This window comes from Dermacentor variabilis, chromosome 5 (genome assembly GCF_050947875.1).
Source record: "Dermacentor variabilis isolate Ectoservices chromosome 5, ASM5094787v1, whole genome shotgun sequence".
NCBI lineage: Eukaryota > Metazoa > Arthropoda > Arachnida > Ixodida > Ixodidae > Dermacentor > Dermacentor variabilis.
This window is the reverse complement of record NC_134572.1, coordinates 182,291,011-182,435,189: the sequence shown is the minus strand read 5'-3', so window position 1 is coordinate 182,435,189 and position 144,179 is coordinate 182,291,011. Positions and strand designations below refer to the sequence as shown.

Below are 144,179 nucleotides of genomic sequence, written 5' to 3'. Positions count from 1 at the left end.
GTTATCTTAAATAAGAATAATGAGAATAAGAATAAGAGCCCCGTCACGCGCACCAACTCATACAAGTACCTCGGCATTATCCGTACACCTAACCTGTCATAGTCTGCGCACATTGAAAAATTAACTGCTAAAGCTTCACGTACGCTCGGGTATTTTAAATAAAAATAATAAGAATAAGAATAAGAGCCCCGTCACGCGCACCAACTCATACAAGTACCTCGGCATTATCCGTACACCAAACCTGTCATAGTCTGCGCACATCGAAAAATTAACTGCTAAAGCTTCACGTATGCTCGATTATCTTAAATAAGAATAATGAGAATAAGAATAAGAGCCCCGTCACGCGCACCAACTCATACAAGTACCTCGGCATTATCCGTACACCTAACCTGTCATAGTCTCCGCACATCGAAAAATTAACTGCTAAAGCTTCACGTACGCTCGGTTATTTTAAATAAAAATAATAAGAATAAGAATAAGAGCCCCGTCACGCGCACCAACTCATACAAGTACCTCGGCATTATCCGTACACCTAACCTGTCATAGTCTCCGCACATCGAAAAATTAACTGCTAAAGCTTCACCTACGCTCGGTTATTTTAAATAAAAATAATAAGAATAAGAATAAGAGCCCCGTCACGCGCACCAACTCATACAAGTACCTCGGCATTATCCGTACACCTAACCTGTCATAGTCTCCGCACATCGAAAAATTAACTGCTAAAGCTTCACGTATGCTCGGTTATCTTAAATAATAATAAGAATAAGAATAAGAGCCCCGTCACGCGCACCAACTCATACAAGTACCTCGGCATTATCCGTACACCTAACCTGTCATAGTCTGCGCACATTGAAAAATTAACTGCTAAAGCCTCACGTACGCTCGGTTATTTTAAATAAAAATAATAAGAATAAGAATAAGAGCCCCGTCACGCGCACCAACTCATACAAGTACCTCGGCATTATCCGTACACCTAACCTGTCATAGTCTCCGCACATCGAAAAATTAACTGCTAAAGCTTCACGTACGCTCGGTTATTTTAAATAAAAATAATAAGAATAAGAATAAGAGCCCCGTCACGCGCACCAACTCATACAAGTACCTCGGCATTATCCGTACACCTAACCTGTCATAGTCTCCGCACATCGAAAAATTAACTGCTAAAGCTTCACGTATGCTCGGTTATCTTAAATAAGAATAATGAGAATAAGAATAAGAGCCCCGTCACGCGCACCAACTCATACAAGTACCTCGGCATTATCCGTACACCTAACCTGTCATAGTCTGCGCACATTGAAAAATTAACTGCTAAAGCTTCACGTACGCTCGGGTATTTTAAATAAAAATAATAAGAATAAGAATAAGAGCCCCGTCACGCGCACCAACTCATACAAGTACCTCGGCATTATCCGTACACCAAACCTGTCATAGTCTGCGCACATCGAAAAATTAACTGCTAAGGCTTCACGTATGCTCGATTATCTTAAATAAGAATAATGAGAATAAGAATAAGAGCCCCGTCACGCGCACCAACTCATACAAGTACCTCGGCATTATCCGTACACCTAACCTGTCATAGTCTCCGCACATCGAAAAATTAACTGCTAAAGCTTCACGTACGCTCGGTTATTTTAAATAAAAATAATAAGAATAAGAATAAGAGCCCCGTCACGCGCACCAACTCATACAAGTACCTCGGCATTATCCATACACCTAACCTGTCATAGTCTTCGCACATCGAAAAATTAACTGCTAAAGCTTCACGTATGGTCGGTTATCTTAAATAAGAATAATGAGAATAAGAATAAGAGCCCCGTCACGCGCACCAACTCATACAAGTACCTCGGCATTATCCGTACACCTAACCTGTCATAGTCTGCGCACATTGAAAAATTAACTGCTAAAGCTTCACGTACGCTCGGGTATTTTAAATAAAAATAATAAGAATAAGAATAAGAGCCCCGTCACGCGCACCAACTCATACAAGTACCTCGGCATTATCCGTACACCAAACCTGTCATAGTCTGCGCACATCGAAAAATTAACTGCTAAAGCTTCACGTATGCTCGATTATCTTAAATAAGAATAATGAGAATAAGAATAAGAGCCCCGTCACGCGCACCAACTCATACAAGTACCTCGGCATTATCCGTACACCTAACCTGTCATAGTCTCCGCACATCGAAAAATTAACTGCTAAAGCTTCACGTACGCTCGGTTATTTTAAATAAAAATAATAAGAATAAGAATAAGAGCCCCGTCACGCGCACCAACTCATACAAGTACCTCGGCATTATCCGTACACCTAACCTGTCATAGTCTCCGCACATCGAAAAATTAACTGCTAAAGCTTCACGTATGCTCGGTTATCTTAAATAATAATAAGAATAAGAATAAGAGCCCCGTCACGCGCACCAACTCATACAAGTACCTCGGCATTATCCGTACACCTAACCTGTCATAGTCTCCGCACATCGAAAAATTAACTGCTAAAGCTTCACCTACGCTCGGTTATTTTAAATAAACATAATAAGAATAAGAATAAGAGCCCCGTCACGCGCACCAACTCATACAAGTACCTCGGCATTATCCGTACACCTAACCTGTCATAGTCTCCGCACATCGAAAAATTAACTGCTAAAGCTTCACGTATGCTCGGTTATCTTAAATAATAATAAGAATAAGAATAAGAGCCCCGTCACGCGCACCAACTCATACAAGTACCTCGGCATTATCCGTACACCTAACCTGTCATATTCTGCGCACATTGAGAAATTAACTGCTAAAGCTTCACGTACGCTCGGGTATTTTAAATAAATATAATAAGAATAAGAATAAGAGCCCCGTCACGCGCGCCAACTCATACAAGTATCTCGGCATTATCCGTACACCTAACCTGTCATAGTCTGCGCACATTGAAAAATTAACTGCTAAAGCCTCACGTACGCTCGGTTATTTTAAATAAAAATAATAAGAATAAGAATAAGAGCCCCGTCACGTGCACCAACTCATACAAGTACCTCGGCATTATCCGTACACCAAACCTGTCGTAGTCTGCGCACATCGCTGCATTAACTGTTAAAGCTTCACGTACGCTCAGTTATTTTAAATAAAAATAATAAGAATAAGAATAAGAGCCCCGTCACGCGCACCAACTCATACAAGTACCTCGGCATTATCCGTACACCTAACCTGTCATAGTCTCCGCACATCGAAAAATTAACTGCTAAAGCTTCACGTATGCTCGGTTATCTTAAATAATAATAAGAATAAGAATAAGAGCCCCGTCACGCGCACCAACTCATACAAGTACCTCGGCATTATCCGTACACCTAACCTGTCATAGTCTCCGCACATCGAAAAATTAACTGCTAAAGCTTCAGGTATGCTCGGTTATTTTAAATAAAAATAATAAGAATAAGAATAAGAGCCCCGTCACGCGCACCAACTCATACAAGTACCTCGGCATTATCCGTACACCTAACCTGTCATAGTCTCCGCACATCGGAAAATTAACTGCTAAAGCTTCACGTATGCTCGGTTATCTTAAATAATAATAAGAATAAGAATAAGAGCCCCGTCACGCGCACCAACTCATACAAGTACCTCGGCATTATCCGTACACCTAACCTGTCATAGTCTGCGCACATTGAAAAATTAACTGCTAAAGCTTCACGTACGCTCGGGTATTTAAATAAAAATAATAAGAATAAGAATAAGAGCCCCGTCACGCGCACCAACTCATACAAGTATCTCGGCATTATCCGTACACCTAACCTGTCATAGTCTGCGCACATTGAAAAATTAACTGCTAAAGCCTCACGTACGCTCGGTTATTTTAAATAAAAATAATAAGAATAAGAATAAGAGCCCCGTCACGCGCACCAACTCATACAAGTACCTCGGCATTATCCGTACACCTAACCTGTCATAGTCTCCGCACATCGAAAAATTAACTGCTAAAGCTTCACGTATGCTCGGTTATCTTAAATAATAATAAGAATAAGAATAAGAGCCCCGTCACGCGCACCAACTCATACAAGTACCTCGGCATTATCCGTACACCTAACCTGTCATAGTCTCCGCACATCGCTGCATTAACTGTTAAAGCTTCACGTACGCTCAGTTATTTTAAATAAAAATAATAAGAATAAGAATAAGAGCCCCGTCACGCGCACCAACTCATACAAGTACCTCGGCATTATCCGTACACCTAACCTGTCATAGTCTCCGCACATCGAAAAATTAACTGCTAAAGCCTCACGTACGCTCGGTTATTTTAAATAAAAATAATAAGAATAAGAATAAGAGCCCCGTCACGCGCACCAACTCATACAAGTACCTCGGCATTATCCGTACACCAAACCTGTCGTAGTCTGCGCACATCGCTGCATTAACTGTTAAAGCTTCACGTACGCTCAGTTATTTTAAATAAAAATAATAAGAATAAGAATAAGAGCCCCGTCACGCGCACCAACTCATACAAGTACCTCGGCATTATCCGTACACCTAACCTGTCATAGTCTCCGCACATCGAAAAATTAACTGCTAAAGCTTCACGTACGCTCGGTTATTTTAAATAAAAATAATAAGAATAAGAATAAGAGCCCCGTCACGCGCACCAACTCATACAAGTACCTCGGCATTATCCGTACACCTAACCTGTCATAGTCTCCGCACATCGAAAAATTAACTGCTAAAGCTTCACGTATGCTCGGTTATCTTAAATAATAATAAGAATAAGAATAAGAGCCCCGTCACGCGCACCAACTCATACAAGTACCTCGGCATTATCCGTACACCTAACCTGTCATAGTCTCCGCACATCGAAAAATTAACTGCTAAAGCTTCACCTACGCTCGGTTATTTTAAATAAAAATAATAAGAATAAGAATAAGAGCCCCGTCACGCGCACCAACTCATACAAGTACCTCGGCATTATCCGTACACCTAACCTGTCATAGTCTGCGCACATTGAAAAATTAACTGCTAAAGCCTCACGTACGCTCGGTTATTTTAAATAAAAATAATAAGAATAAGAATAAGAGCCCCGTCACGCGCACCAACTCATACAAGTACCTCGGCATTATCCGTACACCTAACCTGTCATAGTCTCCGCACATCGAAAAATTAACTGCTAAAGCTTCACGTACGCTCGGTTATTTTAAATAAAAATAATAAGAATAAGAATAAGAGCCCCGTCACGCGCACCAACTCATACAAGTACCTCGGCATTATCCGTACACCTAACCTGTCATAGTCTCCGCACATCGAAAAATTAACTGCTAAAGCTTCACGTATGCTCGGTTATCTTAAATAAGAATAATGAGAATAAGAATAAGAGCCCCGTCACGCGCACCAACTCATACAAGTACCTCGGCATTATCCGTACACCAAACCTGTCATAGTCTGCGCACATCGAAAAATTAACTGCTAAGGCTTCACGTATGCTCGATTATCTTAAATAAGAATAATGAGAATAAGAATAAGAGCCCCGTCACGCGCACCAACTCATACAAGTACCTCGGCATTATCCGTACACCTAACCTGTCATAGTCTCCGCACATCGAAAAATTAACTGCTAAAGCTTCACGTACGCTCGGTTATTTTAAATAAAAATAATAAGAATAAGAATAAGAGCCCCGTCACGCGCACCAACTCATACAAGTACCTCGGCATTATCCGTACACCTAACCTGTCATAGTCTTCGCACATCGAAAAATTAACTGCTAAAGCTTCACGTATGGTCGGTTATCTTAAATAAGAATAATGAGAATAAGAATAAGAGCCCCGTCACGCGCACCAACTCATACAAGTACCTCGGCATTATCCGTACACCTAACCTGTCATAGTCTGCGCACATTGAAAAATTAACTGCTAAAGCTTCACGTACGCTCGGGTATTTTAAATAAAAATAATAAGAATAAGAATAAGAGCCCCGTCACGCGCACCAACTCATACAAGTACCTCGGCATTATCCGTACACCAAACCTGTCATAGTCTGCGCACATCGAAAAATTAACTGCTAAAGCTTCACGTATGCTCGATTATCTTAAATAAGAATAATGAGAATAAGAATAAGAGCCCCGTCACGCGCACCAACTCATACAAGTACCTCGGCATTATCCGTACACCTAACCTGTCATAGTCTCCGCACATCGAAAAATTAACTGCTAAAGCTTCACGTATGCTCGGTTATCTTAAATAAGAATAATGAGAATAAGAATAAGAGCCCCGTCACGCGCACCAACTCATACAAGTACCTCGGCATTATCCGTACACCTAACCTGTCATAGTGTGTGCACATCGAAAAATTAACTGCTAAAGCTTCACGTATGCTCGGTTATCTTAAATAAGAATAATGAGAATAAGAATAAGAGCCCCGTCACGCGCACCAACTCATACAAGTACCTCGGCATTATCCGTACACCTAACCTGTCATAGTCTGCGCACATCGAAAAATTAACTGCTAAAGCTTCACGTATGCTCGGTTATCTTAAATATGAATAATGAGAATAAGAATAAGAGCCCCGTCACGCGCACCAACTCATACAAGTACCTCGGCATTATCCGTACACCAAACCTGTCATAGTCTGCGCACATCGAAAAATTAACTGCTAGAGCTTCATGTACGCTCGGTTATCTGAAACGTAACACGCGCGCTGCTCCTACCCTCACAAGACAAATCACCTATCAGACATTCGTAAGGCCACAACTGGAATTCGCAACCCCTATCTGGTCACGTCATCAGTTGCTGAATTGGCTCGCGCAAATGTAGACATGGAGCACAAAAGGGAAACAAGGACACGCGCATTTAGCGTGTCCTTGGCGCCCTTATGGGCCTTGTGTTTACTTTTGCGCTAGGAAATTCAGCAATGGAACACCAACAAGCCCGGTCTCACACCCTGCTTCACCTCATCAAGCTTACCTAATCGTGACTCTCGAGTCAGTCCAAAACCACGCCGCCCATTTCATTGTGATATCACCGCCACTCTAGCGTGACTAGCATTAAGTTATCTTTCTCCCTCTCATATTTTGAATCACGAAGATTCATAGCATTGATTTGTATATTTCACAAGATAGTCCATAGCACGCGCCCGTCCACCCTGCCGCTGACTCGCCCATTTCGTACACCTCGGCGTCTGCGTAATCATCTGGGTTTCCAGGGTATCTCTGGCCGAACAAATGCTTTTAATTCTTTCGCGTTACAACGTGCCATTCAACATTAGAATGGCCTACCAAACGATGTAGTTGAAATTATTGACCCTGTGTCCTTCAAAGCACGCTTATGCAGATTATTTCCATAATTCCTCACAATTGAAACTTACTGCGCACCTAGGAAAATACTTTTAGCGAAGTTGTATAGTCATTTTGTTTTGTTTGCTTGTTTGTTTTGTATTGCGTTAACATTGTCTGGGACTTCTTTTTCATCTTCACCAGCTACCATTTGTATAATTTCTTGGTACACCTTTGTTTCTATTTCACACAGTCGTTTTGTTTCATTTATCACGTTATTTATATTGTTAGATATTTGTTCTTTCATGTTTACTCGCTACCAATGTATAATTTTTTGTACTCCTTTCCTTTTGCTAATTCCCTGTGTAATACCGTCACCCAATACTCCTTCGGGAGCCTGTGAGGTAAGCGAATAAATAAATAAATAAATAAAAATCACCGCACACCCCTAGCAAAAATAAGGCGTGTCCACAGATGTGTACGGCTTCACTGAAAGGGTGAATAATAGTTGGACTTGAAGACACATCACGTCACCTAGAAAAATAGTTCACTGAAGTGAGGGCCTTGTATGAGTATTTACAAAACCTCGTAGTAGGAGACCGCTCAATTTCATAGCGCGAGTCCCCTCGCGCCATGAAGAGACTGCCGTCTCTCGGTGGCGTAATCTTGCTTCGTGTAATTGCTTTATGCTTTGCTATCCCTAAAGGTAACGCGTGTATATATAGTCAAATCATAAGAATCCAACCAACAACGACACCAAGGACAGCATCACACGCGTAAGCGAGGACCCTGTGGCCCATTATTTTTTTTCATCCACTTTCAATTCCGTTAATTTATAATTTTCTTTACTTCAATAATTGATACATGCAATTTCCCTGGTGCTGTCTTTGGTGTCTTTGCTTGCTTCTTATGATATGAGTAATAAAAATCAAGCCCGCCCTTTTCTTCTCTCTCTCTCTCTCAAACACACACACTCGCGCACGCACACACACACACACACACACACACACACACACACACACATATATATATATATATATATATATATATATATATATATATATATATATATATATATATATACGTGCCCCTGGAAAAACCACGAAAAAGGACGTACATCCCCTTCCACGGATAGACGACGCATTGGACCCGTTCTGCAACGTTAAGTATTTCTCATTGATGGATCTCGAGACTTGATACTAGCAAATTGAAGTCGACGAGAAGGTTTGAGAGAAGACCGCGTTTACCACGTCACAAGCCTCTTCGAGTTCAACGTAATGCCATTGGGCCTTTGTTCGGGGCCTGCAATGTTCCAGCGTGTGAAAGACACAGTCTTGGCGGGACTCAAGTGGCAGACTTGTCTCGTCTACTTAGATCACGTTATAGTATTTGCCACAAATTTCTACCATCACCCGAGGCGGCTTCAGACACTATTAGAAGCGATCAAGTCATCTGGACTCACCCTGAAGCCGGAAGAATGTCGTTTCGCTTATGAAAAATTTCAACTCCTAAGCCACGTCATCAGCAAACCTGGAGTCCGTCCCGGCTAGGAGAACACAGCTGCACGCTAAGTTCCCGCGACCCGTTGACAAGAATGCAGTGCGCAGATTGCTTGGCCTGTGTGCTTATTGTAGGAGCTTTGTGAGAGAGTTTTCAGGCATTGCCGACACATTGACCCATCTCAAGAAATCCGTCGTCGACTTTAAGCGGGTGTAAGGAACGAACCAACTGCGCGTCCGTTGGCCACAGTTTCTCGGTGCGACCTTTTTAACCGAACCCGTGCACGTGGTTGTGGCGCGCTTTTCCACTTTCCGACACACTGCCACCTGCGAGGAAACGAACTAGTTGTTCGATGATGACCGGGCACGACTCGGTGATTTTGACTTGATGTTCCTCGGTTACTTAATGAAAACGTAGACTTCGCTTTATCAATAAACGTTTAATCTCAATGAACCAATCAAGCTGTTTATGCACATCATAGTGTATTACTCGAGCCACTGTGTGAAAAAATTTGTTTTGTTTAACCACAGCCATGTCATCAGAGTATAAATATTTTTCTTAAAATTTAGTGGTAAGCAAGGAAGATCATTCGTATAAACAATACAGAAGAATGACACCAAAACACATCTTTGCGGCACATCTGGATTAATGCAAAACAAAGAGCTATACGACTCCGCTACACGGACCCATCGCTGTCAGCCTGTGAAGTAATTTTTAAAACATGAGTACTGCGGGCCTCTGAACTCCACAGATTCTTAGTTTTGAGAGTAACAGTTCATGATCTTATGTGTCAAATGCTCCTTGTAAGTGAGCGATAAGACTCAAGAGAACTCTGTTTCTATTGATTTCGTAATAAACGTGGTCATTGGAAACATCCAACGGGCCTATGGTACTCTGTCCTAAGCAAAAACCAAACACTGCTGGGTTAATAAGCCTAAACATTTCACAAACTGAAGCTATTTTAGCATGCGCTTTTGTTTTGCAAGCATGCCTGCCAACAAGGAAACGATTGCATTTGGTCTGTAATTGTCGTAAAACTTTCGAGATCCCTGCCTATAAATAGGTCTCAAAATGGTAACTTTCTCTTTCTTCATGTAGCTGGCCAGTTTTTAATCTTTCATTTACGATGTAGTCTCATTTGAGCATATCGAAACTCGCCGCTATATCTCTCATCATGATTATAAGAACACAGAGAGTTTGTTAAGCTGATGGAACTTATTATATCCCATAATTGGGCCTTATAAACTATAGGCAGAAAAGCAGAATGAATGTTAGAGAACGTTATGCTTCGGAGATGCACTGGTAGGCGCCCATTTGTCAAGCTCTTTAATGACTTAATAAAGTGGTTGTAAAAATCATTTGTGATATGGGTAGCGTATAACAGGGAGAAAGCGTCCATAAGAGTATACTCTGCTTTCTATGTCTCCCTACTGTAAAGTTGACAAAGTTCCACGTTTTACCGGTATTACGGCTGCAAGCTGAAAATTGGCTGTGAGTTAGCACTTGCTAGCTAGTGTTATTTTATCGTTCCCTTTATTTCTTCTCTTACGAAAGCATACTCTGGTTTATCTTTACTTTTTTAAGAACTTTGTTGTGAACTCAGGAAAGCTTCATTATTTCTATATCGATCGATGGGTTATCTTAATTTCTCTTTTTAAGCATTATTTTCTTTTCGGAGGAATGGTAGATCTCTCTAAAGTCCGCTGCAAACAGTTCGGAAGTCTCTAGGTGGCTGTGCCATGTTAGCGAATCCCACCTAAAAGCTCTTAGATGTTTGTCTGATTCATTAGAATTCCGAACATATTTTCCTTCGGATTAAACAGCTGCATCTCCTGAAACTGCTATAGCGACAACGTACTGGCCCGATACTTTTTTCCTATAGCAGAGTGAAATGAATCATATTTAGATATTTTTGTGCTTATATGGCCAGCACACGACCTTGTTAAACCAACACCAATAATTTTCTCGAGCGTATAAATCTGAATATTATCTTCGAATCCGTAACTTGCTAAAAGTGTTAAGTATAGAGATGTCGCAGCTCATTTGTTGCAGAAATGTCTGTATTAAAATCACCAGTCAACCTAAGGACACTTCTGTCGGCATAATGTTTGAAGAAGCTTGCGATCCCATCAAAATTACACTTATGTTAGTGCTTGGTGGCCTTTAAACATCACACACTGTGAATTCCAGAGCTTACTCGCTCATTATTACAGTAACCACCACAACATCTTGAAAATAAAATGTAATCTTTCACAATGCCAATCACTTTTCATGTACACCACTACGACGCAAACTCTTGTTTTCCCTGCACAAAAAGAGTGACCGTAAACCAGACGGTGTAGTATGTGCAATATGGAGCGAACTAGTAGTTTAGGCTAATAAGTTGTTAAAATTAAAACATGTACTGATGGCAATGATGGCAGGGTAATTTTTAATATATCCTAGTGTTTACGCAGGCTCTTCACATTCACACGCATTAGCTAAAGCAGCAAGCTAATGGAAGGATTCAATGCCCACTCCCATTTCCGTGACAGTCATTTTCAGTTGAGCACTTGGCACACCAATCTGCGATAGCATTCCTTCCAAATTCGATGAAGTTCGTCTTGCTCGCATACATACTTACACCATGGCAGTTCTCAAAATTCTGCGCTGTTTGTAAAACATGCTCATAATGCTCTGGAGCACTTGAATGGGTAATTTATTGGAAGAACTGAAATTAACCCATGCACACACTGAGTTTTGCCTGTACACATGACGAAACCTCTTTTCCTTAGATATTTCCAATATAAGCATGGATGACCGTAAGGTTCGTCAATTTCTTTTTCTCTCGCTACCTCCTATGCCTGAAAATTCATTACTTAAATTATGTATCTTTCTTTTTATATGCAGAACCAGTTTGTCGAAAAGCACACCACGAAGCCTCTTCTCGAGCGAGATATTCGGGCCATGCGCCGCGCCTCGAATTGGGGGAGGAAACTGTATGCATCCTGCTTGAACTTCTCTAAGAGTGCAGAGCAGGAGCTGCACGTCATCAGAGATTTCATGGCGACGTTGAAACTCGACCTCGGCGGTGTGTCTGAAGACCTTCATGAAGACCCTCTCGACGGGATGTTGCAGCTATCGCTGGTATACGCGGTTCCAGTCATCATTTCGTTAACCGTCGAGAGCATGGTTTTCGTCGAGGGCAAATCTATCCTTCAGGCAAGTCAGGCCACAAAACAGTGTTCACTACGACACCTTCCACCCGCACAGTACGTCCCCATGCAGAATCCGGGACGTCAATGTTAATTGGAAATGTTTTTCCTTTAAAGGGGTCATGATGTAGTCATTCTCATTTTACCACTGTAACTTAAGAGTAGAATGGCCATTACGGAAGACAAAACCTAGACTGTAAGCGCACATTCTAACTGGAAATGGCTTGTATATAAGACATCGCGTCTATGACGTGTTTTCGTGAACCGCCGCGGTAGCCCGGTTGCTTTTGGAAACCAGCGCTGGCGCGGAGATGCTACAGCAGTTTTAGAGTGCTACTAAAATATGCGGACACCATCCGTTCGGGAGACGACGAGAATTTCACGACTTTCGTAAGGATAACAGTTCTCAACGTTAGTTCAGACCGATGTGTCGAGCTAAGCATGGCCCGTGGCCATGCGCGTTGGAAGGGTCGCATGCGTTCATATGTTCCAACACGCCAATGGCCGGTCAATTGAGGAACTAGACACATATGCTCCAAGATGAGCTGCTATGATGAGCTATGCCCAAGAAAGCTTCCGTGCACGGTACATTGCGTACTAGTTAAGGAACCAGAGGTTTTCTAAATTGACCCAGAGCCCTCCACTGGGGAGTGCCTCGTGTTAATGTCTCGGTTCTAGCTCGCAAAAACATCTAAATTTTATCATTCTAATTAAAATGACATGTGGCGAATTCGAAAGTGCTTCCTACGCATGTAGTCACAACCTTCCAGATCCGTTTTTGTTATCCAGAGCTCAGCGCTGGCGCGTAGATTTCGACAGCACATATATCAAATTGAAATTTGTGCATTTAGTCAGTCCCGCCAGCTGCGACCGCCATTTTATAGTGGCTTGTGTGGCATCAAATAGAGCGAAGCCAGCGTTGTATGACCTGTTCCGAAACATTCCCAAACCAGGTGTCCGTACTGCTGTACTCGCATTCAATGGCGCAGAGAGACCGTCGGTGTTGCAATGTGACCACAATTACTTCACTAGCGCAATATAATAACCGGTCAATCAAGCGAAAGCGGGTAGTTACGGTATCGGCATAGAGAAAGACGTTCACCAAGAGCGGATACTCCCACAGAGCCCGGCAGCGGAATTAGCTCTAGCGCACCAAGCGGATGGGATTAACACCTGAACCACATAATTTGGGCGCGCAGATTTTAAACGCTTGCTGGCCCGCGCAACGCTAGTGTTTTTTTTTTGGCTTCTGCCGCTCACTCCCGCGATGTGTTAGTGCGGAATCGTTTATTTAGTTTAAATGATCGCGAATGATCTTTTCAAGCGTTCATCGAATCTGTGCCACGTGCAATTTCATAAAGTAGACAGAAGACACCTTGTAAATTAGGAAATGTTTCTTTCGCTCAATATAAATACTTGTTCCGGGCGTTCTGTGCATTCATCGAACGTCATTGCACCAGGTAAGCAACAGTAGCTCCCGTACGAAGCTCCGCTGTACAGCATCAGCTGAAAAAAGTAAATTACAAGCATGTGTCATTTTGGTATTTACACCTTATAGAAATACTGCGCGTATAGAGGAAACGTGCGAAGGTGATGAATAGGCTACACTACAAACAAAAGCAATTCATGTTTACATACATGGCGATCGTACGCTACATAAACAAACGTGGCCACAACACAGCCTCTCAGCCAGACCATGCTAGACGCTCGCAGAATGCCTTCTACTCGCATTCAAGAGAAATTCCTGGGTACAAAGCCTATTTTCTGTAGTTCAGAAGATAGCACTTTCGAGTTCTAGGTTTTGGAGATCCTCGGCATTACCTTTCGCGCGTTCTGCCAGCGCAAACAACACTCCAGTTTTATCACTCTCGGCAAGCGCTCGTCGTGTCTTCGATAAGTGTGAGTGTCGAAAGAGTTGTGGGGCCATAGAAAGCGTCACAAGCTTGTCTAAGATTCAGTACACGCCAAACTAGCTGTCACTACGACCGGCTTGCTGTTTTTGCTGAGTGACAACCCCAGGGGCGGCGAGTGTGCCTCAAGAGTATCCGAAAAAGTAACAAATTACAGTAATTTTGGAGGTCAGAGCATGCGTCCGGAACTTGTCCCAGTAAGATTCAGTACGCGCGAAACTAAGTGCGGCACATGGCCGAGTTGCTTCTCGCTAACGGCGTCACAAAGCCAGGCGTGGCCACTGTGCGTGAAAAGTACTCAAACAAGTAACTAAATTGGTTATAATAATGTTGTGGGGGAGAGAAAGCTGTAAAACTTGTCCCGGTAACATTCAGTACAGGCGAAACCGTCACACGACCGAGGTGCTTCTGACTAACTGGGTCACAAAGCCGGGTGCGGTGAGTGCGCCCAAAGACGACCAAACTAAGTTACAATAATGTTGGCGCTCATAGAAAGCGTCGCAAATATCTCCCAGTACGAATCATTACCTCAAACTAAGCACGCCAGGGCGGGCGGACTGTTTTGGCTGACTGCGTCACATGCCTCGGTTCCATGCCGTAAAAGCCAAAATTACTTGAAATGCATCGCAGGCTGTCACAAAATTTCTCACCTTGCCGCAGTCCAATATTGCAGTGGTGCCATGTCGAAGTGCAGAATGAACGCAAGAAAACGCCAGAGGCCAAACAAAAACGTTTCATCCGAAACAGACGGGTCGCCAAACAGGCGAACTTCACATACGCAACCGTCCTCGCTGGCTTTGGTGGCGTGACTGGCACATGACGCATGCATCTGTCACACCTGGCGTGTCGTTAGCTTGTTGCTAGGCAACGCAAAAAAGTAAGTCGCAAAGTACAAGTTCATTCATAGGCAAAACATTTTTTAGTTTTAGAAGGAAAGAATTAAAAAAATAAAACGTCTGTAAGTTCATTCGACATTATTTTTTTTTCCGAAGCTGGCGTCAACTAACGGATGGGATTAACATTAGCGGTGACATGTTTCCTATGGACAGTTTTCGCCGAGTGTCCCCTCTTGATGAATTTCTTCCTTTGTGGCACCGGGTTGACCACTGAGACTACGATGGAATAAATACGGAAGATGCATGCGCTAGTGCTCCTCTATATGCTCCCTGCGGGAGCAGGGACACTATCATGCGCTAAAGCCCCTAAAGGATCTAAAAGTAACGACATCTCCTCTCCTCACATCCCGGCGCTTCTTCTATCGGCTCCTCCCGGGCGCCGACAGTGGCGGCACCTCGGTCGGGTACAGCTAGCAGACCCTCCCAACGTTCCCCCCCTTTCGTGCGCAGTGCACTGCGGGCCAGAAGGATTTCGTTGTTGCGTTTATGACAGCAGAGGTTCGTAAATGAGTCACTCCAATAACTGCCGGGATCCACGTTGAAATGCCTTATCGAGGCTCCTTCCACTGCGGTCACTTCGATTGCGGTTTCAACTGATGAGGTGGTGTGCGCAAGCGAGCTAACGGAGTGTTTATTTCGAACAGCGCCTTTCGTTCAGCTTCATTAGAACGTGGACGCCGCCAAGAGAAATTGGAGCAACATACGCTTCATATGTAGGTATTTATCTTTTACTTTTTTTAAAACACAGAGGTGTGGTTAGGCTTTATATGAACCGATGGTGGTGTGCTACTTCCATAATATATCCTGTCGAAGGCGCGTTTGCTCGTATTGCGAAAACGCATGGTAATGCATCTGGCATTTTTCTTGATGCCGTGATTCTGAAGTATTTCGCTTCCAAATTGGTTTTCAGTGAAGGGATCCTGAGATGAATAAACTAAGATTTGAGGTGGCCTGACTTTCTCAGAAATGATACAAGGCACGGAATACAATATACACGGGGGCATTTCCCAAATAATTTCGAAAATAGAACTGTTGATATGTCAGCCCGCTGTGTGCGTGGCCATAACAATTTTATCAACATCGAACGTTGAAAATGGTCTGGGTCATTGCGTGCCCCTTCGTTAGAGTTTTTTTTTTTACCGGAGCTATCCGCATTAAAAATGTTTCAACCAGCCTATATTTGCACGACATCATTGAAACCAATATAATTTGGACTGTGCTTAGCAGATGTCTACATTCTGAATTATTATGCGTGCAGATATCGCCTGCTCAGAATATATCTGCCGTTACTGTGCCTAGGCACAGTAACTGCCGACTTTGGTAACAACCCCGCAAATACAAATATGTACACCAATGCGCGCTACATAAAAGCTAGACCTGCATCGCGTGGGCGTAAACACTGAGAATGGTCTCCGGGTTCATTAGCAAAGTCCAACTCAAACAAACGAACAAACAAACAAAAAAAAAGCGTCTAGCCATGCGCATCACTTCAGCAGGCAACACCCGCTCAGCTCAGCTTCTCTGCCTGTATCTCTGGTCGCATTTTTCTCTGGATGCTTGTTTCGTTTCGTTCGTTACCTGCGAGGCATGTGTTCCGCACTTTGGGCGAGTTGTGAGAGGTTCACAAGCCAACGTTAATGCTTTTAGGCTACAGGTTATAGATACTTCCGCCGACGTAAACAGACTGTTCTGAGCGACAATAAGCGATATGCAGTGGCGTAGCCAGATATTTCGTACGGGGGAGGGGGGGGGGGGAGGCTCACGTTGCAGCTCCGCCTCCTCCTTAAGAGGAAGGAAGCTTTAGCTCGGGTACTCCTATTTAAATACATGTAGAAGGGGAATTCGTGTTTCCCTGCAACCACTGCCCCAAATTTGACGACGTTTGTTGCACTTAAGAGAACAAGTTTAATTCTACTGACTGCTGGTATCAAATTTTTCATTTAGGTGGTCGATTCTTTATTTATATTGGCCAAAATCGCAAATTTTCGGGAAACGAAACTGGTAAGTTTAAAACTCTGTGACTCAAGAATAAGAACGATATCATAATTCCGTGAATTGCATCTAATAGTACAGCTACGGTGGACAAAATAGATATGTTACAGATGAATCTCAAAAAATTTAGTATTGTGGAAATACGGCTTTTGCAGAACCCCTGTACAAAACGTAAGCAATTCAAGTAAGATACAAATTGACATAGCAAACTTGTCCGCTGTGACTGTTATAATAGATGCCGTTTACAGAACCGCAATATCTGTTCTTGATGCATAGCTATTAGATTGTAAACGTCGTGCTTTTATTTTTTTAAACTTTCGAATTTGTCAAAATATTTTATACAAAATTCAGGCCCTAAACCGAAGTTCTGTTTCCAACAGACACCAGGATTTTACTTTCTCTCTCAAATGGAACAAATTTCAATAAAAGCGATTAGCCGGTTTATTTCAGAAGAGCGTTCCTACGTCTTACATGTATTTGAATATAACGCGTCGGATTGGGCCCGAGCTAATGCTTCCTCCGAAACAAGTTGTCGAGGGATCAAATACGAATAACTGCATTGCCAATGCGAAAAATTCTGCAAACAAATTCTTGAATGCTACGCACTGTCAAAACATGTAAAATATGTCTTTCTCATGAAGGAATATACCCGGATATGTGCCAAAAATTGTGCCTAAAATAACTGATATCAACGCTTTCATATTTTTTGTATATTCGTTAAGTAAAGGAAATATCACACGAACTTTCGAACTATATCATCTCGAAACCAGGGAAGCAGTGCATGCCGCTGATATGAAAAATGAAACGGCAATGAAATAAGGAAGGCGAGGAAAAATATGTTAATGAAACTTCGTGATGCAAGAATGGTGTTTACATTCTTGTATATATGCAATGGCCAATGACAAATCTCTATCACGCTGTCGTTTGTTCCAATGTATTACGCAGGAGAAACTTCCCCTGTCGTGTGTCGTGAGTAATTGCACCGAAGTTACAGTCGCGACAAAGAGCACGTATAAAAAGCAGGAGTTCTGCAAGTTATACGAGGGCAAGTAAAATGAAGGTGAGCCAATGCGAATATATAACAAACGGGGTACTTTATTTAAAAGTAGTCTTCCTGAGAATTTGGACATTTCTCCCATTGACTAACGAGTCGCGTGATTCCCGCCTTATAAAACTCCTTGGGTTGCTGCTTCAAAAAGTCTGTAACTGACTCTTTGATGTCATCGTCCGGCACGAATCTGGTTCCCTTGAGCTGTTTTTTCAGTAGGCCCAAAATGTGGAAGTCGCAAGGTGACAGGTCTGAGCTGTATGGCGGATGTTGCAGCGTTTCGCACTTCAACTGTGCCAGTTTTGTGTTAACCACATCAGCGACGTGGGGACAGGCATTGTCGTGGAACAAGATGACCCCATTCGTCAATTTTCCACGTTGTTTCTTCTTGATTGCAACACGCTGCCGTTCCGGCGTTTCACAATATTGGAAACAATTGATAGCCTCTCAAGATTTAGCCAATTCTATCAGTAATGGTCCCTGACGATCGAAAAAAAAAGTCAACAACACCTTTCTGGCCGAAATGATGGCCGTTGCGTTCTTTGGGCATGGTAAATTCGAATGTTTCCCCTGTAAGCTTTGCCGCCGAGTTTCAGGCTCGTAGTAGTGGCACCATGGTTCGTCCCCGATCACAATTGCAAACAAGAAGTCGTCATCCTCATTGTGATACCGGATCAGATGAGCCAAGGCAGGGCGAAACTTCTCCGTCTTCTCGCGGTGGATCAAAATCCTGGGGATCCATTGCGCACACAAGAGCCGATAACTGAGGTGCTCATGAATTATGGCGTGACCCGAACCGTGACTGATGTTCAGACGGTCTGCCAGCTCATCGATTCTTATCCTCCGTTCTTGTCTCATCAGCTCATCAACCTTTGAAATTGTGGTGGCGGTGGGGGGGGGGGGGGGGGTGAGTGCACGATGGTTTTGTCCCGGTCTAGGAATGTCTTTGCAACTTTCCCGTCCTTCTTTGAACCGTTTGCTCCAACGCTTCACAGTGGCCAATGAAATGCAATGTTCAACGCACACGGCAGCCATACGGCGATTAATTTCGTTTTGGGAAACACCTTCAGCTGTCAAAAACTTCGCGACACCCAGCTGTTCAACTTTTGAAGTGTCCATTATGTCACGCATATTCAATCCAGTGTATGAGAGCATTAAAGAATATTTATCCTCACACCTGCGTGTAACTTTTATAAATGGGACATGCCGCTCTCCTACGCGCATGCCTCGCAGATAATGAACCGAAACATTATTGCGCGGTTAGGGTAGGCTCACTTTCATTTCACTCGCCCTCGTACATTAGAAATGCACAGATACAATTAAATTTTACAAATGCGAAAATACGGCTTGATAAAGGACAATAAAGTGTCACTTTAAACAAAGTTCACTGCATGTATACACAAAACCTCGCAACAAGATATTTAAGTATACGTACAAGTCTCCAATGAGTCTATGTATGTAAGAAAAAGTAAATATATATAATACGTCAAACAAAACAAATAAACATATTGCGCAATTATAGACTCACAGAATCCTAGATTCCGCCGCCATTCCATCCACTCCCCCCGATGTATCGCCCGCGAAGGAAGGCGGCGCGCTTGTTGCCCGCTTTTCTTCTTTGCGCACACAAGACTGAGTAACCATCGTCGGCTGAACCATTCCACCTCCCCCCCCCCCGCCCCTACACTTTCATTCGCACATACAGCATGCAGCGCGTGGTCACGATGTTATCACCCTTGAACTTTATACGAAACATGAGTGCGACGTAGACGGCAGGAATGCGCCTAGCAACGGATAACTGATGCAATGCATATGAGCTCGCACGCTGCTCGCTTGATGTTTAAAGACAGCGCTCAAACATCGATGTGCTGTAATCAATACTACCTTGCTGCGCTGCCTCAACGTGCTGGCTTGAGGTCAAGGATGAGCACATTTAACTCTCTAACCTATGCTGCTCGTAGTGGGGTAGTGAATTGTCACCGAATCAGCCAGACCATTTGTGGTCATTTGCGCACACCTGGTCATTTCACCAGATCGTACCACTCGTATTGTTAATTGTTGCTGTGGCCAGGTCTCGAATCGTGAATCACCAGTTATGCATCCTGCTTTGTGGGTCTGTCGTCGGGGCTGTAGGTGCAAAAGACCGAATTTTAGAAAGCAGATAATCAAGCAAGCTTCAAGACAGGCGAACCAGTCAGCACAGCGCGAAGTTTGGCTTATCCAGCGCGATGAACTGCATCTATACAGCGTGCCCGACGCTCCGCTTCGCGAGGCCTTGAAGGAAAACGATAGAATCTGATGTTTGGATTCAGGCCTTCTTGTTCATGGCAGCCCACGACGCAGAAGTAACGACGGTGGCGCTTTTTCGAGGCTGAGCTAGGTCTCTCCGGATCGGCGTCGCCGATTCCTTCTGCTTCCAGCATTACGTCTCTCGGAGAGTCCGTTTTCGTTAAACTATACGCTGCGGCTAGCTAGCACCATGGTCGGCGTAGTCTGTGATAAGTGACGAGCCTTTTCCCACTCGCAACAGGGCAGAAAAAAGCTCGAATCGACGCAAAACTCGGACTAGAAGCGTGCTTCGCCACAGCCAGGGCTCAATACTACCCAAGGCTGTACTACCCAGATAACGTTTCGCGCGCCGCCACCAGGCACCGCTACTACACCTCCAAGTCCAGCGCAAGACACCCGGAGCCGCTAAGCAAACACGGCGGGTAAAACATAACATGTATCAGTGAACGAAAGAGAAAGGTGCACTCCAACTCAAACTAAACTTTGCTTTATCCCTCCCACAAGAACTGACCAGCTTACAAAACAGTTTTTAGCCGCCCTTCATAAGTGAAGGATATGCGTGTTATCTTCTGAAATGACAACAGACATCAATATGCAATTGACTGCAACACCAACCGCAGCGCACACTTGCCGCAAAGTAAGTCAGCATTGTAGCAACGTCGCGCACCTTTCGGAGTGGCCTGCAACATTTTGCCTTCAACTTCCCACACGCTTGAACGGCATTCACTTTGATGCGGCTCGCCAAACGGACACGCATAGCGCAACAACGCGATTCGAAGCCACAATCCAGACACTTGAGGGCGGCATAAAGTGAAAGTGCCGCGGTGGCAGCCATCTTTTGTCTATTTGAAGAGGTTCAAATGATTTCGAATGTGTATCGATAAAAAATCGACCAGGAGTACTAAAACCTACCGCGCGCTCTGACGTTTTTATCACGTGTTGGGCTGCCACAACGGATTCAGTCGCGTTGTGGCATGCTCCCTCCTATTTATTCCATTCCTCCATGTTTAGCATGCACTGCTCGCTGGCGCCATGGAGAGAGCGTCTTAGCAACTAGCTATGTATGGTTTCTGGTGCTCATCCGGTGGATGGGGCGAGTCGTGCCAGGCCCGTCGGGAACTCGTCTATTACACTGAGTTAATTGGAAAATGACAGCACACGGTCGCTCTGCCCACTTTCTTTGCAATGTGTCAAGCATTTCAGCGCATCTTGGAGAAAAAATGTTCCGTCCTGCATTGTAACACTAGGTACAAGCAGTGCAAGGAAATGTTCTTGTTGATTTTTGAGGCGACGATCGTCTGGGCAGTGCGTGTAATCCTAAGGAAGGATCGATTTCTCTAGCCGATAAGCTGTGTCTGCGAAATACATTTCGGGTAGAAGCCGTGCGCTATAAATTGACAGAACAGCAATATGTATAGAGGTATTTTCTATTGTTTTACTGTACCAATAAAATGTTCTTGTACTTGCTTTGCAAATCCCTATAGAGTCCGCATGCTGGGTGCATCTGCAAGCACTAATATTTACACGTGAACTTGTTCATCTTTTACGGATGAGCGCTTTTCACCGTCTAACAAATGTTATCGCTCAGCGCAGGACGCGCCTGCATGACTCGGAAGTTTCTGGAATGTTATCGATGGTTCTCTCCGCTCTCGGTCGCTGCCGAGCCTTGCGTAATCTATTTGCATGTATGCGCGACGCGAATGATGTAGAACTGTCTGGAAGACGGGTGGGCACCAGCGATTACTTTGGAACGTTCGTTGGCTCATGAGTAAAAGCTGACGCATTTGACAAGCTATTAGATTTTCGACGGACGCCGACTGTGTCCGCTGCTGTCGCCGCTCTTTGAGTGTCGGCTGTTTTTGAGGGCACAAGTTTGCCCAATAAAACGCTAGCTTCGTCATTTCAAGTTTTGCTGCTTCCTTCACAGTCACTACTACGTGACATCTGGTGGAGGTGCTATTGCATACATGTACCGAACTTCCCCGCACAGCCGCGATTCAAGCCCGAAACCCGAAGAGAACATTAACTGCAAGACTGCAAGGACTGCCCCCGGTGCACGGACGTCTGCCTTATACGACCAGGAAGACCGTGGCGAGCTCAACAACCACAATGTCAATCCCATCGTCCCCTATCGCGCTTCAACAACCCAGGCAGCCCTCTACCTTCCGTGGAGCTCCGTCGGACGCTCTGGAAATCTGGTTCGAAACATTCGAAAGTATCTCAAACTTCAGCAACTAGACATTTGTGTTATGTATCTCCTGGCGCCCCCTACACCTCCGACAGTTTAATAAAGGCTAGGACAGTCCTGGCCGCCAGAGTTATTCCTCTCAATGGAGGCTGTCAGTCACGGCTTAGTGCTGCCGCATCTTTAAACCCAACGCAACTAACTCAAACAACATAACATGATGTCAGAAGTGTAAGCAGATTGTCCCCGCAACGCTTGAGATCAACAAAATGGCCAACGTTTTCATCCAGCTTCCGGCTCACTTCGAACTGGTGACACTCCTAAGACCGCATGGGAAGAATGGCGGGAAGCATTCACCATATATGAACTGGCTTGTGAGTACAACGCTAAGCCGAAATCAGCGCGGAAGGCATTGTTGCTTCATGTACTTGGCCCACATGCTCGTCGTATCGCGCAGACGTTCCCTCCAGACCCTGCCACCGAAAACGAAGACGCAGACCCAGTGAAACACATACTTGACAAGTTTCATGAGTTATATCGCCCGTACAAGAAGTTCATACTAGCAGCGGCGGTGTTCGACTCGATGGTGCAAAAGCCAGGCCAGTCAATTGACGATTTTGTTACTCACCTTCGACGACTGGCGCAGAAATGCGGCTTCGGTGACAAGTGCGACAGACTCATCAGCGACCGCGTGGTGGTTGGAATCCTCGATGGAGCTCTCCGCGAGCGGCTCTTTCGGGAGCACGACCTCACTCGGGAAAAAAACTTCTCAGCGTGCAAGGCAGCGGAAATATCGAAGAAAAAAAATTACCGACGATTACGTTACTTCCTAATGCGAAATGTGAGCGCAGCAAATAAGCTGTTTCACCTTTTGGATAGATTGAGGCAAAGAAATCGAGCAACACATGTATGCGCAATCACATAATTTTTTTTTTCACACGTATTCCTTTAACAAAGACTCCACTAACAGTTCTTGACAGTCATGAAGGAAGCTTTGTGGTCGGAGAAATAGACTGATATATGTTCGACTTGGTACACCAATGCTTGATTCTCAAAGACGAGATCTATACAAGTGCCTCGCGAGGTTGTCACAGCCGTGGGGGAAGCAGAGGCTAAGCGCCGCCGCCGAGAAGACCCTGCCGTTCGCGCCGCCGAAGCGGAGGCTCATCGCCGCCGTCGAGAGCAACCAGCAGTAAGCGAGGCTGAAGCAGAAGCTCATCGCCGCCGCCGAGAAGACCCTGCAGTTCACGCCGCCGAAGCGGAGGCTCATCGCCGCCGTCGAGAGCAACCAGCAGTAAGCGTTAGCGGAGGGGGGCGGCGTGTACACCCAGCGGCAAACGATGGGGGCAGAAGCGCGCGCAGCAAGCGGACAACACGATAAAGGGAGGAGGGAAGAGATAGCAGCGACTGACTGATGCCGCTGACGGCGATAGTGAGTCAACCCCAGCTATCCGCCACACAAGAACGGGGGGGGGGGACCCTTTCCTCCTCTTTCTGCATGGCGGCGACGGTGTTCTATGCAGTCACGTTATCTTGACTCTCTAGCGGCGTCAGCGGCATCCAGCGGTATCAGTCGGTCGCTGCTAGCGCTGGGGGGATGAAAGGGGGGCGGAGCTGGTTACGAGGCCCACGACGACGCCGACGACGACGACGCGAAACCCAGGAACGGACGCCAAAGAGCTGCGCTCTAAAATGTGCAAGAGATCTTAACAAGTGATCAGCAGCCAGAAGTGAATGCCGTTCACACGTATAATCGGAAACCCACGAAGACAACTGGTCGTCCGCTAGGTCCGCTAGGTATCAACAAGCCTCCGCAGCCTCATCCCTCGTCTGAAAGGTCGAATCGTAAATGTTCTCGCTGCGGAACCTCACACCCTCCACAACAGTGCCCAGCTTTTGGCAAAAACTCTTACAACTGCGACAAACATGGCCATTTCGCGAACCTGTGCAAGCAGCCACGTCGGCAGACAGCAGCGCATCGACCGCGAGTCGGACTGCTTAATGAGCATCTACAACAAGACTCGCAGGAGGAATTATACTTGGGCTACTTGACTGCGTGCAGTGTCAGTGCCGACGCAACAGACTGGAGCCAAATTGTCACTGTTAATGGACACGAGGTGACTTTCAAGTTAGACACCGGTTCGGACGTCAACATAATTCCAGAACACATGTTCAAGCAGGGGCCGTGCAGACCAGCTACCAAACCAACCACAGCTAAAGTGACTACGTACAGTGGCCACCAGATTCCAATGGGAACTGTCTTGTGCGGTAAACAACGCGGAGTGCGGCCTGAGATTTCTGCTGGTGAAGGAGCCATTCAAGCAGATACTAGCAGCCGCTGCATGCACAACTCTGCACTTGCTTTCCCGTGTGAAGACCCTTCAAGCAACGACAAAGTCCACTGACACAGTGCTGTAAAAACAGTTCCAGAAGGTACTGAATGATTTCCCTGACATATTTGAACGAATCGGCCAGCATCCGGGACGTTAAGCAGAGCTGAAGCACATGGCGAAGAATGGCGTAATCACGCGAGAGTCAGAACATAGTGAATGGGTCCGTCCCATAGTGGTGATAACCAAAAAAGACGGAACTGGTCGTTTCTGCCTTGATCCACGGAACCTCAATGCAGCACTATAAAGGCAACAATACCTCATACCAGTACCAGAAGAGCTTCTTGCAAGCCTGAATGGCTCAATAGTCTTCTCTGTCCTTGATGCCAAGAGTTTTCTGGCAACTGACTTTGGATCAGCCAATTTCACGGCTTTGCACATTCGGAACACTATGGGGCCGTTACCGTTTTCCTCAAGTACCGTTCGGGCCTGCGACAGCCCCCGAGCTGTTCCAGCAGGCCGTTGACAAGGTATTTGAAGGGCCGGCCATTGTGAAGCTGTATTTTGATGACATACTGGTTGCCTCAAGGACTTCGGAAGAACACAAAGTCCATCTCAGTACTGTTCTGACCATAGCTATACAAAACAACCTGAAGCTTAACAAATCAAAACTGAAATAAGGACTTTCAGTCAATAAATATCCGGGTCACCACCTCTCCTCAGATGGGCTATACCCAGGCCCTCACAAGGTCAGATCGATTAAGGCCATGTCACTTCCATCAAACAAGTCAGAACTGCAAAGATTCTTGGGAATGGTTACATATCTGACATGAGTGGGCACGTCAGATGGCCTCCCGTCCGGATCATGCTAAACCCGCTGCTGCTTTTTTCGCTGATTTTGCTCGAAAAGATGACGGGAGCAACCACTACTGACAAGGATTCTGCGAAGCTGGCTCTTCGCGCTGCCATAGACAGCGCTTACGCACCTGATACGCCCGCATATCGGCTCACGTGGATGCCACCGCCTTCATGTTCTTCGGCGCCTGCCTTTATAAGAAGATCGTCACTAAGAGATCACTTCAGTGGGCACGTCAGTAGGCCTCCCGTCCGGATCATGCTAAACCCGCTGTTGCTTTTTTTGCAGGTCACTAACACTTGTTCTACGACTAATACGAGTATCGTTGCTTAGTCCAGCTGACGTGCCCCATAGTGTTTTATGCCTTTGTTTGTACGTGGAAAAATTTTTCATTTCACTGCTCATGTTGTGTGGTGACATCGAACCCAACCCAGGCCCCACTACAGAACAGTTGCTAAAGCAGCTTATTGATGGTCACAAGAGCATTCATCAAAAATTCGGCAACATCGAAAGTAAACTAAAGGAGGTCAAAGGCGTCTGTGGCAATAGCGAAGGAAGGCGGGGGCCGAAAGTTTGTTGCCTAGAGAAAGCTATACAAGACGTGGCGAGAAAACTAGTGGATGTGGAAGACAGAAGCCGCCAAAATAATCTTATTCTCTTTTGCATCCCTGAGTTTACAGAAGAAACAACGGCATCCCTGACAGATACCGTGGTTACTGACTTATTTATGAACAGGCTCGGTGTTCAGGTATCCTCGGTTGAGCGAATACATAGGTTTGGCAGGAAAAGGTTGAACAAACCACGACCAAAAATATTGAAGCTAATTGAATACCGAGAAAAAGTAAACGCGTTGAGAAACGGCTCCAAGCTTGGAAAGAGGGCGGCAAAGTAGAACTCGTGTACAACAGAATTGAAATTGGCAATGATATGTTTCAATGGGACTGTTCCAGAATGCAATGAGTACGCGCCTTCAGGGAAGCACCCACTCACAATCAGACGCCATGACCCGCGAATCTCACAACATTCTGTTGCCTTAATGTAAATGCTAGAAGCATAGTTAACAACAGAGCCGACCTTGAAAGTCTCATCATTGCACACAAACCACAGTTCACAGTTATCACCGAGACGTGGTTACATCAAGACATCACCGATTTCGAGATTACACCTACTGGCTACGGCATTTGCAGAAAAGACCGAGATTCCAGACGCGGTGGTGTTGCAATAATTTTCGATGAGTCGTTAACTGTGTCTCGCTTGCCTGATATTGCAGGAGTTGAGTGGGTTATCTTGAGGGCCAACTTGCACAATTCATTTTTAATTATTGGAGCCTTCTATCACCCTCCAACCGCTGGAAACTATTTCTTTGAAAGCATAAACGAGTTTTGTGTGGGCGCAGGAATCATTCGAGTTACATTTCGTTGGCCGGCGACTTTAATGTCCCAGATGTTAACTGGTCAGATGAATTTCCCAAGGCATTTCACCAACGGCCGAACACCTTGTCGACATTGTTCTGCTTCACGATCTCTAACAATTGCTATAGCTGCCTACATGAGTTCAGAGCGGATGTTCATCAACTTTAGATTTGTTCCTCGCGAATTCAAAAACTCTCTCTCGCGATCCAATTATCAGCATTTTTGATGGTATATCTGACCATAAGACAGTGTGCCTGACAATGAAACTCAATCCTGTCTTCAAAGAAAAACTTGAAGACTCGTTCCTGTGTTTGTACGCGCCAGCGATACAGATATTTTAGATGCCCTGGACAATTCCTTTTCCAATTTCATTTCCGAGTACCAAAACAATGCCTCCGTAAACACTTTGTGGAACCGCTTCACAAATCTGGTTACTTTGTGCATAAACAACATCGTTCCGACAACACGCTACGTGAAACGTCCTTTTAACACCTGGATGACGCGTGAGGTTGTTCGTCTAATGCCCCAACCACTGGCACGCGCCGGAAAGCTTCGGCGCGCGCCGAAGGGTCAAATGCGTCAAAGCGTCGGTCGGGAACTCGGCGAAGCGGAACGTCGCGCAGCGATTATGTCTACTGCCGATGCTAGAAGTTTGCCGACGCGTGGCGAAGCTGCGCCGGCGTGCACCAATGAGAGGCTGCGACCCGTCGCAGGCGTCAACCAATCGGAGGCTGTGAATCCTCCGGCTGCTATGCCTATGATGGCTGACCGTCCGAAGGCGCCGGCACCAACGATCGGCCGAGTTTTTTGGACGAACGACGCGCGCGACAGTGTTCCTGACAGACAGTGTTGTAATAGTAGGCCGACAATGACACGACCGACCGACCGACGACCGTGGGTTGTGGCAGTGCGACGTGGATTCGAAGCGACTTCGAACGACGCCGACTAATCCAACCTGCCCACTGGGTTCCGCCGGGCTCGGTACGATCGTCTGCTAAAACAGCCAACCGAATCACGATTGCCGCAATGTCTGTGCTTGTTGTATGTGCATTTTGTTGTGTTCAAAACGAATGGAAACACGTTTACGAGCTCCGAAGTCTGGATAATCAACACTCGCCTATCGCCGATGTTCTTTACGTTACGCGTAGGCCTAGCGCCTCCATCGAGTTCGTAACTGGCGAGTGAACGAACTCACCTGAGAAACTCTGTCGAAGGAAATGAATTTTCAGGTCCGTTTGGTGCTGCAGTGATTTAAAATATGGCACTCTTGACTTCGTTTGACCTGTGATGTGGTGAATGAACCGTGTGGAAGTTGGGTTGGTCAACCGCGGCGTGTTTCGTGTGGTGTCGGTTGACTCAAGTTTAACGGGGAAGCTCTGCGCTGTTTCCAGTGGTAAAGATAATTTCCGAGAGCGAAATACACTAGTAGCCGAACTATTGGAAGTACTTACATAATCAGCCGTGCCGCCTGTTTCAGCTGACACTGCGCTCTTCTATTCGGCATGTGAATCCAGTTCAGTACAAGTTCACTGTACTCATTCACTCACTTCTCTCTAGTGCGTCCGCCTTTTGGGCTAGTTGGGCATAAATCGCTCATGTAGCAATCAAGAACACTGACCCTCTGAAGCATACGTGACAACGCAGTCATGTTTGAGTCAGTGTGTCGTTATAGTTGAGCACTGCAAAAAGAAATTATCTGTTTGCAACGTGTGCCCTGTTTGCAGTGCATAGCAGGACCTGCATCATGCAAGACCTATGCATGTAGCAGCGTATACCACGATTGCTTCGATGCCCGCTTCAGAAGCAGCAAGTACTGAGTCAATGAAACTGTAATTGATTTTTTATCTCACTTTTTGCTTATGGAAATTGTAGATGGTGTGAGTGCATTGTGGGGAAGGTGAAAAGGTGTCATCAGTGTTTTGTGCAGTCGGTATGCTTAAACTGCTGGAATCCCTTCAGCTTCTACTAAAATGTTTCTTGCTGCGATACCATAAATTGTAGTCAGGACAAAGATCTACTCAAAACCAAGTTACTAATGCATCTGCGCATAATGTGTTTGATTAACAAGTTAACACTTCCACAACAACAATGTGCCGATGCACAGCAGATGTGCTTACAATAAACACATTCTGTAATGGTGAACGACCGGGCCTACAATATCGAACTTTGTAGTAGCACCGTAAAAGGTGTTGCCATGCGTATCAGCCACAACGAAACTGCTGCACGTCCAACCTTCTTCCTTGTAGGCACTTCTATAAAGACTGTACGGGCCCTTCCCATTCTGGATGTAACATTTAGCTCTTCTCTCAACTTTTCCGCATGTGTCACCAGCACTGTATAAGCACCGGCCCTTTCTTGGGTTTGTGTCCCGTGTCTCCCTTCCCTGATGACCTAAGGTTTTCCGAGCACTCTACACTTCTATCATTCTGTCACGACTTGAGTACTGCTCATCAGTATAGTTCCCGTACAAAACTCGCGACGCTAGCAAACTTAAGCTTGTTCAGCGCCGGACAATACGCACCCTTTACTCCAGTCTTTTCGGTTGTCACAAGCTCATGCCAGCCTTCGAGGATTGCCTCGAACCCCTCAAGTAGCACACCCTGCAAAACCAGCGCAACATTGCACTAGGCTATACTGCAGGGTGCTTGACGACTTTCTGGACAGCACTAATATTTCTTCAGTTCGTCTGAACAAGTGGTCAGCAGAGCCTGAGCCCTCATCGCGCCTCTATGGCCCGACACCAAAACTCCATGATTATATCTGGCATGCAGAGCTTTCTCTCCACCCCCTGGCGATTTGGATTCTCCTTCCGTGGAACCAGACTGAATTGGCACTCCTGTGTGTTGTGCACCTGTCGAATGTGTGTGTGTGTGCCGTGCTGTGTTATTGAGCAAGTGTGTGTGCACGTGGAGGGGAAGGAAGTGTCTTCTGCATCCTGCAAGTTCCTGCTCTAGATGGCTGGTTATCAGATGCTCTAACATACAGGCATCAGCCTTCTTTTTAGTCTAGTGTGCCAAGTTACCACTAAGATTATTACTATTATTATTATTATTATTATTAACATTATTATTATTATTATTATTATTATTATTATTATTATTATTATTATTATTATTATTATTATTATTAGAATCATCACTTTGACCACATTGATTGTGTTGAAGCCACCGTGACACATAATTCAAAATATTTCTGGAGCTTTGTGGGCTCTCTTTTAAAAAGAGTGCCAAAGATGTACGTCTTCTTCATGAAAGTAGTGGTGTTGTCTCGAACACTGCTGATGCCTTTGCAGAACATTTCTGTTTGCTATATCGTGTGAAATATGCTTCAAGTAACCTTCCTTCTCAGTCTGGCAAAGTGTATGCTAACAGTCAATGAAAACCTTGTTTCCAAGTATATGGAGTGCCTTAAACTTTGCCTTAAACATTCTCTTTCTTGTGGTATTGATGGTATTTCCTCCACAGAGCTTAACCCTTTGAGACGCTGTCTACACAATTGGGCACAGCAGGAGCGTGCATCAATAGCAAAAGCACTGATGAAAGTAATGGTATTTAAAATGTGTTTCATACACGTTGAAACACTTATTATTGGAACTGTGCTGCAATTTTGAATAACGTGCAGAATGTTTTTTAACAAAATGAGTGGAAGGTAGACGGCTGGGTGTTGTTACTCTGTGTCAGTATTGTTGTAGCTTCGACGAGGCGGCCGGACGAAAGGTTTACGGCATGAGGGCGAAACGGCCGGGGCGCGCAGCGCCGCAACGAAGAGGCGGACTGCTTCAGTCGGGGACCAGACAAAGAATCTGTTTTATTTCTCCGAGGGGAAGCAGGAGACAACTTGCAGCGTTTGGCGCTGAGTGGCGCCCTGACGTAAACGACCCAAAACCGAAACCAGAAGCTAACACAGGATACCACAAGTATGTTGTATGTAGCGGGTTCACTTCTTTCATTGTTTTTTACAATGTCGTGCACCAGGCATAATTTTCAATTGGCTGGATAAGTGCTTTTCAAGCTTTTCAAAACACGAAATGGTACATGTTCTCATATTTTGTGTTCCTGCAGTGAGTTTTCGCATGGAGTCGAAATTTTGTAAACTTGACAAAACTCGCTAAAGAATTAAAATTCCTAATATTTGCTGCAGCTGTACACTTTCTACGATTCTGAGGATGCAAGAGATGTGGTGAAAGCAACTTTCAATTAACGGGATAAAGTGGTGTCTGAAAGGGTTAAGACATATGGAAGCATACTTGTTCCTCGTTCTCACAAGCATCTTCAATAGTTCACTGAAGTCTAGTACCTTTTCTAGCACTCAGAAGGTAGCATGAACATTGCCCAGGCACAAATCAGGTGCTAGATGTGCAGTTACTAACTGCCGACCTATATCTATCCTCTTCAGTGTGTCAGGTGTTTGAATCGATATTTGATTCCTCGCTTTCTGTTAGTGCTAAGAGCATTTTAATAAATGAACAGCATGACTTTGTGTGCCGACAACTTAAAGCTATTTCAGACTGTCAACAGTGTTCACCACTGCATTGACTTCCAAAAAGACATTTTTTCACTCTCAAACTGGTGCAGAAGCAATAAGTACTCTTAAATGCTTGCAACACTGTGGCATTAAGTTGTATGCACAAAACGCACCATGTGAAATTTTGATACACCCTACGTGATGCTCCACTCCTTAGGGTCGACGAAATGAAAGATCTTGGTGTGTACTTCCACAAAATGCTAAGCTTTTCTTCACATAGATAATTACACAAGACGCTTTTCACGCTCTTGGAATTGCATGATTTCCACTCACTTGTTGTGTTTCTGAAATTCTGCTGTGTGCCTCCAACTACTAGAGCATGCCTCTGTAGGAGGGGGGTGCAATGAGCAAATCTAATTCCGACCTCATTGAACGCATCCAGAATAAATTGATATCTATATTAAAGCACCACTTTTGCCATTCTGGCGACCACAGTTGAGCCTTCTCAAGTATACTTAAACTCGCACCTCTAGATTCAAGTCTTAATTAATCACACCTTTTGCTCCTGTATAAGGTGGTCCATGACATTGCTTCTTGATCATATGCAATTGTTTGTACCGCAACAGTATACCAGGTAGCATTTCACATTCGTTGCCTGGGCTTGTTACAAGATTGTGCTAATAAGACTCGACTCCAAAACATACTTCATAGTTCATTTCCTGTGTTTTGGGTATTTGTAGATAATCATGTAGGATTAACTCCCTTTCACTTTACCGCATTTCCTTTTTTTCCTATTTGTTTCTCTATCTTCCATTTTGTTGTCTACTACATTCATGTTTTCTGTACATTTTGTCTCACATAGGGCTCGTTAAGTGCACCTGTACAAAGGCTCTCTAGCTGTTCCTGAGCACTACAATAAAAATTTGAATGATTCATTATTATCGTAGTGTAAAATTGTGCTTTTTAAGTATGTACTAGTATACTATTTCAGTGCAGAAGCTTTTGTGCAATTAAAAAAAGGGCATGAATTAAGAAGAAAGAGAGAAAATGATAAATGAAAGGTAGGGAAGTTAACCAGGACTGAGCCCGGTTGGCTACCCTACACTGGGGAAAGGGAAAGGGGGACGGAAAGATTAAAAGAAGAGAAAGTCCACTGGGGATATCAGTCGGTCGCTCAGTTTGGATCACAGACGCTGACTCAATCCGATATCTTTCAAATATCGCAGCAGCGCTTTTGTGGCCTTTTGTAGCTGCGATATGCGAGGCCATGGTCCCAAGATCTTGTTCAAGGTGAACGGCTTTCCATCTAGCTGATTGAGAGCTGTGCAGAGGTCTTTCCTTTCATCTTCAAAAGATGGGCAGTAGCGCAGTAGGTGTTCTATGGTTTCCTCGACACCGCAGGCATTGCACTCGGCGCTATCAGCCATTCCAATCAAAAATGCATATACATTGGTGAATGCGACGCCCAAACGTAAGCGGCACAGCACTGTTTCCTTATTTCGCGGAAGACCTGGTAACAGCCGCAGTTGCATAGAGGGATCGAAGGAATGCAATTAATGTTGAGTGAATTCAGGTTGTGCCACTTTTCCAATGTCGAAAGAGTGCGCTAGCTTGCCTACGTACTGGGCTGCGTCGGTCCACGATAAAGGTATGGAGACAAGGGTTGCTCCTTCGTGGGCTTTCCTAGCAGCTTTATCAGCGAGGTCGTTGCCGGAGATACCGCAATGACCAGGCAGCCACTGAAACACGACGTCGTGTTCTTTCATGATCATGTTATGGTGCATTTCTCGTATCTTCGACACGAGTTGTTCACATGACTCGCGACGAAGAGATGACGGAAGACATTGTAAGGCCGCCTTTGAATCGCAGAATATTGCCCATCGATTAGCCGGTTGGTTAATAATATAATCAACGGCCCCTCGGAGGGCAACAAGCTCCGAACCGGTCACTGTTGTCAAGTGAGAAATCTTGCATTGGCTGCTTAGTGATCGTGATGGTATAACCACTGCGCTGGTGGAGCTGGTCTGAGTAGAAGAAACATACGTATATATGTGGACTCGATCAAAGTAGAAAGTGTGCAAACAATCGAGAGCTGCTTGCTTCAAGGCCAACGTAGGCAGGTCGGTCTTCTTTCTTATCCCTGGAAGCGTAAGACGCACTTGAGGTTGTTTTGAACACCACAAAGCTGAGGTTGAACATGCTGAGGGTGTGAAGCCCGATGGTAGGGAGGCACGATGGATGCTGACCTTGTCGGAGAAGGACGCCTGTGGTCGTCATTCTGGCATGAATTAAGAAAGTGCAATAATATTCTATGTGCCTGATCATATGCACTGTGCTATTAATTTCTTCCGAGTTTTAATAATGGCTGGCTACTGTATGCAGTGTTGTGCAATAAAATAATATGCCACAGCAATTATTGCGTGCCTTGGAGAACAAATTGAATATATCTTTCTCAGTCAAAACATCATAGCAGACTGAAAACAATAAACTGCAATTTTCCTTTTTGTGGTGACGAAGTGTGTAAATTGTAAAAAAAACCTGTTTATATATTTCTTATACTATGCAAATGAGCTGCTCCCATACGTTCGAATAAGTGCTTCAATAGTACGAATTGGCAAAGGGCAACGAAAGACTCCTAATAAAACCCTCTAATTCTCAAGCTTGTATTATCTGACGGTATGTCATTTCATTAATGTAAAGAAAGGCAAACTTGATATGTGGAAACCAGTTACAATAGAACATGGCCCTTACACTGTGAAAACGTTTTGTAGCAGTACACTCAATGTGAAGGCCTCCGGATGCGGTGTTGATGCATCAAAACAACCTAGAATAATAGAGGTGCTCCAAGGGCTAGATATGGCAGAATCAAGAATTGGGGGGAGACAAGATACGAATTACATACATTTTAGCTATTCTAGTTTTTTTTTGTGAGTGCTACAGGTGTTTCGATTCTGTTGTGCCGATTTTCTGAGAACCCACTTTTTCACGTTTCTCTCATGCACCAACAAGCATAATTATATTGACACGGATGCTTTATCTGTATCTGGTTACCGTATTTCACCGGCTAATAGATGTTAAACGTTATCGCTCGGTGCAGGATGCGCCTGAACGTATCGGAAGTTTCGCGAATGTTATCGATGGTTCTGTCTGTTGTCGACGAACCTTGCTAATCTGATTGCATACGCGACACGAATTGTGTTGAAGTTTCTGGAAGGCGCGCGGGCCCCAGCGAGTAGGCTGTAACTTTCAACAACTGACGTATGCAAACCGACGCGCTTGACCCGCAGATGAGATTTTCTACGATTGCCGACATCGCTCGCCGCTATCGTTGCGATTGAGCCGGTACTATTTATTTACCGTCACTACTACGTGGCAATATTTCCAACACAGATTTTTTCAGTTATACATTGCACGCCTAATTCTTACATAGTTGGCTGTGCAATAAGCTACTAGAAAATGAAATGGTACAACAGTTTTTGATATATGGCATCGTCGTGCAGGTGTTTGCAAAGCGACCTTGCAGACAGACGACGCGCGAGCGCTGATGTCGATATTTTGTACACTATTGTTACTTCAAAAATAACAACAAATTGTGTCAGCAGGTGTATATTCATCATTCAAACGTGTGTTTTATATCTAAAAGCACATACAGATCCCTAACCTATTGTTTCAAGCTTAGTTTACAGCAGGCTGTTTTAGGCAGGACTTTGACGGATGAAGACGGAATAGTCCAGCAACAGTGCGCCGCAGCCGAGGAGCGAGCTTCGGCGCGCGTCGGAGTTTGTCTCCAGTGGTTGCGCGCCCTTTCCCTCCAGCCGAAGCGAAGCGACGCGTTCGCTTGCCAGCGCGCGCAGAAGCTGTCGGCGCGTGCCAGTGGTTGGGGCATATGGCGCAGGGTTAAAAAGGCTCGGAAAAAAACACCAGCTAAGCCCTTCATCGTCTACCGTTGATATGTTGTCTCAGCTACGGGTAACCTTGAAAGACGCCATTAAAAAGGCGGAAGAGCACTACCAAACCGTTCGCTTAAAAGGGTTTCTTACTTCTTCGCCGCAGAAGTTCTGGCGTTATCTATCTCCCAGGAAAAAAAAAACAGCCATCAGTCTTCTTTTTCAAGGGATAGCTGTGACTTATCAGGAGCTAATCGCTAATGCGTTCAATGATTAGTTTTGCTCGGTTTTCACCAGTGACGACAACAACGTCCCATGCTTCCCTGGTTTCGACGACAAACCACTTATTGACGATGTTCAGAAAAGCGAAGAGGGCGTCTTTTCGCTCTTGCTTAACATGGATATGAAAAGTCGCCTGGTATTGATGGTATTCCTACTGCTTTTCTCTACCGATACGCTGAATAGTGCCCGAAATACCTATGCCTAATATTAAGACCATCGCTCGCCAGCGCTGAACTACCCCACGATTGGACACAAGCCATCATTACTCCCATTCCAAAGGAACACGAGAAGTCAATTGTGTCATCGTATAGGCCTATTTCCTTGCTCTGTATTTGTGCTAAAGCACTTGAGCATATCATATCCAAACACCTGTTGACATTCCTTGAACAAAACACCATAATTGAAAACCGCCAGCATGGCTTTCGCCGGGGTATGTCTACCATTACTCATCTACTCGAAACTATTCATGACCTTATGTTGTCCGTCGACAAGTCCAGTCAAATTGATATCATATTTTTAGACTTCGATAAAGCTTTTGACCGCGTGTCTCATTCTAAACTGCTCTCAAAATCAAGACCAATACTCAAGAATGATTCGTTACTTGCATGGTTTGCAGCCTATTATCCAACTGGTGCCAGCTAGTCACCGTTGGCCACACAACTTCTAAACCGGCCCCTGTGCAATCTGGAATCCCTCAGGGCTCTGTACTAGGGCCTTTATTGTTCCTGATATTTATAAATGATTTGGTTAGAGATCTTCCGGATGTGGCACGGCTTTTCTCAGATGAATGCATTATTTATAAAGAAATCTGCACTCCGGCAGATCAGGAATTAATAAACAACGCGTTAAATTGCATACAGACATAGTGTTTGACGTGGCAAAATGAGTATTAACATTAAGAAAACAGTGGAAATGCAAGTAACACGTAAGGTTCAATTTTTTATGTTGACTTATGTCCTCAATGGCACCAGTCTATCTGAAGGATCGAGTTACAAGTACCTAGGACTATTAATTAATCATGATCTTCGTTGGAATAATCACGTGACCTGCATAATTAAGAGAGCTACGAAACGCTTAGAATATTTACGCAGATCTTTAGGTACATCAACGACAGAAATCAAACTCTTCGCCTAAAAAACTTATGTAAGAGCAATCCTCGAATACGCCGCAGTAGTGTGGGACCCCCATACAAAACCTAACATTCAGAAACTCGTGAAAGTACAGAAGAACTCGGTCAGATTGATCTATAACTCTTATAGTTGGAAAACATCCCCTACAGCCCTCTTACAGACAGCTAATTTGGAGAACTTGGAGACAAGGCGGTATCGTGATAGACTAAAACTCTTCTATTTACTGTATCATGACAAATTAGGAATAGATAAGAATTTACACTTTCAACTATTACAGAGATCCTTCCACCACTCCTTCCTTCCACTCAAGAAAAGTCGGTGCGCATTTTGCCAAAATGAATGCTTTTAAATACTCAATCTTCCCGCGTGCAATCCGTAATTGGAACGACCTGCCCGCTAAGGTGGTCGAAAGCCCCACTATTTCGTCTTTCATGTGCGTGCTTAACCGTTTGCGATAATTAATTGCTTTCTATCTATCAAGCGTCTTTTGTTCATGCGTTTTTATTCATGTGCGTTCGTTCGGAGCTGTAACATCGGATACTCTGTGTTATGCGCAGTGCCGAGTGCGGTCATGCGCAATGTTAGGATGCTGTTTATACGGAATTTTTGTTTCCTTGTATTGTTTCACTTATTCTTGTATTCTTTCTTACTTTATATATATGAGCTGCCATATCGAATGCTAACTTTGTTTTGAGCAGTGCCGAGTGCTCTTACGCGCAATGTTAGGATGGTGTTGATAAGGAATTTTTGTTCCCTTGTATTCATTTATTCTTGTATTGTTTCATATATATCCACTTCTGCCGAAGGGCTGACACTCAGGCCGGCAGTATGTACCAGATAAATAAATATCTCACGAAGTTCATTCCTAATTTTTTGGCTACTACCAGTCCTCTGCGTGAGCTTCTCAAGGGAGATATAGCGTGGCACTGGACAAGCCAGCACACAGAGACTTTCAAGCTCATCAAACAGAAGCTCACAACGGCACCTGTGTTGCGTTATTTTGACCCATTCAAGCCGATCACAATTTCAACAGATGCCAGCTCATACGGCCTGGGATTGGTTCTTTTGCAGGAAGGCTGACCAATTGGATTTGCTTCTGCAGCACTTACACCTCCCCAACAACGCTATGCACAAATAGAGAAAGCACTTCTAGCTGTGGTGTTCGCATGTGAGCGGTTCCACTATTACACTTTTGGACGCTCTGTAACAGGGGAAACAGACCACAAACCTCTTGTAGGACTACAGACAAAGGATCTGACAAAAATGTCATCAAGACTGCAAAGACTTTTGCTCCGGCTACAGTGCTATAGCACTAAACTTGTGTATGTACTGGGGCAATAGCTAACTATGACTGATGCTTTGTTAGGATCCCCAAACACCGAGTCCAAGATGAAAACTGCAGACAGTGATCCAAGACTATTGTTGTCCAGTCTGGTTCAAGCGTCCCCCACCAAGCTCAAGCAGATCCAAGAAGCAACAAGTCGGGATACAGTCTTGCAACAACTAACCAAGTACATTCAACAAGGATGGCCTGATCGCCCTTGTGATGTTCATCCTAAGGCAAGACGATACTTTCACATAAGGAGTGAACCACATATCACAGACGGCTTCATTTGCCGTGGTCAACGGCTTGTCATTCCAGCAGTTCTCCAGGCTGATGTTCTTGATAAACTCCATCAGGCACATCGTGGCATTGTGACTTGTAAAGGATTAGCAAGCCAGAGTGTTTATTGGCCCGCACTCAACAAGGAAATTGCCACCCTTGCCTCAATCTGTGACACCTGCCAATGCACCAAGAAGGCAAACCCTCAGCAACCATTGCTTGGCAGAGATGTGCCAGCACGACCATGGGAAAAGTTGGCCGTTGATTTCTTTCACTGTCAAGGCAATACGTATATCCTTGTTGTTGACTACTTTTTAAAGTATGTTGAAGTGAAACGTATGGAAACCGCTACGGCAACTTCAGTTATTTTAGTCCTGAAGGACATCTTTTCCCGTTTTGGACTCCCCCAATGTGCTTATCTTTGATCAGCGACCACTGTTTGACCCGGAGGCATTCAGGGCATTCCTGCAAGAATGGGATATTGCTCACGAACCGTCATCACCCCACTACACGCGGTCCAATGGGCAGGTCGAGAGAACAATACAGACTGTTAAGTCCATGCTGATCAAGTCACACAGCGATGGCAAAGATCTGTCTTTGGTTCTGAACTACCGTGCCACCCCAACCATTGGAGCATCTTCCCCAGCAGGGTTGTTAATGAGCGGGAAATCGAGAACGTTCATACCGACCTTGCCCCATAATCTGAAACCACACTACCCTACAGATTCACATAGAGGCTCCTCAAACGCCGACAGAGTGCACAGCACAGATATGGAGACAACTACACTCGCATACTTGCACCTCTGAAGAAACATCAACCGGTATGGGTGAGGCACAAGAATGACTGGAAAAAAGCAGTCGTCGCACAGGTTGGTCCTCAACCAAGGCGCTTTATAGTGAAAACCACAAGTGGAGCAATTTATGTCCGTAACCGTATGCACCTGAGGCCACGCACTCAGGTGGTCCATGAAGCCACTCGTACAGCAGAAGACTACACCCTGAATGAATCGGGGTAAACAAGTGCCAACTATCCTAAAGAAGCAAGAAATGCTTCGACATTCGTGACAAGGGCTGGAAGAGCCATACGGCCACCGGCCAGATTTCAGAATTGAGATCATGAAGTGCGTGTTTTAGTGTTGTAATCGTGACTCAAAAAGAGGCGTGTTATGTATCTCCTGGCACCCCCTACACATCCAACAGTTTAATAAAGGCTAGGCCAGTCGTGGCCGCCAGAGTTGTTTCTCTTAGGACTCTGTCACTCGTGGCTTCGTGCCACCGCATCTTTAATCCCAGCGCATTTAACTAAAACATAATAGTTTGATGATAAGCTACGCGATTTGTCTTTCTCCTTGGAAGATGCCGCAAGGACTTGGTTCTAGAAGTGGGAGTCCACCCTAACAATGTGGAACCTGCTCCGCAGTAATTTCCTGGGAACCTTAATGAGCGCTGTCCGAAAAGAAAGCGCCCAAGTTCTGCTAGAAACCCGAGGGCAACTACCTAATGAGACCATCGCCATCTTAATGAAAGTGATAACGCGTCTTTTCCGGCACGACGACCCGGAAATGTCCGAGGAGAAAAAAGTCCGCTTCTTGATGCCAGGCTTAAAGCAAGAACTTCCGCAACTCACCGAAGACCGTAGCTGAGTTCTTGACAAAGGGAACGGCGATTGAGGAAACACTGGAAATGCGCTCTATTCAATATCGCCAAGCGCTCACGCTACAGAGCACAACCTGGGCGCTGGACTCCGGTGATCCTGAAGAAACCATCAGGGCCATTGTGTGCGAAGAACTGCGTAAGGTGTTTTTTTTTGTCGCAAACAGAGGTGCTCTCGGTCACTGACATGCTCAAGTACGAACTTAGACAGTCACTGGGCGTTTCTGAAGTGCAGCTCGAATCGCCCCGTCCCAGGCTGGAAGCGATGACCTACGCCGCCGTCTCCCACCGTCAAGGTACCCCTCCGCGACAGCACCAGGGCACTCTAACGCCGCAATTCCGTCGTCCGCCACCGCCACCACCCACTCGTCCGTATGCCGCCATATGCCACTACCCAAGGAAGACAGCGCGCCCCCGACCACCGCCCGCTGTGCTATTACTGCCGATAGGTGGGCCACATCTACCACCGAAGCCCATACCGTGACTTCAGTCTGCGAGGGTTCGCCGTCAACGCGCTACCCCCGCAGCAATGTGAACTGCTTCGCGATATCGCTGACTAGTAGCCGCCACTCATGGATCCCAAGACTACCGTCCCCTTCACCGTCACCCGGCCTCTACCTGTCCACGCAACGCCGACCATACACTGGCCCAGCCAGCCCCAGGCTGGTCTGCAAGCCCATATTCGGAAAACTAAAAGCAGCACCCCATAGAGATGCGGTTGCTGTTCATCGAAGTGACGATCGAACATCCTCCGCCGCCGACGAAGACACCGCAATGACTATCTAAACCATATATCAACGAGATGGCGCCATCCCCACGAAGCCTAGAAGCAAAAAATACGCCCACAAAAGAATACCTGACGACGCGACATACCAGCTTCACGTCAACACGATGCAGCCATGATCCGACGCCAAGGCCTAACTGCAACGCAAGCCAAAGAACAACCGACCTCGGCGTGCTTCTCGATGGTCACGTAGTCACCGCCTTAGTAGATACAGGAGCCAAGTACTCCGACATCAGAGAATTATTCGCCTAAAAGCTGAAGGAAGTCAAGACTGTATGGGAAGGCCCTCAAAATTGGACAGCTGGTGGACACCTCATGATGCAGACGGGAATCTTAACGGCGAGAATCGCAGTTCATGACCGGACGGACCCTGCAACGCTCGTTTTCATCCAACAGTGCTCGTGAGACATAATTCTCGGCATGGGCTTCCTGAACCAACACGGCACCATCATCCACCTCTGGAAGAAGTTCATAACGCTGTCCACAGACCAAGCGATACCGACAGGGAGGCCTTCCAGTCAGCGTGACTTGGGTGCACTTGAGGGCCAGGTCAGCATCCCGCCTCACTCCAGCATTGTCATTTCCGTAGGCTGTGATACACCCGCAGACATAAAAGGCGTCATCGAAGGTCCACTGTTCCACCGTGAAATTTGCGTCACGAGAAGGATCGCTCGACTGCACGGAGAGAAAGCGAAACGGCTGCTAACAAACATCAGCAAGGAGTCCAAGCACATCAACAGGGGCACGGGGATCGCATACATCGTGGAAATTATGGAAACCAGCAATTAGTTTGTCCTCTCAGATTCTGCCACACCATGGTTCTCGAACCAGACATAGATGCAAGTCTCCCCCTGAGTAAACAGCAACAACTTAAAAGTGTTTTCCGACGATGCAAATACTGCTTTTCGACGTGATCGAGGATATGACAAACAACAGTTGTCAAGCGTCGTATATTAATCGTTGAGTGTGCTCGACCACTCCGTTTCGGAGTCGTCGATCGAGTTTCCACGACAGAAGTTGAAGCTATTAGGCAACAAGTCGACGAAATGTTGCACGACGAGATCATCCGGCCGTCGAAAAGCCCGTGGGCGTCTCCTGTAGTCTGGGTGAAGAAAGAGGTCGGAACCATCCGTTTGCGCGTCGATTATCATCGACTGAGCATGATCACGAGCAAGGACGTATACTCCCCCCCCCCCACGCAACGGTAAATACGTCTCGTCGATGGATCAGAAGTCGCGCTACTGGCAAATAGAAGTCGACGAAAGAGACCGCGAAAGGACCGCCTTCATCACGCCAGACGGCCTCTATGAGTTCAAGGTTAAGGCATTTCGAGCGCGTGATGGACACGGTGAACACATCTTAGGACTGTAAAGGAATACCTCGCCATCATTTGGGCTACAACAAAATTCGGCCGTTACCAATATGGCAGGCAATTCAAAGTTGTCAGCGACTGTGGCGCGTTATGTTGGCTAGCTAAATTAAAGAACCCTTCAGCGCGGCTAGCGCACTGGAGCATTCGACTGCAAGAATATGACATCACTGTAACCTACAAGTCCGGATGAAAAGAATGATGTCGATTGCCTATCAGGCGCCCCCACTGAGCCACCGCCGCAAGACGACAAGGATGACAACGCCTTCCTTGGAATGATATGCTCGAAAGACTTCATTGAACAGTAACGAACCGATCTCGAGCTGAAAGGCCTCGTTGAGTATATAAAAGGGAATACCCACGTGTTCCCTAGGCAACTTAAGCGCGGATTGTCTTCGTTCACGTTACAAAACATCCTGCTCGTGAAGAACTTCTCACCAGTCCGCAACAACTGCCGTCTTCGTGTTCCGTCAGCGCTGCGTCTAGAAGTACTGCACCCCCTACATGACGACCCAACCGTTGGGCGCCTCGAATTCTCCTGGACGCTGTCGATGATACAGGAAAGGTATTACTAGCCGCGCCTGATGGCGGACGTCGCCCGTTACGGCAAGACATACCGAGACTGTCAGCGACGCAAGACATCACCGAGAAAGCCAGCTGGCTAACTACACACGATCGAACCTCCTTGCCGACTATTTCAGCAGATCGGGATGGATTTGTTGGGACCGCTTCAGGAGTCAACATCAGGAAATAAGTGGATCGTCGTGACGTCGGACTACCTCGCCCGCTTTGCTGAAACTAAAGCTCTGCCGAAATGTAGCACAGCCGAAGTGGCGAAATTTTTCCTCGAGAACATCCGGCTGCGACATTGTGCCTCAGAAGTCCTCATTGCCGACAAAGTAACGGCCTTTATAGCAGAGCTCACCGAAGCCATTCTGCAATGCAGCCAGACAAGCCGCAGGAGGACATCTGCCTATCACCCGCAGAAGAATGATCTCATGGAGGGCCTGAACAAGACCCTCACCGACATGCTAGCAATGAACGTCGACGCCGAGAACAAGACGTGTGGCGCGTTCCTACCGTATGTAACCTTTGCTTACAACGCGGCGGTGCAAGAAACAACACAGATCACGCCGTTCAAGCTGGTTTCCGGCAGGAACCCGACGACTACTCTTGGCGCCATGCTACCTCACGCCTGCGATGAAGGGAGTCTTGACGTCACCGCATATTTCCAGCGCGCCGAACAAGCCTGACAGCTCGCCCGCCTGCGCATGAAGATCAGCAGAGGACCAACAGCCGACACTACAACCTTCGACGACGCTACGTCGAGTACCAGTCCGGTTACCGTGTTTAGGTTTGGACCCTCATACGCCGACGAGGACTTAGCGAGAAGGGTTACACCGCTATTTTGGAGCCTACAAGATCATCCGACGCATTGGCGCAGCCGACTACGATGTAGTACCAGACAGCACTTCGCTATCAGAGCGGCGCCGCTCACGACATGAAGTAGTCCATGTTGGGCGACTTAAGCCGTTCTACCAGCGCCAATGAACTTTGGGACTTTGCATAGCTAAACTTTGCACTTTTTTGGAGTGTATTACCTTGGACTTTGTTTGTTTGTAGTTTTGGTACTGTTGTTTAATAAGTGTCCTCTTGTGTTTCACTCTCCTGTTTTGTTTGTAGCATCGAGACGATGCCCTTTGAGAGAGGGGCATTGACACGTGAACTTGTTATCTCTTACGGGTGAGCGCTTTCCACCGTCTAACAAATGTTATCGCTCAGCGCAGGACGCGCCTGCATGACTCGGAAGTTTCTGTAACGTTATCGATGGTTCTATCCGCTGGCTCTTGTCGCCGAACCTTGTGTAATCTAATTGCATGTATACATGACGCGAATGATGTAGAACTTTCTGGAGGACACGCTGGCACCAGCGATTCCTCTGGAACGTTTGATGGCTCATGTATAAAAGCTCACTCGCTTGACCAACACCACCTAGGTACCACAAAGCATCTTTACTCCGATCCATGAAGCCACGCTACCTGGCCCGAAATTTCTATTGGCAAGGCAGGCGCGATGAAAGCGGTGACGTCAAAATCACTGTTGCCTACTCTCTAGCATCCCATTAGATTCTATGGCAGTCGGGCCAGGTAACATGACTTCATGGATTGGAGTGAAAAGGCCTTGTGCTATATACGTGGTGTTGGCTTGACCCGCTGATCGATTTTTGACGATCGCCGACTGTGTTCGCCGCTGTCGCCGTTCTTTGAGTCTACCCTGTTTTTGCGGGCTCAAATTCGCCCGATAAAACGCTAGCTTGGTCATTTCCAGTGTTGTCGCATTCTTGCATTCTTCACCGTCACTACTACCTGTCAATATAATCTCTGTAAACCTTCGTAGAAGCTGCACCAGTAACAACATACGCATAATTAAAGAGAATTTGTACACGATGGTATGCCGGAAGAAAATGAAATTTTACAACTAGGTTGTCTGATGCGCCCATTTTATTACTCAGAACTAAAGAAGACATCTGAGCCATGGATGGGAACAACAATGAATAAGGGTTGCACGCATGCGTTTAAGCTGCGGAAACCGCTATAGAATGCAAAATGCAAACGTGTCATTCATGTGGCTTTTCAAATCCCTAAAAGGAGGGTATCTCCGCGTAAACATATGCATTATTAACAATATTGTACCCGCCGTGGTTGCTCAGTGGCTATGGTGTTGGGCTGCTGAGCACGAGGTCGCGGGATCGAATCCCGGCCACGGCGGCCGCATTTCGACGGGGGCGAAATGCGAAAACACCCGTGTGCTTAGATTTAGGGGCACGTTAAAGAACCCCAGGTGGTCAAAATTTCCAGAGTCCTCCACTACGGCGTGCCTCATAATCAGAAAGCGGTTTTGGCACGTAAAACCCCAAATATTAAAAAAAAACAATATTGCGCAAAGAAACGAATGGACAGGTCTTGAGCGCGCCGTCTAATCACTGACAATAGAGGGCGTAGGTGGATTGGGAGGAGCATCTTGGCGCATGCGAGTAGGCTATACGTATGCTTCGTCTTATGAAAAATAAACCACTTGATAGTTGCGCTCAGGTGTCGTATGTTGTTTTCTGGCTCAAGTCCTGTCTCTTTTTCTCTTTTCGCAACAGTCCTAATTATGTCTAGCCAACCAGCCCACTGCAGAATTTTCCTTCAACAAATGCATAAAGTACCCTTTGCCTTTTGCAGCAGTACACAATCACGCCAGAGGCCGTGTCCATCGGGCACTGCATGTGTTTCTGAAATCTGTGTTTCTGCAATTCACCGGCACTGTTGTGTAGGTAATTGTCTAGCATTGGCATTTGGCTGCTTTAAATTTGTGCTTGTAGTTTTATTGCGCTGTGGTCGTTATCACATGAGGAAGTGGTAGTTTAAGCTACTACAAACCACCGAGTGGAGCAGCTGCTCGAATATTTCTAATGCCAATTTATACGAGCCTACATTCGCCTCATGAATTTTCTCAGCATAAACTGTCCATAACAGACGCACCAAAAGAAATGAAATACACAGAAACAAGCTTCCGAACGTGTTTTATTTTCATTTCAGTCATTTCATTTATTTAGCCTAAGGGCCCAGAATAGGGCCGTACACAGGGGGGGGGGGGGGGGAGGTAAACAAGAAATTTCAAAACGAGAGTTATAAGCATCAAGATCAAAACACAAAATAAAGAACATAAATGTTTTCAGCATTAAGAAGATACAGTGCATGCATAGTAGCATGGCGTAATGATTATTTAATGCAATAAGAGAACATCAAACTTCAACACTATTTAGAATAACACAATAAATGCATGACAATGATCGAAAGTACTAGGCGCTCAAGCAGAGTAGCATGGTAGTTTGGAAAAGATCAGCTGGAACGGCAGGCTCACTCATTAAGGTAGTTTAGTAAACCCAATTGGAAAGAATATAATTGCTTAATTTTGACAATGAAAGGCGGAAAGGCGGAAAGGCGTTCCAACCATTCATTGACAAGGTCAACGGTGAGTGTAAATATCTTATAGTCCGCGCGAAGGGTGGGTATACCTTGAGTTCATGGTCAATACGGGTGGAGATGTGTGGTGCTGGATGAATGAATTTGCATGAAAATGCACTATTGCGGTAATAAGCACTGTGAAAAAAGGATATTCGTGAATATTTTCTGCGTATTAACAAAGGCGAAATTCCAAGGGTTCTTTTTATGGATGACGCACACTGTGATAACGAGAATATGAAGACGAGATGAATCTAGCGGCTCTACTTTGAATCTATTCCAGCATGTCAGTAAGGTAAGCTTGATGTGGATGCCATATGTTAGAAGCGTACTCTAATGATGATTTATTAACCAATTAAATGCCTGAAGTTTGGTGTCGAAATTAGCAATGCGTTAGCGGCGTTTTAGAACGCCAAGCTCTCTAAAAGCTTGGTAGTGATTACTTCTATATGATCATTCCATTTTAGATTGCAAGTGAACAGAACTCCTCAATATCTAATCGGCGAAATTGTTTCAACTGCAGAATTGGTAATTAGGTACACATTAGGCAAGTAGTTGCGACTAGGGACAAAATTTGACGTTTAGTTTTCTCGATGTTAATTTTCATCTGCCATTTTCTGCAGCATTCTGAAGGAGTCGTTAAGTCGGATTCCAGGGTTGAAGTGTCGTTCTGGATTCCTATTTCTTTATATATTACGCAGTCATCAGCAAAAAGACGTATGGAAGACTAAATGTTAGTGAATATATTGTTTACGTAGATTAAAAATAATAGTGGTGCCAAAACTGATTCTTGTGTGACTCCAGACTTGACATGCGTGTGGTGAGATACGTAGTGATCGATTTTAACACTCTGAAGTCTGTTGGCTAAAAATCCCTTAGCCCAGATAAATGTTCGGTCATCTAGGTGTGGCTACGTAGTTTTTTTAGTAGACGTTGGTGAGGGACGCCTTCGAATGCTTTAGAAAAGTCAATAAAAATCACATCGATGAAAAATGACCCATTGATGCAGGTGTGTAAATAAGTTACTAGCTCAAACAACAGCGCTTTACAGGATCGGTTTTTCTGACGAGCCGTGTTGGTTATCGAAAAGTAATTTATTAGATTCAGCGTGAAACAGTATTTGACTGTATATGATATGCTCAAGTAGTTTACAGTAGTTAGATGTGAGAGAAATGGCACAGTAATTGTTAGCGAATTGTTTACCTCCAGATTTAAGACAAGGAACTACATGCGCAATGACTGGAAGAATTCCAGTGTCCAGTTTAGTGATAATAAACTGGACATTTAGTGGTCATTCCAGGTTAGTGATAATAAGTAAGATGAATTATCTGATGTTAGCTTCAAAAGTTTTGCACTGATAACACCCGGCCCAAGGCAAATTTCGCACGGAAGCCTCTCTGTTGCAAGTGCTACGCTTGCTTCTGTTATTGACATAGGTGGAAACTTGTGCGGGATTGCGTGCAGTTGCGGCATCGTAGATTGTAGCGGCAGCTCGCCTGAGAAGAGCGAAGCGAAATATTGATTGAAATATTAAGCAGTTTCTACTATCGACAGTGGTCACCATTTTCACATTTGAGTTGTACGCTCGATAGCTTTTTTTCGGGTTTATTACCCGCCAAATGTTTCCAGGGTCGGTGATCATCAGATTAGGTAATGTACAGTTAAAGTATTTGTTTTTAGCTTCATTTATTGACGTCTCTGTAAAGATTGACAGCTTTTTCTAGTTTTCTCAGTCTATATCGGTATTTGATTTCGAGGCTTTTCTAAACGCCCATTTTTTTCTTGTTAATAGCTCTTTTGGCATCACGTGTGAACCAAGGATCGTCCGCTTTGGACGAGAAAATTAATTTTGGCACACAACAATCTTCTAGTTTTTTAATATTGTCTCTACATAAAGACCAGTTGTGGTTAACTGATCGACTTGCAAAATTGAGCAGGAATTCGGCCCCAAAAGCCGTGAACATACGGCTCATTTTGGCAATATTTACACGTGTATAATCAAGTATTGTTTTCATTTCCTTTGTTTTCTTTGGTCATGGTGCCTCCATAGTGCAGTGAATGGCCCTATTGTCACTTAGTTCTTCAAAAAACAAGAGTGTTTCCGCATTCCGGATGGTTAGTAAATACCAGATCTAGAATATTTTAGCCTCGTGTAGGGTTTTTTGCCAATTGGGAAATGGTACGCAGGTGTACAGTATGCAGAAAGTGAAGGCATTCCTGACGATTATTGTTACCTGTGACTGTAGGAGTCAACCAGTCTATTGCCGGATAATTAAAATCACCGGCCAAAATGAGTCTGGCATTCGGGACCTTGTGTGTGGCCTGTTCGATAGCATCGTTGAAAAGATCGACAAAATCCGGCTGGCTATGGGGAGGTCGGTATAATAACGCAGTGCACGTGACAATGACGGGTATCAATCGAAATCATTTCATGCGGCGAGTTAACAGGTATAAATCACGGCTCAAATTCTTTTTTAACAGCAGTCATTGCAACACTTCCGCGCGGCAGCTTTCGGTCTCTGCGAAAAACAACAAATGACTTCGACAACGATAGTTCATTATCATCAATATGCTCGGTGAACCACGTTTCTATACCGATAATAATATCAGCATCACACGCGTTACTGTTTAATATAATTGAGCGCGCTTTCCTAATGCACATAGGCCAAGCCAACGGGACACGGACGGATAGCTCCCGCTCGTCCGTGCCATCTGTCTCAGAAAGCGTGCAACATGAGTTAGTCATCTGTTTCGCTTCAAGGCCAGTTCATACACATCTTATATTATTTCACCGTAGTTCAGATTCACATGCGAAAACGAAGCCATGCGTACACCAAGCACAATGGAGCACGCAAAGCTCGCTTTGTTTTATCGCCCGTAAACGTTGACATATTTCTGCACGGTTGAACTGCTGTGTAAAAAAAATGTACAAATCGAAATGCGCTCAAGTACTTCCAGCTTGCTGTGGAACTCTACGGTTTACCGAGCAATAAATAATTCATTCATAAAAATTTCCTTCCCTCGCTCTCTGAGCACAAGAGGTTCCATTTTTGGTCAGGTAAAGGCCTCTTGCAGCCGACAAAAAGTCAGCTATGAAAAAAAAGCACAATGGTAGACGCACTAGTCCATTTTTAAATGCGAAGCATCTTTTTTTGCTTGGTTTTAGCCGAGGTCAGCGCGAGGCCACGCACAAGAGCGCGCCAATTTTGTCTCCAAAATATGTCGCCTGAGCCCAGACATAGTGCAGCTCTAAATTTACGCCGCCGAATACTGTGCCAAAAAAAAAAAAACAGTGGAGATTGTGCGAATTAGAGCGGTTCGCGCCGGCTGGTGGTGGACGGGAGCGCCGCCATAGGCACCAAAACCAACAATCCGTCATTGTCATGCCGTCGTCATTTGGTCAACGTCATTTGATTGATTTCATGACAATGTGGTCATGCTTTCGTTTTCCTGTCGTCGTCTTTCCGCAGTTTTCGCTCTGTAGCCGCCAGTGCGTCATTATACCGTCGCCATCATGCCATTGACAACATCACGTCTTGATCACAAAGTTGCGTCATACCGTCATGTTCGTTCCATCGCCATCATTTTGTTGTAGCGATTGCACCGGCGCCAACCCATTGCCATCATATATTTGCCGTCACTCGTCGTCGTTGCACACGTCATCCTTTTGTCGTAATGCCATCATCCATCCGCACGCCGTCGTTGGCATACTGTCATTGTCATACAATTTTAATCATTTTAACATCGTCATACCATTGATATCATGTTGTCGCGACACCATTGTCTTCACACGATTGTCCTCATACCGTCGTAGTTACTCCATCTGTTACTCGATGATCATGTCTGGTTGTCATGGCGTCATAGTCACACAGTCGGCATCGCGTCATACCACCGTCGTCACTCCAGCGTCATCATCCCGTGGTTGTCATGTAGTTGTCCTCACACCATCGTCGTCATACCGCCGCAGCCACTCTACGAACACATTTGCATCGTCTATAAGTTATGTAAATGCTTCGCATGACATAGATCATAGATGATTTGCGCATGCCTTAATTTGCTTCATGTTCAGTAGTCAGGGGACTTCAAAATCGGGATAAAAGAATGAAGGAATATGAAAATACAACTCGCAAATTTTACCTCCATCTACAGCTCTATGTCAACCTCTCCGTGTCGCTCGCATGTGTAATTCAAACATGGGAGTGTCAGCCTGCGCCTCTCGCGTCAGTCCGATCACACCAATCTCGCTGTCCGAATGACGACAGTGTTCACAAACTTTCCAATACACCAAGCTCGTCTTGTACGAAATCGATAGCCTGATGAGAGTGCTAATTCTAGTAATTCTAGAGTGCTAAATTAGTAAACCACGTCGATCAGATTAGATTATGGGGTTCACGTGCCTAAACCGCGATCTCATTATGAGACATCCCATAGCGGGGAACTCCGGAAATTTGGACCGCCTGGGGTTTTTTAACATGCACCTAAATCTAAGTTCACGGGTGTTTTTTCATTCCCCCTCCCCCCATTTAAATGGGGCCGCTGTGGCCGGGATTGAATTCCGCGACCTCACGCTTAGCAGCCCAACACCCTAGCCACGAAGCAACCATGGCGGTTAGTAAACCGTGTAGCAACTAAAGCAAAGATATGAAATAAACTTGCGTTGTTATTATGGTGTACCTCTTGAAACGTCCCTAAATTGTGGTGTTTCTCTGCAGCTGAGTCTAAACAATGAAGACTTCCAGTGGTTCAGGCTGGTATCCAAAGCACGCCATTCTCAGCTTCAGGTGTACTACCACGATGTCCTGCGCCTTCACGGAATGCCACCTCAAAGTATAGCATCAAAAGACTTCAGAGAGAGCATCATTCCTTTGGAGAAACGAGGTTCGTTTATCCACAACTACGGTGGATTTCACTTGTGACAGTTACTCATGGTGGAAGGAAATAAACTAGGAGTGAGTATCATGCCACGCTACCATCCTTCGCAAAGCAACACTCCCTGAATCGAAGTCTTTCGCCTTTCCTCCCTCTAAAAATTGGGCTGCACGTGACCTTGCTAGACAACTCGACCCAGATTGCTTGGTTCGCGGTAGGTTTAAAACAAGCTGCACTAATCTGGGCACCTTGCCAGCCGCTATGTATATGTCTTGTCCCATTATGTTCGGACAACTTCAGTGGTTTTTATTGCAATCTGCGCAGTCGTCGTTTTGCCAAAGTGCATGCACCTCTCGCACCCGTTGCTCTTTTTGGGTGAGCGTGGGCTGAGTGTGACTAGCTTAGTAAGGGAAGAACTCAAAACTAACCGCTACATGATCCCTTCTTAGGCCGGTTATTCTGGCCTCAAATGTGTCACGTAATGGTCTCTCCTAGTTCTCTCCTTCTTAGTCTATGAGCCAGTATTGAGCATAGAGTAAATATAGAATAAGCGGTCCAAGTTCACTTCCAAGTTTCCTTCGGGTTCTGATATGCAAGCTTGGCATGATGCTTAATAATGCCTAAGCGTTTAACAAATGTAATGGCTTGTTACGGGTGAAGCCTGATATTTTGGAATAGAGAAATATTTTAGGTTACCACCATTTTTTACCCGCTTTGTGAATCACGATACCTAGCTTAGAGCCTGTATCAATGTAACTTACGTACTTTCTCAAAATAGTTCGCCTCCATAATCAGTGTAATAGAATTTAGTGGAAGGATATTTTAAATGTGATGTTAAATGCAAACAATTGCCTTCCTTTTCACACTCTGAAACAGCTTCCAAAATCATGATTGCTACATAGCCTAGTACTTATACCTCATGAAACAAGGAAGAAAGAGAAAACATGGCTTTGACATGGGCCATGACCAAGACACTGGATAGTCCTTAAATAGAATAACGAAAATGGCGGCGTTTTAATTTCTTATTTTGCGCAATTGTTTTAGCAGGTCCCACTAAAAGTATGATTGCAAGATATGAAACACCTTTATTATGATGTAACGCAACCACCGACCTCATACCACACCGTGTATACCAATTACAAATTAAGAAACCGTAACTTTATCTTTGTGAAGCGCCATGAGTCATCTACGAAGTTCCAGACTCGCGCGGTATGTCCTTCGTAAATATATATATATATATATATATATATATATATTTATATATATATATATATATATATATATATATATATATTACTGACAATTTTGATATTCTTGCATAATTCACCGACACGCTCCGTTTCATTGGGTTTTGTATTGATGTGTCTTGCGTTATTGTTACTTGTTTGTGGAGTGCTTGCAGTGCGTGTTTTGACTTATAAGGTTGTATTACGGCCGAGTGAAAGAATTGCAGCACCCATGTCGCGTACGCATATGATGCGAGATGTGCGACTCCAACTCTCCGCTGCGATCACGTAAACGATTGTACGAATACACCCTCCCAAACCTAAATCAATAATTTCAGCAGCCCTACTGCGGAATGTACCCCTTAAGTATTGTGAAAACGTTTCTTTTTCTGTTACAGTTGCAGGATTCATCACGAACGATATAAAAGAGAATGCGTCTAACGTGCTCGACGCTGTCGTCATGAAAGTCCGTGAGTTCAACCGATTCACTCCTGGCAGCGTGTCTTCAGGTTTGTGCATAAGTCCTCTGTATTACACCGTCATGGTTTAACCATATCTCCACTCGAAGCGCAAGCCGATTACTTTTAGCGCTCTTGGAGTGAGTAAAAGTCACTGCCTCGCAAAATGCTAAACTTGTAAACTGTAACATGTAATCATGTAAACACCAGGTTAATGAAAAACATGCAAAGGTTTGTAGGAGAAAGGATGCCTAAATCAACATGCCTAGATAAGAGCGCTGAATAGTGTGGGTGCTATAGGGCATGAATAATTTTGTCAATTCAAGAGTGACGATTATTGCAGCACGAGGCTCAAAACAGTGAAACTTGAAGCTGGTGACATTGGGAACAGTTCTTTAGTTAGAGGCAGTTAGAGGCGTTTTGCTTCATCGATGTATCTCAAGAAAGAACTAATTGCAGCAAGGACGGAGCTCGTGTGTATAACGGAGGAAAGGGTCAAAAACGAAATAACGAAGATAAACAGGCTAGGATAAGTGATAAAAGATGAAAGAACTGGACACATCCTAGCCGAGTTAATAGGTGAGGCGCAGGATCACGTGGACGGGAAGGAAATAGCAAGCAGCTGGCATGAGGCAACGTCAGCCACCCCTGGTTGGAGCCGCCCTTATGAAAGAGCAGTACTGCGTAAAATACTTGCGCTCATTTAGACATTACAAGATGTGTTCATATTAACACGTACACAGAGGAAAGACGAAGGTGCTCGTCCTGTCTCAATCATGCATGTATGTTTTAATTTGGGCTCCTTTCTTCCAAACGTGATTTTTTCTTCACGTTTCACTTTTTAAAGCTGTGTATAACTCTGCTACCTCCGAAGTTTGTTGCTGGCTTTAATGCTGCATACACATATATGCATACCTTATTGTAACCCCTATTTATATGCGTCGCGCTCATCTTCTTTTATTGTTATTATTGGTTGTCCCCAGTGTATTTTCCTCGCGCGTTGTTAACCCGCATTACCCAATGCCCCACGCAGAGACCTGTAAGGTACAATAAATAAAAAATAAATAAATAAATAAATAAATAAATAAATAAATAAATAAATAAATAAATAAATAAATAAATATGAACAACTAATTATCCCAATAATAAATAGCACACATATTTTTCATGCTCAATACGGAGTAATTTTGTGCCCCGCGCTGCCGCTATAGGGCAAAATGAGTTTATTTTCTATAATATAGTTTGGAGTGTTGTAGAGACAGGTAGAAACACGTGAAGCACGCATATCAAGCGTGTGTCACCATGGGCGTCACAAATCATCATCTTCATCCTCTTCTGTGGCCACTGCTGGACAGAGGCTTCTTCTAGTGATTTCTGATTAGCCGGTCTTGCGTCAGCCGTTTCCGCTCCTGTAGATCTCCTAATATTGTATCAGGTGTACTTGTAAAAGACGTTGATTGTATTTATATCTCATGCATGCATTCTGTTTCACTGAGGCCTTCTGTTATCCATCTCAGGCCTTTTGTTTGTAAAGTTGGTGAAGTCGCGTTACGCGACTTGACCAACTTAACATTTTCCTCTTTATCTCTATCACATCAGCTATAAGGCAATTTTACTACAAAGGACGTCGTGCGGTGCAGTTATCTGCGTACCTAGTTTCGCTGTTTGCCAATGAAACTCATCTTTTTTTCTGGTCTTGCTTTTACAGGTCGCTGGGCACGCCTCGTTGCCAAAGGTAGCGGCCGCCTGTTCGGGGCCGATGACGCTGTGCTGACCAGCCTCAGCGCTCTACGGCTCGTCGACCTCTTGGTGCGAGCAGCAAGCCCGACCGACGGAAGGAGGCTCGTCGCCACGCGCCTCTTCGCCGCACTCATACGTGGCACATATCTGGAATCACGGCTCCGGAGGCCGCTCGCGCACGGAGCAGCGCCAATCGATGCGAAGGTCTACAAAACCTCTTGCAAATACTATAAGCTCTCTAAACGCAAGTATTGCTCACTGTACGTTCACTATAGTAGGAAAACGCACGCGGGAGCACGCTTGCACAGCAGAGCCCTGACGCGCAGAGAGCACGGACCCGCGATATGGGGGACGCGGCAGTCATGGGACACCCCGTAATATGCCGAGTTTCTTCGATTGGCTTGACACTTATCCAGAAGAGCACGCGCCTTTACCCACCTAGTTTTCCTCGGCGCGTTGCCAGCATGCAGGGACAGAAGCCGTCATATTGCGGGTCACGTGAATACGTGACTCGCTTTTGGTGGGAGATTAAGTAGTTGCCGTCTGTTCCCGCTACTTCTCTGAAAATTCCGACTGGCCGCGCTCGAGAAGCTGGGGACATTTTCTACCATTAGTGCGGTTGTACTAGAAGCTAACTTTAAAGCACTTGCATCTGTACCTTCTCATTGGCGGGTACCACATGTAGGCGGTCAACGTCGATTCCACAAAAACAGACAAAAACACTCAACTTTGGCTTGTAGTTTACTCGATCTGCTGAAAAATAAGACTGCAGGAACATCAGTATGTAAAAACAAATCAGACAAAATGGGAGGAATAGGATACATCTGGATAGGTTACCCCACTCGTATCAGTCGATCACACCACTCCCATCGCATCAGTCGGCCAAACGAAAATTAAAAAGACTTGGTACACAATATAAGACCGGAACGCAGCTTTTTCGTGAGATTAAGCATTCTCTAGGCACTTAGTCTGGCAAAGCGACGGTATTTCAGTACCAGGCTCTCAGAATATAATAAGAGCAATCCACAGAAGTGGATCGTTTTCTTTCTGACTGTCAGGCCTGGATCACGTAAAATAAATTAAACTGAACGGTCAATTAGTGACACAAGACGGAAAAATAGCCGAGTGCCAAATCAATACTTCCAAAATGTATTTGATAATGATAGCGACACTACAGCGGCATCCCTACCCAGTGTTTAATTCTGCCATAGATTTGCTTATGAGTGAAAGATTACACAGCATCAGTGGAAGGTGTTTTGAAACTGCTTCTTAAAATTAAATTAAATTATGGGGTGTTACGTGCCAAAACCTCTTTCTGATTATGAGGCACGCGGTAGTGGAGGACTCCGGAAATTTAGCCCACCTGGGCTCCTTTAGGACTGTCTAGGACTGCCTGACAGGCTAGGACTGTCAGGCCTGGATCACATAAAATAAATTAAACTGAACGGTCAATTAGTGACACAAGACGGAAAAATAGCCGAGTGCCAAATCAATACTTCCAAAATGTATTTGATAATGATATCGACACTACAGCGGCATCCCTACCCAGTGTTTAATTCTGCCATAAATTTGCTTATGAGTGCAAGATTACACAGCATCAGTGGAAGGTGTTTTGAAACTGCTTCTTAAAATTAAATTAAATTATGGGGTGTTACGTGCCAAAACCTCTTTCTGATTATGAGGCACGCGGTAGTGGAGGACTCCGGAAATTTAGACCACCTGGGCTCTCGTTTAAAGTGCACGTAAATCTAAGTACATGGGTGTTTTCGCCCCCATCGAAATGCGGCCGCCGGGGCCGGGATTCGATGCCGCGACCTCGTGCTCAGCAGCCCAACACCATAGCCACTGAGCAACCACGGTGGGTAAACTGCTTCTTACTTAAACATTGAAAAACGTTCGGTACCGACGGCCTTTCTTACTCTTTCCTGAAACGTTATGCCCCTGATATAGCAGAATGTAGAACCTGAATCTTTCAAGTTTCATTATTGCCTGGGAACATACCCGATGATTGGCACTACGACGGTGTAGTGCCTATCCACAAGAAACGTGACAAATTCATTCAGTCTCCATAACATGTGCGTCTTGCAAGTTGTTAAAACACATAACAGCGAGAGAAATTCTGGTTTTTATAACAAAGAATGGAATTCTCTCTCCCCATTGACATGGTTTTAAGCGAGGAATGTCAACTGGTACTTCAGCAAGCATCGCAAAGGCGGGACACATAAAAGGGGCACATGACACACGCGCTGACACTCAAGAAATTCTCAAGAGCGCGCAATATATACGCAAAGAAGTGAGAGTGAAAATATAAACGGCGTGATAAACACGAGAAGCATGACTTGAGATCGCAGGTGGGCTGAGATGTGTTAAATTAGCAGATAGGACATTTACTTCTCTAATAACTGGATGGATGGTGAACTGATGCATGAAGGACCACGTCACATTTCAGCAATGGCATCAGTTCACCAATCCATCCAATTATTAGAAGGAAATCTCGTGTCTGCAAATTTAACACATCGCAGCCCACATGTGGGTTAATATTTATTCATTTATTCATTTATTTATTGTTTATTTATTTTGTGTTCCTATTTTCTTGTATTCCTTCACGTTTTGATCGTTAGCTCACTCATGAATGTTAACATTCTTCTCCCCCTTGCTCAAGTCAATGTCTGTATATTTATTATGACCATCCTGCGTGGACCGGTAACCTCGGCCCGCAGTATATTGAAGTTGATAAATAAAATAATGACCTTCGTATAAATCGTTACCGTGCTCAACTAAATGCATATGTCCTGACTGCGAGTGTGGTGTGAACAAGGAAGTGTTCATACCACGATCCGCATGAGATTGCATTCCAATCTTCTTGTTATTTGGTCCTGATCATCCCATCTGTGTCCACTACAGTACGAAGTAGTCTCCCAGGAATCTTGAATTACCCTTTTCTTGCGCCCTCTTACTCCAATCTTAAGCCTGTGAATTTTCTATCTTCATGGCGCCACCCAATTTTCTGCATTTCTCGACTGGGCTTCTCTTCTATTGACAATCATCGTTTAATTCTAATAAAGCACCCGTTATTCGCCCTTCGCATTACATGGCATGGCCAGCTTCATGTTTTCCTGACATCAAGGAAAATATCGGCTACCCCTGTTTTCCACTCCACTGTCTGCCTATATGGGATACATCTCTAATCAGATATGTTCAGCGCAGCTAAAATTATTCTTTTCACAGCCATACGGAATTAGGGTCGACCTTTCGCGAAAAGAAGGAAGGACTCCGTGTCTCCTTTCTACAGCGCGCACATCTGTGATCCTTTTAGTAGACGTACTAGTAGACATTTTTAGTAGACGTACGTACTTTTAGTAGATGTACGTAGCGAACGTTAAGTGACAAGGCTGATGCATGTTGTCGAACTAACCAGTTCAGATTCACAATTAAACAGAGCAGCTTTACTAGGCTAAAACAAAGAAAAAGACGACAATGTGCTTTCGGTGAGATGCCGCACGAGTGTTGTCTATTTACCAGAGTACTACGCACGAAGCAAGCGCCTCCTACTGAGGGCAGTGCACCTGTGTTTAGAAGAATGCGCTGATTACCTGATTCAGAATTAATTTTTTTGGCTCTTGTATAATAAGGCCTTAGCTGTTGGTTATAAAGCAGGGACATATAATCGATAAAGTTAAAAGAATAAAAGTTAGGGGTTATCGATTTGATAAGAATACATTCATAATTTATTTCAGGCCAAGCACTATTGCCTCCAGAAGGTTTCCCGAGTCATGAGTGTTCCACTCAGCAGGCCGTTGTCCCGTGAGTATGAGACTTTATGTGTTGTATATTAGAGCTCAATCGGAATAAAATAAACTGCTGCAATAAACGTCGTACATGATATGCTAATTAACTCCGTTTGTTGAAAAACTGAAGATAAAGGCTGTGATGTCACTTCGATACAAGAATATAACTTCATAGCTAATTACTGAACATATTTGCACAGTACTGAGCGTCACACATTACTTCTTGCGCTCCGTTCAGCCACGCAGCATTCTGAGACATAAGGGAACTACCAGTGTGAATAGCTAAATGGCACTGACATCGTCAGATTTATGTACCTGACTCTTATCTACGTGTATGTAATAAAGCACTTCATTAGATTATTCAGTTTCTTCTGACCACTTTAACATCTCGATTCGGCGGTATATGTCATCGGGCAAAATGACGCTGCTCTACAGGGCAATGACACAAAAACACTGCGGGTGTGAATTACAGTACACTAAGGTAAATTAGAAACAACGTATACTTGCTGTACATTGTCGTGATTTACGTTTCGTTATACACGAAGCTGATATTTGAACTTTGATAAGAGCGCTTGAGAAATCCTGCTTCTTCATTCCAATGAACGACATACAAATGCTGGTTATTGGGAATAAAACCGCGACAGACACAGGACGGAGGCTGACGACAACACAACCACCCTGGGTTCTGGTCTCCCTCCATCCTGGGTCCGTAGCGGTTTTATTCACAATATTTCAATAACTGGCCCACGCCTTCACATCGCCAAATGCTGGATAGTATGTGCCTGTGTGATTTTTATCCATGGAATATAGGAGATCTATCATTGCATATTGTATGATTTCTATAAGTGGGGTGTTTTATGTAGCATATTCAAGATACGATTTCATTATGCGGCAGGCCCTACTGGGGGACTCCCCATAACAGTTGAGCATCTGGGGTTCTTCAACGTTTACCTTTGTCTAAGCACACGAGCATGTTTGCATTTCGCCTCCATGGAAATGCCATGCATGACAAACCAGAGAGCGAGTGCTACCGAGATGCAAAACGAAACACCAGTATCCTCGTTGGCTATTGACGCCTTTTACCAGCCCAACTTTTCAAACCAGAGATGCACTTATGCTATAGCAGCAACTATATTCATCAAAGAATACTAAACCATGCTTATTGTGGAGTGCGTATAGTAGAAAAACTGTTAGAAATATGGCCCGTGAAAAGCCCAAACCAGAAAATCTTTTCTTACGATAAAAAAGTATTGAAGTATTAGACATTTGTGTTTACACAGGTATACATGCCCCATGGTGAGCATTGCCATTGTGGAAGTGGAACGCTCGTTCGCCATTTAAGGTGCATGCGTACTACCTAGCTTGGTAGAAATCCTTACCTTTCTTCATAATATGCTTCACAGAACGTGGTGAGAAGCATTTTAAGCAAATTTTGTCCCATTTTGCCAAGGTGACATATACATCAAATAGAGCGAACATCGCTTCAACGTTAATGAGTATAATCCAGTGCTTCTTGAGCAGTGGTAAAGTGAACTACAACGAGACCACGATCTACGACTCGCAATTGCTAGAATTCTGGCTCAGAAATTGTTCACTGAATAATTAACAGGATGTTGGAGTCGCTCTCCAGTAGATACAACTCGCCAATACGTAGACATAATTGTCCGGATATTGCGGAAAGCTCCAGAGCGCATACCTTTCTCTACACAAGAGTTCGCGACCATCCATGTTGATATTCGGTAGTAACAAATATAAAGCGCTTAAATAGACAACGGCTGGAAAACGAGACCCAACAATAGCACTAAGTTACAACAAATGATTTATATGTAACCAAGGCACACATGTATACCGTGATGACGCCCTTCAGCCGTAAAACATGCATGCATTCAAATAGGCTCGAAGAAGACGAGTTAAATTAGTTTTTTTTCAGTGCCATGCAAGTTCAAAACAATTTGTAGGATCGACAATACACTTCATGAATGCGTGCAAGTGTGCGCTTTGAGAGTGTGACTATCTTCTGGCAAAAATTTGTTTGTCTGTAGCAAGAAAAAAACGGCATATCTCTGCGCATAGCATATTGGTATGTATATGGGTTTCGTGTGGCCCGTTTGAAATGGACGATCTGTCAAAGCTTGGCGCATGCGATCTGTCCTCCTCATTCGTCCATGGCTTTTCACAGTGCTTTGTGCTTCTTACTCTGTCTATATTCCCGCTTTGACAAGCTGAGCGAGTACGTTCGACGCTTTTGAATATGATTTGGACGACGTATGATTGGACAAAATCTCTGCTTAATTGCGAATGTAGTAATGGCAGCGCTGCTCCTTAAATTTTTCTCCATTTCCGTCACAATTTTGCGGAGTTTGAATATGTGATTGTTCTTGAGTGAGAATACTATTTTGTTCTGCTTTTATGATGTCTCCGTGCTTTGCTTTGAAGCCACTAGCAAATCAAGGTTGTCTGCTGATTTGAATTTGAGCAGACAACTTCAATAAAATACTTACATTCGTGTCGGCAATTCTCCTATTATGGCGCACTGTGGCACAAATATTGCCGCCCGTATTATACCGCAAGTATTCAGATCAGTTTCACTTTTTTATTATTTGTGTATGTTGGATGTTGTCTGGGCGTAAAACTGAATTTGTAAGTTGATCACGCAACACAATACCAAAACAAAACGTAACCTGCTTCAGATATTTGTCGGCAGACTGAAAAATCTAGACAATCATTTCGATTACCGCGCAGCCATCTTTATATCAAACAAAAATATATTATCCTACCAGTTTTATATATTTTACATATTCTTAGCCCCTTTATGGCAACTAAATAGATAAAATGTGTGCTTCATTGCCAAGACCCTTTTTCGCCAATCACAATATTATGCTACTTGAAGTGTATATGAAAAAATCTCATTAGCTTACTTGTAAATTCGCAGGCAAAATGCATACATTGTGCAGCCGCATGCTTCGTTCTCCTAGCACGATGTCGACGATCATTAGAGCGTAGTCCCTTTGTCGTTCCCGCAGAGCCTCAACGCATGGATGTAACTGGGGTTATCTGAGCGCTCATCCATAAAGAAGGCAACGCAGCCTGCCAGCATGCGCCTTGCCGGCAGTGATAAAGATTCGGCGATAGCGGCACTGCAGATGTTGAATCTTAACACATTACGTATGTGTCATTGTGTACAGTTTCTGATCATTGTCGCCATAGGGCGTGTTTTTCAGATGTGCAAAGTGAATCATTAGACTAAACAACGTACTTGAGGTAGATAAACGAGAAACAGCAATAAGCTACTGGTAAATAAACAATCACGGGCTTATTCTGTCGGATTAAAAAAAAAACCTGGGCCTTTAGCCAAGAAGGTTAAAGAGACAGATGCATTTTGGCTTCGTCGCATTAGCCGATATCTTGGAGGCTAATAATCGCACAGTTGTAACCAAGAGGTAAATGTAACGAAAATTATTCGCCATGGTCTTCCGTTATAAATGCGTTCGGGCGCGCTTGCTTGCAGCGATCCACGTGGAGGCAGTTTCGGCTGCGGAGGCCGTAGGCAACCGCGTACGCACAGCCATGGCGCGGGAAGCTGGGCTTCAGCGCTGGCTCAGAGGTCGGCAGCTGGAGCACGCTGTGCGGAAGCTTTTCGAAGTGCGTTTCTCAGTGGGCATAGCCGAAGATACTATAACAGCGGCCAGAGACCACCGGCAGTACAGAAACCAGGCCAGCAGCACCGGCGGATCGTTTGTCAAAAGCTGGCTAGATGCTGCGATGATGACGCAACTTACACGCTTGACGCTCAACCAAAGCCGTGCGCGTGACGAGCTGAATGCGCTTCATTCGAGGAACGCCATTTTTTCGGGCAGCACGCAACGACTTGTTGTTCCCGCGGCCTTGACCGAGGCTCCAATTTTCTTCATCGAAGGACCCGCCTCGTATAACTACGGCTCCCTCGGACAGGTAGGAACGTAAATTGAGCATCTACGTGTGCGAACCTTCGACCTGTCTTGTTTTCTTACCTTGTACACTTCCTTAACTTTCGCCGTTAATGTTTCTTTGAGTTGGTCATTCAGCGAAGAAAAAACAGAGAAAAAGTAGAAACCTGTTTTAAATGATTGAAGAATGACACGCATTGAACTTCTTACAACATAGCAGTGCTAATACCAGTCGCAGAATGAGTTGTGCATAATAAGGAAGCTAAGAAATTCTCCGTGCAAACTCCAAAGCTTAGAAAATGCAGGGTGCAGAAGTGGTTAGCGGGGAAAAAAATTTCACAGACGATGATCCTTGATACGGATTTTGGACGCAGCTGTTTATGTGTTTTGAATTCGCGGTTTACTGTCGCAAATAATCTGATTCTGAACGACAGGCTGCTCTCGGCGGCGGTGCCGAGCCTCTGCTCGGGCAGCTCGTTTAGCAGCACCGGCAGATGAAGCATTTCCACCGGCTGCGTCGCTCATTGTTCGGAAAGTAAACGTAAACACGGGAACGCGCATCGTACGGAGCGCATTCTGTAGCGGCGGCGGCGCCGCCGCAGGCGAAGTAGCGCATACGCAGTGGGTCCGAAGCCCACGGCAGGGCTTTGCTTCCGCGCTCGCCGCATGCCTGGGGCGGAATCATATAGCGGTTCGGAAATGGAACCGTTAACTTCGCCGCTTACATCTCTAAATGTCCCAATCCCAAGCCGGAGGTGGAAGAAGGGGACGACACGACCAATAGATCAGAGGGTGCCACCTCTGCAGTGTACGACATTATATGACGAGCTAATGGGGAACAGCAGAATGTTTCTCCTTGCTAAATAAAATAAGTAAAATACAATTCAATATTATACGGCAAGTTCTGAAGTATAAACGTGTGGTGCCGGGTGTTTACGCAATGCAGAAGTAATTTATTAATGTCATTCTTTTTCATTTTAAGCCGACAGACGGTATCGCAAGCGTAAATGAGTTGGCAGAGCGCAGCGCTATGTCATCTGCTACTAGGAGCTTGCACGATGCACGCAACAGGAATGCACTGCCAGTACTTCCTATGTAGCGAGCGCAAGAAAACCTTGAACTGGTTTTTAGGGTCACATTTACAAGCCGAATATATCAATTTTCCTTGTTTTTTTTGCCCTTCGTCATCGGCACGGACGTGACTCAATCGCCGCCGCGCTGCCGCTGTTCCTGCAATCTGCCCCCCAGCGCGTCGCGTGGTAGAAGCAATGGTACTTGAAATCGATCATCACGATACACGGGCGTTGCACTGCCTTCGGGAAGTAAAATCGAAGAGTGTGGGTCTGAGGGTGCGCGCTGTGCCGTGAAATTGAAGAACAAAGTGCGGCACTCCCGAACTAGAGAATAAAGGGCAGCCAAATAAGAGATCTCCACAATATCTTCCCGTACTGACTGTATGGTTTTATCAGCCTAACGAAGGAAGCGCTGGACCAGCCTAGATTGAAACCTTCTCATTGCTGAATGGCGATCTGCGATGCATTCAGGCTGGTTATAGCACTGGGAATTCAATCTCACCATGCAAATATTTCCTTGGCATTGGCTTTGAAGCGGAGGTCACGGGAAAGCTGACCCAGCCCTTCTACCTGCCAACACAGTAATGCCAGAGCAACTTCGTGAACAGTGTAGGCAGCAGAGATCTATAGGCATTCCGATGAATGCTTCGCTTACGACCGACCTCTGGGAGCTGCAGTCTGGTGGAGGTGAACCGAAGCGCGCAATTCCTTCCTCTACGTGGAATGACCACTGGTACGCTTGCATCCGAGTCTCCTCTAATGGATAGCGTAGCCTGCAAAAGGTCTATTTAGAAAGCCGGCAGGAGCGGTGCTACTCATTATCCGTCAAGTCTTTGAACGCGTATCGTACTTCCAGCAGTGGTCGACACCGAAAAAGCAACGCCGAGCAGACGACAAAGGCAAGTAATAGCCTCCGAAGCAATCAACGCACGTGCGCGCGACGCCCGCATGTCTCCGGGGCCGTGCGACCGGCGCGCGCGGCCAGGGTCGCAAGCCAACAGCCAAGCCACAGCAACGAAACCTAAAGCGGACTACCCGTTCGCTGGTTCCGCTTTTAGCCAAAGACGGGTTTGCTTTGGAAATGATTGACAGATGGGTAACGTGATCGTAATCTGACGCTATCTCTGACGGCCTCTGATGCAAGCGAAATTTTGACCAATCAGATGAAGCCAAGTGAACCAGTTCCCTTCCGAACCGTCATGATTCGGGCCCTGGTCACCGCCGTTACACCGCTTTCTTCCTCGCTCTTTCGCCATATCTTCGTCCGCTTTCCGCCTCATGATCCCGCTGCACCATCCTCTCTGCTTACCTCCTCGGGCTTCTTCGTTGTCGCCGCTTTTTTGTCCTCGGGTGCACGCTGCGTTAACTGTCTTTTGTTGTGCTCGTTCGCTCAGTTACAAGTGACGCTTACGTTTGCCGCAGGAAAGGACGCCTACGAGCAGCGCTCTCAGCGTAAAAGCTTATTGGTTCTCTTGGCATAACTGTTAACGACAGTTACAGCTACCGCCTCATGACTACAGAGATGGAAGATGCAGTAAATCAAAGGCATAGGGTTACAAGAAAGGTGACCCATATTTACGCTGCACGTAAATTAAGTATTTTCTGTTAACTAAACGCGGATTTAAGCAAATAAATTAGGCCAGTAAGGACATGCATTCAAGTTGGAAGCTTGGATTAAAAGACCAGTTAACATTCAATGTGCATAATGATGGTTTCTTTATACTGATAGCTTTGTTGGAGAGTTTCAGCCAAGCCACATTATTGCACCGATAAGCATCTCGTATTTCAGCATCGCATTATGACGGGAAGGCAAACGAAACCAGCATATGGAATAATCGTGGAGCTTTGGATCAAAAGAGCTGCTGAACTAATTGTGCATAAAAGCTTAAAATGATGTACGCGAACATCTGCACCAGTCGAGACACGCCACAGTGCGAAAATGTTTCATATAAGCGGATGGCAGCGAGCAGACCTTTCCAACTTCGGAACTTCACATTTTCCTACTCCTCGTATTACAAAGCAGTATGAAGCATACCTGACACAGCATATTGTCACGTGGTGGTGACGTTGAATAACACAGTAGCAATAGTGTGAACGACAAAAATAACTTTTATTGGGCGAACCTGTGCCCACAAAACAGGCTACACTTATAGCACAACGATAGCGGCGAATACGGTCGGCGATCGTCGAAAATATGATCAGCGGGTCAAGCGCGTCCGCTTTTATACATCAATCGTCGAATGCTCCAGAGTAATCCCTTGGACCCGCGTGCCTTCTACAAAGTTCTACATTATTCGCGTCGCGTACACAAGCGATCAGATTACACAAGGTTCGGTCACAGGCAGCGGATGGAAGCATCGATAACATTCCAGAAGCTTCCGATACATGCAAGCGCGTCCTGCGCTGTACGATAACATTTGTTAGGCGGTGATACATGTCGCCCGATAAAGACAAATAAGTACACGTGTCAATATTAACGTAGCATTTATAAAGTTACCTTCCATTTTTCACCTAGCCCAAGATGTGAAGCCAGCCTGATTGCAAGTATTTAGAAAATTGTGAAAACATACTGTTACAGACGCAAATTTAGTCCATTTTCTAGTATTATTTGCTAATGATAATTTTCACAGTTGTTTCCGGAGCCTATGCTTCTGTACTTTTACGCTATTCAGCAAAAACGTGTAGTTTTCATTTTTAGCTACGCCACTGGAGTGTATGTTACTGCAGTTGTATATGCCACTTCGACTATTTCTTGCTCTGTATTAAATTCATCATCATCATCAGCCTGGTTACGCCCACTGCAGTGCAAAAACCTCTCCCATACTTCTCCTACAACCCCGGTCATGTACTAATTGTGGCCACGTCGTCCCTGCAAACTTCTTAATCTCATCGGCCTACCTAAATTTCTGCCGCCCCCTGCTACGCTTCCCTTCCCTTGGAATCCGGTCCGTAACCATTAATGACCATCGGTTATCTTCCCTCCTCATTACATGTCCTGCCCATGCCCATTTCTTTTTCTTGATTTCAACTAAGATGTCATTAACTCGCGTTTGCTCCCTCACCCAATCTGCTCTTTTCTTATCCCTTAACGTTACACATATCATTCTCCTTCCCATAGCTGGTTGCGTCGTCCTCACTTTGAGTAGAACCCTTTTCGTAAGCCTCGAGGTTTCTGTATTAGTGTTGACAATACTTTGGGACCACATCAGTGAGATATGCTGCCCCTCATCAGAGCTCCTAGAGAAAATAATTGTCGGAAATAAATGTAAATTTAATTCAAAAATGCAAGGCAAAATGGCATCACGATCACGATCATTCCGCTCTGCGAAGGTGTTGACCAGTACTGCTACACATATCGCATGTTCGCAATCGCCGATAGGCCGTTTTCAAAGAACAATAGGTCACACTGCAGATCCTAGGCTGAAGAAAACGGAGGCTTTCCAGGATAAGGTTGTCAAACAGGTAGAAGAGCTCAAAAGTGAGCTAAATATCGAACGTGATGCACGAAAGGGGGTGAAAGAAAAAGACTTAAGCAGCCGAGGAAAAGTCGAACAGGGTCGCCATCGTGAACGAGAATGGTTGTGACATTGGAACGCTGTCTGCCAATATGACAGGAGAGGGAGTGTCAACAAAGCACGTGGAATGCGCGCAGCGTGGGGAGGGAGTAGCGGGAAAGAGCTGCAGCTACCTTGATGTGGCCACAAAGGAAAAGCCTGAACCTAGGCGTCAATGCCCCTTGTCAAGTCCAACTCGCCGAAAAAGGAGGACAAAGGGAACCAGCTAGAAGCCTCGGCAGAAGGAGCGAGTGAAAGGGTGTTTATCGCCGGCGACTCAAACCTGGCTAGGTGCTCAAATGTAATTGCGGAGAGGGTGAAAGATGACAAAAGAGTGGCGGTAGGCACATTTCCAGAACCGACTTTGGAGGCTTTCATGGAGCGAGCAAAAGCAAAGCTCGCCGAAAATGCCCACAGACGCAATCTTGTCGTAGTGGTAGGTTGGCTAAATAGCGTCCTAAACAAAAAATGACAGGACTAGCCCAGCGCTTGGCGAAGGTGGTAGATGCCTTGCGCGAGCTGTCCCTTCAAGTGCAGATCGTGGTGTTGACGGTGCCGGAGGTGCCTGTACGTGACCGTCACGTACAAAGAGACGTAGTGGCTGCTAATGAGGCGATATGGAAAATGAGCCGAGAGAGAGGCTTCGAGGTTGTCGAAGTAAAGAGGGAAGTTAGAAGGAGGGGTCGTTTTAAACGATACGGGATCTGCTTCAATTAAAGGCTTGCACGAGAAGTGGGCTGGCGACTTGGTGGTCGTGCTGTTGGTTTTTTAGGGGGCCCACGGGCACTCAGGAGGCCAGGGCAGGTAGTAATCAATAGCCTCCTAGGGTAACCTCGGAATAGCATCGCTTTCATTAAGAGAAAAAGGAGGAAACCAAGAAAGGGAGCTCGGCATACAGTAGGCTACATAAAAATGCAGGCCGGCAGAAGAAAGGAAAAGTGGGTGGAGATAGAGGAGCAGTAGAATAGAGAACAGATACGGGTTTATGCGGTTAAAGAAATGCACCTTCGATACTAGCAAGAGCCGCTAATGATTGTGAATTATGTGTGGGAAGTGTGCAACAGGACTAAATCGCAAAGAAAGGGAGGGGGGTAAGAATGCTCATCCATCAGGGAGTCAAATGGACAGTTGTAAAATCAAAATGTCAAAAGCATCTTTCGTTATCATATACACCCGTGAGAAAAAGTATACGGAAGAGGGACTACATGATAAAGCTGATTCATTTGCCTGCCTGTGAATGAAACTTGCAATTGACAACTGCAGCACAAACTTGGCATTGCGAACATTTCAATGTACTCGTCAATTTCAGTTTCTGCAGATTAATTACGAATAAATTCAGTTTTTTTTTCGGTGACCCTGTGGTCCGTATACTTGTGCTCACTGGTGTACAATGAGAGGGAAGAAAACTTGGCTGGGCGTAAGCTATATGTACACCGGAAACAATTCCAGAGAGAAGAATCAAAGGTTAGTGGAATGTCTAAATGCCGGTATTATTGGCTTCGATAATGGTGCCGAAATTATCCTAATCGATGACATGAATGGACACATACAGCATCTAGATGATTATACCGACAACAACGGGAAGACAATGCTAAATCTTTCTGAGCAACATAACCTCGTTAAGCGTGAATGCAGGGCCTAAATGTGAAGGCCAGACTACGTGGGAAGTGGGAAATCGGGAATCGACCAGGGATTACGACCTGATTACTGAAGGAATTCATGATACTTGAGAGAAATGGTCGATGACCAGGAAGGGTATAGCAGCATAGTGCGTGACAATAAACGCCTCATTTTGAAAATGGGATATGTAGTTGCGACAGGAGAGCAAGGAGCACAATATGGCCAGTTCAAGTTTGAACGCTGAGGAAATACCAAATATGGTCAAAATGTCTCGAGGAAGAACTTGGCGAATCGCCAAGCAAACTGGGGGAATACATTGGGATTCTAAGTGTGATGACTACAGAAATACGTAAAGAAAAGCAAGATGCTCGATGTATAGGAAAAGAAAAACGGAAAAGCTGGTGGAACAGGGAGATAGGAGAAGCGATCGCCGAACGACAGAAAGCATCCCGAAAGCACAGGCAGGCCCTAAAAAGCGCAGCTGCCACCGAATGAAATAGCCAGAAAATGAGAAATTTACCGGGAGGAAAAACTTATGGTTCAAATACTGGTTCAAGCAAAGATAAAAGGTGAAAGCGAATGTTGGTTGCCAGAAATACTTGAGGGAGAGAAGGCCGCACCTAGAATACGTTGGAACCACATAAGCTTATTAGGCAGAAAGTCTCGAACAATACAAAAACATATCCTAGAAGAATATTTAACAAAGTGGAAGGGGACACGGCATTAAATTACACTCGAAAAATAACAGCCTAATCTTTCAAAGGCAATGACGAGGTTTTGCTTCAGGAAGAAAAAGAGCATGAAGGAGAACCAGATGGGGGAAAAAGAGCTGAAGCTGACAAATTTCAACAGGAAGAAAGCCGAATAGAAAATTACGAAGCGAACAGGCACAGGACTAGATGAGGTTCGCGCTAGGCTTCTTAATGAACTAGGTCCAAAAAGTAAGAAAGCTCTGTTGAAAGCAGTAGAAAAAAGTTTAAAAGATAGGCGAATACCAGGCAGTTTGCGACAAAGTTGAATAAAATTAATTTATCAAGGTAAGGGGGACAGAGATAGAATTCACTCCTATAGACCTTTCACCATTATATCGGTAATATACAGGTTAGCAATGCAGGCAAATAAATTAAAGCTGCCACCATGGGAAGAGAATAATGGCATTTTCGGTGAACTTCAGAATGACTTCAGAATAGGTAGGCGTCTGGATAATAACTTATTTGTCCTTACTCAGTCTGTTGAGATATTGAGTGTAGAAAGGAGACCGTTATATGTGGCCTTTTTAGACATTACAGGAGCGTATGTAAATCTAGACCGCAACATTTTCTGGGATATTCTGGAACGGGAAGGCTTAAGTGACCATTGTCTACAGCTTTTCAGAGAGATTTACCTAGAAAATACCGTTTGCGTTGAATGGGAAGGGATGAGGAGCGAGGAGAAAGTTGATATCAACAAGGGACTGATGCAGGGGTGCCCCTTATCCCCGCTGCTGTTTATGATGTACATGGTGAGAATGGAAAGGGTGCCAGAGGAAAATAATATGGGCTTGTGTGCTTGTTTACGTTTTTCCAGGCGACCACTTGTCACCGCCTAACAAATGTTATCGCACAGCACAGGACGCGCCTGCATGTATCGGAAGTTTATGGGATGTTATCGATGGTTCTATCCGCTGCCTGTCACCGAACCTTGTATAATATGATTCCATGTATGCGCGACGCGAATAGTGTAGAGCTTTGTGGAAGACACGCGGGTCCCAGCGATTACTCTGGAACATTCGAAGACTGATGTATAAAAGCGGACTTGTTGACCGGCTGATCAGATTTTCGACGATCGCCAACTGTTTTCGCCGGTGTCGCCATTTTTTTGAAGCATACCCTATTTTTGTGGGCACAGGTTCGCCCAATAAGGTTAATTTTTCCATTCACAGCTTTGTTGCTGTGTCCTCAACCGTCACTACCACGTGACATCTGGTGGAGGTTCTTTGCGTTCATGTACCGGACTCTCCAATAAAGCCATGATCCAAGCCCGAACGCAGAAGAAAACACCAAAGTTGCCAAGAACCAGCGAGGTAGCCGCAGGCTGCAAGGACTGCCCCCCGAGCACGGACTTTTGCCTGAGACTACCAGGAAGATTGTCACGAAGACATCCCAAATGGCAGCCCCGGTGTCCTCCATCGTGCTACAGCAGCCCAGGGACCCTCCGACCTTCCGCGGTTCAACATTCGAAGATTCGGAAAGCTTGCTTGAGACGTACGAGAGGGTCACTATGCTTAGGAACTGGAACAGTGACGACAAGCTACGCCATGTATTTTTCGTATTGGAAGATGCCCCCAGGACGTGGTTCGAGAATCCAGAGGCCACCTTAACGACGTGGAAGCTGTTCCGCAGCGGCTTCCTGCAGGCATTTACAAGCGTCGTGCGAATAGAGCGAGCCCAAGTTCTACTAGACAGCCGAGTGCAGCTACCTAATGAGAACGTTGCCATCTTTACGGAAAAAATGAGCCGTCGGTTCCGCCACGCCGACACGGAAATGCCTGAGGAGAAGAAAGTCCACCTGCTCATGCGTGGTGTAAAGAAAGAACGTTTCGGCAGAATCATGCGAAGCCCACCGAAGACAGTCGAAGAGTTTCTTACGGAGGCCACAAGCATCCAGAAGACCCTGGAAATGCGGAACCGGCAATTCAACCGCTGCACGAGCTCAATAAGCCACGCCGTAGTTCCGTCACTGGCCACCGACAACCTGCGCTAGACTATCAGAGCGGTCGTGCGGGAGCTGTTTCAGAAGCTGCTCCCTTCATCGCAGACACAAGTGGCTTCGATTGCCGACGTCGTACGTGAGGAGCTCCAACAATCACACCGAGTAGCCCCTGAATAGCCGCAGTCAGCCGCAAGCGTTGACGTACGCCACTTTAGCCCGCCGTCACGTTCCCCCTCCGCGCCCGCGGCAGGGCCCAGTGACGCCACAGTTACGTCGTCCGCCACAGTCGCCAGGAAGACAGACGTCTGGCGCACTCCTGACCACCGCCCGCTCTGTTACCACTGCGGGGAAGCGGGTCACGTCTGTCGCCGATGCCCATACCGGGAGATGGGACTGCGAGGGTTCGCCGTTAACACGCCGCGACCACAGCTTGGCGAACGACCTTGCGATATCGCCGACTACCTCGCCGTCACCCAGTGCAGCCCTCGACGACCACGCTTTCGTTCTCCGCCAACAGGCCGCTACCTGTCGCCGCAGGGACTCCATACACTGACCCAGACCGGGCCCGGTCCGTGAGCCAATATCCGGAAACCTAAAAGCAGCAACCTATGTAGGTGCGGTTGCTGTTCGTCAAACTAAGATCCTCCACCGCCTACGAAGACTCCGAAGAGACTGCCTCGACGACATGACAGCGACACGCCGCAGTCCCGACGAAGTCTGCACACTAAACATTTTACACCCTTATGGGTGTTAAGAGGGGTGCTTTCTGCATTTACACCCACGTCCACACCCTTTGAGCACACTTTTCGGTCAAAACACCCTATCACAAGGGTGTATACCACACATAAGGTGCGACTTTGCTAGAAGAAGGGTGTTAAATCAACGACTGAAGGGTGCTGAACGCATTGATGCATAAACATAAGTAACGTGTACACGCCCACGCATTGAGCAAGGTGTGTATGTATTGCATTTTTAATGCGAAAGCATTTTATGGCCTTTCAGGTAGGGAAGATGGCGTTCTCCGCAACAACCATCCATACGGGACCCTGCTCATGCCAATCTTGTCATTTCCCTTGAAAGCATTCAGAACCGCGCCGCCCTTTTATTCTCTCAAATTATTCACACAAAGCACAACATGGTTTCCGAAAAAACTTTTCATGTGAAACCCAACTTCTTTCTTTTACTCACAGCCTTCATCTTATTCTCGACAAAGGTTCTTTCGCAGACTGTGTTTTCTTTGATTTCGCCAAGGCCTTCGACAAAGTGTGCCATAAATTACTTCTATTTAAACTTAGTAAACTTAATCTTGATCGTCACCTGTTAGCATGGCTTGAACATTTTCTATTTAATCGGTCACAGTATGTTGTGGTTGAAAATCATATGTCCTCATCTAATCCTGTAGACTCTGGTGTGCCCCAAGGATCTGTTATAGGCCCTCTTCTTTTTTTAATTTACATTAACGACTTACCCAATGACGTTTGTTCTAACATTTACCTTTTCGCAGATGACTGTGTTATCCTCCGTGAAATCTCGGACAAATCTGATAACAAATTCTTACAAGACGATATAAACGCTATCTCTAACTGGTGTGACGTATGGTTTATGCAACTTAACCTAAGTAAATGTAAATGTATGCGTGTAACTCGCAGCCATATTCCTCCACCGAACTATTACCTTAATGATACTCCGCTGGAGGTCATAACATCGTATAGATACCTAGGCGTCCACATAACCTCATCACTTTCCTGGTCGTTGCACATCGACAACGTAATTAACAATACTAATCGCATGCTAGGTTATCTTCGCCGAAACTTTTCTTCTGCTCCTACATCATTAAAATTAATTCTATACAAAACGCTTATTAGGAGTAAAATGGAGTACGCCTCATCCATCTGGGACCCGCACCTCGAAACGCTTACTCAATCACTCGAACTAATCCAAAACAATGCCGTACGTTTCATTCATAGCAACTATAGCCGTACATCAAGCGTAACTGCCATGAAAAACTCTTTGCTGCTTGCTCCTCTCTCAGCCCGGCGTAAGTGCTTTCGCCTTGCTTTATTTCATAAACTATATTTCCACAATTCGTACCTACGCGATAATCTAATATCACCTCCTACCTACATTTCCTCTCGCATCGACCACAGCCATAAGGTTGGAATCATTCAGTGCCGCACCAGAACCTGTAACGAATCATTCATTCCTAGGACCTCTCAGGAATGGAACCACCTTCTTGGCGCAGTTATCGCAATCAAGGACAACTCAAAGTTTCGTTCGGCCTTATCAGACATCATCACTCCCGGATGCAATTAACTAATCACATTTGTTGTTTATTGCTGCTTTGTTTATTTACTTGTGTATGTTTTTTTTACCCACTCCCCTCTGTAATACTTCGGTCTTGAGGGTACAATAAAATAAAAATAATAAAACGTCATTCTAGCGTCACGTCCATGAAAAGAACACTAGGTCAACCTGACCTTTGGTTACGTCGTAGGTACCTTCGTCTCTGTATTTTTCGTAGAATATGGTACTTTAACCCTTCTCTTAAAGAAAATATTTTCACCCCACCAAGTTATATCTCGTCTCGCATGGACCATCCACACAAAATTCATGTGCCATTCTTCCTTTTTGCCAAGAACAGCCACAGAATGGAACCGCCTTTCCGCCTCCAGAGTCTCAATTTGTGACACCATTAATTCAACAACGCTGTCCAAAGTGTCTTACAGTTTGATTTTCTATTCTTGCCCTGCACTGCAAATATTGTATACTTTCACCCCTTCTTTCTGTTGTATCTACTAGGCCTTGAAAGTATGTATAATAAAGCAATAAAATGTGACGTCATCAGCGTCTTGTATGACGTCAGTAGTAATACAGAAGGTAGTAAATAGAACAACGTTAATTATGAGCAATTATGGGTAAATAATGTGTATTAGGGTGGAATAAATTCGGTTAAGGTTCGTACAAACTGTAGCAAGGTGGATTGCGGCAGATGAAGGTATAATTGTAAAGGACACGTGACAATGTAGGACGTATCACGGTCACGTGATAATTGCAAGTGTACATCCATGAAGTCATTAAGTTTTCGCATTCCTAAGTGACTGTCGATCTTTTTCTAGGATTCTGATGTTACTGGCATGACGGCCACTCCAAAATGTATCATTGAGAAAATGTACGCACTTTCACTTACAATTTAATTATCACTATATTTTGTGCTCACAATTATATTATCATGCAATTAAACACTTCTAAGACAAACTGCAATAGCAGAATGAAAACGCGCGAGCAACTTGCACAATTTTGCACGAATGTTTCGGTGTCCTTAAAAGCCCAACAAAAAGTGGCGAAATTAAAGAAGCTGTGTGGATACATTGCTGAACAAATAGGGACGTGCTGTTAGACGAGCCTCTGCTGAACAATGGCATCAACGCACAATTTGCTTGGTGAAGCCATAACGAAGACATTTATAGCGGCGAGATCACGCTGGAAGTTCTCAAATCCGAATCTCCACGTACCTTGCCTAAGTTATTCAGAGTTTTACTAAGCTACTGGTCTGCTTTCTAAGCGCATCCTCGGACACAGTTTGTAAGGCTCAGCCTATATATTAGGGGCTGGTGTAGTCAAAGCTGTAATTGCTTATCCACAGCATACGCTCTTACAAACACATTCTTCAGTCGCCTCATGAATGCTTACGCGTCGCTGTCGCACGACCAAGATGTGAGGGTCTTTATCGAGCCAGGATATCGCTGTAACTACGCTGTGACCTCGCAAGGTTGCTTCGTTCGGCCGCAGCAAATAATCCAACCGCACCAGCAGAAAAGCGCGGATCGTCTCGGTCACGGTCCCGATTTGTGTACTGTACCCTCAGTCATGCAGCACAGACTGCGCCTCCCCCCAAAAAAAATGCTCGGCACAAAACGTAGTAACAACTACCCGCCTCACCGCTCTAGTTGGAGACCAGAACGAAGCAGCAGCAAACAGGCGGCCATGCGAGCAAGCAAACCTGTCAGAATAAACGTTCAATTTGCGCGGCCGCCCCCTGCCCAATGAAAAGCGACCGGAAGTGACGGGAGGACGCTGTACAGTCACATGCCGTCACTTCGGCGCGCGGCAGGACGGGAAGGCGGAAGCTACGCCATTATTGCATTCTCTCGCTACGTGAAATGCGTTCGCGTCTCGCGCTGTGCGAAATAATTTTACACGTGTGATTAGTTTTGTGCGCGGTGTAGAAAAAGGTGTGGCCCGTGCTTTGTGTATTACTCGTGCTCCACTTCAAAGCAAAGCGTTCGTACGCACTGGAAGATGGATCCACGGACGCTGAGACTGGCAGTTGCAATGTGCCCTGTGTCGGCGGTCGGTAGTACTGCCATAATGGGAATTTTCAGGCAAGTGCCCATTTATTTGGTATTTCTTTGGTGGGTTACGTGTTTATGTTCGCTCTAAAAGTTTCTTACTGTGATCTCGTAGCATAATTCACTAATGTAAGAGCAAGAGCAGCTGCACTCCTAGTAGGGCAAGTTAACTACCTCGATCGCGCCCAGTCTTATATCGGGCGCGGTGCGCCTGCATAGTTACGCTTTGTTTCTCGGCGCTTGAACGTTCGTAGATGTGATTCTTTTGTGCGTTCAGCGTGGCTTCTTGTAATGTGGTCGACCACTTTTGCGTCGCGTAGAAAAAGGACGACTGACTTTGCCACCTTTCGAAAGAACTGGCGCGGTATTGGTTCTCCCTGATGCGGTCGCGTGCTGCTGTTGCTGCTTGCCGGGCGCTTTTAGCATGTTTTCGGCTCGTTTTGTCTGTGCGTGTGTGCGTGCTCGCGCTTGGCTCGATTCGTGTGTGTGCATGCGCTCAGCTCGCTTTGTGTGCGTGCGTGCGTGTGTGTGTGTGTGTGTGTGTGTGCGCGTGCGTGCGTGCGTGCGCGCGCGCGCGCGCGCGTATGTGCATGCCGGTTTGTATGGGCCGGCGTGCTTGCGTGTGTCTAGTGCGTACGTGTTTTGTGAGCTTGTTTCTGTGTGGGTCGCTGTGTGTGCGTGCACGTGATAGCGTGTCTGCCTGCATGTATGTGTGCTTGTTTGTGTTTATCAATGTGCGCGTGCGTGCTTTTGTGTCTGCGCTTTGAGAGTGCGTATATTTGTGTGCGCGCGAGTGCGTTTTGTGTGCGTGCATATGTATTGCATAAGGCCGGTAGAGTTTTACTCGCAATAAAACTCTTCCAATTTGGTGCAGCGAGTGTTGCCGCCTGAAACCCGAGTTTGGTTTCAAGCCAACCTGGACAACTGCTGTATGAGGCGCCGTTTCTCAGGAGGATCAGTGGGAAGGCGTCAGGTATACGCTTCCTCCTTTTTCCCTCCTCTGCCCTGATGAATTGATATCCTTGATTGTTATTCTAAAGGGAACCTTACATCCAGAGCATAAATAAATGATTAAGAAATCTGGTAGTCTGTTTCACAATTACACTAATTCTGATCTTAAAGACGTGAATTTCCCATTAGCCCACATTTCCGTTGATACAGACAACCGCTGAAATTGTGAACAGGAGGTTATTCGAGACGTCCTACGTATATAGCAATTGTCCTCAGGAGCTCTAATGAATTTTGAAAATTTGGAGTGTTGTTGTGCTTTAGAGGTATCATATGCAAGCTTTAGGTCTCTCCTGGTAGTTTGCATGCCCTTCAAGAGCTGTCACCTACAGCCCTATTGAAATTCGTAACTAGAGTTTGGAGAACTGGGGAAGCTGGAAGGCTTGTCCTGGCTCTCGAGAAAGTGTTTAAGCAGGAAGTGTAGGTCGAGGAGTTTGGGGTTGGTCCCACGAAGGCTTTTTTATGCCTTAGCAGTACGAGTGTCAAAGGATAAAAAATGCAGTGTGTCAAGCGTGGGAAGCTGCTTATGTGGTAGAGGCTTGTGTGTTTGTTGTGTGTGCGTGTGTGTGTGCGCACGCGCGTGCATGCATGCGTGCGTGCGTGTATGTGAATTCGCTCCTCACAAGGGAGTGTGTGTGTGTAAGTGAGCTAGCTACTTCTTTGCTGGTGCTATTTGCCAAAAATTGGGAAGAAAACACAATGATCATTATAACTTGAAATAATAAGCTATGCAAAGCATGCTGGCAGAGTAGCGACAGCAGCGTATGAGCATACAAACGTGCAGCTGTGTGACAATGTTAATGCATGACTGCAACATTTGGAAGGAAGCTTGCTTCTTTTTCAGTAAGCAGCACAAAGTCCATATTTTTTTGCTTTTCTCGTGCAAATCAAAACGAGGCTCATTGCCAGTGATCTTGTCTTTAATTCTAATAGCATTTGTTTATCTTGAACTTAGAGCGTTGTTTCTCGCAGGTCATGCAGATGATAGCAGCAATTTCACAATGCCCAGCCTTGGTGCCCTCCATCAAGAGCAAGCCACTTGCGTTCGCCTTCAGGCAGATAGATGGTTGATGTCTTCTAGGAAGCAGTTGGGAAGACAACATTGTAAGTAGATATAGGGGTGAAGTTTAATATAGTAAGTAAAGTTATAATTTAAAACTCTGAGGCTCCTTGGCGGCCTAAGCTTGATATTATGTGCAATTGTGTGTGTTTTTAAATATTGCCGGTTGTACTGCATACTGCAGGTATGACTGCTGATCCAAAGCATACACTTGCATTTTCTTGATGGCCTTTCATAATGAGGATTTTCTTTGTGCAAGAATATTCACAGACTGGAGCATTCCAGCATGATATTCTTTATTGTGCATTCAGTGCTAATTTCGTATGACCTTCCTGCTACCAATGTTTTTGCAGGAAAAGAATATTTCTTTACTCTATGCAATGAGCTTGTTATTTGCTCGTTGCATTACTCTGCTACCTTTAATTTAATCCCGTATAATTCTCAAAACCTTAAAATTTGCACTGTTTTTATTTCAAATACAATATCAAAATGCGCCGGATTGCAATCTAGACTGCAAGGGATTTGAAGAAATCACAAGAAACTAGGACCTCTCATGGGTGTTAAAAAACATTTCCGCAGGCATTGCGCCTATTTCTTGTACTGAGCTAGCTGCTCATGAATATTGCAAGCATATGTCATTTCACACAGTTTTCCAGGATATAGTAGGCCTATCATTGTCACTAAGCACAACCTTTCCTCATTTGCATCATGAAAATCTGCCTCATGCTTAATTTGGGACGTCTTGAAAAATGAATGTTTCATAATTTTGAAACTACACAAAGTATTGGTTAGGGCTTCGCAGTTTTCAGACAACTTGACCATGTTGAGCCTAGCCATTACAAGACGAGAAAAACAAAACATGCACAGGACTCATTCAATCAAATGCAATGCTTTGGTGATTTTAGATGTGGAAATATGTACTTTTAGGCGGGAGAGGGTGGGTAGCCAATTTACAACCATAGCGACTCATGCGGGTAGTGGCAACACAGGATGAGAAATGGTTGTGGCTCTGAGGTTCATTGAATATGAACACTTATATACAATCCACACCCCCCCCCCCCAATGAGGGGTAACCGTGCAATATATTTCGGGTGGTAAAGATGATTTTTTTAGGAGACGAGAAATTTCAGGCTCTAGTTGAGAGGCTACATAAAGAAGGACCATGTATGTATTCAGAGAATAACATAAACTGCCTAGGAGGGGTATCACAGTTTAGAGCATGAAGTAAAAAGTGGGGGCATGACGAAGGATCATAAGTTTATTTAAACTTATGATCTTTGGGAATACTACTTGTCACCATATCGCCAAGCTAACCCATTGAAAGAAAGGGGCCTGCTCTAAGGAAAATAGTTACCACATGCTAAATTTTCAAGGAAAGTATGCCGAAATGTCAGTTCTTACTGAATTAGTAAATAAGAAATACACAATAAATTTCAGTATACAGAAATGGTCTAATAAACTGCATTGGAGAGTTGGAGATTGTTGGGCTGAATGCAGGTATTGCAGGGCAAATGAGAATGCCAGTGGGGGTTCCCTCATTTTCATTTTGTGTGCACTCTCTGCTAAATTACTCTTTGTCTACTAGTGTAATAATATTGTGTAAAAACAGCCATTTTTTAATGTCTTGTGCATGTCACTCTTAATGTGCCATATCCCGTAAGGTTCTCAGCTGCAGTACTTATAAGTGTAATGCAGAGATATATTGCAGATTTCATGTCAATTTATATACACATACACATACGCACACATACACTCTTGGACATACACACTCTTGGTCAGATACACACTCTTGGACAAATGTCTGTTGAGAGATGTCATTGGTAGTGTCATTAAATTTAATTCACTCTTATTTTCTAAGGTGAAAAGGCTACTGTAAATTTATTTGCTTTTGCTGCTGTATGTGCCTTGTATTCAAAGTGACATAGTGGTTTAGTGTTCACATTAAATGCAATTCCTAAATTTGCAAAATGAAAATTTCTCCTACCTTTCACCTGTCTTGCCCAGTTGCCTGAGCTGTGCATTGTTCCCAGTCACATTAATTAAGTTTGTTACTTTCAGGAGCTTGTTGCCTTATCAAATTTTCCACAGTGTACATGTGTAATTGCACAGACTGAACTCTCATGATTCTCTTCTTATTTTGCTAATGCAGGACGCAAGATTCCAGCAATGCCATGCGCTGCATTTATTCGTCAAGATGCTCAGAGAATGGAGTCCCTGCACCTCGTGGTTAACCGTGAACATTTTTTTTTCTTTTGGAAAGCTAAACGTCATTTGCTGCATCAATTGCATTTTTGCAGCTCAGATGTGTACCATATTTTTCTAATTTTAAATCAATTGATATTCACTGTGCAGTATAAAAAATGATGTACAGTGGGAAGGACAAGGACTGCGAGAGATTACATACACTGCGCTGACTTCCAGCAATATTTTATTGCGTTGCCACATAGTGTGTTTATACACAAGAGGGGTCATGCACAGAAAATGAAAGGCAGTCACAAGGGGTGTTCTACAGCAAGTCATTGTACTTAGAACATGATCACATGAAAAAGAAACATCACAATTTCAATCTGTTGAGATACAAGACTTCACTAGGGGTCAGCGTGATAGAGGGGGAACTAACGCACACACTACCCAATTTTCTGCTGCAATCAGCTTCAATAATGTACCGGGTGAGCTGTGTCTCACTAGAACTTGCGTATCTTCAAAGAGGGGCATGCAGCGGCAGTCCCGGCAATGAATGCCCAAGTGGCCTTGAACAGTGTTATGGACGTTATAGTGCACTCTTAAACGATCATTTAGGCGCCTGCCTGTCCGTCCAACGTATTTACTGCCTCAAAACCGGAATATGGTAAACCACATTCGGTGCACATATCGCAAAATCTTTTCTGTGCCCGGCAGAGCAAGAACTCTGACGCGATTTAGGCGCGTTTACATGCTTACAGAGCTTTGCCAGCTTTTCCGGGGCTGAGAAAAGGACTGGGATTCCTGGAGGTTGCCGAATCTTTTTTAGCCTATCGGAGACATCATGCACATACGGTGGCACTGCGAACCTGTGTCTTTCAACCGGCTGGTTCCTTGACTGTGCTCATCACGTTTTGTGCCCTTCAGAAGCTGTTCTGCTATGGCTGAAATTAAGGCCAAAGGGTAGCCAACCCAAGAAAGGTGATCAACCTGTGCAGCTATACTATCTTGCATTTCATGTGAGCAAGATTTATTGAGGCTGTTAACGAGGCAAAACTTCACAATACCTCGTTTAACAAGCTTTGAATGTGCAGAGTTAAAGGGCAAGAGTGACTCCTTACTTCTTGGTTCAAAGCACTAGCACACCTGTTTGTTTTCAAGGCACTGCCTGAGATCTAGAAAGCGCAAAGAATCATCAATGGGGACCTCATTTGTTAGTTCTAGAGGCTGCAGCTCTTAAAGATCTCCAAGTCTTCCAAAGCAGCAGGCTCTAAAGCGTGATCAGTGCAATCAATAAATACCAGGTAGTAGTCCACAAACCTGCACACTTTGACAATGTGAGACGCATCCAGGTGACCTTGAATGTTTCAATCATGATTAGCTAGATAAATATCAGTGGCGGCGCCAAGCATGATCCTTCACAATATACAAATAAATGGTGTTTGTATAGGATCATGCCTGACGCCGCATATTTATCTAGCTCATGAATTCGATATTCAAGGTCACCTAGATGCATCTCCTGTCAAAGTGTGCAGGTTTGTAAATGGCTACCTGGTATTTATTGATTGCACTGATCACTCTTTCGAGCCTGCTGCTTCAGGAGTCTTGGAGATGTTTAAGAAAGCCTCTACAACTAACGCATGAGGTCTGCATTGATGATTCCTCGCGCTTTGTAGATCTGAGGCTGGTGCTTCGAACCGAGAAGTAAGAAGTCTCTTGCCCTTTAACTCTGCACACTCAAACCTCGTTAAATGAGGTATTAAAAGTTTTGCATCCTTAACAGCCTCAATAAATCTTGCTCACACGAGATGCAACATAGTCTTGCTGCACAGGTTGATCGCCTTTCTAGGGTTGACTACCCTTTGGCCTTAATTTCAGCCATAGCGGAACAGCTTCTGAGGGGCACAAATTGTGATGAGCCTGCTCAGTTAAGGAACCAGCCGGTTGAAAGGCACCGGTTCGCAGTGCCACCGTATGTGCATGATGTCTCCGATAGGCTAAAAAAGATTCGGCAACCTCCAGGAATCACAGTCCTTTTCTCAACCCACGAAAAGCTGGCAAAGCTCTGTAAGTGTAAACACGCCTGAATCGCGTCAGAGTTCTTGCTTTGTCGGGCACAGAAAACGTTTTGCGATATGTGCAACGAATTTGGCTTGGCATATTCCCCTATTTTGAGGCAATAAATACGTTGGACGGACAGGCGGGTGCCTAAATGATCGTTCAAGAGTGCACTATAACGTCCATAACACTGTTCAAGGCCACTTCGGCATCCATTGCCCTGGAACTGGCTGCGTGCACCTCTTTGAAGATACGGAAGTTTTAGCGCGACAGGTCATTCGGGAAATTATAGAAGCAAATTTCACCAGAAAACTGGGTAGTGTGTGCGTTAGTGCCCCCTCTATCACGCTGACCCTAGTGAAGTATTGTATTTCATGAGATAGAAATTGTTTTTTTTTCAGGTGACCACGTGCTTAGTACAATGACTTGCTGTTAGACGCCCCTTGTGACTCATTTTCTGCGCATGCCCGCTCTTGTATACATACACACAATGTGGCAACGCAATAAAATATTGGAAGTCAGCGCAGTCTGTCATCTCTCGCAGTCCTTGTAATTCACGCTGTACGTAATTTTTTCTCATTAATTGCCAACTATCCCAAGAAAGCACCTTTTTCAGTATATCTGTAATGTTTGATACGACCATTTGCTGGCAAATGTTAACAGTGTGATATTTAACTTGAACTTTTACATGACTTCCTGTGTTCTTTTAGTAACCAGAGTATGGCTAATTTATTAAACCATATTTGCTAATTTGCATACTCACATGCTACAGCAAGCCCTAATCTTGTATTATTGCATCTAAGTACAAATAATTTAGAAATTTACTATGTATTTTAATACACTGTCCACCTTTCGTGCTCAGCAAAATCGTTTACTCAACAGTGGTTTACTTTTATCAGGCCTTCTACTGCACTTTGCACCCACACAACAGTAAATGTGGAATATTCACTCGTGATTTATAGTAAGAAAAGAACCTATTTTCAAACTACATATTGGATATGTACCAGTGCCTTCGGGTTACAAGACAAAAATTTATAGAAACTGGAATTGTAGTTAGAAAATCTGCTACACAGCACCTTTAGCACAGAGAACTCTCGTTTCACAAAAGAGGACAAACTATGTAGGCACTAAAAAATTCTACATATTTTTCGTGCTCAAGTAATCTTGTTAGAAAGAGAAAATTAGCAATAATGCTGCTGGCTTAAGCCTCACTTAAAGCACGTCTACGCTTGGAAAGTATTGTTTCAGTCCGAAAAATGTTGGCCAGTTATGCTTATATCGACTTTCCAAACTGTTCATAATGCCTTGCGATTACATTAGTTTACAAAATAACAGGTGTCTTGTGCGTTTGCTCTGCATTTCAATTGCTTCCCTAATTCACCTTTGCAATATCCCTTTTTTTTTTCAAGGCATCAAAACTTCAATTTTCGTTCATTGAGCCTTATACTGAAAATTTATTCCTTTATGTGGCCCGAAACACTGCGAGGTCAACTTAGGCTCTTTCAGTGCCGCTATACATAGTTTCTTCTCTAATAACAGATTTGATCAATACATATATTTTAGATACCTTTGCGGGAAATGTACATGTTCTTGTACTTACCGATGTGTTTGGTGATTGTGCATGTTTATATTTTCTGTGATTTATGTATATCTTGTACTCTGTATTGCAGCATGCAATAAATATATTTACATTTTTCTTGAAAATGCAGCATATATCGTACCAGTCTGTTGCATGTTATGTGGATCTGGAAATCGTGATAACCGTTGGTGTTGAGCATATACATGCTCAAAATGACATTCGCTAGGTTGTATTTGTGCAGCGAAGACAGATTTTGCAATATACACCGCGAATTACTAATATGTAATGTGATCCACACGTATAGGTGTGTGTGTGCCCATCGAAGCTTCAAGGCCGGCTTTTCGACGGTGCGTTTGGTAGCCGAACTTGAACCTTCGGACACACGCGAGAGTTACGCGTGGATCGCTGTACATAGTAGTAATTGAAGGCGTGTACTGCCGAACCTGCCTTCCATACACACTATAAATAAAAGGGTGTACACCCTTCCAACACCCACATAGATGGGTGTTAATATGGACTTGCACCCCTACACCCTAAATTTATTTTGCTGGACACCCTTCCTCTAGGGCGCTATAATGGCACCCCAACTGTAGGGTGTAGACAACAGCACCCTTAGGGTGTTCGTCTGGCGACAAACTGATTTACACCCTTAAGGTTGTTAAAATGTTTAGTGTGTGGAAGCGAATAATACGCCGGCGAAAGACCACCTGACGACGCCACGTACCAGCCACAGGTCAACGGGACGTAGCCGTTAACCGACTCCAAGCCCTCACCATAGAGAAAGGAATAGAACAAGAGCGGACACTCGGGGAAAATTGGAAACAGGAAACACGTCACGCTATAGTATTAACGCCGACCAATTTGGGGCCGCGAGCATTGAAAAACAAAGAATGTGAAATGAGATTAACAGAAATTGTTTTATTTTTATTCTTTCCCGGAAAAAGTAAAGGTGTCTGCGTATAAATTAAATTAAACTTTGCTGCTTACTTCCGTTGCCTAGCAAAAAGCGAACCGGCGAATGACGACCCAGGTGTTTGCGTCATTCGTCAGACACACCGCCGAAGCGAGCGAGACCGGCCGCGCATCTAAGCGTTGGACTGTTCGGGCACCCGTCTTCCTGTTTTTCTATTTTGGGATTTAGCCTGGTTTGGCGGCCTCCCGGCGAATTATTGCGTTCCTTCGGAACTTCGACATAGCACCACTACACTGCTGGACTACGGCAAGGTGAGAAACTTCGTTCGATAGTCTGCGACGCACTTCAAGCAACTAGGCTTACTGCCCGGCGCCTAGGCTAGACTTGTGACGCAGTTAACGAAAAACAGTGGGGCCGTCGTGGAGCAGTTAATTTGAATTAATGAATCGTACTGGGAGATGTTTGCGACGCTTTCTATGAGCCCCAATATTATTTTAACTAATTTCGGTAGTTTTCGGGCACGCTAGTCGCACAGGGCACAACTGCTGTGACGCAGTTTCGCGTGTACTGATTACTGCGACAAGTTTTGGCGCTTTCTCTGACTGCCAACATTATTGGAACTAATTTCAGTACTTTTTGGGGTACTTTTGGAGCGCAGTGGGCCCGCCTGGCGCTGTGACGCGGTTAGCGAAAATCAGCTCGGCCGTGGTGCGCGGTTTCGCGCTTTAATGCACTGAAGTTCATGGCGCTTTCTCTGACGCCCAACATTGTTCAAAATTATTTTCGGTACTTATGTGAGGCTCGCTCGCCGCGCCTGTTCTGTCGCAGCGAATAGCAGCTCGACCGTGGTGACATAGTTTGACGCGTACTGAATCTTATTGCGACAAGTTTGTGGCAATTTATATGTCCCCGTAACAATTTAAGCCTTCTTTCGGTACCCACGCTTGTCGAAAACGCGACGAGCAATCGTCAAGAGTGATAACACGGGAGTGCGTTGCTTGCGCCTGCAGAACGCACAAGAGAGAAGCCAAGGAGCTCAAACGCCAGGAAGTAGTAACTCGAAAATTCTGTCTTCTGAACGGCGCCCACGTATTTGTCTTGAGGGCGAGTAGAAGGAATTCGGCGAGCGTCCAGCATGCTCTGGTTGAGAGCCTGTGTTGTGGCCACCTGTGTGTATTCGTAGCGTACTACTGCGTCGGTTGTAGCCAAGTTCGCGAAACGCGTCGTAGCCCGCGCTTTCATGCTATTAAAGTGCAGGAAATAAGTCTTTGGAAGAGGGGAATGCTTGGAATTAGAATGTGTTTGTGGTATGTATGGTATTGCTTGGGATGAGTCGGGTATTTTGTACGCAGTGTGTGTGAATACGAACTGCTTTTGTTTGTAATGCCGCCCATTCACCACTTTCGCACGTTTCGCCTCTACAGGCATTATTCTTACATGTTAATACCAAAATAACACTTGCTTGTAATTTTTTCAGCTCACGTCGTCTGGTGGAGCTTCCTGCGGAAACTACTGCTGCTTACCTGGTGCCACAACGTTGGATGAATGCACAAAAAGCCCGCGACGAGCATTTATAAAGAATAAAACATTTCCTCATTTCACAAGGTGTCTTGCGTCTTTATGAAATTGCACGTGGCACATATTCAGTGGAGGCCTGTGAAGATCGTTCGCAATCAATTTTACTTATTAATAAAATGATTTGCAGATAAATGTTTGATAAAGAAAAAATAAATATAAATATTTGCTGCAAAAAAAAAAAACAACGGAGCCGGCGTGACGCGCACCAGCTAGTATTCAAAATGCGCGCGCACGAAACCGGAAGTGTGCTCCAGGTATTAACACCCACGGCTCTGTGCGCTGCTGTCAGTTCGGCCGCTGGGCTCTATAGGAGTGTCCACTCTTGTTGCATTCCTTTCTGTATGCCCTAACTGTAACGCCGGACAAAGAACCACCGACCTCGATGTGCTTATCATTTTTCCACGTGACCGCTTGTCACCGCCTAACAAATGTTATCACACAGCGGAGGACGCGCCTGCATGTATCGGAAGTTTCTGGAATGTTATCGATCGTTCATCCGGTGCCTGTCCCCAGGCATTGTGTAATGGAATTGCATGTATGCGCGACGCGAATATTGTAGAACATTGTGGAAGACACACGGTTTCCAGCGATTACTCTGGAACATTCGACGACTGATTTATAAAAGCCGACGCGCTTGATTTCGACAATCGCCGACCCGGTTCGCCTCTTTCGTTGAGCATTGAGTGTAGCCTGTATTTTCTGGGCACAGGTTCACCCAATAAAGTTAATTTCGCCATTCACACTTTTGTTGCTGTGTCCGCGACCATCACTACCACGTGACAAATATCGGCTTGAATCTCTCATACAAACAGGCGCGTACAGTTGTAGAACAGCAGCTTCCAGGTTTGTTTTGTGCAGACGACATTGTTTTGCTAGGTAACAAGCAAAGTGATATGCAATGTCCGGTTATTATCTGTGGACTGGAAGGCGATCATTTAGGTCTGAAATTTAGCGTTAAAAAATCCGGTGATATGGTATTCAATGAAAACAGTGAACATACAGTATCAATTCAGGGCGAGGAAATACCTCCGGTAAAAGTATGTAAATACCTTGGTATACGGATAAACCAAATCGATAGATATCTGGAAAAGCAGGAAAAAACAAGAACAGCGAAGGGGTAGGGAAATGCAGCCATAATGAAGCGCAGAGCGCTATGGGAATACAATAGGTTCGAGATGCTCCAGGGTATGCGGAGAGATTACATTTGGAAATGCGGCTTTTTACTTGAAATCACGGGTACAGTGAGGACTCGGTAGAAACCGAAGGTCTATGGGACGCCTCGCATTGGGCGCTCGCGGGAAGACTCCAAATGAGGCTGTGCAGGGTGATGTGGGCTGGACAAGCTTTGAAGTGACAGCAGTTCCCAGTAAAATTGATTAAGGAGGGCGACAGAGGAATTTGGAAGAAAGTAAATGGGCTGCGAGAGCTTTCAGGTATTTGTGCAGGAAAAACATTGATTCACAGTGGAGGAAAAGAACTGGGATGCTGACAAGCATGTATGCGGCCTGTATGGTGAGGGACTTGGCAACAAAGGACATTAAGCGGAAAGTCAGAGAGGGTGACATAATCTCATGGGGGGCGGAAATGAAAAGAAAGCTGCTATGAGTAACTACTTAATATGACAAAACAAAATCAGGAGAGAAACAATTTATAATAAGTGAAAGGAAAGCTCATTACTTTTCGAAGCGAGTTCCGGATGCCTTAAAATACGCACTTATAAAGCGAGATCTAAGAAGGAAGAAGCACGTGCTTGCTGCAGTAAAGCTAGGGAAATGATGAAGCATGTTTTACTGGAATGTGAAGATCTGAATAAAACACCAGCCCTCAGTCCCCAGCAGTTTCGAAGCAACTGACCACGGCGGCTGTCAGACCTGCGACGCAGCAGAGGGTGCTAAGAATCCCTGGCTCGGTAGAGGCCGCCATTGGAATATGAACCTGGCAACGTTTAACGCTAGAACGTTACCTAGTGAAGCGAGTCTAGCAGTGCTATTGGAGGAATTAGAGGGCAGTAAATGGGATATAATAGGGCTCAGTGAAGTTAGGAGGCCAAAAGAAGCATATACAGTGCTAAAAAACGGGCACGTCCTGTGCTACCGGGCCTTAGCGGAGAGACGAGAACTAGGAGTCGGATTCCTGATTAATAAGAATATAGCTGGTAACATACAGGAATTCTATAGCATTAACGAGAGGGTGGCAGGTCTTGTTGTGAAACTTAATAAGAGGTACAAAATGAAGGTTGTACAGGTCTACGCCCCTGCATCCAGTCATGATGACCAGAAAGTCGAAAACTTCTGTGAAGACGTGGAATCGGCAATGGGTAGAGTACAAACAAAATACACTATACTGATGGGCGACTTCAATGCCAAGGTAGGCAAGAAGCACGCTGAAGACAAGGCAGTGGGGGAATATGGCATAGGCACTAGGAATAGCAGGGGAGAGCTATTAGTAAAGTTTGCAGAACAGAACGATATGAGGATAATGAATACCTTCTTCCGCAAGCGGGATAGCCGAAAGTGGACATGGACGAGCCCGAACGGCGACACTAGAAATGATATAGACCTCATACTCTGCGCTAACCCTGGCATCATACAAGATGTGGACGTGGTCAGCAAGGTGCGCTGCAGTGACTATAAGATGGTAAGAACTCGCATTAGCCTAGACCTGAGGAGGGAACAGAAGAAACTGGTACATAAGAAGCCGATCAATGAGTTAGCGGTAAGAGGGAAAATAGAGGAATTCCGGATCAAGCTACAGAACAGGCATTCGGCTTTAACTCAGGAAGCGGACCTTAGTGTTGAAGCAATGAACGACAATCTTGTGGGCATCATTAAGGAGTGTGCAATAAAGTCGGTGGTAGTAACTCCGTTAGACCGGATACCAGTAAGCTATCGAAGGATACGAAAGATCTGATCAAGAAACGCCAATGTATGAAAGCCTCTAACCCTACAGCTAGAATAAAACTGGCAGAACCTTCCGATTTAATCAACAAGCGTAATACAGCTGACATAAGGAAGTATAATATGGACAGAATTGAACATGCTCTCCGGAACGGAGGAAGCCTAAAAGTAGTGAAGAAGAAACTAGGTATTGGCAAGAATCAGATGTATGCGTTAAGAGAAAAAGCCGGCTATATTACATCTGATGGATGATATAGTTGAAGTGGCTGAGGAGTTGTATAGAGATTTATACAGTACCAGTGGCACCCACGACGAAAATGGAAGAGAGAATAGTCTTGAGGAATTAGAAATCCCACAAGTAACGCCGGAAGAAGTAAAGAAAGCCTTGGGAGATATGCAAAGGGGGAAGGCAGCTGGGGAGGATCAGGTAACAGCAGATTTGTTGAAGGATGGTAGGCAGATTGTTCTAGAGAAACTGGCCACCCTGTAAATTCAATGCCTCATGACTTCGAGCGTACCGGAATCCTGGAAAAACGCTAATATAATCCTAATCCATCAGAAAAGGGACGCCAAAGACTTGAAAAATTATAGACCGATCAGCTTACTGTCAGTTGCCTACAAAGTATTTAATAAGGTAATTGCAAAGAGAATCAGGAACACCTTAGATTTCTGTCAAGCAAAGGACCAGGCAGGATCCCGTAAAAGGAACTCAACAATAGACCATATTCACACTATCAATCAGGTGATAGAGAAATGTGCGGAATATAACCAACCCTTATATATAGCTTTCATTGATTACGAGAAAGCGTTTGATTCTGTCGAAACCTCAGCAGTAATGGAGGCATTACAGAATCAGGGTGTAGACGGGCCATATGTAAAAATACTGGAAGATATCTATAGCGGCTCCACAGCCACTGTAGTCCTCCATAAAGCAAGCAACAAAATCCCAATAAAGAAAGGCGTCAGGGAGGGAGATACGATCTCTCCAATGCTATTCACTGCGTGTTTACAGGAGGTATTCAGAGACCTGGATTGGGAAGAATTGGGGATGAAAGTTAAAGGGGAATACCTTAGTAACTTGCCATTCGCTGATGATATTGCCTTGCTTAGTCACTCAGGAGACCAACTGCAATGCATGCTCACTGACCTGGAGAGGCAAAGCCGAAGGGTGGGTCTAAAAATTAATCTGCAGAAAACTAAAGTAATGTTTAACAGTCTCGGAAGAGAACAGCAGTTTACGATAGGTAGTGAGGCACTGGAAGTGGTAAGGGAATACATCTACTTAGGACAGATAGTGACCGCGGATCCGGATCGTGAGACTGAAATAGTCAGAGGAATAAGAATGGGCTGGGGTGCGTTTGGGAGGCTATTCTCAAATCATGGACAGCAGGTTTCTCAAGAGAAAAGTTTATCCCTCAAGAGAAAAGTTTATAAGAGCCGTGCCTTACCAGTACTCACCTACGGGACAGAAACCTGGAGGCTTAAGAAAAGGGTTCTACTTAAAGTGAGGACGACGCAACGAGCTATGGAAAGAAGAATGATAGGTGTAACGTTAAGGGATAAGAAAAGAGAAGATTGGGTGAGGGAACAAACACGAGTTAATGATATCTTATTTGAAATCAAGAAAAAGAAATGGGCACGGGCAGGACACGTAATGAGGAGGGAAGATAACCGATGGTCATTAAGAGTTACGGAATGGATTCCAATGGAAGGGAAGCGTAATTGAGGGCGGCAGAATGTTAGGTGGGCGGATGAGATTAAGAAGTTTTAAGGGACAACATTGGCCACAATTAGTACATGACCGGGGTAGTTGGAGAAGTATGGGAGAGGCCTTTGCCCTGCAGTGGGCGTAACCAGGCTGATGATGATGAATATCTGCCTAGCTGTCAATTTAGGCGTCTCTGGCGTTCTTGAAGCCATTGGGTTCAGCGATAGCAGGGGAAAGTAAACATGTACGTAGTAGAGATTAACAAGCGGAAATTGGAAGATTGGTGGAAGTAGGAAAACAGCATACAACGAAGGCGTGCAACGTTCACAATAGGGGTTCAGAAAGTTTGGTTAGAGAAATTCATCGTGGGTTCTTTTTCCTTTCTTTTTTTTCTAACATAGGTGCGACATTAAGCAATATAGTAACAAGAGCTAGCTGGCGCAACCAACCACCCCATTCTAAAGGGAAGGCTCATAGGATCCATCCATCCATCCATCCGTCCGTCCGTCTGTCCATCCATCCATCCATCCATCCATCCATCCATCCATCCATCCATCCATCCATCCATCCATCCGTCCATCCGTCCATCCATCCATCCATCCATCCATCCGTTCGTCCGTCCGTCCATCCGAGTGCTTTCTTAGCTTTCTTTCGGTAGGCCAGCTGTCTGTGCCTCCTCATAGAGGGCGCGAGATTTTGGAGACACCGGCATTTAAAAATGTATGAGAGAGTAGACATGGCTCCGCTGTGAAATATAAGCGCAATAACAACATACAGACATACCGACGGTACTTTCCCACGAACGCAGAACGGAGAGTAAGGCAGCTTATTGAACACTTGGTTGTACGAAGTTATTGCGAAAGGACGCATCGGATGTAGTTTGATCTACATCGCTCTCATGTTCAAGACCTGGTTCTAATTCTACGGTTGCATTGCGGCTGTCTAGATAGAGCGCTTTTATGCTCAGCACGGCGTCTCTGGTTTGTTTCTCCGTTACGCCCTTGCATTCTGAATGGGTTACAAAGCAAAAAAAGAAAACAGAAAGCGATAAATTCTATATTGTTGAAAGGAAATCTCCATTGTGCAGCCTATTTAGCCTCATTGACTGATTGATCTTCGACGAGTGTTTCTTCCCGTCAACGTCTTTAGCTAGGTACATGACGCAATAACATGGAGTGCTTCGACGTCATTCGAATGCTTACCTTCAAGAAATGTTGCTCACCGCTCACCGTTTATCGCTCGCATTCTCCATGCTATGTAACATACATGGAAGTCAGTGTAGAGAATGACAGTTATTGACAATGATTACACACAACTTTCCGTATTATGCTCTTGTTGCAAACCAATACATCATTTTATTTTCTACCACCTAATTTCCCACTTGGAATCCAGCAACATTTGGCATCCTGGACAACAGAGCTTTTGTCAGGGCCAATTGATGTATACGCAGTTCATTCACACTGTTAACAATTAGGTAGCAGCTCTGGATAAACGCGGTGCAATTGAAAATATTGTTCTAGAATACGAGAAGTTCGTTTCCTAGAATATCACGGAACAAGGTCAACGTGGCAAACGATGACAAGATATTACGGTGTTTTGTCACATACTTTTCAGGCATACACCAGCATGTTGAAACAAGAGGACATAAATCATCCTTGCTGCCATCCATATTCGGAGTTCTGCAGGGCTCACTTATTGGACCGCTCATTTGTTGATTTACTTAAGTTGCCTGTCATTTCGTTCCCCTCTTGCTAGCCGTTACCTTGCAGATGGCCGCGTTTTGTATCGCAGCGTTGAGCCCAAAATTGACCACGTCATTCTTAATAACTAGTTAGCATTCTTAATAACTAGTTAGCGACGGTGTCGCACTTTGGACACGTATATTATTATTTCAAAATACGCACACATCAATATGACGCGAAAGAAACAACTGTTTTATTTAAAATGTGAGAAAGACAACGAATAAATCACAACAGATAGTGCCCTCAGGTATTTAGATGTGTATATTAGTTCAAATTTAGGTTCGAATGCTTAGGTAGACCATGCGGTACCGGCTGTATTAAAGAAATAATGGCTGCTAAAATTCCGATTGAAGCATGTCACGAGTAAAATAATATTGGCTGCCTACGCACGCCCTATAAGCCCCGGCTCTTCAATGTGCCAACGCTGTTTGGTACCCTTGTCTAAAAAGTAACACACGCCGTTCAAAAATATTGTAAAAACAGCACACTACGATTTATCTACCACGCCTATGATAGACACTTTGCGCGCTCAACCTAGACCGCCCTCACTAGAGACACACCGCAACCCTCATAAGCTACAAAGTCTTTTTAATATCCGCAGTAGAACAAAATCGGCAATCCTACACGTCAGGCACGTACCCAAGGGGGTGCCCGGGGGTGTCCGCCCCCCCCCCCCCGAAATTAAGCTGCATACCCCCCCCCCCCTATCCACCCAAGGCACTACTCACACACATTGCTAAAGCGTCGACAAATCACAAATCAAGCTACTCGGTGGTCAACATTTTCCTGCTTTTAAAGCGAAAGCAGTGTATGACTAACTTCCGTAGTTTTTTTCGGCGTCCGTTAACAGAAAAAAATCAGCATGTGGGCCGATCCTGGGGACTGTGCGAAAAGGGTCGAAGATCAATGGCACATACCCCTGTGGACTTGGGAACCTATAACGCGCCCTTCGGATTCTTCGGGATTGTCCGACATATAGGGAGTGCTTAACGCCTGCTTCCCCTCCACGGCGGGTCGACCCGGCATTGCACAACCTTGGGGATGGACCCCCGTGATGGGAGCGCTTAATTTATTTATTCATTTATTCATTTATTTATTTATTCATTTCCTCAAAGGTCTCTGTTGAGACATTACATGAGGGAGTGGGGAGTTAGTGACAAAGAGATACTACAAATTACAAAGAGATATTTCCGATGAGTCGCTTGAATGCAAGTGGGTCGATGATAGTGGCAACTTCGGCGGGCAGGCCATTCCAGTCTCGTGTTGTGCGCAGAAAAAATGATTGCTGAAAAGTAACGGTATGGGCTTGTGGGGGATATACTGTATTAGAGTGACTGGTGCGGGCAATGCGATGTGCTCTGGTCGCCTGGTTCATCCCCGCCGCGGGTGGGCCCGGTATTGGAATATCTTCGGGATCGGCCTACGTATCGGGAATTCTTAATGCCTGCTTCACCTCCACCGCGGGTCGGCCCAGCAGTGCACTACCTTCGGGATGGACCCACGTGTCGGGAGCGCTTAACGCCTGCTTCACCCCCGCCGCGGGTGGGCCCGGTATTCCAGTATCTTCGGGATCGGCCGACGTATGGCAAGTTCATGCCTGCTTCACCTCCACCGCGGGTCGGCCCGGCATTGCACTACTTTCGGAATTATCTCATGTATGGAAGGTGCTTAACGCCTGCTTCACCTCAGCCGCTGGTCGGCCCGATATTGCACTATCGTCAGGCCGACCCACAGCCGATGTGAAAGACTCTGCTTTTCGTGTGAGTGCTTTGACTGTCGTGAGCTTTCGCTGCCATTCCATCTTCACGGAGGGGAATAGTCAATTTTTTCACTCGTTTTTGATACCGGTAGTTAAAGGCATCTCCTGGGGTGTGGAGGCCAGTTTTGTCATCGATTCGGTGCCCGCGTGATTAACTCAAGATGAATTCAGTTGTCACCATCTATTGCAGCAGGCAGGGCGTAGTCTATTCTTTCAATTATAATATTTAGTTTTATTTATATTGCCCAACACAATTTTTATGTCACCATCTATTCAACAATCACGCGCATCACTGTTGCTTCGTTAGTTCAACCTTCTTTCCTTAGACTGATCCAGGGGCCAGGAATGGGATTCGGTTCATAGTCGGGTGGTCTGTATGCTCGTGGAACGAGTTGCGGCCGCAGAAAACGCCCCTTGCGTTTAATTGTTCCTCTGGCTTCATTATTTCCTCGAGTGACAGCTCGCCGCAACGCTGGCAGATCCTCCGAGCCATATATCCCCGATATTGGTTAGATAAGGTGGAAAATAAAATATTACGAAATAGCGTCCATCATCAGACTTTGCTATAACCCTTAAACCCATAAGCAATATGACTGTCACCTGTTACCTCGTCTGGTTTTTCCCTTATTGTACAGGAATTTTTGGTGCAAAATGGGAAACTGGAAACAAGAGTCGTAAGGAGATGAGAAATTAAGCGATCTAGTAAGCGAGGAAGCCAAGGCAACAGCCAAACAGGGAGGAAAAGCGAAAATTGTTTGTGAAAATATTTGTGGATCAGCATCTTTTTATTTAAAAAGGAATTAGAGAAAATGCCGCCGGAACTGGAGAATAATTCCGTTTGTTTTGTATGACGCTTCTACAGTTATCACTCGAGACGCCTGGCGTAGCCACTTCCTTTCTGTGCTAACCGAAAAGGGGGAGGTAGGGGTTCTAACCTTCCGCGGTGGGCGCAGTGCGTCCAGAACCGCAGCGTCCTGCGCTCTACCTAGTTGTACGGCACTGGTGACCACGCGCCGTCGCGCAACTTCCCAAATAACAACACGAGTCGGTTTTGCTACTTGGTAGAGCAGTAAACGAGGGATGCAAAAGAGCTGTGACGGTTCCACAAATATACATTTCTCACATTCTTCCAGAGCTAATTAAAAAACGTTACTAGAAATCTTTATTTTGCATTTTCGCTTATTAATTTGTTCTTGGCAAGGTTCATCCTGCGCATCTTTGTACGCGAGTCCAATTGATGTGGTTCTTTGTTTGCCAAGTAAAGAATAGGTGTATCTCACAGGCGTACCTGTGAGATAGACGTTATTTCAATTCCCTTTAGCGGCTTTATTCATCTTTATGCAAATGGTCGACATTATTCAATTTGAAGTACCCTCCAACTCATTTGCATAGAAAAGTTACCTTGGCTTGCCCCCCCCCCCCCTCCTACAAAAAATCCTGCGTACGTGCCTGCTACACGTAGTACAATACCGAACGAGAGACTCGAAGCAAACACAAAAGGATGTTCATAATGGTTCATACGAGAACAAACGCCTATCGATATTCTTTTTTTTTTCGAGAAGCCTAACGGAATGGAACATACTTCCTGTGACATAGGTGAGGTCGCAAGAATCCCTTATATCGGCCGTGACTCGTCTTGTGTAGCGTTTGCATTTACTTTTGTTACTTGTAATTCTGTTTATATCATTTCTGTCATTGGTTTTCCTTATTTTACAGCGAAGCTGTTAAGCACTGATTCCCGTACGATCAAGTCCATGAGTCGACACAAAACTCGAGGGTCCTCCTGCGCGCCACATGCGTTCCTCCTGCGCGCCACTGCGTTCGGAGGACGCGCCACCTGCGTTCGTGCCGTCGTGTACGCGCCGTCATAGACGCCATCCTACAAGAATAAAACGTGATTACGTGGGTCGCTCCCGAAGACAGTGAAATGCCGGGCCGACCCGCGGCGGTGAAGCAGGCGTTAAGCATTCGCCATACGTTGGCCGATCCCGAGTATAGTGCAATACCCGGCCGACCCGCGGTGCAGGTGATGCAGGCGTTAAGCACTCCCCATAGCAATTGCTACGAACGGGTGGATGTCTCATTTTCCCTTTATTCACTCCCCATACGCGCGCCGATACCGAACACAGTGATATGCCGGGCCGATTTGCGTTGCAGGTGAAGCCGGCTTTAAGCACTCCCCATACGTGTGCCGATCCCGAGGATAGTGAAATGCCAAGCCGACCCGCGGTTGTGCAGTTCGCCATTAAAGGGCAGCTGAAGCACTTTTAAAAAAAAAAAGAGCTTTTCAGCGAATTATAGTTCTTCACCCCTTGAATACAAAACTATACTTTGTGGTGACTGCTACTCGCTTTATATAAGAAAAACAAGGCGCAGCGTCTGTGGGAGACGCCGCGCGTCGGCTGATGAGATTCGATTGCGTAGACGATCATGACGTCATGTAAGGTATCGGCGGGGTGGGTGATTCGAATAGAGCGCTCACGTGACCGCTTACTATAGGCTTTTAGCCTGTCCACTGTTCCGCAAACTGGGGCGGTTTGGGTAGATTGCCGTATTTGCGGGGGCGTAAACGTGAGCGGCCAGAGTGGTCCAGCCGCCTCGTGGCGTAGAGTTCAACCAGAAAAACATAGAGCTAAAACTGCAGTAATCTACTATATCCTGCTTCGCTCCTGGTGCAAATATTTGGCAGGAGCGTAATTGTGAACATGATTACGCCGCTGTCAAAAATTTACTCCAGCTGCTTAGCAGAATATAGTAATTAGCTTTGTTTTTGTGTGGTTGAGCTTTCCGCCACCAGTTGGCGCCACCAATCTGGCCGCTCACGTTTATGCCCCCACTAAACCGGCAAAACGCCCGCGCTTGCCGGAATACCGCACGCACTAAAATTCTCTATTGACGCCATACTCTCGCCCCGTCTTTCCACGCTACGCTTTGCGCGCGAGGGGGAGGGGGGGGAAGGAGCTTCAACAAAAATTTAAACGGCGATTGCAGCGCTGCTACTGCACAATCGAGAAAATAACTTAAGCAGTTCAATCATACTGTGGCAGCATTCGAAACCAGCGCAACTCTTCCAATTCTAAAACCTCTTCAGCTTCTCTCTAAGGGGGCCCACATACTGAGCTTCGCTGGACATTCTGCACAGAGTGGAAGGGCACTCTGTGAAGAATGGAAATGCCCTATGGACCTGCGATCGTGTTCTGCTTGTTACTTATTAGTCAGCTAGTCAGTTTGTCGTTACACTACTCGATGTTCTGACGACTTGTCTTTTTTTGCACTTCATAAAACTGTAGCAGTGCTGCCTTGGCTGTCGAAAGACTGTTGGTCGTATTGAATATATGAAGAAAAACAAATGAGCCAACGCAGCATTGCAGAACTAAACAAAAATTACACGAAAATCTGTACAATCACATTGTGATTTGTGACACTCAATTGGCAAGCGCTATATGTTTTGTGTACTCTGTCATGAGGAACTGTGATATTTCGGAAGATTGCGGTAAACAAACAGCCTAGAACAGTGTGCCCTTATCAATCAGCCCGTGTTCTTGGTTGTATTACCAGTGCAATAGAAGCCGGAAACGAAGTAAAGATGCAGACACTAGAAACCCTGGAGTAAAAATAAAATTGCTTGACACAGGTATGCACAATGCAGGATCCATAAAACAGAGCGTTATTAGCGTGCATGTGTGCCACTCATTGTTTCCCGAAGATACTACGTTCCTTTCGTTTGGGGTGAAGGGCATCGATGCTAATGAAATCGCCACGTTTCTTTTCATGTTAAATGACTCTAGACCAGCTAATACCTCGTGTCAGGTCACGCCGAACTGTGTTATTATGAATTGCAACCAACAAATTCGCCAACGTGCTTTATCTAGACAAGCGTTTGTGGTGTTCACGCCGCTTCTTTGATTCCTGTTTACATTGCTCTGGTAACCTGACAAGAATGCAGCAACCAACTACCGATTGTAACAGCAACATTTGCAGCTCTCACTTTAGACAAGTGCTCAGATGGCGCAAATCTACGCAGGTCATAGCACATGAGCTGTTTCACGTCTTCAGTCAACTATCCTCCGAGGTCGCCACGGACGCTGGTCCTTTGGCAGCGCAGAACGACATTGCGCCGCACTCTTTTCGGCGAAAGATGGGATGTCTTCTTGAGTCTTATAAAAAGGTACGCATTGTTTCTTGGGCACCATGGAGGGTACACGCTCAGAGCATATGTATACACATACAGGATTTTTTTGGGCTGGATAAATTTTTTTAAATTAGAAAAATATATATCATGGTAACTTTATGTTTACCAGGTGAATCTACGGTTAGGCGGCGTCTAGATAAAGAGCAATTGCCGCAATGACATGGCTAATTAGCGAAGTTACGGTAATTAGCTTTATTATTATGAAAAAAGGGTGGCTAGAGGAAATGAGTATTTTGGGGCCCTTCCTCGACACTACATATCCCAACGATCAAATATTGAGTAGCGGATTTCATGTGGGAGCTACTCGAACATCTAGTTCTCCTTGAAAGGCTCCTTGGAACCGAAACTGGCTGGAAAAGGAGCGCCTGTGTCGTCGATGTCGCTGCCTTCCCACCTTTCGTCACGTCTCCGAAGTCAACATTGGTCCGGCTACGCGAGCAGCTTGCGTTATCTCTATGCTATCTGCTGCGTTGTCCTAGCGCTTAAATGCCGGTGGGCCACCAAATTTTCTTCGTCATTCCTTTGGGCCCCTAAAACCGCATTTCGTCGGTGGTAGTGGACACATAGCGCCGAATGCTGCCGCTGCCAGCATACTAACCCGTCGACCCCCACACACAGTATTCTAAGGAAGAATGAACTTTGGTGCGCCCTCGACCACCATCCGCTTTGCTATCACCGCGAAGAAGTGGGCTATGTCTACCACCGATGCGTATAACATGACATTGGAGTGCGACGGTTCGCCATGTACGCACCGCGCCCGCAACAAGGTGTATGTCCTCGTGATATCGCGGACTACCTCACCGCTACTCAGTGACGCCCTAGACGACCGCCTCGTTCGCGGTCGCCCAGCGAACCTGTCCCCGCCACGCCGATCATACAGCGGCCCAGCCTAGGGCCTGTCTGGAAGCCCATATGCTGAAAACTGAATACAGCGAACGATGGAGGTGCGGTTGCTGTTTGTCGAAATGACGAAGGTCCTCCACCGCTTACGAAGACGCCGAAGAGCGTCTCTTGAGGAGACATCAACGAGACGACGATATCCCGACGAAGCTTGGGAAAAAAAAATACGCCGACAAAGTAACGCCCGACGATGGGACGTTCGAGCCGCAGGCGAACACGGCACAGCCGTAATAAAACGCCAAGACCTAACTGCAACGCAATACAAAGAACCACCGAGTTTGACGTGCATCTCGACGGCCATACAGTCACCGCCTGAGTGGGCACAGGAACCGACTACTCCGTCTTGAGTGGACCCATTGCCGCCCAGTTGAAGAAAGCAAAGACTGAATGGGTAGGCCCTCAAATTCGGACAGATGGGGGGCACCTAATAACACCAACGAGAATCTGCATGGAAAGAATTACCGTTCATTACAGAAACTACCCTGCCACATTCCTTATCCTCCAAATGTTTCACACGGCGTAATTATTGGCATGGACTTGCTGAACCAACAAGGCCCAATCATCAACCTGAAGTCGAAATCGATAATGGTATCCTAAAATCACACGGTGATGTCGGAGGGCTCTCGTAGCCACTACGCCTTGAGCATGTTCGAAGGTCATTGAACATCCCGTCTCGCTGCTACATTGTCATTTCTGTCGGCAACAAAACACCTGCAGATGTAAAAGATGTCATTGAAGGCGACCAACGTCTACTGCCCAACCGAGAAATTTGCAAGGGGGATCACTCGACTCCACGAAGGAAACGCGAAAGTGATGCTGACCGAATTAAACCAAACACGTTCAACCAACCGATCGCGTACCTCTACGAAATTGTGGAAACCTCCAATACGTTTGTCCTCTCCGATTCTGCTGCGTCTGACTCGACGACCGTAGTTCCGAAACCAGTCTTGGATATAAACTCATGCCTCCTCCTGAGTAAACAACAACTCGAAAGTCTTCTCCGACAATACATACTGCCTTTCTACGTCGTCGAGGATTCAGCAAACACAGTTGCAAAGTACCGCATATTAACCGACGAATTCGCTCGACCAGTCCGCCAGAGCCCCTACAGAATTTATATGCGAGAACAAGAAGCTATAATGCAACATGACAAAGAAATGCTGTTCGACGAAATCATCCAGCCGTCCAGAATCCGGGGAGAGGGAGGGGGGGGGTTCTTGTAGTCTTACTGAAGAAGAAGGATCGAACTCTACGCCTGTGCGTCGATTATCGCTGCTTGAACAAAATAACGAAGAAGGACATATACCCTCTCACACGCATAGATCACGCATAAGACTGACTCTGCAATGCTAAGTAGTTTTTGTCGATGCATCTCAAGGCTGTTTAATGACAAATTAAGGACCACGAAAGGGATCGAGAGAAGACCACGTTTATTACTCCAGACGACCTCTTCGTGTTAAAGGGGATGCCATTCGGACTTTGCTCTGCACCTGCAATGTTCCAGCGTGATGGATACACGCTTGAAAGAACCGAAGGGGGAGACTTGAAGGATGTAGTCTTTGCCAAGAATTTGGAAGATCACTTCAGGTGGCTTCAGGCAATACAAAATGCGATCAAATCATCTGAACTCACCCTGAAGCCATAAAAGTGCCGTTTCGCTAGACGACGTCATCAGCAAGTGTGGAGTGCGTGCCGTCTCGCAGAAAACAGCTGCCATCCTTAAGTTTCTGCGGCACGTCGACAAAAAGGCAGTGCGCAGATAACTTTGCATGTGTGCCTATTAGACGAGCCTTGTGAGAGACTTTTCAAGCATTGCGGAACCATTAACTCATCTCACAACGCCGACGTCAACTTTAAATGGGAAATACAACAAGGTTACGCATTTGAGGAGCTTACACTACGGCGCAGTCACGACGGTGCTTTCACACATGGAGGAAGACGCGAAGACGGAAATTCACTCTGCCGGAAATTCACTCTGACGCAAGCAGTTTAGGCCTCGGTGCCGTGCTAGATCAAAGGAAGGGCGGTGTTGAAAGCGTAATACCTTAGGCTAGCCAGTCACTGTGAAAAGCGGAAGCGAATAATTGTACGACGGAGAAAGAGTATCTTAGATCATTTGGGATACGGTGCAATTTCGGCCTTACATATAGGCAGGTACTATAAAGTGGTATGCGACCAGAACGCCTTGTATTAATTGGCTGGCAAATTTAAAGAATCCTTCAGGTTGCCTAGCATAGTAGAGTCTCAGACTCCACGAATTTGACATGACCGTCATGTTTAAGTCCGGGGGGAAGCACTCTGACACCAAACAGCCTGTCGCCGCCCTTATTGGCCGGCCACCGCTAGGAACTGCACGACGACCCCTTCCCTGAAACAATAATCGCAGACGACTTCACGAGCGCACTTGGAGTTAGGAAGTCTTGCGGAGTAATTAGAAGGCAAGACCTACGCTGTCGCTAGGGTATTTTGGCGTAGACTGTCTTCGTTTTTTTTTACACAAGGATATCCTCGTAAAAAAGAATTTTTCCACAGTCCGCGCAATCAACCTTCTCGTTGTGCCTGCAGCACTCCGGCCTGAAGTCTTGCACACCCTGTACGGCGATCAGACAGCCGGGCAGCTCGGGGTTTCTTGCACGGTAGCAGGAATACAAGAGTAGTACTACTGGCCACGCCTGACAGCCGACGTCGCCCGTAACGTATAGATATGCCGTGACTGTCGGCGACGGAAGACACCACCGACACGCCCAGCGGGATTGCTACAGCCGATTGAGCCTCCTTGCCGACCTTTTCAGCAAATAGAAATTGGTTTGTTGGGACCATTTCCGACGTCCGTATCCGGAAATGAGTGGATCGTCGTGGAGATTGACTACATCACCCCCTTCGCTGAAACGAAAGCTCTGCTGAAAGGCCGGGCTGCCAAAGTGGCGAAATTCTCCTACGAGAACATCCTGCTGCGACATGGCGTCCCAGAGATCCTCGTCACGGACAGAGGAACGGCTTTTATAGCAGAACTCACCCAAGCAATTCTGCAATACAGCCAGACAGGCCACAGTCCTGCAGACTACCACCCGAAGACAAATAGTCTTACGGAGCGCCTGAACAAGACCCTTGCCGACATGCTAGCAATGTACGTCGACGTCGAGCACAAGACGTGGGACGCGGTCCTGCCGTACGTAACCTTTGCTTACAACACGACGGTGCAGCAGCACAGATCACGCCGTTCAAGCTGATTTGCGGCAGGAATCCGACGACGACTGTCGACGCCATGCTGCCGCATGCCACCGACGAAGAAAATCTAGACGTCGCCGCCTATCTCTAGCGCGCCGAAGAAGCCCGACAGTTCGCCCGCCTGCGCATCAAGGACAAGCAAATGACCTACAGCCGGTACTACAGTGTTTGACGACGCTACGTGGAAATACCAGCCAGGTCAACATGTTTGGGTCTGGACTCCGATATGCCGACTAGTACTCAGCGAGAAACTGTTACGACACTATTTCGGCCCTTACAAGATCTTGGGACATATTGGCAAACTGAACTATGAGTTCGTGCAAGACGGCATTCCGCAATCGCAGCGGCAGTGCACGCGACCTGAAGTCGTCCAGGTGGTGCTTTAACGCCCGCTGACGAAATTAGAAACTTCGTTTCAACTTCGTTTCTTTGTTGATTTGCTGTTTCTTTATTACACGTAGTTTTGTTTTCACTTTCATATCCCTTTGTAGCATAGAAACGATGCTGTTTTGGACGGGCGAATTGACACGTTTACTTATCCTTTTCTCGGGGACTAAATTTCACCAACTAACAACTTCGCTCAACGCAGGGCGCGTGCGCTTGATTTGGTACTTACTGGAGTGTTTTTGATGGTTCTATGCGTTATCTGCTGTAACCGAAGCTTGTGTAATCTGATTGTATGCGCGACCCGAATTCTCTAGTACTTTCTGGAAGATACGCGGGCACCAGTGATTACTCTGGAAGATTGGATGACTTGTGCATAAAAGCTGACGTGCTTGACCAGCCGATCAGATTCCGATAATCGCCGACTGTGTTCGCCGCTATCGTTTCGCTTTGTGTGTAATTTGCTTTTGTGGGCGCAGGTTCGCCCAATAAGAAGATCGTATTCACACTACTGCTGCTTTCTTCTTCCCCGTCACTACGACGTGACAATATATACTACTCATCATCAACGTTTGACTCGCCTGGCGTCTCTGTATCGCGCAGCTGCACCAAACTAAAAGAATTGCCGGCACCAACATATATATATATATATATATATATATATATATATATATATATATATATATATATATATATATATATATATATAGGTAAGTGTGTGTGTATGTATGTAATTGAATTAGGTATACAGGTGTGGTTATCGTCTATTGAACAGTATGCAGATGGCACAAGATTAAAAAGGAATAATTCTGCACTCACGTTTGGGCACTGGCACGGCCTTCGTCAGAGTGAACAGTCTTTTGCCCGTTGAATGACAGCGCTTAATATGCAAGGGATGAACGCAGAAACGACATACACAGCGTTGTTTTACGTTCGTATCTTGTTTTTCATGTGATGTGATTTGACGATCATGAATAACCAACTATCCCGAATTTCAGCTCTAGTGAAGATCATTTGAACGGATACGTGCCACGGCCAAAACATCAGTAAAGAAACATTCCCTTTCAAACGTAGGTCACTTGCATATGCTACCAATATTTATGTATTGTCGCCTAGGACATGTAGGGAGGTAGCATACACGAGACAAAGTAGCAGAGTTTCGACCGCTTTCCAAGGCTACAAATAGCGTTGTCGGATTACAACACCGCTTAACAATGCGTCACACAGTCGCTAAAGAGAGTGATAAACTTGGCGGAGGCGTGAGGTTCGCGACGTAGCCTGTGTGTCATTCTATTCGATTTTCTATTCTGCCATGCCGTTGTTTGTGGTTCGACTTTCAAATATTCTGTTATTTCTGCTTGCGATATCCTGCCCTATTTATTGATATATAGCATTTCTCAATTGTCTCATATTATTTTTTATTTTACGCAGTTTTGTAATGTATATCTAATATTTTGTAGCACTGCACTACACGTTGCATATTTTATAACGCAGCTCGTAGGCGGGTGTTCATGCGTTGAGCGTCGGCGTCCCTCTGTCCTCAGCCTAACCGAGCGAACGAGCACAGGCAAGGATGAAATAGCGAACTCGAAGCGCAGCTGCGGGCTTGAAAATGGTAATAACGAAGAGGGTGCGAGGACGAAAGTAGAGCAGCAGGAAGCAGCGGGATCAGAAGGCAGAAAGCCGAGCAGGAGCGCATGGTGGCAGCGTGAGAAGAAAAACGTAATGCCGTGCGAGACGGGCTCTGCGGCGACAGCATCTACGAGATGGCGCCATACTAGCGCGCCGTCGTCTGTTCACCAATGGCATGGGGCGAGCGCGTCCACCAACACCACGCATGGGCACAAAGCGCTGCACGAGGGTAGGTCGGCCTGTGGCCGCTGCTGCAAATCGCGCCCATGCATCACCCACGCGCTGCCTGTCACGATTTCCCGATTAGCGAGGCAGTCGCGCCACACTTCGCTCAGTTTGCCATTTGCCGCACAAGTCATGTTGTAGGCGTTAGCCAATATATCGCGAAATGACAACACGTACAGAGGTACGCTGCAACTTTGCACTAGGGGGTATCGTGGTAGTCGGCAATATTTTTTTTTTGCTTCTATTCTATCAGTCCAATACTCTGTCTGTGTTTCTCTCTCTTTCTGGTGGCTCCTGGTTCACCATTTACAATTTCAATTAACATATACTCGGTTTCTAACTTTCTTTGTGGCTTCCTCCATATTACGTTACCGATTTTCAGGTACAGATACTTGTGCACCTTAACCGCCCATTTATTTTGATCCACGTTCCTCAGTATTTCTTCAAAACAAATTTCGCTTGGTGCTTCTCCGACTACAGCACACTTTTAAAGCAGGCCAACTGGTAGGAAATCGTTTTTTCACCAAGAATACATAGAAAGATCACTATGAGCAGGGTATTAAAGAAACATTATTATTACTGCAAAATCTCACGTGGTTGAGTAAGCCGTCTGGGAGACTTGGCGTGAAATGACCCTTTTCTTTTGCGTCAATTGAGTAAACTAAGGCCTATGATCGGTGGTGCCAGAGAAAGTGCGTATTCACATTCTGTTTCATATATTAATTTACTTTAGCATGAATATAAATCAACACTTTAACTATTGCTCTCTGTCTTGCTTTTTTGTAATAGGAAGGTAAAAGATTCTTGCTTCTGAAGGACAAATGAGGACACTCTATATGGAACGCCACGTCTACTTTTTTCATGAAGCTGCACACAGCGTCGAACATTGCAGTGATTAAACGCGGATATAAATTACGAAGCACGTGCATAGTCCTCCATGAATGATTTGCAAATTCGAAGAGCGTTATACTGTCCGAACGTGGGTTGAACTATGGCACGTAAGAGAGGCAGAATTCCCGTGCCGTTGACACAAATTGTGTTCGTCCACTGAGGAGGTGGCGGCGTCCATCAGTGACCATAATGCTATAGTTAAAAGAAGCCGCGCTAATGAACTCGTCGGTTTGCTTATTTTCCCTCCTCGAGGACACCGTCGCTCTTGTTCGTCGTATTTCCTGGCGTGTCAGTTGCACAGATTATTGAGTAATAACAGCGAGCTCAACTAATGACCAAATTGAGAGTGTCAGCTGAAAGGGTGATTCCGCAGATCTCCTGAAACGACGTTTCACTCACGAGAACCTACTTGCATAGCCGGGTTCACAAGTGCAAGGAGCTCTTTCTAGGTGGCGGCATAGTTAACAACACTTACACATAGTCTATCACCATTGTCACACACAACGCAAATCGGGAGTCGTAACAATCTGCGAGTAAGGTGAGCTGACTGAAAAAGTAACTATTTAAAATAATTTTAATGATTTATCTATTAGCACTAATTCTCAAACTATATGCTTGAACCACTTCTTGCTGACCAGTAACCATTATTATTATTTTTCCGCTCAGGTTTAGCTCGAGCTCAGGCACGTTGTAAGATTACAGGTCCGGCTTCGTTTAGGCTCAAAATCTCGGTCGAGCACGGTTTTCATTTCGGTTTCCGGTTTGGTTCGACACTGGTTTTAAGGCAATTTGACTTGCGCTTGTCAGATTGGCAATTACATTTTTAGTTCAGGTGTTTAGTTGCATACACATATTTGTGCGCTATTGCTGTATTGGGGGCATGCTTTGACAAGTTTCCTCCTGTGTATTTCTCTCTCTGTTTCTTTTCGCATACCTTTTTGGCCATTGCCGTCTATCTTACCGCGCCGATTCACTAAAAAAATATCTCAGTGATAGTTAGACGAGAAGAACGTGAAAGCAGGAGCCAACGTTTTGACAAGTGGACTTGTCTTCTTCAAGGATTCCAGGTTTCGACAAGTCCTCTTGTCAAAGCGTTGCCTCCTGCTTTCACCTTGTGCTCGTTTTTGCTAATCGCCTTGAATTTGCATCTCCCGCATTCCACGTGTTTTTAAGTGGTGGGTAGAGGTTCACGGTGTCATATTTCGTCCCCGTATTCCTTCAAATCTACTATTTTAGGAATCCCAACTATCCCGCTCCCAAGCCTAGCGTAATGGCATATAGAAGACTTCATGGAAACTTAAACATTCGCAATAATAAAGAAAGATCCGCAGTTTAACGCGAAATCGAAACAACGAAATATTTGCTTGCATTGTAGACGGACCTCCACAGTAAGGTTTGTGCAAAAAGTATTGTTGCACACATCAAAATTCTTGTGCAAATCCAATGCACCACTGCAAGCTGTTTTGGTTTGAAAGAATTCTTATGTGATAATCTGATGCTCTACAAAACACTCATTCATGCAAAGTTGGGCTACGCCGTGTATGTCTGGAATCTGGATAATGAACACCTTTATATTCTCTTGAAATTGTCCAGAAAAACGCAGACCGTTCGATTCTGTCTGATTATAACAGAACTGCAAGTATAACAGCCACGAAATGAAATTCGAACTTACCTTCTCTCGCATGACGTCGCAAACAACTTTGTCTTTTTCATAAAATATTTCATCCCCCTGCGTTACACAACACACTGATTTGGTCACTGCTATACATACCTCGAAGATTAGCTTATGCTAGCAAGCTCAGCATACCTTCATCCACAACAAATTCCTTTTCAACCTAATATCTCCCACGCACATCTGGCGAATGGAATCACTCTTCCAAGAATGCTGCTACAATTCTAAGCCATGGGCTCTTTAAGAACTCCCTAGCTAATATTAACCTTTTATTGCCATTTGGATAACTCATTTGGTACTTTTATGTTAACCATCTAGGTCTTGCTTTAATTATTGATGCGAAAGCTTTCCCGTTAAGCGAAAGAGCCGGCGCCTCTAGTGTGTACCACCGAAACGCTGCCTAAAGCTCCACTCGCTGCGGCGTCACATCACTAGCGCACCTCGAAGGAGCACACTGGGCGAAAGGGCACACCTGCTGACCCTATAGTGCGCCAGGTGTTGAGTGAAGAGTGAGGGCATCGCCCCACCTTCCCGGCTCGCGGTATAATTTTGCGTATAACTACTATAATTTTTCGCATAACTTACGGCAACCTGGACTTCTAAAATCATCCTTATGTATAGAGAAAAAGTGTTGAAAATGCGCGGTCTTAAATTTTAACGCACTCCTGGGGCTCGATAGCAACGCCAATCCCTGTTTTTTGCTCCCTTTCTTAGCGGGCTACGTCAGCAAGCAAAACCGGAAGCCGTCCAGGGTGTTACGTTTCGCCTCCGACGTGAGGTATAGCCGGCGCGGATGCAATGGACGCCGGGGCTTCGTTCACAGCGGCGGACATTTTGGCCAGTTCAGCGCTCTCCCGACGCCTCCTGCTGAGCGCGTTCAGGCATGTTTCAATGCCACGTGTCTTCGTGTGTGTGTTTGTGCATGTTGGTGCCCACGCTTGTCAAAGCGTGGCAGCCGGGGAGAGGAGCTCCCCAACTGTGAAGCGAGGAGGTCTGACCGGCGCCTGCCCGGCGGATACGTCACTTCTTGTCACAACGTGTCCGTGCGCCGCCGTCACGTGCGCCTCTTGCGAGCCGTTCCTTCTTGCCCTCGAGAGTATAAAAGCAGCTGGCCCCAGACGCCAAGAGAGAAGCTTCGATTTACTCAGTCGAGTAACGTGGTCTCCCGTTTCTCCACTTCGGTCGACCTGACCGGCCGCTCTTTTGCGATGCTAGAATAAACAAGTTGTTCTGTTAGCAGTCGACTCATCCTTTGCCAGGACCTTCGGTTGCTTCCAGTTGTGCCCCAGGCCGCCAGACCAACGCTACCCTTGGGGCTTGCGACCCATTTGCAACAACTGATTCCCAGTGGTGAGATCGCGACAACGGAGGCCAGCAGCGAAGATATGCGGTCGACTGTATGCTGAGCAGCACAACGACCATCCGGGAGCAGTGCAGCGAGCCCTGTGTGATGACTGGTTGCCTGCAGCGGAACGACTGCGCTGAATTTTCGGCTGCGATGTTTGGTGAGTGCGGGATTTTTTCTTCTGAGTTTTGCCAGGCTTTTGTTAGTGTCAGAAACAGAGCTGGTAATTGTGGTTGTCCCCCGCAGGGGCGTCTGCGTCAGCAGGCGTTTGGTGTGTTGCGACACCACGTACCCGAGCACACGAGGGTTTGACCCTCCCACGTGTAGCCGAGCGCGGCTTAGCCGTGTCTGGGGAAAGGGGGATCCTGGGGGTTGAGCTGATGCTGGGTGTTTGGACCTTTAAGGCCCCCCGGCGGAGGCAACACACCCCTTTGGCCTCTGCTTCACATAAACGGCACCCCCGGACTGACTCACCCGGGGGAAATCGCAGTCGCCTTTTCCTGTCTCTCCCTCCTTCAATCTTCGTCTTTATCTCTCACTTTTTGACCTTTCCTGTCTCCTTCTCTCTTCTTTTTACTTCTTTTCTCCTGGCGGCAAGGGTTAACCCTGTGTGGCTATCCAACCTTGGGTACACCATATTCGGTTATAGTGATGGCGTACGACTGGCGTCTTGCAGACTTGTATGCAAGCTCTGCCGCGTCCCCTTGTTGGGCTCCGTGGTGGGCGGTCGGCGCTGTTGCCGAAAATATACATTTTTTTCATGAAAACTTCTTTCCCCTCCCTTGCTGATCGTCCTCAGAAACGAGGGCGCACCGAAGATGTCTTCAAGTTTTTTGGACACCAAACCCAGAATTTTCCCCGCTTTCACGTTATTCACTCTGAAAAGCCAAACAAAGTAGTCCGAAACATCTCACCATTCCTTGTTTCAAAATCCCTGACTGATGTTTTTGGTCCAGGTTACAAGGTGTCGAGGATGGCAAGCGGCGACCTCCACTTGGAGCTCCGCGACGTAAAACAATGTGAGAAACTACCGCAACTAGTGTCATTCGGGGAGACCCCTATAACAGTAACCCCACACCGTACAATGAACACCACCCGTGGTGTTGTGTCAGATGATGAGTTGCTTGAGCTGACTGAAGTAGAACTCCTGGAGGGCTTCAGAGAACAAAATGTGATCAATGTCAAAAGAATTAAGATGAGGCGGGATGTTAAAGAGATTCAGACGAAGCACCTAATAATTACTTTTGGATCAAGCATCTTGCCCGAGTCAATCGAGGCCGGGTACATCAAGCTCCGTGTTAGGCCGTACGTGCCAAATCCACTCAGATGTTTCAAATGCCAGCGTTTTGGCCACAGTTCGCAGAGCTGCCGAGGCCGCCAAACTTGTGCGAAATGAAGCGCGCATGAACACTCCTCTGAAGCTTGTGAGAATTCTTTCCACTGTGTAAATTGTGATGGCGAGCATGCCGCATACTCGCGGTCCTGCCCGTCTTGGAAGAAAGAAAAAGAAATAGTAACAATCAAAGTAAAAGAAAACATATCATTCAAAGAGGCACGCAGGCGGGTTGCATACCTTCCTAAGACCAGCTTTGCCGAAGTGACGCGTCAGGGGGCAGCGTCACAACGGCCTCCAGCGGCTGTCCGACCCACAAGCCGTGAGTCGGCAGTTACGCCATCTGCCCCCGCGGCGGTTGCAGCTAGCGCTGCTCCGTCTACCCAGCAGACGGGGCCACCGACCCCGAAGGTGAGCGCAGCCGAGGCTGCCCCTCCCTCCCCGGCCCCTTCCAGCGCTGGCAGCAGCCGGCGCAGCCAAATTCCTCAGGGAGCCCCATCGACCTCCGGGCTGGCGGGCGCAGGGGTCTTGCCCTCCAAGGCGGGACTCTCTCTGAAAACTTCTCGCTCGCAAGAGCACGTGTCCGGCGCCTCACAAGAGGCAATGGACACAGCACCTATCCTCAAGGCGCACCAAGCGCCTACGGAGCGGCGAGGCTCCCTCGAACGCTCCAGAAAGAGCAAAACTCCCGTTGTAGGGCCTCGAAAGGGCTCTGTAATTTAATCACTGTAATTCCCATAATCACTACTTCTGTTTCTGTACACACAGCACCTATTATCTCCCAATATGAATGCACAAATAATTCAATGGAACGTCAGAGGTCTTCTCAGAAACCTTGATGATGTGCAGGAAGTTATACAAAAACACAATCCAAAAGTGCTGTGTTTACAGGAAACACATTTAAAAAACAAACACACAAACTTTCTTCGGCAGTATCTAACTTTTCGCAAAGATCGCGATGATGCCGTCGCCTCATCGGGCGGTGTTGCCATAGTCACTCATAGACGTATAGCGTGCCAACCTTTAAAGCTACAAACGTCCCTTGAAGCAGTGGCGGTTCGACCTGTCCTACTAAACAAACTCATCACCATTTGCTCGCTTTACATACCCCCGCATTACCAACTAAACAAACATGAATTTCAGTCCTTGATAGATCAATTGCCAGAACCCTATGTTGTTCTTGGCGATCTCAATGCGCACAGCAGCCTGTGGGGAGACGCTCGTATTGATGCGCGAGGTCGCCTCGTTGAACAGTTCCTTTTTTCATCCGGTGCGTGTCTGCTGAATAAGAAGACACCCACATATTATTCTCTCGCAAACAGAACATTTTCTTCAGTTGACCTCAGCCTAGTTTCCCCTTGTATACTGTCTGAACTCGAATGGGAAGTTACCAAGAATCCTTACGGAAGCGACCACTTCCCCATACTGCTAAAAACACATAAAGAAAAAGAATGTCTACCACAGGCTCCTAGGTGGAAGATTGAGACAGCAGACTGGGAGAAATTCCGAAACTTAACTAGTATATCATGGGATGACATGTCCTCGTTAGGAATTGATGCTGCTGTGGAATATTTTACAGCCTTCATAATAGATGCCACAACTAAATGTATATCACAAGTAAATGGATTCGCATGCAAACGGCGTGTCCCGTGGTGGAACGACGATTGTAGGATCGCTCGTAAGAAACAAAACAAAGCGTCGGGGTTGCTACGCGCCTCCCCACTGCGGAGAATCTTATCAATTTTAAAGAAGTAAAATCCCAAGTAAGGCGAATTCGCCGACAGGCCAGAAGAGAGAGTTGGCAGAAGCTTTTATCTGGTATCAACTCCTATACACATGATGCCAAAGTGTGGAACAGGGTTAATAAGATAAAAGGGCGACAAACATATTCACTTCCTTTGGTGAACACACAAGGTGAAACACTGAAAGATCAGGCAGACTCAGTTGGAGAACACTTTGAGAGCGTGTCGAGTTCACAATATTATTCGAAATCCTTTTTGAAATACAAACAAATAGAAGAATGCAAACCAATAATGAGAAAATCCAGACAGAATGAACCCTATAACCGGCCGTTCAGTATTGCTGAGTTGAGAGCTGCCTTGACCACATGCAAAAGCTCTGCACCGGGACCTGATAGAGTCATGTACGAAATGATCAGAAACTTACACACTGACACCGAACTTACACTACTCACGCTTTTCGACGCTATTTGGGCTACGGGATACCTCCCATTCACATGGAAAGAAGCGATTGTGGTCCCTGTTCTTAAGCAGGGTAAGGACCCTTCCATGGCGGCAAGTTACCACCCGATAGCTCTTACAAATTGTCTTTGTAAGCTTTTTGCAAAAATGGTTAATTGCAGACTTGTACATTTCCTTGAACTCAACAATATCCTCGATCCCTTTCAGTGTGGCTTCAGAGAAGGGCGGTCCACAACCGATCACCTTGTGCGCATTGAGGGAAACATTCGCGACGCCTTTCTACATAAACAATATTTCCTATCCGTATTCCTCGATATGGAGAAGGCGTACGACACTACGGGGCGCTATGGTATCTTGAGAGACTTGTCGGGAATGGGAATCCGGGGCAATATGCTCGTCATAATAGAAAGCTATTTGTCCAACCGTACATTCCGCGCGAAAGTCGGCAATGTATTGTGGCGACCTTTTATACAGGAAACTGGTGTACCTCAAGGAGGTGTACTCAGCTGCATGCTCTTCATCGTGAAAATGAACACCCTTCGTGCTTCATTACCGCCAGCCATTTTTTATTCTGTTTACATAGACGACATACAGATAAGTTTCAAATCCTGCAACCTTACAGTATGTGAGAGGCAAATTTAACAGGACTTGAACAAAGTGTCCAAAGTGTCCGACTGGGAGAAGTTCCGAAACTTAATATCTCATGGAATGACATGTCTTGTTTAGGAATTGATGCTGCTGTGCAGTATCTCACAGCCTTCATTATGGATATTGCATCTAAATGCATATCAGAAGTAAATGGCTTGGCATGTAAACGGCGGGTCCCGTGGTGGAACGAAGATTGCAGGATCGCTCGTAAGAAACAAAACAAAGCGTGGGGGTTGCTACGCGCTTCTCCCACTGCAGAGAGTCTAGTGAACTTTAAGCAAGTAAAATCCCAAGGCAGGAGAACCCGCCGACTGGCCAGAAGAGAAAGCTGGCAGAAGTATTCATCGAGCATTAACTCGTTTACAGACGAGGCCAAAGACTGGAACAGGGTAAATAGAATTAGAGGGCGACAAACATATTCACTCCCTCTGGTAAATACACAAGGCGACACACTGCAAGATCAGGCAGACTCACTTGCGGAGCACTTTCAGAGCGTGTCAAGTTCAAACAATTATTCGCAATCTTTTCTCATATATAAACAAATAGAAGAACGTAAGCCATTAACAAGAAAAAGTCGAGAGAATGACCCTTACAACCGTCCTTTCAGTATAGCCGAATTGAGAGCTGCCTTGAGCGCATGCAAGAGCTCCGCACCAGGATCTGATAGAATCATGTACGAAATGCTGAAAAACTTACACAATGACGCGCAAGTGACACTACTTACACTTTTCAACACTATCTGGGACGCACGGTACCTTCCGACCGCATGGAAAGAAGCCATTGTGGTCCCTGTTTTAAAACAAGGCAAAGATCCTTCCTCAGTGGCAAGCTACCGCCCGATAGCCCTCACAAGTTGCATGTGTAAGGTATTTGAAAAAATGATAAATCGGCGACTGATCTATTTCCTTGAACAGAACAAAATGCTTGATCCCTATCAGTGTGGCTTCCGATAAGGGCGCTCCACAACCGACCATCTTGTACGTATTGAAGGAAATATCCGGGACGCATTTATACATAAACAGTTCTTCATCTCGATATTTCTCGATATGGAAAAGGCGTATGACACAACGTGGCGATACGGGCTCTTGCGAGACTTATCGGAAATGGGCATTCATGGTAATATGCTCAACCTAATAAAAAGCTACTTGTCCAATCGTACCTTCCGGGTGAAAATCGGCAATGTGCTGTCACGTCCTTTTACACAAGAAACTGGTGTACCCCAGGGAGGCATGCTCAGTTGCACACTTTTTATTGTTAAGATGACAACGCTTCGTGCTTCTTTACCACCGGCCATTTTTTATTCCGTCTATGTGGACGACATTCAAATAGGCTTCAAATCCTGTAACCTCGCAGTATGCGAGAGACAGGTACAGCATGGTTTGAACAAGGTGTCAGGGTGGGCAGAGAAAAATGGTTTTAAAATCGATCCTCAAAAGAGTTCTTGTGTGCTGTTTACAAGGAAGAGAGGTCTGGTTCCGGATCCTTGCTTGGAAATGTGTGGACATCAGATACCTGTAAACAAAGAGCACAAATTTTTAGGTGTTATACTGGACAATAAACTTACTTTCGTCCCACACATTAAACATCTTAAAGAAAAGTGTCTGAAAACAATGAACTTCATGAAACTTCTATCCCAGACTACGTGGGGTAGTGACAGGAAGTGCCTAATGAATCTCTATAGAAGCCTCGTCCGGTCACGATTAGATTATGGTGCCGTGGTATATAACTCTGCCGCCCCGAGCGCGCTAAAGATGCTAGACCCTGTTCACCATCTAGGTATCCGCTTAGCCACGGGCGCTTTCAGAACAAGCCCGATCGAAAGCTTATATGCCGGATCGAATGAATGGTCTCTCCACCTACAGAGATCATACATTAGCTTTACATATTTCCTTAAAGTACACTCCAATCCTGAACATCCATGTTTTCATAGCGTTACCGATATGACGTGCGCTACACTTTTCAGCAATCGCCCCTCCATAAGACAGCCTTTCTCGCTGCGTGTGAGGGAGCTTAGCAATGAAATGCATGTCCCACTCCTCGAGCATCGCTTAATGCACCTAACCAAGCTCTTACCTCCTTGGGAGTAGCAGGTGATACAATGTGACATATCCTTTATAAAAGTTACAAAGAACGCTCCTGAGGCCGAAATCAGAATGCATTTCCTAGAACTGCAGTACAAACACTCCTGCGCAGAGTTCTACACAGACGCTTCGAAGTCAAATGCCGGGGTATCCTATGCAGCCGTCGGCCCATCCTTCTCGGAATCCGATGTACTGCATCCGGAAACAAGCATCTTTACGGCCGAGGCCTACGCATTACTCTCTGCTGTGAAGCATATAAAAAGATCAAAACTTCCAAAAGTAGCGATCTATACAGACTCTCTAAGCGTTGTGAAGGCCCTAATGTCACTCTACAAACATAAAAATCCCGTATTTAATGAACTGTATTCGGTATTGTGTAAAGCGTACTCATCTAACCAGAACATCATAATATGCTGAGTCCCTGGCCGTAAGGGAATCGAAGGTAACGTTCTCGCGGACGGGATGGCCACGTCAATCACATCGCAAGCTGTTAACCTTACCGCTGATGTGCCTGTCACAGATCTGAGGCCTTTCTTACGAAATAAACTGCGACATCACTGGCAGTGCACGTGGGACGCGCAAACAAATAACAAACTGCAAGTTATAATGCCCCAGATAGGTTTTTGGCCCTCCCCAACAAAATCTCGGCGAACAGATGTCCTATTCTGTCGCCTCAGAATAGGACACACGTTTGGCACCCATAGTTATCTGCTTACTGAAAGTGAACCTCCAACCTGTGGTAGATGCGGTGAGAGGCTTAGCGTCCTCCACGTGCTCCTGGAGTGCCGGGAAGCCGAAACGGAGAGAAAGAAACATTTTCCGCTTGCTTACCATTATAACATCCCTCTACACCCGGCTATGTTTCTCGTAAGGAACCGCTTTTTGACACCAATACAGTCCTCAATTTTTTAAAATGATGTTGTGCTACATGTAATAAGACCATTAAACTCGTAGCGCATCCTCTTTCCAGAGGATGCCGCTGTGATAGTTTTATATAGCACATGCCTCCAGGCCCTTGTGTCGCAAGAGCTGTAACGAGGCCATGGCGCTCTAGTTAATTTTAGAAACTCATGCAATCTTTAATATCGTATCATTATTCTGAAATGCAGCTCAATGCTCATAGTACGCGTCATTTGTCATCGCCATAATTTTATTACACATACATTTTACGCACTTTACAGCGACTATATTTTAGGCCCCTTTACAGCCATGTCACATCAACTCCATAGAACCCATCACTCCACTGCGAAATCATTAACACTTGCATGGCACTCCATGGCCACCATGGCGGCCGCATTTCGATGGGGCGAAATGCGAAAACACCCGTGTGCTTAGATTTAGGTGCACGTTAAAGAACCCCAGGTGGTCAAAATTTCCGGAGTCCTCCACTACGGCGTGCCTCATAATCAGAAAGCGGTTTTGGCACGTAAAACCCCAAATATTTAACTCTTTGGCCATACCTGGCCCTTGCGCCAAGAAAAACCACACATTCATTCATTAATTGTGGTTGTCGTTGCTGCCGGGTTAGCTTGCGGCAAGACAATAGTAGGCAGTAGAGAAAGCAGCATTCAGAGCAGCCATGGATTTGAAGTCGTTGCGCAAACCTAAATTGCTGGAGCTTGCAAGAGTGTTGGGTCTGGATGTCTCAGAAAAACTCAGAAAACCAGAACTGCTAAGGGCTATTCTTGAGTTAGAAGCTGAGGATGACGAGCTGTCGGAATGCCTTGAGACCATTGAGGAGAGGAATACGGTAAAAAGAGAAAGAGAGGAGCGCGAACGTAAAGAGCAGAAAGAGAAAGAGGAGCGCGAACGTAAAGAGCAAAAAGAGAAAGAGGAGCGAGACCGTCAACTCGCTTTGGAAACGAAGCGTCTCGAGGTAGAGGTGGAACGCGCTCGTAATGGAAGTCAGGCACACGGTGCATGAGAACGAGTATCGTTGAAAATGACTGACCTGATGCGGCCGTTTAAGCTTGGAGAGGACATTGGTTTGTTCCTGGTTAACTTTGAGCGAACGTGCGAGAAGCAGGGGTTCTCTCGGGAAACGTGGCTACAGCACTTGCTCACTTTGTTACCCGGCGAGGCGGCCGACGTAGTCTCTCGCTTGAAGAGAGAGGAGGCAGAAGATTTCGACCAAGTGAAATCGAGTCTGCTAAAAAGTACAGGCTGTCAGCGGAGGCGTTCCGTCGGAAGTTTCGGGAAAATGAGAAAGGCAGAAGTCAGTCATATACAGAGTTTGTCTACAGGCTTATGTCAAACATGCAGGAGTGGCTCAAAGAAAAGAAAGCGTTTGGTGACCACGAGAAAGTTCTGCAGTGTTTCGGGCAGGAACAGTTTTGTAGTCGGTTACCTGAGAACGTGCGGTACTGGGTTTTGGATAGGCCAGACGTTAGTACGGTGGCTAAAGCCACCGAGCTAGCCGAGGAGTTTGTGACGCGTCGGGCTCGCGGAGCTAAGGACTGTCAAAAGGGTGAATTTTTCTCCAAGTTTGAGAGGCCGAAGTTCACACCCATGAGAGCATGGTGGGACACACGTAGTGCGGATGCGAGAGAAACCAGTCCAACCGAACGTAAGGAGACGGCGGCAGCCGAAGCCGAACGCAGAAAGCGGTTCGAGACGAGGCAAGCGCGCGTGTGTTATACGTGCCAGAAGCCGGTTCACTTTTCGGCGCAGTGTCCAGAAGCAAAAACAAAAGTCGTGTTTTTGTCATTATGCAGCACTGACGAGAGCATGAAGCTTCTCGAGCCTTACATGCGAGACCTCCTCGTGAACGGGAAAGAGTGCCGAGTGCTTCGTGATTCCGTAGCTACAATGGATGTAGTTCACCCCTCTTACGTAGAACCCGATATGTTCACGGGCGAGTGCGCATGGATCAAGCAAGCCGTGGAAGCTCATAGCGTCTGTCTGCCCGTAGCAAAAGTGCTTATTGAAGGACCTTTTGGAGCACTTGAGACGGAGGCCGCAGTGTCATTTATGCTGTCCCCCGAACCCCCAGTACCCGTACCTATTTTCGAACAGGTCTGATCACCTCATGCGTGAGAAGGGGCTTTTGTTTGGTGAGGCTAGCGTTCAGACCTTAGCCAGATCGAGAGTTCAGGAGCTCGCTGCAAAGGCGGTAGTTGCGGGGCCGGCGTTGTCGAACAATGAGAAAGGGTCGGAGGCGCAGCAAGCTGATATTCAGAGCCCGTTCGAACTGAATAAAATTGAGCCTGTAGCGTTGAAGGCACCAGATACTGGAGAGGAAATGCTCGACACGGGAAAGTTAGAAGAGCTATCTACAGATTTGCTCATCGCGCCTACGTCAGATGGACTTCATAGGTTGCTAAAAGTCAGCCGGTCGGCTTTGATAGCCGAGAAAAATAAGGATGGCAGCCTAGAAAACATGCGCTGCAATGTCAAGGAAGGTATCGCCAAGAAAAATGCTGGTTTTGTGGAAAGAAGTGCGGTCCTGTAGCGGAAGTATCTAGACCGCAGGGGAGTAGAGTTCGATCAGCTGATCGTGCCTCAGTGCTACCGTCAGGATCTGTTGCGCTTGTCTCATGGGGGTTCATGGTCCGGACACCTAGGAGTTAAGAAGACTAAGGACCGTCTCTTGCAAGACTACTATTGGCCAGGGTGTTTTCGTGAGGCAGAACACTTTGTGAGGACATGTGACACCTGTCAGCGGGTGGGCAAACCAGGGGACAAATCGAGGGCGCCGTTGAAGTTGGTACCTATCATTACGGAGCCTTTTAGACGGGTCGTTATTGATACAGTCGGACCTCTGCCGGTAATAACCACGCGGTACAGACACATTTTGACTGTGATCTGCCCAGCGACAAAGTTCCCTGAAGCAGTGCCGCTTAAAGAACTGAGCTGAGTTGAGATAGTCAATGCGCTACTGTCCATATTTGCGCGAGTTGGTTTTCCTGCGGAAATCCAGTCAGATCAGGGCACAGTGTTTACTAGCGCTTTGACGGCAGCCTTTCTCGAAAGGTGCGGGGTAACGCTGTTACACAGCTCAGTGTACCACCCACAGTCCAATTCCGTTTAGAAGCTCCACTCCGTCATGAAGCGCGTGTTGAGAGCATTGTGTTTTGGACAACAAACTGACTGGGAGCTGTGTCTGCCTGGGGAGATGTTTGCATTAAAGACCGCGTCGCATGCGGCTACGGGGTTTTCGCCAGCTGAGCTGGTGTACGGTCGATCGCTGCGGTCTGCGCTTCGCATGCTTCGAGACTCGTGGGAAGGCAGGGGCGACGACCCAGTCGTGGTGGAGTACGTGCTTAGGCTCCTCGAACGCTTAAGAAGGGCACAGGAGTTGTTAGGTGAAGCAATGGCAAAGTCCCAGCAGAGGGCCAAGTTTTATTATGATCGGACAGCCAGGGCCCGTCGTTTTGAGGTCGGCGATGAGGTAATGATATTGCGCACATCGCTAAAACACAAACTGGACGTGCAGTGACAGGGCGCAGCACGGGCTGTTCAAAAACTGCCGGACGGGTACTACGTGGTGAGTCTGCCAGGAAAACGGAAAACACAGCAAGTTTACCACTATAATCTACTCAAACCCTATAGACAACGGGAAGCAGTGGTGTGTATGATGGTAAACGTTCCCGAAGAGCTTGCGGTCGAGCTTCCGGGACTAGGCTCAGTGACGAACAGGGAAGACACTGATCAAGTCATTAGTGACTTAATCAGTAAATCACCGCTGTCGCCTGAGCAGAAAACCGAACTACACCAGCTCTTACAAATGTTTCAAGGTCAGTTCTCTGAGAGGCCTGGCAGGACTTCTGTCCTTACTCATGAAATAGAACTTACCTCCACAGAGCCAGTACGATCCAAGGCGTACCGGGTGTCACCCCGCCAGCGCGATATTATGGAGGCTGAGGTAAAGAAAATGCTACAGCTCGGTGTTATTGAGGCGGGTGAGAGTGAATATACCTCCCCTTTGATTTTAGTTGAGGTACCGGGCAAGGAACCTCGTCCTTTCGTCGACTACCGCAGGCTTAATTCCCTCACTAAGGATCAAATTTATCCGATCCCTAACATCGAGGAGCGCCTTGAGAAAATTAGTAGCGCTCAGTTATTTCCACCCCAGATATTGTCAGGGGTTATTGGCAGGTTCAACTTACACAAGAGGCTAGTGGGTATGCGGCGTTCATTTCACCAATGGGAACATTCCGTCCTAAAGTTTTGAGTTTTGGTTTGAAGAACGCGCCATACTGCTTTTCAAGCCTCATAGACAAAGTGTTGCGGGGACAGGAAGAATTCGCTTTACCGTATTTAGACGACGTAGCGATATTCTCCGCATCCTGGTCTGAGCATATGGCACACTTGCGGGCAGTGCTAACCCGCCTGGGCGAAGCGGGCTTGACAGTCAAGGCTCCCAAGTGCCAGTTAGCACAGGCCGAGGTTGTCTACCTCTGTCACGTGATTGGACGGGGTCGTCGCCGCCCCTCTGAAATAAAGGTGGCCGCTGTGCGAGACTTCCCGCAACCGCGCACGAAGACCGATAATCGGTCGTTCTTAGGTGTCGCCGGCTACTATAAGAGGTACATCCCCAGGTACTCTGATATCGCGGCTCCCCTGATGGATGCTCCAAGAAAAACATAGCCCCAAACAGTCGTCTAGAATGAGACAAGGGAAAGGGCTTTTAGCGCCCTAAAAGCGCCCTCACAAACCAGCCTGTGCTACGATCGCCAGACTACACAAAAGGGTTCGTTGTTCAGTGCGATGCTAGTGAGTGAGGCATGGGCGTTGTACTGTGCCAACGGGAAAATGGAGAAGTGGAACAACCCGTCCTGTATGCTAGTCGTAAGCTGACCAGTCGTGAGCAGGCGTACAGCGCCACCGAGAAAGAGTGTGCGTGTCTCGTGTAGGCCGTTCAGAAACTGTCATGCTACCTAGCCGGCTCGAGGTTTATCATTGAGACGGATCACTGCCCTCTCCAATGGTTCCAGACCATCTCTTCCAAAAATGGCCACCTCCTGCGCTGGAGCTTCGCTTTGCAGCAATATTCCTTTGAGGTGCGTTACAAAAAGGGGAGTCTCAATGGTAACGCCGATGGCTTAAGTCGAGGCCCCTAACGTAGGCATCAGCCTCAAAGTTGTTCTTTACTGATGTTTTTCTTCCTGAGGCAGGATTTTTAACATATTGCTTTTGTTTAGTGTTTGAAAGTCATGACGTGCTTTCTAGCGCAATTTTCCAAATTGTGGACGCGTTCTGAGCGCTGCTAGAATACTGTAAGGAACTGGGCAGTAGTATAAAAGCAGAAAGAGCCTGGCATGGCTTAGTGAGGGTTGTGTCGTGCTTGCTGACTGAGCGGTTGAGTTTCGGCGTAGTTCTAACGCTTGCTGGGAACGAGAAAAAAATGGCAGCTCTCCCGAAGTCACTTTGCAGTGTCCTGTGTGAACCTGTACGTGAGAACGAGGCCTTCTCTGTGCGCTGCGCTGAGGAAACACCGAGGGACGACCGACTTCGGTTATGAGCATCATCGAGTGACATCCCTCCGGACAGCGGATGCAGTCCCCTGACCATCGGGATCTCCTTCTCCCGGCGGGGCGGTCTGTTACGTTTCGCCTGCGACGTGCGGTATAGCCGGCGTGGATGCAACGGACACCGGGGCTTCGTTCACAGCGGCGGACATTTTGGCCAGTTCAGCGCTGTCCCAACGCCACCTGCTGAGCGCGTCCAGGCATGTTTCGATGCCACGTGTCTTCGTGTGTGCGTGTTTGTGTGTGCGTGTGGATGTTGGTGCCCACGCTTGTCAAAGCGCGGCAGCCGGGGAGAGGAGCTCCCCAACTGTGAATCGAGGAGGTCTGACCGGCGCCGGCCCGGCGGATACGTCACTTCTTGTCACAACGTGTCCGTGCACCACCCTCACGTGCGCCTCTTGCGAGCCGTTCCTTCTTGCCCTCGCCTCCGAGAGTATAAAAGCAGCTGCCCCCGGACGCCAAGAGAGAAGCTTCGATTTACTCAGTCAAGTAACGTGGTCTCCCGTTTCTCCACTTCGGTCGACCTGACCGGCCGCTCTTCTGCGATGCTAGAATAAACAAGTTGTTCTGTTAGCAGTCGACTCATCCTTTGCCAGGACCTTCGGATGCTTCCAGCTGTGCCCCAGGCCGCCAGGCCAACGCTACCCTTGGGGCTTGCGACCCATTTGCAACAACAGCCTATGTTTGCAAACAGCGAAATGGTCTATGCTTGCATTTCGAGTTTGTCATTGCCTTCTGTGATACTTCGGCCCTTACAGTATATCAATCAAATAATGAATAAATAATTTTATATAAATAAATAGACTTCATTGTTTACCTTGTTATCTTCTAGTACAAGACTTACGTAGCATCAGTTATGCGTGTTCTGGAATTGTTACGTCGCTATAGCCGTGGTTGGCTGCCGACGATTTATTAATCCAAGAAAACAGGTACATGGTATTTCAGGCGCAGGAGCCAGCACTCGCGAAGCGTTCGTTCCGTGAGGCGTGCTCGGGCGGAAACCGTCAGTGCCTTCACGCGCCCACTATTCCTTGTCTTCTGGCGACATATCAGTTTTCACGGCCTTAGACGAAGTCTCCATAGAGGTCTCGAGGCCACCTAACTTCTGGTGGCTGCAGTTGCCGCGTCGATCCTGCTCGTGACGTCGAGGTCGCTGGTAGAAACAAAGTGTTCTTTTTCGTATATTGTGAGTCTGATACCAGAGGAACACCAGAACTTGTTTCTTTTGGCATTGCGTCCGATAACTTGTCTGCTATGTTCCAATCCGTGGACGCTTGAGTTGCTTGCCTAATCTGACTCGGTTTATTATGTTGTTGAAGTGACGTCGAACCTTTCCGACGACGCTTTTTATAAGCCAGGATCGTGGGCCGAAGCGGCGCAGTATTTCACCTTCAATCCAGTCTGGCTCTTTCTAAAAATTGACGGATAGGCACTTTTTCCCCTACTGAGAAGCGACATGATTGCTTCAGTGTCTCCTGCGCACATGGATCTCTGTTTCCGTCTCCGGCTTGAGTAGGTCGAAGGGACAGAAAAGTTTTCGTCCAAGCGTTGCTCTCGCAGGTGTCATTCCTGTAACCGTGTGAACTGTCGTATGTTGGCGGTACAGGAACTTCGCAAGTCGACACTGTAGAGTGATACGCGGATGGTGGCATTTTACGCATAGCACTGCTTTATCTCGCTAGAAATAAAAGCTCTCCCGTTGTGGGATACGAATTCTTGGGGAACGCCGAAAGTAGCGAAGAGATTTCGGAGTACATCGATGACGACTGTGGATGTTGGTTTTGTCACTTGGCGACTTCCAGCCACCTTGTGTACGCGTCCACATCAATTAAGAAGGTGCGCCCGTGTAGTGGCCCCACGAAATCAACGTGCACCGTGTTCCACGCTGTCTGAGGACCGTCCCAGGTGGGAACAGTATCTTTGGGTGGCCTCTTCTGCGTTGACTAGCATTTACGGCACTGTCGTACCGTTTCGTCGCTAACCTTGTGGATTCCAGGCCACCATACGTACCTTCTTACACAATTATTCATGGCTACCATTCCTCGGTGACCAGCATGTAGAAATTCCAGAAGGTGAGATCACGCTGAGCTTGGTGAGCGCTGCACCCGTGACCCAATACTGAGGCAGTCGCGATGAATTGCCAGTGCAGTCGCTTTTCTTCTTCAATGAGTATTTGCACTGTACCACCCTGCACTGACACGTACAGCCTTTACATGATATTGTCTTGTTGTGTCAGACGTGCTATCTCTGTGACTGTGAACGGTGATCTCGACAACGCTTCAAGCAATAGCATGTTACCTGGTGGCCATGGCTAGTCGGTGTGTTCTGGTAATGCAATCATCTCAGCGCGTCTCCGTTTTCATGGCTCTTGCTGTGCCTGTAGGCAATGCTCTAGTCATACGCAGATGCCATGATACACCATATTGACACGTGTACTTGTTTATCTTTTGCGGGTGACCGCTTGTCACCGCCTAACAAATATTATCGCACAGCGCAGGATGTGCCTGCATATATCGGAAGTATCTGGAATGTTATCGATGGTTCCATCCGCTGTCTGTCGCCGAACCTTGTTTCATCTCATTGCATGTATGCACAACGCAAATAGTGTAGAACTTTGTGGAAGACACGCGGGTCCCAGCGACTCCTATAGAACATTTGACGACTGATGTAAAAAGCCGACACGCTTGAACCGCTGATCAGATTTCGATGATCGCTGACTGTGTTCGCCGCTGTCGCCGTCCTTTGACCGTAGCCGCTTTTGTAGCCACGGGTTCGCCCAGTAAAAGTTAGTTTGTTCTTTCACATTATTGCTACTGTGTTCTTTATACGTCACTACCACGTGCCATCTGGTGGAGGTGCTTTGCGTTCATGTACCGTGCACTCGTTTATCTTTTGCGGGTGACACCTTGTCGCCGCCTAACAAATGTTATCGCACAGCGCAGGACGCGCCTGCAAGTATCGGAGGTTTCTAGAATCCTATCGGTGGTTACATCCGCTGTCTGTCAGCGAACCTTGTGTAATCTGATTGCATGTATGCGAGACGCGAATATTGTAGAACTTTGTGGAAGACACGCGGGTCCCAGCAATTGACACGCTGATCAGATTTAGACGACCGCCTACGGTGTTTGCCGCTGTCACTGTTCTTTGAGCGTAGCCTGTTTTCGTAGGCACAAGTTCACCCAATAACAGTTAGTTTCGTCTTTCACAGTATTGCTACTGTGTTCTTCATACGTCACTACCACGTGACATTGTGGTGGAGGTGCTTTGCGTTCATGTACCGGCCTCCCCCACAAAGTCGTGATCAAGCGCGAACGCGAAAGAGAACACCAAAGTAGCCAAGAACCAGCGAGATAGCCGCAGACTGCAAGATTGTGAAATCACGGTAATCTACAAGTCCGGAAGAAAACACTCTGACGCCGACTGCCTATCACACGCCCCCATAGTTTCCCCGCCGCGAGACAACGAGGACAACGACGCCTTCCTCGGAATAATAAGCGCAGAAGACGTCCCTAAACAGCCACGAGCAGACCCGGAGCTAAAAGGCCTCATCGAGCATTTAGAAGTGGACACCGACGTTTTCCTCAGGGCATTTAAGCGCGGATTGTCTTCATTCACGCTAGAAAACAACCTGTTTGTGAAAAAAAACTTCTCGCCAGTCCGCGCCAACTACCTTCTTGTTCCGTCAGCGCTGCGTCTAGAAGTACTGCAGGCGCTACGTGACGATCGAACCACTGGTCACCTCGGGTTCTCCCGGACGCTGTCGAGGTATAAAGGAATGGTATCACTGGCCGCGCCTGACCGCCGACGTCGCCCGTTATATCAAGACATGCCGAGGCTGTCAGTGACCCAAGACAACATCGACAAGGCCAGCAGAATTACTACAGCCGATCTAACCTCCTTGCCGACCATTTCAGCAAATCGGGATGGATTTGTATGGACCATTTGCGACGTCAACATCCGGAAATAAGTGGATCGTCGTGGCGACGGACTATCTCATCCGCTTCGCTGAAACTAAAGCTCTACCGAGTGGCAGCGCAGCCGAAGTGGCGAAATTTGTCGTGGAGAGCATTCTGCTGCGACATGGTGCCCCAGAAGTCCTCATCACCGACAGAGGAACGGCCTTTACAGCCGAGCTTACCCAAGCCATTCTGTAATACAGCCGGACAAGCCACAGGAGGACAACTGCCTACTACCCGCAGACAAATGGTCTCACGAAGCGCCTGAACAAGACCCTCGCCGATATGTTAGCAATGTACCTCGACGTAGAGCACAAGACGTGGGACGTGGTCCTGCCATACGTAACCTTTCCTTACAACACGGCGGTGCAAGAAACAACACAGATCACGCCGTTCAAGCTGGTTGATGGCAGGAACCCGACGACGACTCTCGACGCCATGCTGCCGCAGGTCTCCGATGAAGAAAATCTTGACGTCGTTACCTATCTCCAGCGCTCCGAAGAAGCCCGACAGCTCGCCCCCCTACGGATCAGGAACCAGCAGCGTACCGACAGCCGACACTACCCCCTCGACAACGCTAAGTTGAGTACCAATCCGGCGCCCTGTTTGGTTTTGGACCCCGATACGCCAACGAGGACACAGTGAGAAACTATTGTGACGCTGTGTCGGACCCTACAACATCATCCGACGTATTGGCGAACTGGACTATGAGGACGTGCCAGGCGGCATTTCGCATTCGCAGCGGCGCCGCGCACTATCTGAAGGGGTCCACTTGGTGCGTCGTAAGCCATTTTAAGCGTTGTGACAAACTTCCTTTTTACTTAGTTACGGGTGATGTTGGTAATTACTTTTGTTTGTTTGCAGCGTCGGGTCGATGCCATTTAAGAGGGGGGTATTGACACGTGTAGTTTATCTTTTACGGGTGACTGCTTGTCACCTCCTAACAAATGTTATCACACAGCGCAGGACGCACCTGCATGTATCGGAAGTTTCTGGAATGTTATCGATGGTTGCATCCGCTGGCTATCAGCGAACCATGTGTAGTCTGATTGCATGTATGCGCGACTCAAAGAGTGTAGAACTTCGTGGAAGACACGCGTGTCCCAATTATTGCTCTGGAACATTTGACGACTGATGTATAAAAGCCGACGCGCTTGAACCGCTGATCAGATTTCGACTATCGCTGACTGTTTTCGCCGCTGTTGCCGTTCTTTGAGCGTAGCCTGTTTTTGTGGGCACTGGTTCGCCTAATAAAAGTTAGTTTCGTCTTTCACAGTATTGCTACTGTGTTCTTTATATGTCGCTACCACTTGACAATATGGTCATTCGTGGTTAAAGGATTTCAGCCGTTTGGTTTCTCCGGGCCCAGTATGACGAGCAGTGGCTGATGGTCCGGGACGAAAGTTACCGTTCTTTCCGCAATGTATTTGTGTAACTTATGAGCTGCACACACTACAGCAAGACCTTTTCTATCCAACTGTGCACAGTTTTGTTCCGCAGGCCCAAAAGTCCCAAATGCAAATGCGATCGGTGCTTCTCTATTCTGGTCATCACGTTGGGACAGAACAGCTCCTATGCCATACGGTGAAGCATCGCATGACACAAGAAGCTCCTTCCGTTCGTCGTAGTGGGCCAGTGCGGTCTGACGGAGAAGCAATCTCTTAAGTTTGTTAAACGCTTGTTGATGCTGAGTTCCCAATCAGCACGTGGCGTCCTGCTGAAGGAACTGGTAGAGGCAGCTGGCAATTGTTGCCCTGTTCTTCAAGAATCTGTCGTAGAAAGCCAGCATTGCGAGACGTGACTGCAGGGCTTCCTTGCTGTTTCTTGCTGGAGCCTGAATGATAGCCCGAACTTTCTTTTGGCTGGCGTGAAATCCTGTTTTGTCAATTCGGTGTCCTAGAAAAGAAACTTGTCTCACTTCAAAACGGCACTTGACTTTTCCGAGGCGCAGATTGTACTTGTGCTGCCTCTTGAGGACTTCTTCCAATCTGGCGGCATGTTCCGCGGTATCCTTTCCGCTGATGATCATGTCATCTAAGTATGCACAAACTCCTGTGATACCAGGCAGGATAGTCTCCATAAAGGGTTGGAAAATGGCTGGTGCTGCAGAGATTTCAAAAGGCAACCATTTGACCTTGTAGAGCCATTTCAGCGTGTTGAGCGCCAATATCTCTTCTGTATGTGTTGTCACTTGGAGGTTCTGGTAAGCTTGTGCTAAATCCAGGGTGCTGAATACCTTGCCGCCGTTCAAGTGGCTGAGGGCTTCATTAGCGGTGGGAAGTGGCTAATCTGCCTTCTTCGGTACCTGATTCACTATGCGACGGTAGTCACCGCAGATTCGTAACGAACCATTCTTTCGAACGTGTCAGAGAGGCATCCCCAATCCGAATGCTGCACAGGCTCGATTATGCCTTGATCTTGCAGTCGATCCAGTTCAGCCTCTACAGTCTACCGCAGCGCGAAGGGAACCGGACAAGCTTTTTGAAACTTTGACGTTGCTACTTCCACAACTTGGATTTGTACCGCCGGACCGACGTGCCCTGATATGTCCTCGTCAAACACAGACTGGTACTTGTCCAGAAGCTTCGAAACAAGTTTGTCGTCTTTTCTACTGCTTTTTCTACGGCCTTTTCCACTGCTTTCTGCAGGTACGTTCTACAGCTGTTCTTTCTGCTTGATATTATTCTTAGGCTCCTGGATCGCTCTGTTTCTGCTCTTTATTGTTAGATATGGGTGATAATCCTTTAAAAAGCCTTGGACAGACACTTGCTGACAAACCACCGTCGACTGTTAAAGAACTGGCTAAGGCTCTAGTTGATGTTACTTTGCGCCTTGAACAGATCACTGCAATCATCAGAGCAGACATCAAAGGTATAGCTGATGATAACAACAAGTCATCTACCGATATGGAAGGACTCAAAGATTCTAAGACCCACATGAACACCATATTTGAGCAACTCAGAGCAGATGTGAAAGGTGTGTGCAGCGAACTCGCTGAGGTAAAGGAGAAGCAGTCCGACCACAGTCGAGATATAAAGGGATTAAACATTCAAGTAAAGAGCCTGAGGAAGGAAATGATAAAGCTAAAGCAGTATAGCCGTCGGAACAACTTAGAAATCAAAATCGTCCCTGCATCTTCTGAAGAATCTTTACCGGATATGGTGCTGAAGATAGCCAGATGCCTGAAGGAGGAGCTTCGACTGGAAGACATTGATGTGGTTCATCGGGTTCCGACAAAAGACAAAGGACGACCAAACATTGTCGTTAAGTTTGTTTCCAGGAACGTTCGTCACCCTCTGCTGCAGAGTGCTAAACGTAACAAGTTAATGACATCGTCACTTGGTCTTGAAAAGAACCAACCTGTGTACATCAATGGGCATGTTTGTCCAGAGTACAAGATTTTGCTCGGCAAAGCCATACAAACCAAGCGGGATAAAAACTGGAAGTTCGCTTGGGTGTCACAATCTAAAATCCTAATGAGGAAGCTTGAAAATCCACTGCAGTGCACATAAGAACTGAAGAAGACCTAGCCAACGTTGTCTAGTGTTCATATCTCTAACTAGCTACTGCTTTTCGTCCTTATGGCATATTCAATTACCGAAGTTAACACCGGATTTCATGCAAAACCACGCATCTCTATACTCCCACTGCAACATCAGAAGTCTGAATAGAAACAAAGGTTTATTGTGCGCATTTTCAGCGCAGCATCAGTTTTCCTATGACATCATTGCGCTCTCCTAAACATGGCTAAAAACAGCGAACACATTCCGATTTCCTGTTATTATTTCCTATATAACCCAAGACAGACTTCATCACGTGGCGGAGGTGTTGCTCTATATGTTAGACAAGAACTAACCCTCATCGAAATGCCTCAATTGCTTATAAGTAATGCTAACATGTCATCACTTTTTATCGCAATACCTACAGGCATGGTCATAGGCGTAGTCTATCGACCACCCAGTTCAATTTTACAACAGTTTTACAGTGTTCTGGAAACCTTTCTTTTCGGCTTGACCGATAGAAGCTTTAACTCTGTAGTTGTAACCGGGGGCTTCAAAATAGACACTTACGGAGACCTAAATGCCAATTATTCATGGTTATTACAATCATACAATTACAAGAACACAATCTCTCAACCCACAAGAATTACAGCAATCTCAGCCACAATCATCGACCATATTTTATGCAATCATAATATTCTCGCAGGTGTATACAATACGAGTATAACAGATCACTCTCCTGTCTTTGCATTGATACCTAATGATGGAAGCATTACTAGGAATGAACTAAATCCACGCACAGGTCGAATAAATTACTCGCTGCTTCGTGATAAAATTAAAAAGATAAATTTCTCTGACGTACTCACTGCAGGCAACAATACCGAATGTGATAAGCTACAGAAAACCCTCTCCCGTGTCATTTCTAAATGCGCAACAACCAATCATCACAGGTACGAGCAGCCGTTATGACCATGGATGACTAAGACTATATTAAGCGCCATTAAGGAAAGAGAGACTTGATACCAGAAGTGGAAACAGCAAAGACATAATATGTAATATTTACAGCAGTTTCATAGCTCCCGCAATTTTGTCGTTTCAATCATTCGTAACAGAAAAAAAGAGTTTAACGCGCAACTGATCCTTAAGGCTCAGGGTAATTCTAGAAAGATGTGGGACAATATTAACAAGGAAATTAGTGCACCTGTGAAAAGGCACATTGCTCCTGGCCGAATTGACACCGAAAAAGCTGATGAGTTTAATACATACTTTACCAACGTTGGGCCAGTTCTAGCTGACTGTAGAACTAATCAGACATGTGATGTTATTAACCCGTTATTATGCAGCACATTTTGCCTTAAACCAATAGAGGACACTCTAGTAAAAAATATATTGACCGATATGAATGCTAACAAGGCGGCTGGTCACGATGGCATTACTGTCAAGTTTTAAAAGATAACGTTGACCTCCTCTGCCCTGTTCTTACAACCATATTCAATCCTAATATCGCACGCGGTACATGCCCTGAAACTCTAAAGATTGCTAAAGTATCTCCTATATATAAATGCGGTGATAATAATGACCCTGGAAGTTATCGACCAATTTCTGTTTTGAGTGTTATTAATACATTGTTTGAGAAGCTTATTTCTATTCAATTGAAAGGGTACCTGAACACACACAACATTTTAAATGAATCTCAGCATGGCCTCAGAACCGGTCGCTCTACGTCCTCAGCAGTACTAGAGTTGTCGCAGCATATAAACGAAGCACTCCATAATAATGAATTAGCCTTAGTAATACATCTAGACCTCCAGAAGGCTTTCGATACAGTTATTCATTCTATACTACTAAAGAAACTTGAATACTACGGTTTCAGTGCCATTACTTTGAATTTATTTTCTAGTTACTTAACCAACCGACAGCAGTTTGTTAAAATTACTAATTTTACGTCATCGTGTTCTTTTGTTAAAACTGGCGTGCCACAGGGGTCTGTCCTAGGACCAATTTTATTTTCTTTGTATGTCAACGATTTTCCTTCAATTCTCACACCTTCCAAAGCTGTCATGCACGCGGACGATACTGTACTAGTGTTTACAGGCAAAACACTTCACGAAGTAATACAGATTGCTAATAAAGAACTAATCTGTGTTTCATCATGGTTTGGAGTAAATAAACTAACACTCAACAAAGCTAAAACTCAATACATGATTTTTAATTCTAGGCATGGTCGTGTTAACAGTGCACCTCTGCAAATATATCTTGATAATAGCACTCTGGAGCAGGTGAACAGAATTAAATATCTGGGCGTGACACAAGACAGTAGTTTAAACTGGAAGCCACACATTGATAATGTATGTTCAGAGCTAGCGTCACCGTGTTATGGGCTCTTAAAGGCGAGGGCATGCTTTGATATTTCGGTACTGAAAAAAATCTACTTTTCTCTCTTTCATTGTCATATGACATGCTGTTGCGAATCATGGTCGTCCACATTTAAAACATATTTGGATCCAATTTTGCACTTACAAAAGAGAGCGGTGCGGATAATGACGTTTTCTAGTCCATTCGAATCCAGTAGTCATTTATTTAGCAGGTAGAAAATACTTCCCTTTACCCTATCCTCCGAAATGAAAGTTGCTATTTCTGTGAATAACATAACATGTCGCAATCACTCATTGTCGTTTAACATATTTGTGATTCCTACACGAAATACTAGACACGCCACTAACATAAATTTCAATTTACCAGTTACCCGAAACGCATACGGTCAAAGACTAATGCAGTATCATGGTACAAAAATATGGAACGCCTTACCAATAGAAGTGAAGAGTGCCAGTAACTTTTTGTTTTCCATAAAAAGATTATATCTCAAAAATTAGTTAAGAATGTTTCTCTGTCTTTGTGGCGATATTTTTTCAGTAATACTATTCTATTGTTGCACTGATGTATGTTTTCTTTTTTCCCTCTTGTTTCTCATCCTGTACAATTATGTATAATCAATGCGCATTTGTTCATCACTGTCCTGATCGCCACAGCACAAACGCATGTATACCACATGGGCCCACAATAGCGTTGGCTATGGGCCCAAGAGTTGTCTGCTTATGTTGATGTACAAATTTATGATGAAATAAATGATGTCTAAAGGGGGGTCTAAAGTCATTGATGCCTGTTATCTGTATACCCAGATGAAGGAACCAAAAATTGGAGGACGCTTAAGCTTCGCCTTCAAGAGTGGAACGCGACAACTTCCCGTCGACCCGCCAAGGGGTGTAAGACAATGCACTACGGCGCAGCGATCACTTACGAGGCGCCCCGCATCGGACTTTGCGCCCACCTATCACGCGCTGAGCGCCGAGCAACGCAGCGTTCGGCGCGGCAACGAAACGTGCGCCTGAGCAAACGGAACGAACCAAAGAACTCGGTGTCTCGGAGGGGGAAACGATCTACGCCAGCCAAACGTCGTTATCGGCACGGGCAGAGAGATAGGTAGATAGTAATCTAAAGAAAGGAACGGCGCTTGATTCTGCAACCCGTGTGGGAGCACGGCGAAGCGTCGTCAGGGGAGAGGGAGTCGGGGCCGCGACGAGCCTGGCACCGGTCCGCGCACAGCCCCAATGCGCGCGTGGCGCGCCATCTGCCGGGGCAGCGCCGTACATTGAGAGAAGGGGGTCTTCTGCGTTTGCCGCAAGATGGCTCTGCGTGTGCGGTAAGCACAGAAGAAATGTATCGGAAACGTACTTCGCTACTCGTGTAAATGCGACTTGTGTAAGTTACATGCTCATAATTACCGATATACACCGCAGTATAACTTTCTACAGCACGTTTCTAAGGCAACACCGCATTCACTAGAAGCGCTTTTGTACCGCGTTCAAGCATCGAACTCGTGGCTGAGTGGTAGCATCTCCGTCTCACACTCCGGAGACCCTGGTTCGATTCCCACCCAGCCCATCTTGGAAGTTGCTTTTTATTTATGAAGTGCCTGCCGTGATTTATCGCTCACGGCCAACGCCGCGGACGCAGACGCCGACAACACCGGCTTTTCTGCGACACGTGCACCTTAACGCTATCGCGTTAATATCGTCCTCGTCGCCAATTGTTACCTCTCTGCAGCCATGTTTCGCTGCCGACGATTTATTAAGTCAAGGAAACACGCGCATAGTAGCAGCCACTATTTCAAGCGTAGGAGCCAGAATGACGAGGCGTTCGTTCCGTTAGGCACGCTCGTGCCAAAACCAACACTGCCTTGGCGCGTGCACTTCATCGTTGTCGTCTGCTGGCGACATATCAGGAATCATTTTACTCTCACACCCCTGCCTTTTGATGCCAACTGATAGGCGTATTTGTCATGGTAAAAAAACAAAGTGTGTCTTAGTGTAGCTGCGGTTGAGCCTACTAAGGACCACTATGACTGACATGCCTGGCGGCAGCGGAAGCGTGGTGCAATGCCATGAAGTCCGTCTATTACCGCAGAGGCCCATGTCTGAATATGTGTATAGTCGTGCCCGCTCATGGTGGTGCATAGCATTGGCACGATCACTATTTCTTGGATCGCTGTATCTGGCGAGTGGTATGTTGTTAGATGAGCGCACATGCTACATCTATGCCCTACTGCCTGCTGCGGTTAGAAAAAAAAACTTATTCTCTATCCAGGTGGCCCACAACAGTGGACAGCCGTCGACCACTAGAGGATACGCCTTCCTAGCCGACTTGGTTGGACTGAAGACGGCACACAAGGCGTTCGATAGCTTGCGACACGAGCGCGGAGTCACTTGTCTACTTCCCGGATTGCGCCTCACTCCTGACCAGCTGTTCTTTGTGGGACATTGCGCCCTGCACTGCAGCCTCGCTGCAGACAACGACGCCTTAAGGCAGCGAATCGACGCCCGCGAACGCTGCCACCTACCGCTCATGCAAATGAGCGAGTTCGGCCGGTCTTTCAACTGCAAGCGTGGCTCGCCATTGCGCCCGTTTGCCGAGTGCAGTTTTTAATATTTACCGGAGGAACGTCGTTCCGTTGCGAGGACAGTGTTTCTAAGAGCATCGAATCGTTTACAAATGTTGTATAAGTTCGCCATAGTACGTAGTTTCCTGTTGAAAAATAATATTGGGACGCTGGTTTCTGTCCTATGGGCACTGATCAATAGGCTTTAAAAGAACATATGCTGGGCCTTTTGGTAAACGGTACTTGCTTGTTCAGCGCAAAATTGCTCAATGCGAAAAAAAAAGACAGGACGGACGTGTCGTACCTTGTCGGTTCAGTCGTTCTCTTCGCGTTGTGTAATTTCGTGCCACAATTTAAACCGTTATATTCCAACGACCAACTGCAACGCAAATCACTAATCGCGGAATGTGGAAGGTTTGTTCCATAAATTGTTCTAACGTTTCTTTTTTTTCTGAATGGCTCCTGTGTTTTAGGAAATCCGATTTCTATAATACAATAATGAGAGTAGTTGCTGCGTCCGTGATACTTGGAAACGACTGCGGTTATGTCTACAAAATGGTTGTGGTTGGGCTGCATCGGAGCGTACAGGTATGCCAAGCTCAATGCTATAAGGCAGCTACCGAGTGGTAGGTGCTGCTTGTTACTTTAACAATATTGTGGCGCTTGCGCCACTGACATCTAACGATTTGACCAAAATATTTCTGGAAATAACCTAATGTACGCCCGGGCGGTGCGCACTTTGAAGTGAGGCGCCCGACGACGAAAAATACTGCCGCGGCTCTGCGGTCCAAGTGGATTGGGCTGCATCAAGGTGGCGGCATTGGAAACTGCTGACAGTGCTGCTCCACGGGGTCGTTCGTACTATTTCGTGCCCTGCTACTTGGGATCAGACCGCCCAACTGGTGCTCCTAATTGCATATAACGTGCACTTACGTGTTAGGCCTTTCTTTTTCCTTCTTTTATACCACGTGGTGACTTCGCGTGCTACTATGTAATTGCTACTATGCAACTATGTTATTGTAGTTCACTTAGAAAACAGCTATCCTGCTTCTTATTGAAGCCGCACGTACGTCTCGTGTGCATTTTCGCGCACATAGTGTTCCACCATTAGGTCTTGCGAAACTCAGACGAAGAAAGAAACCTGTAAGCTTTCTGCTTGCCGCTTTAAAGTAATAAAACGCGTGGATGGATGTTAGGAGCATTTACTTTCGAACGCGTGGTGGGTTGTGTCACCAGGCCCTTGTTCTTTTATTGCCTAGTGCCCTACCGATGTTAAAAACACGAAAAAAAGAACACATGAATTTTTATAACCTCGGTTTCCAGACCCCTATTATGACCTTTGTTTTTGTACACCTGCGTTATTTGCTTTTTCCATACTTCCACCAATCTTCTAATCGACTTTTACTAACCTCTATTGCGGACATGTTTACTATCCTACTGCTCTCACTAAACCCAAGGGCATCATGGAGGCAAGTGGTGCCTAAATTGAGCGCTGGGTAGATATCTTCGCATTCTAATGCAACATGCTCCATCGTTTCCCTAGCTTCAACACCGCAAGCACATGCTTCTTCTTTCTGATATCTCACTTTATCAGTGCGTGTTCTAAGGCATCCTGATCTTGCTTCGAAAAGCAGTGACCTTCATTTTGAGTTATCATAAATTGTTTCTTTCCTGATTTCGTATTTTCCTCTAAGTATATTTACTCATGGTAGGTTTCTTTTCAATTGCCGCCACACATCAGATTACCTCAGCCTCTCGGACTTTCCGCTTGAAGTCCTTTATTGATGCGTGGCTCGCCATTCAGACTACATACTTCCTTGTAAGCTTCCTAGTTCTTTTCCTCCATTGTGAATCAGTGTTCATCATCATCAGCCTGGTTGCGCCCACTGCAGGGCAAAGGCCTCTCCCACACTTCTCCAACTACCCTGGTCATGTACTAATTGTGGCCACATTGTCCCTGTAAACTTCTTAATGTCATCCACCCGCCTAACTTTCTGCCGCCCCCTGCTACGCTTCCCTTCCCTTGGAATCCAGTCCGTAACCCTTAATGACCATCGGTTATCTTCCCTCCTCATTACATGTCCCGCCCATGCCCATTTCTTTTTCTTGATTTCAACTAAGATGTAATTAACCCGCGTTTGTTCCCTCACCCAATCTGCTCTTCTGCCTTAACGTTACACCCATCATTCCTCTTTCCATAGCTCGTTGCGCCGACCTCAATTTAAGCAGAACCCTTTTCGTAAGCCTCCAGGTTTCTGCCCCATACATGAGTACTGGTAAGACACAGCTGTTATACAATTTTCTCTTGATGGATAGTGGCAACCTGCTGTTCATGATTTGAGAATGCCTGCCAAACGGACCCTAGCCCATTCTTATTCTTCTGATTATTTCAGTCTCGTGATCCGGAAGCGTGGTCCCTACCTGCCCTAAGCAGATGTATTCCCTTACCACTTCCAGTGCCTCGCTACCTATCGTAAACTGCTGTTCTCTTCCGAGACTGTTAAACATTACTTTTCTGCAGATTAATTTTTAGACCCACCCTTCTGCTTTGCCTCTCCAGGTCAGTGATCATGCATTGAAATTGGTCCCTTGAGTTACCAAGCAAGGCAATATCATCAGAGAATCGCAAGTTACTAAGGTATTCTCCATTAACTTTGATCCCCAATTCTTCCCAATCCAGGTCTCTTAATAACTCCTGTAAGCACACTGTGAACAGCATTGGAGAGATCGTATCTCCCTGTCTGACGCCTTTCTCTATTGGAATTTTGTTGCTTGCTTTATGGAGGACTACGGCGGCTGTGAAGCCGCTATAGATATCTTTCAGTATATTTACATATGGCTCGTCTACACCCTGATTCCGTAATGCCTGTATGACTGCTGAGGTTTCGACTGAATCAAACGCTTTTTCGTAATCAATGAAAGCTATATATAAGGGTTGGTTATATTCCGCACATTTCTCTATCACCTGATTGATAGTGTGAATATGGTCTATTGTTGAGGAGCCTTTACGGAATCCTGCCTGATGCTTTGGTTGACGGAAGTCTAAGGTGCTCCTGATTCTATTTGCAATTACCTTAGTAAATACTTTGTAGGCAACGGGCAGTAAGCTGATCGGTCTATAATTTTTCACGTCTTTGGCGTCCACTTTCTAATAGATTAGGAATGTGTTAGCGTTCTTCCAAGATTCCGGTATCGCTCGAGGTATTGAGGCATTGTATATATAGGGAGCCAGTCTTTCTAGAACAATGTTCCTACCATCCTTCAGCAAATCTGCTGTTACCTGATCGTCCCCAGCTGCCTTCTCCCTTTAAATAACTCCCAAGGTGTTCTTTACATCTTGCGGAGTTACCAGTGGGATTTCGACTTCCCCTAGTCTATTCTCTGTTCCAATATCGTCGTGGGTGCCCCTGGTACTGTATAAATTTCTTTAGAACTTCTCAGTCACTAGCACTATCTCATCCATATTAGTAATGATATTGCCGGCTTTGTCTCCTAACGCATACATCTGATTCTTGCCTGTTCCTAGTTTCTTCTTCACTGCTTTTAGGCTTCCTCCGTGCCTGAGAGCATGTTCAATTCTATCCATATCATAGTTCCTTATGTCAGCTGTCTTACGCCTGTTGATTAACTTAGAAAGTTCTGGCAGTTCTATTCTAGCTGTCGGGTTAGAGGCTTTTATACATTGGCATGTCTTAATCAGATCTTTCCTCTCCTGCGATAGCTTGCTGGTATCCTGTCTAGCGGAGTTGCCACCGACTTCTATTGCACACTCCTTAATGATGCCCTTGAGTTTGTTGTTCATTGCTTCAACACTAAGGTCCTCTTCGTGAGTTAAAGCCGAATACCTGTTCTGTAGCTTGATCCGGAATTCCTCTAGTTTCCCTCTTACCGCTAACTCATTGATTGGCTTCTTATCTACCAGTTTCTTCCGTTGCCTCCTTAAATCTAGGCTAATTCGAGTTCTTACCATCCTATGGTCACTGCAGCGCACCTTGCCGAGCACGACCACATCTTCTATGATGCCCGGGTTAGCGCAGAGTATGAAGTCTATTTCATTTCTACTCTCGTCATTTGGGCTCCTCTACGTCTACTTACGTCTAACCCGCTTGCGGAAGAAGGTATTCATTATCCGCATATAATTTTCTTCTGCAAACTCTACTAATAGCTCTCCCCTGCTATTCCTAGAGCCTATGCTATATTCCCCCACTGACTTGTGTCCTGCCTGCTTCTTGCCTACCCTGGCATTGAAGTCGCCCATCAGTATAGCGCATGTTTTTTTTTTTACTTGTCGCCGATTCCACGTCTTCATAAAGGCTTTCGACTTCCTTGTCATCATGACTGGATGTAGGAGCGTAGACCTGTACGACCTTCAATTTGTACCTGTTATTAAGTTTCACAACAAGACCTGCCACCCTCTCGTTAATGCTATAGAATTCCTGAATGTTACCAGTTATATCCTTATTAATCAGGAAACCGACTCCTAGTTCTTGTCTCTCCGCTAAGCTCGGGTAGCCCAGGACGTGCCCGCTTTTTAGCACTGTATATGCTTCTTTTGTCCTCCTAACCTGACTGAGCTCTATTATATCCTATTTACTAACCTCTAATTCCTCCAATAACACTGCTAGACTCGCCTCACTAGATAACGTTCTAACGTTAAACGTTGCCAGGTTCAGATTCCAATGGCGGCCTTTCGGGAGCCAGGGATTCTTAGCACCCTCTGCTGCGTCATGGATCTGACCGCCGCCATGGTCAGTTGCTTCGCGTTTGCTGGGAACTGAGGGCCGGGGTTTGATTGTTGTATGCCTATAGGAGGTTGTGGCCAAGTACTGCACCAGGGTGGCCAATCCTGCTCTGGTGAGAAAGTGCGTTACCGGTTCTGGTCACCGGGATCAGGTCGCACTCCGGGCCTGCTTATGCAATTTTCTCAGCACGTGTTTTCTCTTTTAATCGATGTTATTCCTCTACAAATACGTGAACACTCTTACAGCCCACATCTACCCCAGTCAGCACCATCTTGTAAAATATAGGTGAAGTATGCAAAAAAAAAATTGACCTCGACATTTTGTTTATATTTGCGTATTCATCGCGTAACAGATTGCGCAGTAATTGGTATGGGGACCTTTAGTGCAGTCTGACCTCGAGCACCGAAAGCAGTTTTATTAAACTAAACTGTATACTGGATTTGTCCAGTAAGGTGTGTTATATTTTTTTTTCAGTCTATGTTTCATCTTTTCTTGCAGAAATGTTAAAATCCGGGCCAGTCGGTACATATTTGAAGGAAGAATTAAACGAGTCACAAAACACAAAGGAGAAGAGAGGTTCGTACCAGAACGACCGGACTAATAAAGCTCAGTTCATAGTCCAGTCGTTCTGGTGCTAACCTGTCTTCTTGTCCTTTGTGTTTTGTGACTGGTATTTTCCTTCGTGTTTTTTCCCATTTTCTTTAGACCGGCACTGTAGCTTAATTCGCGGCTCTGGCATTGCGCTACTAAACTCGAGCATGCGTGTCAGATCTATTCCACGTAATTCATTGGGGACGAAATTGAAAAGCACTCCAGTACCTATATTTAGGTGCGCGTTAAAGAACCTCAGCCGGTGATAACTGAACCCCGTGATTTTTCAATCCGCGTGATTAACCAATCTTATCGTGATTTTGTACAAGGTAAAGAGACAAAATGTTTTTATTTGAAATTTGGTGTATCCTTCGGCATTTTTTAAGGGTGGTAAACAGAAGGAAATTATTCCCGATTTTATATCACAGGAAAAAGAGGGCATACCAATCTTATACCTCAAACTTAAATCTACTGTTTTTCCTAACTGTGCGTCCGTTTTATGAGCAGCTTTCGTAATATAAGTGACTGTTTTCAGTTACGTGGTGCACTAACACTAACGAAAGAATTAAAAGAGCGGCATGCCTCACATACATGTAGAGACATATGAAGATCTGCTTTGTTCAGTGAATGAGATGGCTGTGCTACCATGTGCAACACACAGTTTTCATCGCCTGCGAACATGGTGACACTCTAGAAAATAATTCCTTGCCTGAATCGAGTTAGCAGACTTACATGTTGCCCCAAAGCGGGGCGTTTATGTTGAGTGACAGCATAAAACTTGTTAAGCAGAAGTTATCAGCCCCCGTGCGTCAGTTCGCTCAGCAACTGGTGCACCTCTGCGCAACAGCCGCACCAGAATCCCTACTCTCGAGCAGCAGAGTTATTCGGAACAGTCCTCACTTACAGCAGCCTTTGAGACATCAAAGTGGTGTTATGCGTTACATTTGAACAGATACAACCATTCGATAATTTTTAAGAGTCAACTCTGGAATCAGACGCACTGTGAATAGTATATACGATTTGATGAGGCTTCTATGTTTTAAGTTCATTTCACCTGCTGACATGTTGAAAGAGATCGCCAGACCTGCTGTGGAGAATATATTGCTCTTCGCAGCCTTCCTGATTCAGTCTGAGCACATATAGAAATATTTATCCAACACTGTTGAAAGCCCATTGGTTCACCTGGGGCTGGTTCCGCCTACAATACTAGAATTGTAATAAACTTTATTTGCATCCGTGATGAGACCTCCAGCCACAGGCCGTCGCTGGAAGCTGCCATGCGTGCCACCATGAATGGGCCTCTTCTGAGGATTGTTGGCGGCACACCATTAACACAGGTCTATCTAGTTGCATGCTAGAAGTTCTTACTCGATCCCTCTCTGAGTGCCCCGACGGCGTACCACTGTTACGTACCTTGCTGTTGCCGCCGCGAACCCGCAGGCACGTTCGCCTGAAGTGTAGTAGAGGTTAGATCGTGCAATATTTTGACGAGACACACAGAAGAGAAACACACACCACAGAGCGCTGTGGTGTGTGTTTCTCTTCTGTGTGTCTGGTCAAAATGTTGCGCAATCCAAGTTCTGATATGATATACCAACACGCCCAGTCGTCAACCTTGGCAAGTTTCGCCTGAAGTGACCGCACGCGCGTCCACCGGGCTCGTTCTCGGAAAGCGGTGAACTTCGTTTCGTATTATTCGAAACCTGCAATGTACGCACGCTCCTACTTCGTTAACTGTTAGAACTTGCCTTAAATGAGGCGCGCTGTGGCAATCAACGTATAACAGTAATTATAGTACAAAGTCTAAGAATAATTCCGTACTCCGCTCATCCGGTTAACAACCCGCTGCGAAAGACCGATCAATGCGCGAGCCTAGTGTGGTAAAAAGGAATGGTGACTTTATACTGGTCATCAGTTCGGGATGACTATGGCAAAGGCGCAAGAAGCTATGTATGCGCTTCCCTCTAAGCACAGCACATTTCATGGCACCAACGTGAAGAACGGTATGGTGCTGCTCTGTATCTTACTGCAAAGACCCTTGTTCCGGTCGAGAATGCTCACTTTTTCAATTAGCGCAATTAAAGTGTCTGATAACTTTTGTGATAGCGTGTCCCAGCTAATTTTGCCAGAATTACAGATATGTCGGTGCGCTTTAAGATGACCTAGTGCATGTTGCGGACTGTTCCATGGAGTAAGTCACTATTTTTGTATTCTGCTTAATTTCATATTTTCACAAGATTAATTAACGAACTTCTGAAGCAACGAAGTTAGCCAAAATTTTAATTAGAAAGTTGTAGTCTGGTTTGCAAAACGTGTGATTAAACAGTTTAACTTTCTACATATTCGGTATTAGTATTTGTCGGCTTACTGCAGGTGCCCGCGAAACACAAAAAAGAAAAAAATACCACGTGACGTGCCCGCTTGCACGTCGTGATTGCAGAGCCGCCAAACGTTTCTCGTACAAACGAACATAGCATCTAGCCGGGTGTGCTGCCAACTAGAAGGTGACAGGACCGTGACGCAGACGCAGTGACGCAGTGACGAGATGTGTCGCATCGTCGACGCATTGGCGATGCGGCGCTCTGCAAGCAGTTTCCTCCCCCGCTGCTGAGGCCACGACCAACCAAGTAGCCGTTGTCGCAAGCCGCGGCAAGGATGTGTGGAGGTCGATCCAAGGAGAGAGCAAGTCGTCGTGCCGGCCCCTGGTGAGGGCATTTCGCTACGAAACACTAGCGACACGCCACCCACATCCCAGCTTTTCTGCAGCACGTGCTACCTTGCTGATCGTGCCGCTCGATGTCTTCGCTGCTCTCCTCAGCGGCGCTGTGCCTGGTTCCCTCAAGCCCTGCGACGCGGTTACGGTTAGCCAGTAGGGCTCTCTCGGTCCCGTACCGCTCCAGGAAGCTGGCTCCACCATGGTCGCTTCGCGTTCGCAACGCCTTCCAACGCGAGAGACAACCGGTCTTCCTGTGGCTGCCACGCTCCAGGCGGTGTTCAACAAAGCATCTATCAGTGATATTGCTGGCACGGCTCTCCGCCATCCTACCACAGCCCACGTGCTCACTGCACTTCCCGGTGTGGTGGACGTGCGAGTGAACCAGCGCCTGGACATCGTAGCCGTGCATGCGGATTCTCCCGGGCGCCTGCAAGACCTTCTTGCTGCCGCGACGGAGCTGGCAGGAATTGCAGTTGTCGCTCGCCGCCCTCCCCTTCCCCCGTCGACCAGTCACAGTGCACGGGCTTCGTGCACGAGGTCGATAAAACCATTTTTGACCACAAACTACTGGCGGCAGTAACCGTGCCTGTGGTGTCTGTCGACCGCATGCGATTCAGTGCGTGCACTGTGGACGCCACGGTCTCATTACTACGCCCTGCGTTTTTCGAGAAAGGTGCCTGCGGTGCAGCGGTCAAAATTGTTTATTGGAATACCCTCAGGCCCCAAAAGGCATTACAGAGGGCGTGGGTAAACTGTGTTCATCCAATTGTGATAACAAATTCATTTTTATATATGAAATAAAATAGAAAACTTATAATTGAGATGGTTATTCTAGCAGAGACATTCAAAAACAATACCGTAAGCAACACTATTATACATGTACAGCAGGAAACAGAATTACTACATTGAAGCGTAGGTTATTATTAGTGCTCAACGACGGCGGCCTCAAATAACTGTACATCATCAATGCTGGTGATGGGGCACGGAAGGTGGTTCCATTCTGAACTATTCTTGGGTATAAATGAATCCTGAAACAGCCTAGGGTGGTAAATAGGAATGGTGACTTTATACTGGTGATTAGTGCGCGATGACAAATATGATGGTTGTGTTAATCGCATTTCACTGAGTGGTTCAAAAAACATGAGTGAAAGAGACAGACTAGATATTTTTCTTCTTATGAGCAAGTTAGGAAGGCCAAGATTAGATTTCATCATTGAAAACTGGCAGTACGGGAATAGTTTGATAAAATAAAACAAGCTGAACGATTCAGAACAGACTATCGTTTCTGAAAAGTTACGTAATCCCGGATCCCAGACAACAGACGCATACTCGAGTTTAGATATAATCTGCGTATGATATAGTAATTATATTAAATGGCTTGCGGCTTCAGGAAAATTGCCGCATAGTTATCCTAGTGCGCGATTGCCATTTTTAATTATATAATTAACGTGAGTATGCCATGAGAGGTCATTTGTCATGTGCACACCAAGATACTTATAGGAGGCTACGTGCTCTAATAATGTGCCATCAATTTTATAAGCAAGTAATTCAGTAGCATTAGAACGGGGAGACAAATGTCACACTCTTACATTTATTAGTATTGAGAGTCATGAACCATGTTGCTACACCACTTATAATTATTGTCTAAGTCAGACTGGTAGACAGAGCTGCTGGATTCGTTAGTTATTTCACGATAAGCGACACAGTCGTCGGCAAATAACTTTATATAGGAAGTAACAGTGTCAGGAAGGTCATTTATATATAGTGAGAAAAGCAGAGGACCCAAAAAGGACCCTTGCGGAACGCCTGAACTTTCCTTGCGAAAATTCGAGTCACAGTCATTGGTCGTTACGTATTGTAACAAACGCTCGATTGATTTTAAGATATTAGGGTGAATATTGAGAATGCTCATGTTGTAAAGAAGTAATTGGTGGTTTACTTTGTCAGACGATTTGGCAAAGTCTAGAAAGACGCTGCCAACAACTGAGCCAACAGTTGTTGGTCGGCGCTGTTGTCTGTGTCCCTTCGCTGGTCCCGTCGTTTAGCGCTGTTTTTATTGCTCGTAATCACGAACCAACCAGCCCAAATGCGTACTCTTTAACAACTGAGCCTTTGTCTAAAACTGATGCTATGCAATTGGTAAACGATAAAAGCTGCGTATCGCAGGAATAGTGCCTACAAAAGCTGTGCTGAGATTCGCTAAAGAAAGAGTTGTTTGCCAAAAATGACATAAGATCAGAATTAATGACGTGTTCGAGAAGGTGACAGGGTATGCTTGTTAAAGAAATAGGTCTCTAATTGAGAGGTGACGTGGGCTTGCCAGATTTAAAAACAGGAACCACTTTCCCCGCTTTCCAATTGTCTGGAATTTAAGAGCACTGTAGAGACTGTCTTAAACGCTGCGACAGAAAGATTACTATGCTTCGGTATTTTTTTTAAATCTTTGGGTTGATGTTATCAACACCCCAGCTGAATGACAATTTGAAATCGCGAATTAACTTGGCAATGCCTGAAAAATCAATGATTACAGGACCCATGGGAAAAAATATGCAATCCTGAAGTGGTGGTGGTACAAAAGCAAGGCACTCTGATCAAAGCGGCAGCGGTTGCGGTCCAAGTGTGCGCTTGCTAAACCATTCTTCCACGTTTCACAGAAATTCTATGGCCCTGGGCTATCATCTGCTGGCGAAGCTGTTTGTTGCGCCATACGGCACGTGAGTGTGAACGCT

At 45.8% G+C, this 144,179-nt stretch overlaps 1 protein-coding gene and 1 long non-coding RNA gene across 2 annotated transcripts; both read left to right on the top strand.

Moving 5' to 3' along the window:
• Positions 1–54,306: 54,306 nt before the first annotated feature.
• On the top strand, positions 54,307–133,830 carry LOC142582056 (neprilysin-3-like). The gene is made up of 5 exons (XM_075691477.1): positions 54,307–54,527; positions 58,061–58,127; positions 61,620–62,062; positions 97,832–97,975; positions 133,110–133,830. The coding sequence occupies exons 2-5, from the start codon at positions 58,097–58,099 to the stop codon at positions 133,446–133,448; spliced, it is 957 nt and encodes a 318-aa protein (XP_075547592.1). The 5' UTR covers positions 54,307–54,527; positions 58,061–58,096; the 3' UTR covers positions 133,449–133,830.
• On the top strand, positions 75,923–79,834 carry LOC142582055 (uncharacterized). The gene is made up of 3 exons (XR_012828370.1): positions 75,923–76,297; positions 77,305–77,436; positions 79,542–79,834. It is a non-coding gene; the product is annotated as an uncharacterized LOC142582055 (long non-coding RNA).
• Positions 133,831–144,179: the final 10,349 nt, after the last annotated feature.

Coding starts and splice junctions, on each gene's coding strand:
- LOC142582056 (XM_075691477.1), top strand. CDS start 58,097: ATGAGTGTTCCACTCAGCAGGCCGTTGTCCC. Junction 62,063..97,831: donor ACTACGGCTCCCTCGGACAG/GTAGGAACGTAA, acceptor AAATCTACGCAG/GTCATAGCACATGAGCTGTT. Junction 97,976..133,109: donor TTCTTGAGTCTTATAAAAAG/GTACGCATTGTT, acceptor TTCTCTATCCAG/GTGGCCCACAACAGTGGACA.